We start from the raw sequence: 103,255 nt of genomic DNA, 5'->3' as shown, positions 1-103,255 counted from the left end.
GAGGGGAGCGAGGATGAAGAGTGGGCGACTTATTTTTCATTCTGTCGTTGGTGGGCACATCTCTCCCAGGTAGAAGCCTGAGGACTAAGGAAGAAGGACTAAGCCTGAGGACTGTTCCGGCGCCCCTCCCCCAACCACAGCTCAAAGTGGGGCGACCCCCACACCGAGGCAGCACATGCTCTCATACTGCAACGCTGCTGTGCGCAAGCGCAGTGCTGACGCTAACTACGGTTGCCAGGTGAAGATGCGCAGGCAGCTGTCAGCACCCCACTCCCCAAATAAAGGGAAGGCTCACTCTGCAGATGGAGGTGTTTTCCCTCCGTTCCACAACTGTGTTCGTGGACCTGTATAAGGAATGACACTAGGTCACCCTCTCATCTGGCCCCAGACCGGAGTATCAGATGGCCTGCCATCTGCTCGAGCCCTTATTATATGGAAGTGTGGCCGTTTCCTGATAACCAGGGCGACAAGGCATTCTTTAGCCCCACTCTCAGGAATGCTTTTGTTTCAGTTGTGTGCATGTTGGGACAAAAACTAGGAAAGTTTCCTCTCACCTCCAGCTCTCCTGGGCCACCCGCCCCATCACACCTCTGGAATCAGAGCTTTCTCCTCAACTAGGAAGGAGGCAGTCAGGTGGGCAACACACCCACACGTTCCCCTACCTGTCCATATTCTCCCCTTGGAAAGGAAGGAGGTAAGCAGCTAAGGAGGACAGGGCCTGCTTTTGCCAGGGGGGTTTCCCTCAAGGTGTCCGGACACTACCTGTTATATATTGGTGGAAGGAGAAAACCTGCTGCATTTTCACGTGTCCGCTATCTACTGGTCAGTCACAGATATACTGAATGGGAGACCAAAAAATCAGAAAGTTTTGGAAAGAGGTTTTGCACCCACAGACCTCCCCGGAAGAGAGAAAGTTCCTCCTCACTGGAGACTGGGCCACCCCTTGCTCCAGGGGCAGGAAGAACATAAGAGGAGACAGGAAAGCAGATAAGGAGGGAATCTGCGTGTGACCAGGGTGAGGGTCTTGATATCAGGGTACCTGTTGCAAGGACATCCATTTTCTATCCATACGCAGTCTCCATACTTTCAGGAATGTCCAGATTTCCTTCTGGAAAATTCTCCTCTTCTCTCCCCCTAGTTCTCTGCCCTATGATTTGTGTGGGATTGACCAACCTTCAGTTCAAGCATAGACCCAGTGGCTTCAACCCCCAGGTGGTTCGCTCCAGCCTGGCCACTGTGGTTGTTCAGGAACTGGAGAGGCGCAGCTGTGCTTGCTGGGCTGCTGAGAGTGATCAGGGCTGGGAGGAAGACAGAGGGTCAGGCAGTGACCAGCGGGATGTGGGCTGTGGACTTCCCACTGTGGGCTGTGGAAAGGGTCCTCAGATGCCATCTGTATCCTGGGGTCACAGTCATCTCAACGGGTTGGGAAATTCCGCATGGAGACATCCAACTCCAGTCCTTACACCATCCTTCTGGTGCCCACTCCAAAGAGCCAGGGTGGAGCTGGGCAGGTACGTAGCACCTGTACCAGGACTCTTGGTTGTAAGTGACGGGAAGGCAACTCCGACGGGCCTAGGCTGGGAGAACACCTGCCTTTGGTGATGGAAGGTGTGTGTGTGCTGGGTGGAGCCTTCCAGGTCAAAGACCTGTGTTCCTACCTCAGGTCCCGGTCTCTTGCTCTTCCCGTGACTCTCGTACCCGTGCTGGCTTCTGCTCAGGTGGGCTATTCCTACACAACGCTCCCAGCATCTCCACGCTCAATCTTGTCTCCTGGCAGCCAGTCACTGTGCCAGGTGTGCCTAACATGGAGGACACTGGTCTGGGCCATGTGGGAGGAAATGGGCGTGTTGGCCCTGGTGGAGTCACACAGGAGGACAGGGCATAGAGGCTTCCCCAGGCCATTTTGATGCCTTCTGAACAGAAGCGTGGGCTGGCAAAAACAAGAGGAGCTCGCCCCAGGAGCATCAGGTCCAGACCCAACCCCAGCAGGAACCTCTGCCAAGACTTGACCCACAGGTGGGCCAGGCTGGGCTGGAAGACATCCAGTGGGGAGCCACTTCCTGTCTCAACAGGAAAATCATTGCATTATGAGATAGACTTGTTCCTCAGTATCCATGGGGGATTTGTTCCCAGACCTTCTTCAATACCAAACTCTACCCCTTAAGTAAAATGGTGTCGTATTTGCATAGAGTCTACTTGCATCCTCCCATATACTAAAATCATCTTACAATACCTGCAACAATGTCAAAAGTAGTTAAACTATTTTGTTTAGGGAATAATGACTGAAAAAAACATCTCTACATATTCAATATAGATGCATTTAAAAAATATTTTTGATCCATGCTTGCTTGAATTCACAAATGCAGAACCCATGGATACGAGGGCTGACTTTAGTAAGCGGTCCCTGGATCATCAGACTCCCTGCCAACCCGTCTGCTCCGCGTCCCACAGCAACGCGGCATGGTTATAGGAGTGTTCTCTCCAGGTCTTTGCTCCCCTGTTCAAACATCCTGTCCTCCAGCATGACTTCGTAGGAGCTGCCCTTTCATCCCACTCCCTCTTCCCCAAATGAGGACCAGTTTCTCAGCATCCTTTGTGAAATTCAGAGTCTTCCACAGACACCTCTTCAGTGTATGTCTGATCAAGACAGAGCACACTAGGAAAACCCACTCCTTGACTCTGGTTCTGTTAACACAGCCCAAGTTGATATTGACGTGGGCAGTAGTAGACCCAGGCAACTTCAAGTGAAGAGCCACCCAGATCCTTTGACTCAGCTGACTAGTGCCTTCAGGTCCTTGTCATCACACTTCATAGTTCAAATCCTATTGCAACAATGCAATAGGCTCTGGGGCAGTTTCTCTCTGCCACTATCAGCCACTCGGCTGAGAATGAGGAGAGGAGGAGATGCCCAAGGCTTGGTTTTGGGGTGAGGATCCTACAGTTGGTGCCTGGTGAGGGTGGGGACAGGCCAGTCACATGGCCAGGTGAGCCACCAAACCAGCCCCAAGGAAGCTGGCTTGGCATGTTGGGTTACCCCTGCCCTGGAGGGGACCCAGGTCCCAGCATCCTGCCCCAGGAGCCTTTGGGGACATGTGTGGCTTCCCGGCCTCCTCACCTGCTAAGAAGAATTCTGAGGAATGTGCCCTCATGACTATAGACTTGCTCACAGTCTGCTGGGGTCTGGAGTCTGCCTGCTGGAGGGCCAAGGCTCTGGGGCAGCCTGAGTGGACTGTGCTGGGCAGGTCCCCCTCCCCAACTCCCCTGCAGATCAGCACCTGAGCTCCTTCCAAAACCTGAGCCTCCAGCCTGCAGCTGGGTCAAAGCTGGTCTGCAGGTGCCAGGAGCTGTCCTGCATGCTGGGCGCTCACACGGGGTGGACTCAGAGAGTCTCTGCCCCAAGTGTGGCAGTCAGTCGGGTGAGGATTGAAAGCTCCTGCCCAGACTGGCAGGTTTGATGTTGCTCCAGGGCCTCACACAGGCTGGACATCAGTCTTGGCTTTGGCTGGGGGACTCTTGTGAGGATGGAGCAGCCAGAGGCAGACTGGGGACGTGGGGTTCTTGTCTTCAGCACTCCGGGCCTTTTGGGGTCCCCCTTTGTGTTCCCACCTGAGAACTGGATCTCTACAGCTGTGACTCCAGCTACCTGGTTACCATGCTGTGTCTCCTGTGGCCTGTGGGGTGCAGGTTCTGTTGATGTGGGACTGCTGGTACCCCCACTGGACATCAGCTCCAGGCAGGCAGGGGTGTTTATCCACAGCGAGGTTCCCGTCCCAGGGACAGCTTGGGAAGGATTTACCTGGACATCTCAGCTATTAAGTCTGTTCCACTCCAGGTCCTCCGGTTCCCATCTTGGTAACTACTGATGGTCTTAGCCTGCCAGAGTGCACACTGGTTGCCAGTGTGGACGCCACCTGCCAGTGTGTATCCGTACTGGCAGTGTGGCCCTTTGTCTATGCTGCCCCGTGTGTGCTTCATGGAGTAACCGGTGGACATCTTCTCTTGACACTTCTCCACTTCAGGAAGGAAATAAAACTGAAGAAGCTCAGCTCCCCGCTCCCATGTCAAGATCGCTGCCCACAGCATATGAGAGTCGGCAGTTTAAGGGATTTCTTTCCCCAGGGCCTCAAAGCTGGATGGAGTGGTGGATGCCCACTTGTTTCTACAACCCAGTCAGTTCAGAGCGGAATCTGAAGTGCCTCTACCATTCCATCCAGAGAGGAGTCCCTCCATCCCACCTCAGGGACAGGCTGCCAGGAGGTCAGGGAAGGAGTTGCTGAGACAGGGGAAACCAAAGAGTTGGTGCAGAGAGGGAGGCGGAGGGGAAGTGCCCGGAAGGCAGAGATGGAAATCACAAGGGACATTTCCAGGAAAGGAAAACACAAGTAAACATTTCACAGACTGTTAGGCAGAGGCCAGCTGAGTACTGCAAACAGGTCGACTCTGTTTTCTCCCACTAGCATGGGACCAAGAATGGCAGGGAAGGTCTGGGATACAGTTTCTTCAAATAAAGGAAGAGGAAGTGCCCTCTGCTGTGGGACCTGAGGAGTCGAACACTGGGACAAGTGTTTTGGAGATAGACACCAGAAAATTCCTGGGGCTCCTTCCCATCACCCCATAAAAGGTCTCAATTGGAGGTAACTGCCAGCTCATGGGCCACCAAGTCCCCCCTTAACTCCAGTGCGTCTAGGCAGAGCCACTGGGCACCCCATCCTGCCCCCCACTGCCATGTTCTGCTGGAGGCTCACAAACCCAAGGGGCTCCTAGAGCTCTGGGGACTTATCTGGACCCTCAAGGGAAGATTTCTCTCCTTGTGTCAACTATGGGTTGACAACTCATTTCTTGCCCAAATGAGTGTTGAGCTGACAAGGAACTGACAGTAGCTTTCTCTTCTCTGGCATTCTCTATATGCTGCAGTTTTTGCTAACATACGTACTGGTGATAAAGTCTAATTCATAAGTTAGGCACAAGTGAAAGACTAATGACAATGACTAATGATAAAATGGAACAAGTATAGCCGTGTGCCGTAATGAAGCTTGCATGCATGGATCTGTCCCTGCTGAGAGTCTGGACCAATGCCAATGTTTTCAGACTCCTGCTGACCTTGGGTGGCTGAAACCATGCAATTCAGAGGCACAGATAAGGGTGACACCATATTCAGGAGAAAGAAGACCGGGCTTGCCACCTCCCCGAGTTCAAGGGTGCCCTTGGCCCTTCCTCAGAAGCCGCGAGTCCAGTGGTAAGAGCTTAGCTCTAGAGTGGGCACGGTCTCCTTCGGCCAGCACTCTCTCTGGGCTGTGAAGTGGGCTGGTGGTGGCCTCCTCCTCACGCATCGGTGTGTGAAGACTGAGTGGTGCACCGAGTGCATCTTAGAGATGTTAGCCACCACTGTTCCCGTCCTTCCCTGCTGTGGATCCAGAAGCTTGCACCAGAAGCTAGGTTCAGCCACTTGCAGCCTGAAGACTGGAAGCGTATGGGCAGACATTCTGACAGAAGAGTTTAAAATTGGGGCCCAAAGCCTGTTTATGAGAAAACCCTTGCAATTCATCTCCAGGTCAGCCCCAGCCCTTCACGGCCTTACACTATGCCTCACCCAGCCTCTCATTCCCCCAGAGAGACTAGGAAACCAGTTTCTCTCTAGAATTCCTTTGCCTTGACATCTTTCCCAACATGGCACTTAGCGATGGTAGGCACTTGATACAAAGGTGACTTACATGTGAAGGACCTCTAACGCTTTTGCAGGTGCTCTGACATTCATTAATGCATTTTACTTCCAGTGCAAGGAAAAGAGGAAATGAAGGCTCCTGGAATTTTTAAGCCACTGAGGGCCACATCTCCCAGGAGAGCTCCCAGGTCACCTGACTACTGGATGAGCACCTTCCTGACTTTTACAGCTGTCACATATTTGTTGAGTGTATAGGCCAAATCTATTTCAGTCGAGGGGCAAGGTCTACAAGAAACCCAATCTACTTAGAGTCATAGACAGCCTTGTGGGCAGATGAGATGTACTGCTGCTCCCTGCTCCTCTGAGCACAACTAAGAACCTGAGGCTTTACACGAAGCAAGCACAGGCAGATGGGAAGATGGAAAGAGAGGGCAAACAGTGTTCTGGGACCCAAAGAGCGATATGCTGGTGGTGATGTCTCTGGGTTTCTTTTTACATCATAAAAAACAATGCAAGATGTCTGCTTTGGTCATTTTTATTTACCATAGTGCTGGAAATTCTATCCAGTGTAGTAAAGCAAGAAAAAGAAATAAAATGACATAGATTGAAAAAAGAAAAAATTAAAACATAACTAATTTCAAAACACATGATTGCCTGCATAAGAAATCTATAAAAAGATTCCTGAAACAATATGCAAGTTCAGCAGGATTATAGGATATAAGATAAATATACAAAAACAAATTTCATTTCTATATTCTAGTAAAGAACATATGAGCCCTGAAATTTAAAAGAGTATAATGTTTATGGTTTAAACAAAATAATGTTTAAGGGTAAACCTAAAAAATAGGTATAGGACTTGTGTAATAAAACATTCAAAGCTCTGAATTAAAAAAAAAAAAAAGAACTAGAAGAGGAAAGAAAGAAAAATGGAGAGACATACCATGTTCATGGATTGGAAAACAACATACTAAAAAAGGCAATGATCCCCAAATTGATATGCAGGTTTAATATATTTCCTATTAAAATCCTAGCAAGATTTTTTAAAGACATAAACAAAATTAATCTACATTTTAAGGAAAGGCAAAAGAATTAGAATAGTTAAAATAGATTTGAAAAAGAAAACAAAAAAGGGGGAAATCAGTCTACCTGATTTAAGGATTTATAATCAGGACTACAATAATCAGGACTATTTGTATTGCCCGCCCCCCCAAAAAAAATGCACATGAAGATCGATGGGATAGAATAGAAACTCCAGAATCAATCATATTTATACAAATATGCCTCATCAATTTTTGACAAAGTTACAAAAGCAGATCGCTGGAGAAGAATACGTTTTTCAACAAATGTTGCTGAAACAATTAGACTACCACAAGCAAAAGAAGAAAAAAGAAACAAACTTAAATCTCATGTCTTAGCAAATATGAACTCAAAACAGATCATGCGCTTAAAACAATAAAACTCTTAGGAAAAAATAAGACAAAAATCTGCAGACTCTAGTATCAGACAAAGAGTTCTTAACACCAAAAACATGATCCATAACATGAAAAATTAGCAAATTGAACTATATCAGAATGAAAAATGTTAACTATGAGAAAGATCCTGTTAAGAAGATGAAAAGACCCAGATCAGGAGATAACTTTCACAAATCTCACCTCCAACAAAGAACTAGGATCTAGAGCATGAAGAACTCTTAACATTCAACAGCAACAACAAACAAGCAACAACAACAAAACCAACAAAGTCAATCCGACTAGAAAAAAGTCAGAAACCATGAAGAGACGCTTCACTGGAGAAGCCAGGCAGATAGCGAGTAGGCCCATGGCAAGCTCTGCATCATCGAGCACCAGAGGAGGCAAAAACACCACAGGGGGCAGCAGGCACGCCCACCAGGGCAGCCCGGACGTCATGGCAGCAGGCGCAAGGATGCGGGAGCTGGGCCGCTCACAACTGCCAACGCAAGGACAGAGTGGCCACTTCTTTAAAGACTGAAGGTGGAGTTAGTGTTCAACTTGGCAGCGCACTTCAGGGCTTTTATTCCAGAGCAACGAAAACTTAATATCCACAAGGAAACCTGAACACAAAAGTTTAAGTCGGTTTTGTTTATCTTAACCAAAAACTGGGAACAATCCAGATGCCCTTCAACAGTGGGTAAACTGTGGTCCAACCATTCCAGGAAATACGACTCAGCAGTAAAAAAGAGAGGACTATGGAAACACACAGCATGGGTGTCGCTCCAGAGACTCCCGCGAAGAGCCAGGCTCAACAGGTTCCATGCTGTCACTTTCTTGAAATGACAAAATAGCACAAATGTGGAACAGCGATTGGGGCTTGAGGAGGCAGTGGGGGCAGACAGGGAAGGGCAGCCTGAGGATCCTCAGGGGGCCAAAGGTCCCGCAGCTGGCCTGTTGCCAGGGTCAGCGCCTGGTTGTGACATTGTGCTACAGTGGTGCAAGATGCCACCACTGGGAAAACAGGGCAGAGGCCACAGGAGATGTCCTCTCTCCCAAACTGCTTACGAATCTATAGTTATCTCAGATTAAAAGTGTAATGTCTAAACAGTCACAGGACAGTCGTCAGTGAGGCTCAGACGGAACCTGGGCAGCGAGTAGACTTCACACAGGGATGGGGAGGGAGTGGAGGAGCTATGCGGAGGACAGGGGAGAGGACTGGAAGGTGCAGGCTGTGAGCACAGGGGCCTTGCAGGGGGCTTTGCACTGTCCCTTATCAATCGTCAGATGATCAAGGGAGGGCAGGACCCTGTGGCCAGACCACCACAGAGCCAGCAATCCGGGGAGGAGAGACAGTGGCCCTTTGCTCCTCACTAGAAGCGAGTGTGTGTGCGTGTTACAGGCGTGGTCAGACAGTGGTGGGGTCACCAGCCTCAGTTCCTGGCTGTCCATGTCATCCTAGGCTGGTCCCCAGGCCCCAAAGCCTCAGTCTTGAGCCTCAAAGCAGCATGGCAGGAGCACGGCTGTGACTGTTGACAAGAAGGGGTAACTCAGGGGCTGAGCCCAGGTGAGGGTGGGCGCTCACCAGCCTCCCTCAGCCTCCCCGCATCCCACCCTCCTCCCCCTGCCTGCTCAGCCCCCCAGGTGGCTTGCCTCCTCTTTGCTTCCTGAGCTGAACTTTGGGGCAGGAAGTTCATCAAGGGGAAAAAATGGTGGAACAGAGGAACTCCTGGTTGTCCAACTCAGATTTGCCGTCACTCGATATGAGAAATGCAGCGTCTGACTCTTCACTGACTCCCTGTCCATCTGAATTTACTCATTGTCCGTTTCCCTCACACATCCCTGGAAACAGCCTAGGTAGGGGGACAGGGGGACCTGGGTGGACCTCTGGTCCACAGAATCAATACCTGAGACACCCAGACAAAATCCTTCCCCAGGTGCTGTCCGGGGGCTGGGATTCAGCTGCAGAAATGCCTGCTGTCCAAGGAGGGTGACAGCCAGTCCCACATCAACAGAACCTGCGCCCCACAGGCCACAGGAGACACAGCATGGTAACCAGGTGGCTGGAGTCACAGCTGTAGAGATCCAGTTCTCACGTGGGAACACAAAGGGGGACCCCAAAAGGCCCGGAGTGCTGAAGACAAGAACCCCACTTCCCCGGTCTGCCTCTGGCTACCCCATCCTCACAAGAGTCCCTCAGCCAAAGTCAAGACTGATGTCCAGCCTGTGTGAGGCCTGGAGCAACATCAAACCTGCCAGTCTGGGCAGGAGCTTTAGCCTTCAATCCTCACCCGACTGACTGCCACACTTGGGGCAGAGACTCTCTGAGTCCACCCCGTGTGAGCGCCCAGCATGCAGGACAGCTCCTGGCACCTGCAGACCAGCTTTGACCCAGCTGCAGGCTGGAGGCTCAGGTCTTGGAAGGAGCTCAGGTGCTGATCTGCAGGGGAGTTGGGGAGGGGGACCTGCCCAGCACAGTCCACTCAGGCTGCCCCAGAGCCTTGGTCCTCCAGCAGGCAGACTCCAGACCCCAGCAGACTGTGAGCAAGTCTGTAGTCATGAGGGCACATTCCTCAGAATTCTTCTTAGCAGGTGAGGAGGCCGGGAAGCCACACATGTCCCCAAAGGCTCCTGGGGCAGGATGCTGGGACCTGGGTCCCCTCCAGGGCAGGGGTAACCCAACGTGCCAAGCCAGCCTCAACTCTTGGAGCTTCAGAGTCCCCTGGACGTCTGACTTGCCTGCCCCACCCTCACTGGGCACAGAGCCCTGGGCCCCTCCTCAGCACCCTGCTTTTCTGGGTTGCACTTGTTCTCACTGGACCCCAACATCTGCAGGATCCTTCCTCCTAAGTGGCTCAGCGTTCCTGGGCTGATTTAGTCCCAGCTCCTGTCCATCACAGCTAACATTCCAAATGCTCACTGCCCACATGAGGCCCGCTGGCGCTTTCCTCGACTAGCATCTCGTTATTTGCACACCCCGTACGTTTACCATCCTTAACGATAAGTTAACTTATCATTATTGTTATTTTTTACTCAAAAGCATTTTGTCCATGATTCACTCCAGACTGAGGCGAAAACCTGCCCGGGAGCCCAGCTACGCAGCAGGCCCTCCGCCTGCACTAGTCCTGTCTGCACTCAGTGACGGACAGGGACCTGCTCAGGCAGACCCGGGTTCAGTTCTCACCACAGCAGACAACCCCAAACCCCAAACCACAGCGATGACTCAGCTTGTGCCTTTCGCTGCAAGGAGAATTGTTAAAGTAAGTGCATGCCATCACGTGGGGACAGTGTTGCCCAATGTCCCTGTCACTGCAGAAGCAGGAGCGGGGTTACTAGAGTGCAGCTCTGTCCCTGCCCGGGGTCGTGGGCATAAGATAGCACCGACTACCTCTCTCCCTGGCCACCCCAGTATGAAAATCTACCTATTTCCCACTTCTGCCCAGATGGACTTTGCATTTGTGATCATGGGGAATTTTTTTTTATAACATTCATTGTAAAACAAAAATCCCAATTACACCAAAAACTGAAATCCATCAGGGTCTGCACGTGATAGTTATGCCCATCCCATAGACAAATGGAAAATCAAACACCACTAAGAGGCTCCCTCTGCCCTCTTTCCCTCTTCTCTGTCCCTCTCTCCCACTCTCCCTCTCCCTCTCCCTCCCTTCTCCCACTCTCCCTCCCTTCCTCTCTTCCCTCCTCCCTCTTTCCCTCCTCCTCCCTCTTTCCTCCCTCCTCCCTCTTTTCCTCCTCTGTCCCTCTCCCCATCTTCCCTCTTTCTCTCTCTCCCACCCTCCCTCTATCCCTCCCCCCTCCTCCCTGTCCCTCTCTCCTACCCGCCTCTCTCCCACCTTCCTCTCTCTCCCTCCCTCCTCCTCCCTCCTCCCTGTCCTTCTCTCCTACCTTCCTCTCTCCCTCCATCCCTCTCCCACATCCCTCCCTCCCCCTCCCTCCCTCTCTCTCCCTCCCTCCCTCTCCCTCCCTCCCTCTCCCTCCTCCCTGTCCTTCTCTCCTACCCTCCTCTCTCCCTCCATCCCTCTCTCTCCCTCCTTCCCTCCCCCTCCCTCCTCCCTGTCCCTCTCTCCCACCTTCCTCTCTCCCTCCATCCCTCTCTCTCCCTCCCTCCCTCCCCCTCCCTCCCTCTCTCTCCCTCCCTCTCTCCCACCTCCTTTCTCCCTCCCTCCCTCCCCCTCCCTCCTCCCTGCCCCTCTCTCCCACCCTCCCTCTCTCCCTCCTTCCTACCCCCTCTCCCCCTCCCCCTCCCCCTCTGCCCTCCTCTGGGACTAGTCACACCTAGTTGATGCTACTGTCCCACACACTTCACACTTCACACTTCCTTGTTGCCACTGTTCTTTTCGCTCCCTGATTCATGTTGGGTATTTTCTGCTGCTCTGTCTGACTTAGGAGCCTTGCGACGGCCATGCGTGCCCTCCACGGTGCTTCCAGAGTGTGCGCTTGATGGCCCTCGGTGCTCCACCCACGTGCTCCGCCCACGTGCTCCCTTTGCCCATTTTGTCCCTCTCGTCCTCTGTTATCGTATGGTCTTAGTTGTTTTGAAGCCTCTGGCTGCTGACTCTTCTGGAACACTCTCTGACTGAAGTCTGACGTCTGCACGCGCCGCCGTGTGCCCTGCACCCATGGAGTGAGCCCTGTGCCCACAGCCCTGTCACCTCTCCCCACCAGCTGCCATCTGGGTGTCCCTCCTCTTGGGGTGCAGTGGCCTTGCTCCAGCCAGCCTGGGCCTGGCCCTGCAGCCCATCTTCAACCTCAGCACCAAGACAATTGCCCTCTGGCCCTGAGGCCACCAGACCGGGGCTGCCAGCCAGAGTGTCTCCTTCCTCACACAGGATTCGGGAACCATCTTGGGCAACTCCAGGTCTAGCCATAAAAATCATTGTCACCGTTCTCCATGAATCGACCCAAACGTGGTGTTGATTCCGGTCCCCTGAATGACAACCCACACTTGGATTAAAATGTTTATTTTTTTAAATGGCCTGAAATTGGCCTTAATGGCCAGTAAAAGTGGCCGTGCTGTGGGTGTGGCAGTCTTCCGTCACGGGGAGCATGCGTGACACCAGGGTTCAGGAAGAAGCGTTAGCAGCCGTGTCAGCAGAGGCCCTGAGGCCCGGGCACAGCCCTGTGTCACCGAGTTTCACCCACTGCCGCTGAGCAGGGTCTCCAGGCTCTCCTTAAAGATCTGTGGTTGTTGGGACAGGTCCTGTGTGTACAGCTGAGACACGTGTGACGGGCGAGCCCGGGAGCTGTCAGCCTCCTCGCTCTTGGTGAGCTCCGCTCTCAGCTTGAGGCCACTGCAGTCCACCAAGTCGTCGTCACAGAAGGGCCAGGGGAGCTGGGGGCTGCCCCAGCGGAGGAATCAATAGGAGCACTCAGAGCCACCCGAGGCCCTGGCCCTGCAGAAGCCAGGATGCCCTGGGTGTCTGGTGACGCTCACTATCCCTTGAGCCAACCCTGGACCCATGTGGCCCAGCCAACCCTGTCCCCTGTGCTGTGGTTCAAGTGCATCTCCCAAAGGTCACATGTTGGAAACTCGGGCTGCCGTGACAGGTGGGACCTTGAAGAGGTCGGAGGTCATGAGGGCTCTGCCTCCTGAGTGGGTTCCCGGTAAAGAAGTCCTGGCCTCTTGCCTCTCTCCCACCTGGCGATGCCCTCTGCCAGGTCACAACGCAGCACGATGACTTGGACTCCAGCCTCTGGGACTGTGAGACATGTTTCTGTTCTTCACAAAGCGCCCAGGCTGAGGTATTCCGTGAAAGCAGCCCACGGCGGCCTGGAACACCCACCCCGGCCCCGCTTGCCGGGCTTGGCACCCTCGCGTCTGCACACGGCCCAGTGTGCTTCTCTGACCTGAGTGTGCTCCGACTCCCTCGTCCACCTGCGCAGAGCACTCTGATGCGCCTGGATTCACTCTGGCCTCCTAGCTCCAGATGCACTTGGGCTCCTGTAAGAAACTGCCAGCCCAGCTCCCTGAAGGGCCGGAGCCACCCAGAAGCCAGCAGGCCCACTCTCCCTGTAGCCAAGGACGGAGGGGCTCCCTTGGCTTAGGCTGTGGGCATCCCTGTCAAGCTCACGCCCCTGCAGATCTTGACCTTGCCTGCTCACGGCCCTTCTCCCTGGGCCGGGGAGCCGCAGCACCCAGTGCTGTAAGGGGCTCCTCGCTGGGAGAGGACCAGCGTGGACCTGCCCGGGCTGGGGTGGCAGCGACCAGCTGCACGGACTCATCACGTGCTCACCATCCACTACTGAAGGAGGCCAAGGGCCAGGGAGCCCAGGACCACTCTCCATCCCCCACTCCCCCGGGGACGGTGGGCGCTCCAGGCGCCTGAGAGTCCAGCCAGAGTCTCAGACACAGGGAAGCACGGAGGCCGTGCCTTCCTGCCCCCGTGCATCATTGTCTCGGGGACCGTGAGGATGGCCGTGTGCCACGTCCTTTCCGATCCTGCTTCCCGTCTCCACTGCGGCGACCCCACCCAGGACGTCTCCAGCTCCCAGAACCCTCCGGCCTGTCCTTTACTGGTGACCTAGCTCCCCTCAGCCCTGGGATTCCTCAGAGCTTCTGCCCGGTGAGGTCTGAGCACCCCAGATTGGGGGCTCCCCAGCAATGCAACACCCCCAAATCGCAACAATCCCTGTGCCCACCCTCAGGGTGGGGCAGGGTGCCTGCCCAGGAGCCCAGTTCCCCTCGGGCTCAGCGGGCCTGCCAGTTCAGAGCCGAGCGTCTGCATCATTCCACGCTCCTCTTGAATACAGTGCAGTCACGGCTGCCCCAGAGTCACCGGGATGCCCACACAGCACCCCGGCCATACATCAGTCGCTGAGCGGGGGTCCCAGGGCAGGGACTGGAGTGGGCACCGAGGTGGCCTGGGTGGAGGATCGCCTGCCTGCTGCTGTCTGATCCGCAGCCCTTTGCCAGTGGGGGCACCCGAGCCCTCTGCACTCTGCTGGAAGCAGCCGTCCTTCCTAACTTGGCCCTTTGTCCGCATCTGTGGGCTGCCCGGGTCTCAGTGCCGGTCTCAAGTTCCTGAGCATCAGGCCCACAAGGACAGGGGGATGAGGTTGTGGCTTTGGTTTTTTCTGGGGAAACAGGATAAGAAATGAGAAATATAGCGTGAGCCCACATCAACTTCCTTATTCTTTCAAAAAGTTCCAGAATATTTTCTTGATCTCCAACAGGTACATGGGCTTGAGGAGAACTTTACGGCCCAAACAAGCTAGGCAGGCAAAGCTGGCAGTGGGCTCTAGTGAGCCTTCCACTCCTGAGAGCTCTCTGCCACGCTGGGAAAGTGGGGACCATGTCCTGGGGCCTCCCCTCCTGCTTCTGGGCCCGCCTGGCTACCCTCCCTCTCACTGCCTTGGGCTAGCTGGCCCTTCCCTCCCTACCTTCCGGTACGGCTCTGGACGCCTGGTGAGCTGCGGTCCCTCACACCTCGCAGGGACATTGTGGAGGAGCCCCGGCCTGCCCTTACAGACTCTGCCCCAGCAGAAGCGGCGAGCGAGGCCGACTCAGGGGATTGGCTGTGCTAACCTGGAGCAAACCCGATCTTCCTGTGTCCAGAGCTCAGTGAATAAAGAAAAACGGTGTTAATGTGCCTTTAGCACAAAACGCGGGTGTCCTCCAAAGCAACCTGCTGGCCTCTGGGCTGTGTCTTTCCAGTTTTCCTGGAGTCTCTCCCGCAGAGCATTCTGGGCGGGGCAGGGAGGGAGCCCCAGAGAGAGCAGGATGGTTGCAAAGGCCTCTGGGGCACAGGATGGGGTTAAAACTGGCAGAGGGAGGGCTTGAGATTTGGGGGCTCTTTCATCATAAATAAGGAGAGGCAGGAAGGAGGCCCTGCTGGGAGCTCAGGAACCTGCCTGGTGTGACCCACCTGTGTGTACCTTCTAATTCAGAGAGAAAGAGCCACAGACTGGCCCCCAGAGAGCGAGACTAGGGAGGTGGTGCGGAAAGGGGATCATGGTGAGCTTGGGGGGAAAGGGAGAGCAGGGGATCAGCCTTGTGGGGCCGAGGCAACCAGGGTGGGGGGCACCCGAAGGCAGGGCGCAGCCTGCGGTCTCCTGACAGCAGGCACAGGGAGCAGGCAGAGTGAGCAAAGGAGAGACCAGGCAGAGCCCAGCGGCTTCGGCTTCCATGCTTGACCTGCCGTCTGCTCTGTCCTTCTGCTTCCCATCCTTCCAGAACCTGTCCTGTCGAGTGTCATGTAGTGACCTTGGCAAGGTGCCGACCTCTGGACCCTCTTCCAGTACGGATGGGCCTCCACTCCCTGGCACCCTTGGGTAGACTCCAGCAGGAGGCCCTGGGCTTAGAACAGGCCTCCCAGCTGCTCATCCACAGCCCTCCAGGAATCTCGGGGAGGCGTGTGGACCAGCAAAAATCTTTCCCCTGTTAGCCAACTCGGGCTCAGGAGCCCCTACAGCCCGGGGCCTGCGCCACAGGGACAGGGGCTGTCCTTGCTATCTTCCACCTTCTAGCTCACAGCTGCTGCGAGGGAGAAGCCTCCAGAGCAGACGAGTAAGCATGGCCAGCACGGAAAGTAAAGTGGCGGCCGTCAAGACCAAAACGTTGGCAGAGGGCTTTGCTCCCAACTCAGAGCAGGGGTCTGAAAATGTTCCCGACGCCGGGGAAGAGCTGTGTAACCAGGCTGCATGTGGATCGACCTCAGGGCGTGGCAACGGAAGACCGCAGAGAGCATCGCCCACAGTGGGGGAGACACGGACGGAGCCGCCCTCTGATACCAATCACCGGGCGTTGGTTAAGTCTCAGTCCGCCCCCGAGGACAGTCCCAGTCCTGTTCTCATGGTTGGGACAAGGCCACCTGTGCAATGAAGGAGCCCAGAGGAAAGACAATGGCAACCTAACGAGCACCTCCCAGGGCCAGTGCGGTGGGCCAGTGGGCACAGCTGGATGGGGACGATGGCTCTCAGCTGATGTGCCTGGAGCCTCCTAGGGGCCCTGCTGCGTGTGGATGGGTGCTTGTCGCCCCAGGGCTGGGGATGGGGAAGCAGAGCCCAGTGAGAGGGTGGGACAGGACAGGGGTGCGGAGCATGGAGCAGCTTGGACATGGCCACAAAGAGCTCCCTCGACCTCTAGAACCAGCCAGAACCTTGAGCTGAGCGCTGCTGGCCTCTGCACCTGGGCCACACCCTTGGGTTCCGCATCTTGGACTCAACCAATCTCAGATCAAAGCTATTGGGGTAAAAAGTGCATCTGCACAGAACACTCGGAGAGGAGGGCTCCGGACTCTCACAGTGGTCGGCCCAGAGGAGAGCAAACTCCAAATCCGGAAACTGGTCCACAGGTGCTCTCAACATTCACAGGTTATTTGGTGTCATCTTAGACCCTTCCTATCGCTGGGGCTTTTTCCTCTCTTACAAAAAAATAAAATCCCTCCTCTACTCAGTGGAAGGCCTCGTGCAGGGTCTCCAACGTGAAGCAAGCTCCAGAGACAGAGAGGAAGAGAGGCTCTCTCCACAGGCACAGTGACATTCCAGAGGGGGTGTCAGACTCCTAGGAAGCTCCTTACCACCCGAAAGGCAGAGGGGAGGGGAGCTAGCTTCCTGGAGAGGCAGAGGTGAGTGAGTGACCCCTTCCCCAGGCTGGTCTCACCACAACACTCTGTAGTTGCATCTCACGGCCAGGTCTGGTCTGCCGTCACGAACATACAGACTTTCCCCTTCTTGTCCCCTAAACACTGCAGCATGGCCACTGTTTACAGAGCATTTCTTGTCTAGGACTCATGAGTAACCCAGACACCATCTGAAGTGCGAAGGAGGGTGTGGGCAGTTTATATGCAAACACGACGCCACTACACCTAAGGCACTGGAGTCATGTTCTGGGGGATCCTGGAACCCATTCCCCAAGGACGCTGAGGGGCAGCTGTCTAGGAGGACGGTCTGCTGGGGAAAGCAGCTCAGTTCCGACACGGCAGGGCTGGAGGCGGTGGGGACTCACCGGCGCGATTCCACGGCAGCCTCCTGGCTCCCCGCCACGCTCCTCACAAATCGGACGGAACGAAAATCACCATCATCAAGACGCCAGCTTGGAATCAGGGGGCCTCTGACTTAAAAGCTGACTAGCGGGAACCTTACAACATGCCGAGGGGCTGCTCAGCTCCCGACGGCCCTGCCTCCGCAGTGGGGCCCCGTCGGCTCCCAGCCCTGGCAGCTCCTCCTCCAGGGCAACCCTTGCGTAGTGTCCTGTGGGCTGGCAGTGCCCATGCGGGCCATGCCAGTGCTTTCGTGGGCCTTTTGCTTAGAACGTATCCACGCAGGGGGTGGGCTCTCGGGCCCGTCCTTCAGAGTCCGCTCTGGTCTCATTGGCACAAGGACAGTGTCACGGTCACTGCACGCTCTCGGGTGGACCTCAGCACAGACAGCCATTCGTGCTGCACTGCCTCCAGGAGGGGAGGCACGGGCTTTGTCTCCAGCCTTACGATGGCTCTCCAGCACAATCTTCAGACAGGCACTGGGGACTCATCTGACCTGGACCACCAGAAGGGGGTCCAGAGCTGGGGGACAGCTCCAGGGGCTGAGGAGGTGAGGCAGGGCAGGAGGGTGGGAAGAGCCTAGTCGCAGGCCAGGCAGCTTTGCAGGTGAAGGATTTTGGTGATTACGGCTACTTCCGAAGGAGAAGCCCTGGGCGGGGTGCGGGTTCCAGAACTCCGCCACAGCAAGGGCTGGAGAAGTCACCCAGCGGAGCTCCTGGTCAGCACAAAGGATCCATGCAGGGGAGAAGGAGGCTTATCTCACGCCCCAGGCAGATCATCAGCAGGGCCACCATCCGGGCCAAGTCCAGGCTCAGCAAATCTCCATGCCCTGACCCATCAGTGAAGTCTGCCACGGGAAGGGGCGGGGGCGGCGGGCTGGGGTTTGCTGACAGTTCTGTTACTTTCATTGACAGATGCTTTTCATCGGCAAACGTACCTCGGGAGCATCAGGCACCGGTGAGCCTGGGAGCTTCCTCGTGGGTAATTTTTGAGGGATACACAGGTGCTTCAAGTTCCCAAAAGTGGTGTACCGTGGGTCCTGGTGATTTCAACACGTGGAATGCCCCTGGCGAGACTGCTGTGCGGCATGCTCTGCCACCAGCTGGCCTGCAGAGAGGCACGTGCTGGGCCTGGAGCTGCGGTGGGCAGGGCTGGCTCCAGACCTGGAGACGTCAGCTCTCTGCTGAGTTCCACTCCAATGCTGTGTGCCTTTTATAAAAAGCAGACATCTTTTTAGTCACTTAAGGTGGCTCAACTTGTATGAAGCAGACACATTCAGGACATCTTTTTGAATGAAGGAGAGAGGGAGCGACGTGTGGATGTGGAGAGAGTCCAACTTTAAGAGGAGGAAATGCCGGCCCGGGCCCTTCTTGCTGGACCTTATCTGTCCTCCCCTTTGGAGCTGCAGTTCCAGCCTCGGCCAAGGCTGCTGCTGCTGGAGAGCCAACTTCTGACCACCGCCTGGGTCAGGGTGCAGGCTGTGCAATCTCTTCAGGGAGATTCTGGTCTCACTTTGTGGTCTTGTTGCTAGAACTCTCTGCAGCCTTCCTGTAACCTGCGGAGGAGAGAGAGAGCACTGAGCCCCTAGAACCGCGGTAGTGGTGGGGCACCTTCCTGGGGCACTACCATGCCTCATGGAGTCTGGTGGCACAGAGGCTCGGAGGTGCCTACGAGCCAGGAGGAGCCCATCCTGTGGGCTACTCACTGGCTTATGTTTGGTAAGCTAGATGTTAAAATTTCACACTTTCTCCCAAGCAGAGGGTGTCTGCAAACTGTCTCTGTCATTCTGGGATCCCATAACAACGGACACTGCCTCTCACCAGGTGCTTACCTTGTGCTTGGAACTTTGCTCCCAGGTCAGCCCGAGCTGTGGGCTTGATTTAGGGTGACCAACCGTCCCAGTTCTGCCAGGTCTAGGGGAAGGGGAGAGGAGCTCCTGGGTTGTGGAAAATGACAAGGTGGATAGGGTGGCCACCCTGCTCTTCCCCCTTTACAGAGAAGGTCACAGCTTGTCCAGGGCAAGGGACAAGGGGGCCACCTGATCCAGACCCTGCTTGAGCTGAGTCCAGAGCCTGGGCTCCTGACGGCTCCACACAGGCTCTCTTCTGCGCATCTTTCTTAGTGGTCTGCGCTCGAGCTTCCTCGAGTTCATCCTGAAGACTCGAGGGACAGGCTCGAGCTGCCCCGGCAACCCTCCCGCAGGGCACCCCTCTGCTCGCAGGGGCACCCACGCCCCTGTCAGCTACACCCTTCTCACCCTCCCTATGACTCTGCATGTCCCCTCCAGGAGCAGATCCTCACCTGCTCAGGCCTCAGCCCCTGCCTGTGAACCCGGCAGGTCCCACCTGCCCAGGGCAGGCACCCGCCCAGCCCAGTGGCTCAGTGGGGGCATGCGTGGCTAGCATGCACAAGGCCCCTGGTCCCCTTCCAAGCAGCAAAATAGAAAAGGAAAGTAAAGAAAAGAGACCAAATCAGGGAAATTAGTGTAATGACAACATCCAAAAACCAGCCCTCACGGGGTGTGGTGGCTTACTTATAACCCCAGTGACTCAGGAAGCTGAGGCAGGAGGATCACCACTTTGAGGCCACCTGAGCAACTTGTGAGATCCTTTCTCAAAAGAAAAAGTAAAAAGGACTGGGGATGTAGCTCAGTGGTACAGCACCCCTGGGTTCTGTCCCCAGTACCACCACACAAACACACACACACAAACACAAACAACTGTCCCCTAGCTGTTCTGCAATGTGTACTGCACTGTGGTCGGCTCTAGTCACCCTGCTACATGACGGACACCAGAACTGCTTCCCCACCTCTACCCGTGACTTCACTCCCAGCACATAGGAGAAGCCACTGCTAAAAGTCGGGTGCATGTCTGCGACCCCAGAGCCCCAGGTGGCGACGCTAGTCCCAGCATGGCCACAGTTGGAGGGTCTTTTGGGAGGACACTGGGCAGGGCCCTTTGTGGTGGGTTTGGTGCCCTCAGGAGATGAGGGAGTGACAGCAGCTCATTCTGCCTCCTCCTTGTGAGACTGTGCAAGGAGCCCGTGAGGGTGGACAAGACAGGAAGAGGCCTCACCATGCAGCCCTGCCGGGCCTGACCTGGGCCTTCAGCCTCCAGAAGAGCGAGTGACGTTACAGGCCTATTGTCGACAGTCCACCCAGTCAGTGGTGCTTTGCTCCCACAGCCCGAGCTGACTGAGTAGACACTGGCACTGGGGACAGGGCGCTGCTGCCCCAGCAGATCCCTGGCAAGATGGGAGCAGCTCTGAACTGGGCCCTGAGTGGAGGTTTGTGGAGTGCTGAGGTTCATGCTAGCAAGAGCTGAGACGGCCACGAGGGGCTGCTGAAGGCCTGCTGCAGGGGGCGAGCCAGACCAGGGGGAGCTGGCAGACCGCTGCCCTCCTTGGAGAGTGCGTGCCACGTTCACCAGCCAAACTTGGGCTGAAAGGTGGACGGTGGAGGCCGCCGAGGTGAGAGCCGGGGACGTGCAGTGCATGCAGTGTGTGTGACTGGACGTGGAGAGGAGCCCGGAAGGGGCAGAGCTCCTGTTCCCTGCTGCGAGGAGGGCGGGCTTGCACGCAGTGGCTGTTGAGCTGAGAGTCCCCCAGGTCAGTGCTGAATGCTGGCTTGACCCCTCCTGACCACTGGTAGTGGTGTGAGAAGAGAGGGATGAGATGAAGAAGACATCGCTAAGCAAAAGGGAGCTGTAACCCAAAGATCTGGAATGTTCTCATCTTGTCCATGTTGCAGAGACACAGGAAAGCATGCACAGAAGGGAACCCGAGGACGTGGCCCCAGAACAGGAGAGCTGAGCTGTCACTATGTCACCCAACTGCGAGTCGGTCATAGCAGCCTGGGCAGAATAGACGACAGTGTCCTCCCTGAACTTGCTCTTCGGTCACCAACTGTAAGTTGTGTGTGCCTGGCGTGCCCTTTGCGTGAGGCGGTTTGTCTTTAAACCCGTGTGGAATCGACACAGCCGCGCTGCAGTGCCGAGGCCCTCCCAGATACGCTTCCACCCACTTTACCAGCCACCAAGCTGCCATCACTCAGAGGTGCCACCATTTACTCCTTGATGCATGAATACGATGTCTGCTGCCGATTTAGTTTCTGGTCCAGGCAGCCCTCACTTTCTGTTTGGTCTTTGACTCAGGAAATGGTCAATAGCATCACATTTGTCTCGGCTGGCCTTGGTTTTCCCTTAACTTGGGGTTGGTTTCTAAGAAATTGACCATTTTTCTTCTCCACCATTTTTTCCCTCTTACATCACAAACGGTTCGAGTCTGTTCTTGAATGACAGGTTGACTGTCCATTCAACCCTGCTGTAGGACCCTGCGGGGCTCACCAAGGGGTGAGCTCCCCGCGTGGCCAGGCAACGGCCAGCACAGCCACGGAGGAGCAAACCTCCCGCCCTAGATGCCACAAGCCGGACGGTGGGCAGAGGGGCCACTGGCTCAGCCTGCAGGACTGCCCGTTTCCACGGCGTCTGCCCTGGCCACACAATTGCACGATTTTAGCTGGCAGCATAGCACCACTGGCACAGCGTTGGCAGCATCAGGCACCAACCCTACCCAAGCGTGTCCCACGCAGGTAGGGCTGGCAGCAGCAGCCCCAGAACTCAACGCTGGTCAGACGGGAAAAAATGACCAGTGGATGGTCACACGTTGGTCGCTTTGGTCTCAGCTCAGAGCGAGGAGTGGGCCTAACGCAGCGGGTGATAGAAGCCGCCCTGCTGGCTGAACCCAGGCCTAGCAGCTTCGTCCCAGGCCTGGGCTCCTGCTCCTCCACGCCACCAGCTGTCCAGGCCTCGTCACAAGAGCCACGTTGGCCTGGCTGTGGCCAAGGGTCGGATTCCCTTTCCCTTCAAGGGCACATCCCTAAACACCTAAGACCTCCGGCTTGGCCCCACCTCCCCATCGGGCCAACTGGGGACCAAGCCTGTACTGAGCGCATGGGCCTTCAAGGGACAATCCAGATCCAAGGCTGGATACCCGCTCGTGCATTCCAAGTCTCCAATAACAAGTGTCCACAAGCCCACAGGCAAACAAGACTTCTGCCACATCTGTGGGACCATGAGATGTGGCAGCACCTGGCCAATCTGAGGAGGTGACTCCTCTGTAACCCGATTCTCTTAAAGGTAAAGGAAAAGAGGCACCCAGTTCGCCTCACCTGGTCAGCACTCAGTGATCAGGGTTACTAAGGTAGCACGTGGCAGTACCCACCTGCACCTTGGGCCTGCTCTGACCACTAGACAACCCTACCTCTCAAGATAAGGGATTAATCATGGGATATGACCACTGTCTGTTGGCATTTGGAATTTTTATCGTCCAAACTTTTTTTCACCCTAATGATGTTCTTGTAACAACAACAAAAAAACTTCCAAAGTGTTATATCCAAATAGAAAATGTGACCATCAAGCGCCATCTCCTTAAGTGTTTCAACATAAGGGACATTAGGACTGAGAGCAGAGAACAAGCCGGCGGGTGTATTTTTAGCTTTCATGTTAGCATGAAGCTTTCAGTACGGTCATGTGAGAATGCTTCCAGTCACTTAGAAATGGCCTATTTTCTAAAAGAATCCAGGCACATCTGCTGGAGAAAACCCATGTTTCTTAGAAGTTGAACTGGATTTTCCCATCGCATGAGGGATGGCTTTTGCAATTTCTTGCCAGTTCTGCACACAGGTACTGTGCTCCTAAGAGTTGATGTGGGCTGGAAGGAGTGTGGGATCATGGCGCCCAGCCTCTTTGTTCTGCAGATGAAGAAAACCTCCAGTTATGTGTCTGATTTCACTGTGAGATCTTAGCGAGACCCTGAGGACAGTCTCTCCCCAGCACCCTTGAGATCCTTCTCTACTGCAGGGAAGCACATCTTCATCCTTGGGAGGGAAGGCTCCATAACTGAGCCCTTCCAGGAGATGGGTAGGTGCCTCGGCATCGGGTTTTGTGCATTAAGATCTTGAATCCTCAAAGAGCTTCAGGGCATAAGAATGGGCTGACGTTGCAGGACTGTGGGCTTATGATCTGTGAGGGTGCTGTGAAGAACTGAAGGTCGAAAATTGGAAAACACGTTCGTAAACGCCGAAACAGGTCCTGAGTCCATTTAAGAGCATTTATTGAGCAGCTGCTATGAAGCAAGCCCTCATGCCAGGCAGGCACTGCGAGAAGTCCACCCTTGGTCTCCAACCTTGAGTTTTACGGGCTATTGATGGAGCTGTCTGCACTAGCCCGTTCACATTGGTATGTGCAAACACTCAGGCACATTCATGCATCCAGAACAACAAATATTGAAGCAGAGTTGGTCGAGTTGATGTTTTGTAGAAGCCCAAAGGAGAAGGAGCTTTCTGGGAGATGAAGCAGAGAGCAGTTTCCAGAAGAAACCAGGCAGAGTGTCAGGTGCACATTGGAGTTAAATTCACATCACTGCCCCTCGAGTGCAGGGAAGCAGCCACTGGTAGTACAGCCGATTGCCAAGGACAGCATCCCTAAATCAAAAGACCTACAACAGTTTGGCACTGCTTCAAAAAGCCAACCTCAAAACTATGAGTTGTGTCATTTATATTAAGAATCATCAGATCAAACTGTCCAAGTTGCAGTGGACATCCTGTCTGGTTCCTTCATGGGGACCCAAGAAACTGGGGAGCGGTGACCTGGGGACTGGGGAGTCTTCTGCAGCAGGCAGAGGTCTTGCACACCTGTCTGAGTGCCACGGGGACACAGATGGACATTTTTAAGACGACTGCCAGGAAAAGCCAGAATATCCACAGAGCTCACCCTGCAGAAGGCATTCCTGGCAGGTTGAAGGTCAGTCTGCTCACGAATTAAAACAGCCAAGGGCAGTAGGTGGAAAAGTACAAATCGCAGAGACATTCCAGCATTGTAAGCGCACCCCAGTGGCATAGAGGGATGACTTTGCCAAATCGCTCAGAATTCTTGAAATAAAATTTTAAGTGTATTCTAGAACAAACGGGCTCTATATGAAGAAATGAAGCCAGGCTGAACACCAGACAGCCGGCAGCAAGGTTTTAAAATAGAACATAATGTATGGCTATACGGTTGTGTGCTGAGGCCCGGCCTGCTCCAGACAGGATCGGGGTGGCGTAATATGCGCTGTTCAAGGGCCTGTCAGCAGCGGGGTAATTCAAGAGATGAACCCAGGGCCAAGGACAACAGGATCTGGCCCCCGTGGGGTCTGCGTCGGGCACCCTGGCGGCCTTCCCGCAGTAGCCGGCCAGCGCCTTTCCTGGAGGCAGGCCTCCCACACAGCTGCCTCCCGCCAGGCGCAGGGTCCAGCCTTGACCAATCAGCGCGCCCCACCACCTTCGCTATTGACCGGGGCATGCCATGTGACCCGAGCTGGGCCAATCAGAGCTCGGGCTGGGCTTCTGGCACTGGAGCCAATAGGAGCAGCTGTCTCCCTGCTTTGATGTGGGTAACCCCGAGGCCAGTGTCCCAGCACGGGGTCCACCAGCCTCCTCTCCAGCCTGTGCCTTTGCCAGACAGGATGGGAAGAGGGGAGAGGAAAGTCTGGCGACACGCAGGAGCCTGCAGGGTCCCGGGAGTCCCGGTCCCATGAGTGTGAGTCACAGGACCCCTGTTCTTGGTGCTGGGGGAGGAGGTTCAGTGCACAGGGTGCCTAGCAGAGACCCCCACCTTGAGGGGCTTAGGTGGGCCTTGAGGAGATTGCAGATAGTGTGCCCAGGGAGAGGTGGCGCCGGCTGTTCAGGCAGGCCTCAAAACAGGAGCGTCTACATTCAGGGGGACCCATAAACCTTGGCAGTTACATGGGCTTCTCCCAAGTGTCAGTCTGTCTGTCTCTCCCCGCTCCCAATTCCCACCAGACAAATCTTAGAGGGGTTATCAGATGAAATCAGTTTTCTCAGGCACTGAGATGTCATTAAATACACCAGAGTAGCAATTTGCTAAAGGGTACCTGATCATTTTGGAAGAGTTAATCAAGCCCAGAAACAATAGCTTGCTGGCTTTGGGGGAGCCGGTTTTGAAATGGTTAAGTCAAGCTGAACATTTCTGGAAAACTCTAAACTCCAGGAGACGGGTCTTGCAAGCCTCACTGACCCTTGAGATGGAGTCCTTGGGGGGTCTTACTAGTGATTAGGAATGTTCTGGAAAAACTGTGCTGCCTTTCCTTCTCAAGGAGGCCCAGGGGGTGTTTCCTGGGGAGAAAACCCTGCTGTTCCACTTGAGGTTCTCCTGGAATCCCTGGCAGCCTTGGGCAACCTCCAGATTACAGACTGCCTTGTTGTCCCTGCCACTACACCAGGACCCTGGGATTGTTAGTTAGGTGCTCAGGGAAGATGTCAGAGTCCGGGTGTAAGAAGGATGACACTGGAGGACACGACAGGAAGCCGAGTCATGTCCCTGTTTAGGAGAAGTCCCCTGCACCATGATATCTCCTGCCCCAGGTTTGGTATTTTAAAGTGACCAGTGGGGGTCAAGTGGGCAGTATTCTATTAGGTTTTCTAAAGTCACCAACGTGGAAACATTGGACCATACTCCACTTTAGCTTCATAAGGTAACCAATGGGGTGAGGCCTTCAGTCAGGTCCCGATAGGGAAGAGAAGGCCCCACAGCTCAGCATAGAAGACCCTGATTTCCAGACCTCGGGCCTTGAGCCTCTCTCTGTCCCTCTTGCTCAGCCCAGGTGCTCTACCTTACGGAGGGCTGCTTGCCCTTCACCTGCAGTAAACCTGAACTTTACCTGTAACTTCTCAATTCTTGCTCAGTTCTTTGTTTCAGACAGCAAGGACCTGGACCCTCAACTGGATACTCCAGCAATATCAGAATGTCCTACAGACCCAGAACAGGCTCTTCTGTCAGTTTCTGGTCTTCACCCTCAGGTTCAGAGAGGTTCCTCAGTTCTTTGGTCCCCTTGATGCAGGGATCCTGGCCACTGACTGAGCTGACCACCACAGACCCCCTTGCCAGGCTCCCAGCAGGGCCTTAAACATGGGGGAAAGTGTGTCCAGAGAGGTCTGTCCATAAGGGGTCTTCTGACTGAGGCCTGCCTTTTCTCCTGTACTTGTGAGTTCTCAGAGCAACATGCCTACATTTAAATGGAGTTAGAGGAGCTTAGTGGTTTTCAAATGCCAGGGAGGCCCAGGAGGGGCACTGGGACTGGTAGTGAGTGGCAAAGCAGCAGAGTCCCCCGCCCCCCCACCACCAGCGTCCTAGGACACATGCTCCTTACTGCAAAAGAAAGGTTAAAAGCACCACAGCACAAGACCCAAAGGCCTTTCCTATTCCGTGATACAGTGGATGGCTGGTCCCCACGTGCATGGGAAAGACAAAAGGAAATCCGGTGACCCAGCAATCCCGTGGGGAGCTGTCCTCACCCTCTTTGGCTGTGGAACCACTTCAGCCTTCTCCCATAGCACAGGTAACATGGCCCACCTGGCCCCTTCACAAAGGCTTGGTAAGTGCCTGCAGTAATAAAATTTGAAGCAGGAAGTTAGTTGAACTTAATTTTATTTTTCCATGTGAAAAAAAAATCCTTTAGCTTTTTAGAGGGCTTTATGTATTCTTCAGAGATTCCTCTTTGAAACAAGTTCTCTTCTATTCTAGGTTAAAACTAACTGGAAGGCGGACATTATTTTGGGTTCTTTATTGACTTATGCACTTTCACTAAAGCACATTGTGAGTGTTTTCCTACCATCCCAACATTTTGAGGCTTAGAAAGTGAGAGAAAGGTCAGCAAAGCATGTACAAGCCATAATGCTGTAATTGTTCTGAATTCAAAATGCTAGAAGAGAAATATTTCCACATCCTCAATTTCAGAAGAATGGGGACACTGTTGCCCATTGTGAGTGTTTTCACCAGCCCTGGACCGCCCTGCCACTTAAAAGGCAGTGGGCACAGAACTTCAGCTCTAGGCAGGACACTTCCTCGTCCAGATAACTAATGCCACGCACATCACTGAGCATGCTCAACCCTAGCTCTGATGCAGGGAATTCTTTGCTTTGGATAAAGTTGTTAAAATGCCTGTTTCCCCAGTGAGGTTGGGAGCAAGCTCAGGGGTCTGGGTCATTTTCCAGGGACGCTAGAACACAGACCCAGGTGTGACCAGTCTCCATGGTCACACCCCAGCCACATCCAAGGCCTCCAGACTCAAAACAACACATGAGGTACCTCCTGGTTGTTGGCCAAAGCCAGTGTCCACCCAAGTCATCTGGAGTTTTGGAAGTCAGGCCCCTTTGAAGCAGACTGTGGTGGCCTGTGCTTGTCACTTCCTTCTTGCGTGAGAGGTTGATGGTGAGAGGCGGCAGAGGGGACAAGGTGCGTCTGAGAGTCCTTACCTGGTTCTGTCTGTCGGGACAACCCCAGACCTGTGTTTAGGATCTGTGGTTCTGTGGTGCCTTCACCCTTATCAGCCTGTCATCCGGGAAGTCAGGGAATGAGTGACGGTCCAACATTTGTGAACCCGCCCAGCACAAGGCATTGTGCTAAGGTTCCTGGATGAATAGATATTGTTCCCTCTCTCAAGGACCTTATTGTCTAATGCAAGAGAAGGACAAATAAATAACAACAGTATTAAAAAATGCTGCCCTCAAAGCACAAACAGTGCATTCTGGAAGCAAGAGGAAGAGGCCGAGCGTTGGTTGGGTATGTCGCTGTGCCATCCGATGTTAATGAGAGGTGTAGTCAGAAGCAACTCCATTGCATTGTGATGTCAAGAGACCCTGCTGTGGATTCCTGACCCATAGAACTGACACATGGGCAGAGGGTGGTGCTAAAGAAGGGCCGGGGTTGCGGGAGACACAGGTACAGCGCAGGATGTCGCCGCCAGGTGGAGAGGTGGGCGTGGTGGACAGGCCGGCTGGGACCAGCTCAGGAGGCCAGAGACATAATACCAGAAACCTCGGAGCAACCATGCCGCTCGACCAAGAAGCACAGCCCTCGGCCCGGCTCGAGCTGGACTGGAACGCCACCAAACTGCCCAGGCTGGATTTCATGGTCAGGCATGTTTTACCTCAGTGAAAAAACCATACTCACTGATCCAAGTGAGGAGGGAAAGGGGAACAAATAAATGGTGGAACAAAGGAAACAGGGGTAAGATGGGAGATCTAAACTGCTTCCCGCCCCAAACCATCTCAGCTGCAAGGGCTGAGCTCTCCAGTTAAAAGGCAGGGAGTGTCGAACGTGCAAAAAAAAGAGGAGCAAGAAATCTACAAGAAATCCAGTTCAAACGCCACCACATAGAGGACTGTCTCAGATAAGATAAAGGAATAAATTTATCATGAGGGTACAACCATCCCAAATGTGTATGCACCCAGCTTCAAAGGTGGCTGAAGGAAAAGTCGGAGAAACAGACAGGAGCCGTCGGAGCTGGAGATCTGAATGTTAGGACCGACACGTCTGACCTGCTTTAATCCTTACATAATGTGTTTATGTATTGAAACGTCCTCCTCAGCAAAGGGGAAAGATCTAACTTAAGTTGGAGATTTAAATGTTCCTCAGTAATTGCTAGAACAAATAGACAAAAATACTAGTAAGACTATCTCCTTGCCCAGGGACAAAGTGCCAGCCTCAGCCTCCGCCGCGGGCTCTGGCTCTGCACCCTGCTCCTCACTCTCATCAGCCCCTGCTGCTGTGAGGAGCCACCGGGCGAACCTGAGCTGTGCCCTAGCCGTGCTCCAGACATCCTCCTTTATGGACCCCGAAACGTGAATTCCATGTAATCGTCCCGTGTCCCAGAGTACCTTCCTTCTTTTGGTTATTTCCAACCGTTTAAAAGCGTTGGCATCCTTCTCGGCTTGCAGTCCGTTCAGAAACGGGCAGTGGCGAGGTTGGGCCTGCAGGCTGCCCTTTGCCAGCCCTGATCTAGGAGCAGGCTGGGGGCTCGTTGTCCAGTTCTTTCAACTTTTCCAGGTCCTTAAAAACCTTTCCACTGTGAAGGATGGAGGGAAATGCAAAGAGAAGTTAACGAGGAAGCCAGGTAGTCATGTCCGGAAGCCCACGTCGGCCTCGTGGTCCCGCTCAGGCCTCCCTCCACCTCCCCCGCCTGCCCGCACGCGCCGAGCGTGCGTGGGGAGGTACCTGTCCGCAGCCCGGGCACCCCACTCGGAGCCCAGCCCGCGCCCCCTCACAGTCGGCCGCTCAGTCCTGCGGTTTCCAGGCACCGCGGCGTTTTCGACCTTGTCCACAGCAGGTGACCTGCGTGCTCAGCCTTGGCTCCTGGCTGGAGTTTTCCCTGTTGTCTTCCTGTGACACAGAGCTCCTCAGCACAGGCTCCTGGCCTGGGGGTGGCCGGGTAGCTCAGGCAGCTCCCCCCACTTCCCGAGGAGTGGACGCTCCTATAATCCGGGTCTCAAGGGTCCCCCACAGGCCCTATGTTAAAGGCTTGGTCCCCTGGCTGTCCCTATAGGAGGCGGAGCCTTAAGGAGGTGGGGCTTCGTTGGTGGTCCCTAGGTCGTCGGGTCCTTAAAGGACACTCTGTACCCCTTCCTGCCTGTCCCTTGCTTCCTGGCCGTGAGGTGGACAGCTTGCTCAGTGCTTTTCTCCACTGCCCCCCACCCCCACCAGAGACCTCAAAGCACTGGGTCCCCTGACCACAGCCTGGACTCTGGAATCGTGAGCTGGAATCAGCCTCTTCGCCTTCCTGGCTGCTATCTCGGCATGTGTGGTGGCAGTGATGGACGCTGGCCAGCATGGGGGCACCCCTCTGCCTGCACGTGGACTCTGTCTTCCCTGGAGCCAGAGACCCCGCCTTATGGCTATGTCCCACTCCTCAGGGGGTCTCCTGGGCTCTATTTCTTCATCTAAGGAATGAAGCAGGGACTTCGGGCCTTCCCCAGGAGACGGCTGGAGTGAGAATATTGTAACTCAAGCATTTTGAAACCCAGGGAGCTGATAAAGTGTGCATGTGGAGCAGACCGCGGAGGGAGGGCGGCCCTCTGCCGCACGTGTGTCCGCGTGTCCGCGTGTCTCTGCGTGTGCGTGTGTGTCTGCGTGTGCCGTAAACGCGTAACGGCTGAGGAAGAGTGGCTGCAGCGGGCTCCCTTGTCCTCTGCCCATCGCTCCTCTCCTGGAAGTTCTTCTCATGGAGCCGCAAACTCCGGGCCAGTCTGGGGCGCTCCCAGCGCAGCTGCGCCAGGACAGCTCCTGCCTGGAGCCTATGGTCCTGGACGTCTCCAGACCGGAGCAGACGGGAGTCCTGGGGGCCACGGTGAAGGAGATGAGGAGGGTCCTGGTGAACCTACAGCCTCAGAGAGCGGTGACACTGAGGCTGGGCAGGCTGCCGGGGCCCTCCGTCCCCGTCTCTCCTCCCTACCTGCCCTAGGCCACGAAGTTCTCCGAGCACATTCAACGACTTGAACTCACTTAGCAAGTCAAGACCTGGGTGTCATTTAAAGTCACCCTGCGCTCAGTTCTGTCCCAGTCCGGCACTGGAACCAGGGGTGAGGCAGGTGTAGCACAGCGGGCAGCCTGTTCACGGAGGGGTGCCCAGCAGTGAGTGTGCACAGGTGCCCAGCGGCTCCCTCGCAGGCCTGTTTCCACAGCTTTGAAACTGCAAGAGGCTGGAGGGCGGGGAGGCTGGGAGCCAGCAGCTGGCACAGCAGGGACACAGGAGGGGCCTCCATGGCTGTGGAGGGGCAGGCAGAGCTCAGAGGGACCGGCAGGCGGCCTGTGCCAGGGGCACTGCAGCCGCAGTCGGACAGGGAACCTCGGTTGGCCCCTGAAGTTTAGATGGTGGTCAGGAAGGTTCCGTGGGAGTTCCAAGGCCTGGGGTCTGAGGGCTGTCCTGACACTGACCTTGGTCAGGTGTGCAGGCCTCAGACCTCAGTCAGACCCTGGCCTGTGTCACCCTAAGAGAGCCTTCAAGTGACCGTGGGGGCCTGTGCACAAGGGAGGCCAGCCCAGTCCTGCTGTGGGCAGGTGCCACCAGCCCTGTCCTTGCACTGGCACCTGACGGGCACCTCTGGTTCCAGGGGGCCTTCTGCCCTCCCTCCCATCATCCCATGCTGAGCAGGCCTGCCATGCTTGTGCCCAAGTCCTGGCTGTGGGGAGGGCAGCCCACTCGGCCACCATGCTGGGGCTGCCTTTCCCAGGCCTCCACAGGGGGCTGCCTCCCAGGCCACTGCCTCTTCTGCTGGTCCCCGGCGACCTGGCAGCAGGATCCCAGCTCCCAGGGTCTCCTTGGGGGAAATCTGACCTCCCAGGCCTGGCGCCACACCCTGGGGACCTGCAGAAAGAAACTCTCGTCCCGGTACCAGGCAGCTGCTGCCCTGAAGCAACACAGGGAGCCCACAGTGGCATCAGCTGCCCCTGCCGTGTGCTCAGAGGTCAGCGTTCTCTCGCCCCTCTTTCATTTTTGTGTCTGGGAGATTCAAAGGCTTTACCCTGCTCTGTACAGGAGTAGGCTGCCCCCCGTGGGGCGAGTGTTTACTGTGCACCTACTGCACAGCTCGTGCTAGATTCTGAGGCCCCAAAGGACCAGGGCTCAGCCTGGAGGCGGCTCAGCCTGGAGGCAGCTCCAGCCCAGAGATAAGGACGGGGGCGAACGTGATCCCTGCGGCATGTGACAGACTTGGAATACAGACGGGCACCGACCCATCTGGTGCCAGGACAGCCCCCGGGAAGGCCCAATCAGGCCCGAAGGACAAGGGGCATCAGCCAAGTGGGGTGCAGGAGCAGGTGCCCGTGCAGAGGGGATGCTGGAGCGTGACAGTGGTTGAGCAAGGCCAGGGCACGGAGGCTGAGGGGTGCGGTTTGGTCGGAGTTCGACAGCCAGCTCTGCAGAGGAGACGTGTGGGCAGACGGTCAGCAGGCTGCTCTGATTTTTATTGATATAAAGGAAGCATACAACTTACAAATGATAAAACATATGACAGCTTTTCTTACACATTCGCAGAGCCAATCGATCCACACAGAACACTTCCATTGATTTTACCAAGCTCTGCGTTTGTGGCCCACCTCCAGATACAATTCCACTGTGGCCTGCGAGCGTGCCGTGCTGCTCAGGACAGAACCCGGGCAGGCGAGGCCTTCGGTGTCTTCACTCTCACTTCCTAAGACCACCAGTCAAGCCTCACAGCTCCTGCCGATTCCTGTGGTGTCAATATTCCCACAATGGATGATCCCAAGCTGTCAATACCACATAGCTAAAGGCAGAGCAGGGAGATGCCCGTGACATACCTTTAGGACTTCATTGGCACGGAGGTGAATAACTGAGCCCGTAGATAGTAGTAAGGTGATTGGAAAGCAATGCATTTTGAGACTTTGTTTCCTTTTATAATATAATTTGTGAATTTATGTCTCCAATTTTTAGTAACAGCTGTTACTAAACAAGCCTGTGTGAGCTGGTTCCAGCACACCCTGCCGTGGCCACGGAGGGCACTGACCTGTGCGAGCCCCCAGGTGAGGCCTTTCCACATCCTAATCCAGGAGTCTGGGGGGTGGTCATCCTACATGGCCCAGGAGGTTCAGGAAGCAGATGGAATATAAACTGCCCATCTCCTGACCCTGGCACAGGAAACCGTCCTGAATCATCCTGGTGACCCAATGTAGTCACCAGGACCCCTACATGTGGACAGGGAGCCAGAGGGGGGCACAGAGGGACAAGGCGAGAAAGAGGGTCCTCCTGCTTCTGCTGCCTTTGAGGATGAGGAGGGGCCAGGAATCAAGCAGCGAGGGGGCCTGGGGAAGCCGGGGAAGCCGGGAAAGCCGGGGCCGAGCTCCTCTGTGGCCCCTGGAGGAGCTCGGCCCTGGACACCTTGACAGTGGCCAGGGAGGCCAAGCGGCACTGCTGGCCCCAGAGGGTGAAGACCACGTGTGAGTGCTGCTTCTGGTTCCCAGGGTGCTGTCCTTGGTGGCAGCCAGGGGAAGCTGGTCCCCAGCCCTCCACCGCCCAGGTCCTTCCTGGCTTGTGGGCTCTGAAGGTCCCTCTGGGGGCTGGGCTGCCCCACCCCACACCCTCTGTCCTCGCTGCTTGGAAACCACTCAGAAGAGTCACTCCATCAGGTCACCGCGAGGATTACGTGGACAGCGAGCTGCAGAGGCAGAGCCCCGGGCAAGCGGACCCCTGGGAGGACCGGGGCTCTTCTCCCAGAAACAGCAGGGCCGGAGGCAGCGCCTGCCAGCGTGAGCCGCCATGCATGGTCTCTGACAGATGCAGCCTGCACAGCGCTCACTCCTGCCCACTCTGGCCCCGCCGGCAGGGCCCTGCTGCTGTGTGTCGGCCCCTGTCCTCCGGCAACTTGGAGAACGAGGGCCATGTTGGGGCGTGGTCGCTGCCAACAGCAGCAGGGCAGAAAAGGCTCTTTCCCCGGCCACCGCAGGACTGCAGGCAACAGGTGTGACATCTGGGCTGCCGGGTTCGAGGAGGCTCCAGAGCCTGCCCGCAGCCTCACCCGTGTCCTCGCCTGGGCCCAGGTGGGAGTGGCAGGTAGGTACCACTCTTGCAGGGCCCAAGCCTGGGACAAGGACCAGGAGCCTGGTCACCAAAGATGGATAAAGAGCAGAAACTGAGACTCCCCACATGGCTTCACCCCCCAATCCCTCCAGGGACTGGGCCTGGGAGTCCAGAAAAATCCACAGAGCAGACTTGCTGCCAGCTGGGCAGACTTAGGGCAAAGCTGGCCAGGGGAGGCCACCTGGGCATCTCAGCACTTTCTTCCCGCGCCCTCTGGGCCCTTTGCCCACCCTGAACTGACTTCCCTGATCTGCTGCCCACCGGCCTAAGGGGCATCCTGGCAGATTCAGGCGGGTGGGAGGTGAGCCCAGGGCCCCTGAGAGTGAGGAGCAGGGGGCCGCCTCTGCCGGCCAGCAGGTGGGTCCTGCTGCAGTGTGGAGAGTTCTGGGCTGGCAGTGAGAGCCGGGTGGCACGGCTGGATCACCTGGAGCCTGGGCCAGGGTTTGTGTGGGTTCATGGAAGTCACCCAGAATGGCAGGGCCAGGACCTGTCACAGAGGCTCACTGCAAAAAGAGGAGCAAAGCCTCCCTCGACCACAGCCCCAGTGTCTGGCGAGGTCCGAAGAGCAAGCTGCCAGGAGAAAGTTGCCCACCTGCTCCTGAGAGGCTGGCAGGCGTCCTGTGCGAGGCTGCGGTGGCCTCCACGCAGGCTGGTGGCTCTGGAGTCTCCTGGAGGTCACTGACGGGAGGTCACAGGTGAGAACGCATCAGGCTTTGAGTGCTTTTCTGTTGGGGTGGACAACAGCAGCCTCACTGTGGTGCTGACAGCCTGGCCCCCCAGGGCCCTGCGGCAGCTCTGGGCCGAGGCCTCGGCGCCCTCTAGAGGCAGGTCACTCGGGCCGGGCTGCCTGACCCTCAGGCCTTGCAGCGGGATCAGGCACGAGGATCCACCCGCAGAGGACTGCAGCCTTGCCCCCTACCTCCCACGCACCTGTGGGGGCTGTGGGTCCACACAGGGCCGTCTGTGGATTCAGAACCCCGCAGCTGGCCCCAGCGTCCGCCTGACAATCCCTCCCACCCCACCCACTCCCTTCCATGATGCCGATGCTTGTGAAGGCTGGCCACCGAGTGGACGGCACCCCCAGAATCCTCCGTGGTCACCTGTGTCATGACGGTGCTGTCCTCACTCCCAGACCAGGACGCCTGCGTGGGCCATGGGACAGGTGGCGTGGCATCCTGCCAAGCCCTGCAGAGCCAGGAAGGTGCCTCCCTCCGCCCGCAGTAGGGAAGGCAGGGCTCCCTGTGCGTAGTCTCCATGGCGACCGTGAGAAGGCCTCTCGGACAGTGGAGACCCTCCCTGGACTTCGCCGGTGGTATTTTCCGGGCCTCCCTCCTGCCCGCCCTCCTTCCCAGGGCCCAACAGTCAACGTGGGGCTGTGATAGGATGCTGGGCAGTCCACACTGGGCCCCGGCAGGCTGTCCCATCTCCGCTCAGCCTCCAGGGGTACTGGTCTCCCAATGCCCAGCTTCTTGCCTCTTCCTCCATCTGTTCACTGGGGCCATAGAACTTTCTGGATTCCATTTGGTGAGGATCAAAAGAGGCCATGAGAGCTTGCTGCTTGGTTTTTCCAAGAATTCTAAAATAATCCCCACAAAACATTGCTTTTGGTGCTACAGGGGAATACCCCTTATCTGAAGTGCTTGGGATCAGGAGTGCTCTTGGATCTGGGATTTTCTCATATTTTGGAATATTTGCACACATATTATGAGCGCTCTAGGGGATGGGACTGTGGAATGCCAGGTCCTGTGGCTTCTCTCCCCATAGATCCTCCCTTGGTCTCCTGACACTGGGCCAAGAAGGCCTCAGACAGCCTCTCACCTTGATGGGGACGTGGCACCCAACCCAAGACAGCAATTCAGAGTGTCCTCTCTTGCTCTCTGACCTGGACTCGCTCGGACAGGACTGGGGAGAACCAACCAGTGACTGTACAGGGTGCAGCAAATGCAGGTCCCAAACGTGTGGGGATGTGTACTGTCGGTGATCTGGTGATTTTCCATTGAACATTCTGCATTATAATTGTATTCTCTCTCCCTTTGAGGGTTCTGGAGTTGTGGCCGTTGTGTTGTCTAGTTTCTCTCTCTCTCTCTCTCTCTGCCCCTCCCTCCCTCCCTGCCTCCCTCTCTCTCATTGCAACTCCATGGAGAGCAGCCTGGAGTTGCCTGGTCCGTTACAGTCCTGGGGCTCTGCAGCACCAACTTGTGATGCAGAGCACAAGGAGGGCATGGGCCCAGCTTTGGGAGTGAAGCCCCGGCTCACCTGCCCCTGGAAGGCCTTGCCTGGGGAGACCAGCCGGGCACCAGTAGCTGCAATTTACTGTTATTTTGGAGGGTCCAGGGGCTTTGGAAGTGGGGTAGATGCATCCCCAGGCGTCCAGGAACTCCAACCTCCAGAGACAGGTTTTCTCTGATGGATTCCACCATTGCTCAAGCCCTGGAGAGCGCATGGATCCCCTGTCCACCTGAGGTCAGCTCAGCCCAGAGCTAAGTCGCCATGGTTACCAGCATGTTTGTTTTCGCTGAGCTGATGGCAATTTGTGGTACTCCAAAAACAATATTTACAAGTCAGAGATGCATTAGTTGTGGCCAGCTGGTGGACATCTGCTCCAGCTGGAGCTCCGGGCCCCTCTGGTGGGAGTTCAGGCTTCTGGACAGCCCCAGGCCAAGGGAATCCTGAGCCCAGGCCACCCTTGACCCTTAGCCCAGCTCTTCCTGGGTTAGGTGATTTTCCTGCCCTAAAAGAGAATCAGAAATGGAGACAGGGACAGACTGGCCTCCCGCAGCCAGGACGTGTCCTTGAAGGAATTGAGCACTCAGAGGATGTTCCTGGGAGTGCCAGCTCCCTTACCTTCCTGGCCACGTGTCTTCTGTGCAGTAAGGGGTTAACTCAGAGGGGTCAGGTGATCAGACCCTGCACACTCCAAAGGACTGGCTTCGCAGGGTCCTGGACTTGACTTCCAAACCCTAAGAACCTCCCCGCCTGATAAGAACACGTTTGGGCCCCTGGGTCTGGGCACTGCAGTGGGTGAACCTGGCAATGGATTGATGTGGGCAACTGGTTGTGAATGCCTGAGGCTTTAGGCCTTTTGGTGTCTGCAGTCTGAGAAACTGACCTCGATAATAACCCTGGACTCAGAGGCTTGGGTGGGCTTCCCTGGTGGCACTGCTCAATCTGGTTTGTCATACGTCACTGCTGGGACAATCAAGTGCTTTCTGAGGACCTCCCCTGGAGGCTGAGTCTCTCCTGGCCTCTCCTGGTCTCTCCTGGTCTCCTCCCTGTGTGCCTTTCAATGGTTGATTGTAATCTGTCCTTTGGATACAGAAGACTGTGCCTCTGTCCTGCCAGTCTTTGTTTTCTCCCGAGGGGTTTCTGTCTTTATTTGTCATGTATACGTGACAGTAGAGTGCCTGACATATACAAACATGGAGTATGACCTATTCTAATAGGATCCCATTCTTGTGCTGTACATGACGTGGGGTTTCACTGGTCATGTGTTCACATATGAACATAGAAAAGGGAAGTTGGATTCATTCTACTGTCTTTCCTATTCCTATCCCCCACCCTTCCCTTCATTCCTCTTTGTCTAATCCAATGAACTTCTATTCCCCCCGCCACCTTATTGTGAGTCAGTATCCGCATAATCAGAGAGAATATTTGGCCTTTGTTTTTTTTTTTGGAATTTGTTTACTTAACTTAGCATGATAGTCTACAGTTCCATCCTTTTACCGGCAAATGCCATGATTTCATTCTTCTTTAAGGCTGAGTACTATTCCATTGTGTATAGGTACCACATTCTCTTTATCCATGCATCTGTTGAAAGACACCTAAGTTGGTCCCATAGCTTTGCTGTTGTGAGGAGCTGCTATAAGCATTGATATGGCTGCATCACTGTAGTATGGCCACTTTAAGGCCTTTGGGTATAGGCCAAGGAATGGGCTAACTGGGTCAAATGGTGGTTCTGGTCCAAGTTTTCTGAGTGATCGCCATACTGCTTTCTAGAGTGGTTTGTTCTGAGTCTTTCTGGAGAGTCCTCTATCCTCAGGGTTCTTGGGGGACCTTGGCACACCGTCTCCCTTGAAGAGGTCCTGACTGAGCTTCCAGTGGAACAGGAGGCGGTTCCTTTCTGCCCTTTACGGGAGGAATTTACCTTCCAAGCTTCGCCACGTCATCTCAGAGCAGGGAGCAGGCTGGTCGCTGTGCCCTGGGGAGGAGTGACCAGCCAGGTCCTGGGCTCCACTGCCTTCCTTCCCTCAGCTGAGACTCTAGGCCCAGGCAGACTCAGCCCCGGCCCCGGCCCTGGAGCCAGTGCCCAGAGAAGGACAGCAATCCTCCTGCCCGGTCACTGTCCTTCTCGGGCCCGGTCCTGGGCAGCCTGGTGCCCGGCTCCAGCAGGGAGCCAGGCCTCCCTCCAGGCTGATTTCCACCCTCGGGCTGGCTGTGGCCGCCTGTCCTCCACCTATGTGCTGAGTTGGAAGCCTGGCCTGCCGGCCCCGGGAGTGACCTGGCAGCTCCTCTCTGCTGTCTCTCTGGCTGGGGGTGGGGGCAGGGGAGGTCGCACCCCACCTGCAGGGCGTGCCCATTGCCCGGCACACGATGGAAGGTCCCCAGATGTTACACTAGCAATCTTGCCTGTGGCCCCCTCAGGGCCGGTCTCCCTCCCGGATCCCAGCAGCAGAGCCGCCAGCTGACAGTGCTGCCTCTGCACGGGTCCCTGCCATTTGCCTGCCCCGGAAGCTCTGCTGTTGGCTCCCCACCTGGTGGGGCGGCCTGGACACCTTGTGTGGGACACCCCCCCTGCAGGGCCCCCATGTGCCCTCCAACTTGGGGGTGCTGTTCTGCCCAGGACTGTGCTCTGCCTGCAACCAGGATGTCCTGGGGCTTTCTGACAGGGCTGTTCCACTTGGCCCCCTGGGGCCGGGCCCGGTTCTGCAACCTAACCCAGCACAGGGGAAGAGGCCAGGCTGAGGTCTGAGGAAGCTCAGGGCTGTGGACAGCAAGCTCAGCTCTGCACCCGGAGGCCGGGCTGGCATCACAATGTCACCACGGCTTCATCCCAACAAACTCCGGATGGCCCATCACTCTGACGAGGATGACAGCTCCTGAGCCCACTTCTGTGACCCTTTCCACAGACCAGACCCCCGAACCCAGGGAGACGAGATAGTTCCTCCCAACCATCAAATCTGTAAGAAAGTGTGGTTAAGAATCCACTTAGAACCGGCCAACATGAGCCAAGGTGACCTAAAGTTGCCATGGCAGTGGGGACTTGAAAGTCTGATGTCATCCTGCTGTCAGTCAAAAGTCAAGAAATGGAGCTGGGCGGGACTCTCTGGAAACTTCTTTGGGATCCCGGAAGCAGACACTGCCCCTCTCCTCTCTGAGAGGACCCACTCTCTCGGTTGAGAGTGTCCCCTTTCCCTTTTCCTTCTATAAACCCATGCTCGTTACTCTGAGTGACGTATCTGAAATCTTTCTGACTCGATCACAAGAACTCGGGTTTGCTGGGGGCGGGGGTCTTGGTGCTGCCTCAGTTTCCCAGAAGAACCCAGCCCTGTAACAGCTCCCCCTAGCAGGGAGGCTCCTGGAACGAAGGCAGGTTCTGGGCTGATGTGCACCAAGCCCACTCGGGGCCAGGCGCTGTGTTCGTGCTCGTATCATCTTTAATAACGCCACCTCTGCCTGCAGGAGCAGACTTCTCTTCTCAGAGAGGGAGAACGAAGTCAGGAGACGCCCGGACAGCGTCGTGGAGGCCTCCGTCTGTCGCGCAGTGACGGGACAGGAAATCTCCGCACTTTGCCCAGCTCCCCTGCCCTAGAGATGGGAAGGGGCGCTGTGTCTCCCCTTGGAAATCCAGGTGGGAGAGCAGAGTCCACGCTGCACTGCCAGGCAGGTCTTCCTCCTGCTCTCCGGGCACTCGCGGTGGTCAGTTCCACCCTGAAAGTCCAGCATCACCTTCTGAACTGTTGATAGGTCCTCCCAGGAGCCACCCAGCAGAGACACGGCCCAGCACCCAGCAGGCCTGAGGAACAATTTCAGATTCACCTTTGCTTGCAGACAAGAGACTCAAACCAGGCAAAAAAGAACAAGAGAAACCAGGGCTGTGGTTGCTATAGAAACAAAGGGATGCTGCAACCCAAACTCAGACCCTGGCTTAGGGCGCCATCTAGTGGACATCATGAGAGTTGCAGCCATGGCCGAGGACCAGAAGAAAGTTCCAGTGATCCTCCACCTCTATGGGCCTTCACCTCCAACAGACCCTCTTCCATCAGATTCCACCTCCATCAGACCCTTTTCCACTAGCCCCTCTGCTGTAGAGTGAGTCACAGCCTGGGATCCTGGGCTCCAGGTGGTGTCCGAAGATCAGGACTTTCAGGGACACAACCCAGCAGGCAAAGACCCACCAGCCTCAGGGAACCACAAGACCACCTCCACGCCTCAGAGGTGCTCTGCATTCTAAGGTACAAAAGGGGCCTCCTTCCCATTCCCACGGGGGTAGAGTGACAGCATGGGCTTCGTAACCAGGTGGGTTTGACTTACATTCACCCCCGACAGAGGAGTCGAGCATCTTTGGAAAAGCTACTGTTTTAGTCATTTTTTTTTTTAACCTCTGTGATCAAAACACCTGACAAGAGCAATTTTAGAGGAGGAAAGGTCTATTTGGGGCTCACGGTTTCCGAGTCCTCCGTCTGTAGATGGCCAACTCCATTTTTCTGGGCCCAAGATGAGGCAGAACCCAGGGTGTGGAGGAGGAAATCAGCTCAGGACACGGCACCAGGAAGCAGAGAGAGAGTTCCTCACTAGGGGCAAAATACACACCCCAAAGGCACACCCCCAGTGACCCGCTCCCTCCAGCCACCCTGCCTGCCTACAGCTACCACCGGGTTAATCCCTAACTGATTAGGTTAAGGCTCTCATAACCCAATCCTTTCACCTCTAAACTGTCTTGCATTGTCTCACACGCGAGCTTTTGGGGGACACCTCATCTCTGAACCATAACAGCTGCGTGAGGTCTCCAAGTCCTCAGCCAAAGAGGGAGCTTGCTCATGCCGGGAGGACTCAGCACAAGGGTCGAATATGACCATGCCTGCAGGGTCCCGCCCACTGTCCACTCTGCAGTGGGGGCATCGTCTGCAGAGTCTGCAAGGCCCTGAAGTTTGGCCTCGCAGGTGTTTCGTTGCACCACCCAGGGTGACATCTGCATCAGGGACACCTGAGGCCTTCCCTCTGTTTTGACCCTCTCTGGACGGATCCCATGAGCAGTGCCATCAGTGAGCCTGACTCAGAGGCTCTGAGCTGGAAGCAATGCTCAGACCAAGGATATGCCTGCGCAGCAGCTGAGACTAGTTGGCATCCCAGACTCTCTAGTGCTGAAGCCCGGGAGCACACGAGTCTCTGTTCCTCTCCCCTCCGCCTGCCTGAGGTCTCCCGGCTTTATGGTGTGTGTCGTGCCCACAGCGGGTTTTCTTCAGCTGGGTTGTGAACACTTGGGAGCAAGGACTCCCTCTCATCCTTCTTGTCTTCCTGATGTCAGCGTAAGGACTGGGACGCGGTCCACCTTCCCTGGTTGGATGTAGATGGATGCGTGGGTGGGTGGGTGGGTGGAGAGAAGCACGGAGAGATAGGATAGAAGGTGGGTGGACTGAGCGCGTGGGTGGCCACAGGAGTAGAGACACCTGTTGAAGCTTGAGGATGGTTGCGTGTGGCAGAAGAACAAGAAGATGGCTGGCTGGGTGGATGGGTGGACAGACGAGCAGATGGATGGAAAGATAAGTAGGTGGGTGAGGGGTGGGTGGCTGGTCACAGGAGTAGACACCTGTTAAAGCTGGATGACGGGCACAGATGTGGACGGTTGAACAAGATGGGTGGATGGACAAACGGATGATGAGTGAGTGGACCAGCTCAGGGACACCCACGGCATCAGGCCCTGGCCTCCGTCAGCCCCTGCCGTGGCTCCGCAGCTGCTGGGGAGCGTCTCCCTCCCGTGCTCTCTGAGGGCAGGGCTCTGTCTTAGTCACCATTTTGTCCAGGCACTGAGCTCAGGGCCCGGGGAACTGTGACTGCTCAGGAAGACCTTGTCAGAGCCTTGGGCGTGGGAAGTTAGAAGAGGGAAGATGGGGTTCCCATTACTACAGAAAACGCAATAACAGATGGAAGTAGCCTGTTTATTGAGATCACATAGGAACTGCAGATGAAGTTTGAAAGATGGGGCTTTAAAATACATGCCAATGACTTCGCCTGAAACCCAGAGCCACCCGCGACGGAGCTCAACACCTGGGCTTCCTGATGTCTCATGCTGCTTTTCAAGAAGGCAAATGGCAGGGAGTGCCCTGATGCCAGAGCCAGCGGGCACGACTCAGGAAGGACCAGAGATGTGTCCCGGGCTCCCCGGGAGACCAGCCCTCAGAGGTCGCTCCGCGAACCTTGGTGTGAACTCAACCAGACGGAGAAGCCAGCACACCATCACGTCTCAGTGCCGAGGCAATTTATTCTGCTTGTTCAAAATGGGTCATCCACACACGTTACTCACGGTTACTCTTGACCTGAGAATATCCCATAAATCAAATTGCTCCTTTTCCCAAATGTCCTGTAGGAGTGATTAATCATTTTCTTTAACAAACTCTTTTTCAATTTTTTTAGGTGTGGATGGACACAGCACCTTTATTTTATTTATTTATTTTGACGTGATGCTGAGGAGCGAACCCAGTGCCTCACACGCGAGAGGGAAGCGCTCTACCTCCGAGCCCCAGACTGACCGCTAATTATATTCAGTGAAATTACTGTCAAGATTGAAACCTAAGACCCTGTTGTCCTTCTAAGACCATCGCGGGGAAACCCTGTATTTCTAGATGTTAGCTCTCGGGACAATTCTGAGTTATTTCAAATGAGGGGAAAGCAGTGTCTCTTAGCATAGCGTCAACGAAGAAACCCAGGGGAACACATGCCATTCGAGACCATTTCTTTGTTGGTTCATCCTACGACCCCAGGAGCATCCCTGTCTACCCCTTCCCTGCGTTCTCACCGTGTGGTGGGGACATCGCCCCCTCCCGAGGGGTGGGATCCCGTGAAAACATGGCTGTGGGCACGTTTGGAAACGTGAAAGAGCAGTGTGTGTGTGTGTGTGTGTGTGTGTAACATCACTTTTACTCACTAGAAATATATTCCTATTAACAGAGTACCTTCTGAGTCGCCTTATTTTGTAAATAAAAACAACCCGCTGGTAAGTGGAAGACAAGTTAAAGTGCACCCACATCTACTAAAAATAGCATTCGAGCTGCCTTTACAAGACGGATCTATTTCTAAAAGAGCGTGGCAGAAACGGTCAAATATCTCCGGAGCGTGAAGGGCCGTGGGATTGACAGCATGCTGGGCGCCGGCTTCCGCGAGTCAGGGTGGCAGGACCCAACGGGGAGGCGGGGCCTGCGGGCGGGGTGTGCGGGGCTGGGTGCTGCAGGGGTGGCGTGGGCGGGTTGGAGGCCCGGGACTCTCCAGCACTCTGCCCACGTCTCCGACAGGACGGGCCCTGGGCACAGAGGGGCTGCGGTCGTCATCGGGGCTCATCCTAACACTGGCACAGAGCGCCACGCTCCTGCTAATGCTTGACCGGCGGTGACCTGCGTGGGGAAGGAGGCGCCTGGGTCGGGGGGCAGGCGGGAGCGAGTTCACAGAGCAGGCGGGCTCCACCTTTTAAAAGTATTCCTTTAAAACAAACAACCCAGCGCGGTGGCCCCGGGCCCAGCCTGTCGGCGCCGAAGGCACTGTGAGTCACCTCTGGTGGCCTCCAGCACACGCAGGTGTAGAGGGAAGGCTGTTCTCACCCTCCCCAGAAAGTCTGCGTGACGGGGCGGAAGGGCACCCTCGTACATGACGCTTGGCCGTCTGTCCTTGGCATCAGCCGCAGTAGGGGGCCACCCAGAGACCCATCCTCGCATGCAGCCTGGTCCCTGGTGAGAGCCAGTCTTCGGGGACATGCCTGAGAACAGCCCCTGGCATGTTCAGCATTTGGGTTGGGCCATACCTGGGAGAGTCCCTTCGGCCATTTCTTCAGTTCTCAGGCCCCTCATGTGGTTGGACTTACCACACTCCTTTACAAATGAGGAAACCGAGGCACAGAGAGGCTCGGGAGCTTGCCCGAGATGGCCCAGCAAGGGAGTGGCAGCAGGGGATTTGGGGCCGGTGCCTGGGGCTGCTCTCACCACCCTACATCCTATTGCCTCTGGTTTCTTGGGGACAGTGATGTGCCACCAATCAAGCCCTCATTGATGTGCCATCATCCCTGTCCCCTTTCTGGCCACTGAAGGGTGCTTTCCAGGAGGAGAGGAGGCGTCTCCAGTTAGGGAGCCCAAAACCCCACCGGCACAGACTGCCCATCGCCACGCTGCGATGGCTGACATCCGCGCCTCGCCTACACCCACCTCCAGGTCGCCGGGCCTCCTCTTCAGAGAACACCTGGTAGCTGAAGTCGTCCAGCTGGATTTTGAAGTTCTTTGTCCGGTCAGTCTGTGGTAGCGCGTGATCAGGAAGGCGGCCACCCCTGCCACCACGGCAAAGCCGGCCACTGCGATGAGAATGAGGTAGCTGGTCCCCAGGCCCGGCTTTGCACATGCAGCTGCACCTGTGGCGTGAGACAGGCCCCGGGTGAGAGACCTGCGGGGCCAGGAGGAGGGCAAGGGCATGCACAGCAGGACCCGGAACGGCGAGCGCTGCCCACGGCCACCGCTCCTCAAAGCATGACCCGTTTGGTGGGGGCAGCCGGCGGAGGGGAGGCCTGTGTGTGCCGCGGACGCCGGTGGGTGTGCGGCAGTGAGTGCGGCTCAGGCGACCCAGCGACCTGGCTAGCTGTGGCTACGAGGGCACCAGAGAGACAGGAGCGAGAAGCCCACTCCCCAGCAGTGCCGCGTGGGCACCCGCACACCCGCCTCCTCCCCAGGAGGGAGGACGAGCGCCCCAGAGTTGCTGACACACCCAAGTTCACAGGCACTCGCCACGGTAGCTGCAAAGCCAAGCAGCCCGCGTGTCTCCACACGACTGGGTGGGCCAGTGCCGTCCAGCCACATGAGGGCACGTGGCAGGGAGAGGAGGAAGCCCCCGACTCACTGCAGCAGAGGAGTGGAGAGCGTCCCGTGAGCGACAGGCCCGCCCCACACGTGGCACAGCCCTGTCTACACAGAGTAAATGCACCAGCAAAACCAGAGGCGGAAAGCAGCTTCCGGGTCCAGGGCCAGAGAGCGGGGAGACGGGGAGCAGGCAGGGAGCTGGCCTCCGGTGAAGACGCGTTGGATCGAGAGAGGAGGTGGCTGTACCGCAGGTGGAGGCACCGTGAGCCGCTGAGCCGGGGTGTCAGCACCACTGCCCGGTGCTCCGTGAACCTGGCCACACCGCCTGAGAAAGATGCGGGCCTCTGCCAGCCCTCAGCCACTCCAGCACCCCAGGGGACGGACCTGACCACCCGCCACGAGGTGGCCCAGCCCGTGAACAGGCATGAGTCCCAGGTGCCTCAGCAGGGTCAGCCGGGCCCGGCCACGTTCCCCCAGCCCCTCCCTTCCACTGCAGGGGGGCATCTGCAGCACAGGAGAAGGCCTGGCTGGGATGAGCCTTCCTGGGTGACCAGAGGCCCTCACAACTCCACTTCCCACCTGTGGCGATCTCTGGGCAGTTGCCCAAAGTGGTTGCTGCTCTGGGCCTCCCAGCACACAGCAGAGGGTGTTGCTGTCGGCAGTCATCCCAGCCTGCTGCTGGGGCTCCCTCGGGATGCCTGCACAGTGAGCTGGCCACAAATGGACAACCATATCTCCCAGGAACAGGAAAACTCTGGAACCTCCTGCCCCACTGCATGGGCCCTCATCTCCCAAGGAAGCCAAGACCCCCAGGCCCTGGCCAGCCATTTCCCTGGACAACTGCATGGGTGGCCTAAATCCAGACTCCAGGGGCAGTAGAGTGGGCCCTCCCCTTGGGCTGGGATTAAGTGCTTCTCCTGCCAGTACAAGGGGGTGTCTGCACTGAGGATACTGGAGACAAGGACAGAAGGAGACGGGCACCTGCAGCTGTGGAGCCAGAGCCAGCCCAGACTGTCCACCCAACAGTAGCCCCTGTCCCACTCCTCCCCAGCTGGGTTCTGCTGCCTGCACTGGAATGCTCCTGACTGACCCGCTAAGTCAGGTGGCTCAGAGTGGGGTCCTCAGGCCAGAAGCTGCCCCGACTGGTCACACAGCCCAGGAAGGGCTCCAAATCCATGCCAGACACATTAGAAGTGGGGAATGGTCATCACAATTTGACACTGGCTTCGGCAGGTGTGTCCCGTTGTGCAGGGTGCCCACCTCTTCAGGTGCACGTGGGTCATACAGGCAGGGTGTGTGTCTGTCCAGGGTGCGTGAGGAACTTAAATAACTGCAAAGACACCAAGCTAGTAGGGCTTTTGTAAAGGGGACAGAGAGGGAAAGTGTCAAAGACCCTCCTATCACCTTCCTGTGCAGGCCCAGGAGGAGCTGGCCTGCCCCGGAGTTCAGAGTCCTAGGTCAGTCACTGGGGAGGCCCCGCCTCTTCACTTCTGAGCAGCCTCCGCAATCATTCCAGACCCTCCCACTGGGGGTGTGTGCGCACCGTGGACATCAGCCTAACACTCTGCACGCCTCTTTCAAAGTGGAGCTCTGGCGAGTGTGAATCAGTGGGCCATCTAGGGAGGCCACGGCCATCAGGATTCCCACAGACTCTGATGCTGACAGACTGTGTGGGTAGCACCTGGGAAGGACCAAACGGATTCTACCCCGTGCTGGGTGCTGGATCGTGCCACCACGAGACTCCAAGACCAGACGCCCAGTGCTGCGGGTGAGCTTGGTCTGCAGGACGTGACCAGCGAAGCTGAGGCACTGGGGTTGGTGGCCAGGCCAGTCCGATCCCATCCATGAGCATTCTGATGCGAGGTGGCCACGCGGAGGCAGAGACACGGAGAGAAGGACGCGTGAAGACAAAGGCAGAGACCCAAGTAACAGCCTCCAGCCAAAGGACGGGCAGCGACTGCACCTCCGCCGGACTCGGAGGCAGCCCTGCCCCCGTTGTGGCTCCAGACCTGGTTGTTCCAGTGACCAGGACACCCGAAGGGCTGGAGTGGAAGACCCCTCTAAGGAGCCAGCCCAGCTCCCTGGGAGCAGAGGGGCGTGGACCCAAGGGCTGGAGCAGAGGCCAGCTCCTCCAGACAGCAGGGCTGCAGACGCACACAGTTCCCAAGGTCTGGAGGCTGCTCTTGCTTCTTCCCTACAGTGAGGTGACGGTGAAGGCAGGAACGGAGGACGGATCTGGAGGGGATCTAGCCTCCAGCCTCTCCTCACCTCTGCGGACGCCCATGCTGCTGCTGCGGCTAACGTGCTCTGTTACCCTGTGGCGAAGTCCCCACCTGCTGCCGGATTCCACGTTTAAATTATTTTCTGCATGTTGTGTGATACTATTGACCAAACGAAAGCTAAGTCTACAATAAGTAAGAATGGCAAACAAAATGTATCATCCGAGTCCTCATTTTTGAGCCGACCAGTTGCACGCTATCTGTGCTGGATATACCAGTACGGTGCCTCCCAATTACGAATGGCTAACGCCATCCAGCGACTTACACAGGCCAGGCTCTGTGTGAAGTGGGGTTGTTATCATCCCCAGTTCACGGGTGAGGGAAATGAGGCACAAGGTACTATCCAGCCTGCCCAAAGTCACCACGTCATCATCAAATGCCAAAGTCAGGTTTTGAATCAGGAAGCCTCACAAATCAGCTTCACACAAAGATTTTGCTTCTCCTGCAGCCCCACCGGACACTCACAACTTTCTGATGTAGGTTATGTCTAACCACTACAACTTCCCTCTACAAAGAAAAAGCAGAGTGCCTGGCACATAGTAGATGGATGAAATAGTAAACATGTGGATGGATGGATGAAAGGATGGATGGGTGGATGGATGAAAGGATGGATTGGTGGATGGATGGATGGATGGATGGATGGGTGGGTGGATGGGTGGATGAATGGATGGATGGGTGGATGAGATGGGTAGGTGGATGGGTGGATGGATCGGTGAATGGACAGATGGGTGGATAGATGGATGGATGCATGAATGAATAAATGGATGAATGAAAGAGTGGATAGATAGATGAATGGACAGATGGGTGGATAGATGGATGAATGGATGGATGGATGAATAAATGGATGGATGGATGAGTGAATGGATGGATGGATGGATGGATAGACGGATGGGTGGATGGGTGGGTGGGTGAAAGAGTGGATGGATAGATGGATGAATGGATAGATGGATGGATGGATGATGGATGGATGGATGGCATTCAGGAGATTTAGTAATTTCCATTTGACTGCACAACTCACACATCACAGCCTAACAATCATACTCAGTTCTACTAACTCCAAGTCCAGAGCTCTCCATACTCGTTGTGATGTTCCATGCAATGCCTGTGAGTGCATGGAAAGGGAACATGATACAGAAAGTGCCTTTTCTTGCTGGGGTCCCAGACTGACAGTTCTCTCCAGCCACTTAAGAAAATGAAGAGTGCAGAAAAAGCATGCTGTCCCAGAACCTAGACTAAACCGGCTGTCATCGGAGAACCCCTCCATGAGCTTTGACCTAAATGCAAAGATTCTGAGTCCATGGGCCTGGGGTGTGGTCTGGTAGCTATGTTCTTATTTATTTATTTATTTATTTATTTTAATTTCCCAAATGCTCTGGATGAGAATTGGCAGCCGGGAAACACTGGGAAGGATCTCTTCTCAGCTCCCTCCTGCTCCCTTGCTTCCAAGTCTTGGACAGGACTTGGACCCCAGCTCTCACTCTGCATCTGAAATGCACAAGTTCTAGTCCAGGGAAACATCAAGCAGATCATCAAGGTGAGGGAGATGATCCAAAGAACAGGAAAGTCAGCCAAGATTGGTTTCCGCAGCAAGAAAGGGGAAAACAAGCGTGGGGGAGATGGCGGGGTGTGGGGGAGAAGTGGCTTAAAGTTTGCTTTTCGGCATAAAAAATTGGAGGTCAGAGGCCACACCTGGCTGGGCAGTTGCTCCATGGTATCCTCGGGACCTGTCTCATTTGCATGCCAGGCAGCAGGACGGGGACAAGGAAGAAGGGACAAAGGATGGCTTTGGATAGTTTTTAGGGAGGGTGCCTCTGAGGTGGCCACCACCGTCCCCAGGCCTGTCACTGGCCAGAGCCCACTCCTATGGCCACACCTAGCTGGCAGGGAGGCTGGGAACAAGTCCCCTTCCGGGAGCCATTGTGCCACCAACTACCCCCGGGCTCTCTCATGCAGAAGGGAAGAGAAGGAAGTTGGGGACCTCAGGCAGTGTCTTAGTACTCAAACCACAAAACCATTATTTTCTCAAAACAATCTGATCGATCACATTGTAAAGAACTCATGTTCTTTTCAAACTGATTTTGAGAATATGTGACATGTAACCGGCCGAGGAAACCTCACCCTGGGGGAGAACAGAAACACTGGCTTCTGTTATTGCAGCCTCAGAATAAAACAGCATTTTCACGCGCACCAAGAGTTCGCTGCCACCTGTTTGGGCCTAAGCCCTTCCCCTGCACACCACCGCGTCTACCAGCTTCCGAAGCCCGCCCTGGCTCCCCACGGCGCAGTGAGCAGCTCGGCTCATCCTGTGGCTGACTCTGAGCTTCACCTCCCCACGGGCTGTACACAGGGAGCCAGCGTCACGCTGGCTCACAGGGCCCCCGAGAGCTAGCTCGGCCGTCGCTGTTCCTATCATCACGGGTCTTTGGGAAGCCCTTTAAAGCTCCACGTTTGGAAGCAGTTGCTCTCCGAGCTGCCTGCTGGCGAGTGGGGTCTTTTCTTGTTTATCCAAACCCAGCCGTGGACTCACCTTGCGACCGAACGAGGGGCCCCCAGGACATCTGGTGCACGACGGAGCCTTCGCTGCTTCTCCGCAGCCGGGAGTCGTGGCAGGTCTGTTGTTTTGTTTGAAACGAGAAAAGTTTAAACTTAGTTTTGCACAACACTTTTGGGGCATTAGCCAGCTCTCAGGGTGATCATCTGATAATTCTGTCCTCTGGGTCATCAGGTCACTGGGTGGATGAGTCTAGGTGGGACCTGGGAGCCGTGGGAGACCAGACAGGGGCTCTTCCCAGTGGGGGTGCCTGGGGCGGGGGAGCAGAGCACACCCACCTGGGCGGTGGAGGACCTGTCCCTGGGATCCCTCCCTCCAAACCCACCCCGCTGGGTGGAGGCTGAGTCCCCTGTGCATTCTCCAAAGGCTACTGGCACCCTCGATCCTCCTAGTGCCTTTGCCTTGTGCCACCAGCTCAATTGCCTGCCATGGGTGGCACTGTGTCCTACAAAAGCACCGACTCCGAGGCCCAGTGCCGGTCACTGGGACCTTGTCGGGTTCAGGAGCTCGTAGGGCAGGCTCTAGTCCAGTGCGGCTGGTGTCCTTATAGAAAGGGAACACCTAGACACGGAGACAGACGTGCACAGATGAGACCGACCTCCACAGGCTTGAGAGCTTGAGCAGGGAGGGGCCTGGCAGAGGCGCCCTCGCTGCCCAGGAGGACGCAGCGCTGCCGACACCTTGAAGGTGGACGGTGAGCTTCTGGCTTGTTCTCGGTCCAGTTTGTGGTACCTTGCTACAGCCCCCCTGGACATGAACATGATGCCATTCTGGAGGATCTAGAAGGGTCTATGTCAAGGTCAGACCACACAGAGCACAGGACTGGCCTTCCTGCAGAGGGAAGCTTGTGGCTGGTGACCTTCTGTTCACTTCTGAGGACCAAACGGACCAGGGGGCACACGAGTGTACCCTTCGGGACCTGTCATGTGGAGTCGTCTGTTCCCTGTAGGACGGTCTACTGTTTGAGGAAAGGTGACATTAACTAAACCGGCCACACACGTTTCTTTCTTATGCACAGCCTGCCGACAGGTGTGGGTAGATGAGCTCAGAAACAAGCACACCCTCCAGAGGAGAGCACGCGTAGTCTGAACCAAAGGCCTCCAGAGCCATCTCCTGCTGGGACAGGACATGACCACACACTGGTCACTTTGCCTGTGTCCAGTCTAGAGAACAGCTCTGAAGCCCCAGGACTGCAGGGCACCTTGCAAATCCAAAGGTCTGAGGAGGTGAGATCTAAAGCTGTCCGTGCTCCCTGCGTGAATGCTGGGCACGGGGAAGGAAAACCCTACCACCATCTCTGATGCCTGGTAGCGCTCGTCGACGTCGCGAGACCACACTCAGTGAGGCTAGCACTTTACGCCTGAGCGTGCGGCTAGCCACCTTGGGAGGAGGCTCGGCGCTGCCGGGACAGCCAGCTGAACAGCACAGCCTGGAGGTTTGTTGGCCAGTGACACACCCATGTGCCCCAGCTCGCCTGGGGCCTCCTCCGGTGCTGCCTCCTTCCAGGGCCAACTTGCAGGGCCCAGCGTCCCCACTCAGATGTCCCTGAGCCCCCACTCTTATTAGCAGAGCTGCTTCCTCATAACATACAGATTTTGCCGGCCACAAGTCAAGGAGCACAGACACTTACGATCCTGCACGTGGCTCTGGGGGACTCCACGCAGACACGCAGCCGACAGTGCAGGTAGACCACCGAGTTGTTGATGAAGGAGAAGACCCTCAGCTTGAACTGGGCCTTGCTGGAGTTGCCGTTCTCAATCACACTGGTGTAGGTGTTGGGGACGGGGCAGCTGAGGGAGGAGATGGGCTTCTCAGCATAAGCAGCCCCCACTATCCATCTGCATCCCCCAGGCTTCGTGGGGGTCACCAGGTCCCCCGAACCCAGGTCCACATCAGCGTTGGCCTGGAGATTCCGGGAGTCCCTGGCAGGCGACAGAGCCAGGCAGGCAGGGGTGCAGCCTCCCCCCAAGCCCTACCTGTTGTTAATGAAGCCAAAAGTGAGGGGGTCGCCCGCGTTGCTGGAGGGGGTCGCCCAGCACTCTGTGAGGACCACCTTGAGCTGGCTATTCTGCCTGAAGAGCCCCACTTGGATCTTGACGTCGTCACTGGCAGACACACTGTGGTTTTGAGGTATGGGAGAATCTCCGACGAACAGCTGCATTTTGGTGACAAAATTCCCAGCGCCGTGGAGGTCCTCAAGGACAGTGTGGACCCTGCGGGAGGGAGCGGCCTCAGGGGGTGCCTCTGCTACACCCTTGACCCACACCCTCCAAAAGCAGCTCTGAGGAAGGGTGGAAATGGAGGAGGACCCCCCGTGAGAGCAGACGGGGGCTGTGTGTGCAGAGCTGGCCTCCTGGGTCAGACCCCAGCTGCGTCGGCAGAGACTCCTGGGCAGGTGGGGAAGGAGCCCCAGGAGTGCTATGTGGAGGCTGTGGGCCCTGCAAGCTGGAGGTCCGGCCTCCTTGCTGCTTGGCAAGGGGTGCAAACTTAGTCCTCTGGCTAAGCCTAAATAGGACTGAGGCAGGAATTTGGGAAGCTACTAGCATTAATCAAATCCCAGCCATTGTGTATTTGCATAGTCAGCCTCAAAGAAGGGTCTCAAAAGGTTGACACCGTGAAGACCCCTAAGATCAAGGTGCTAGGGAGAAGCCGGAGCCATAGCAGCCAGTGGCTTGCCACTCACCCCCACTCTGGGCCATAGCCCAAGGAGGTCAGGAGGTCGTTCCGGAAGGTACAGTGGATGGGACTGAGGATCTTCAGGTGGTGGATGATACCCTCCGGGGAGAGGTCACTCCTCAGCACGGTCCTCACCACGGTGTTTGTCAGATTCTGGGCACAAACAGGGAGGCAAGTGATCTCCCAGGGCCCAGCAGGCCCCTGCGTGAGCCATGGGCCTCAGCTCTGGGTGCTGGGAAGCTTACCCCCAAAAGTGTAAGCCCCTGACAACTGTTCCCTGATGTGAACTGCCGAAGAGAGCGGGGAGTCTTGGCTTCTGCTTCTAGCCGTGACCCCCAGAGGGAGGCAGAGCCGGCCAACTGTGCACAATCCCTTCCCTTGGTGCAGGTAAGTCCCTGGAGAAGGCTTAGCTTCTGACAAACCTCAAAACCCCTGGAGAGCTCCTGTGCACTGGAGCTTGGGCCGCACAGAGGGCACGGAGTTCTCTTTCTCAAAGTGCCCTGAATCTGCTGAATGCAGCTGTCACACCAGGTCTTGTCGGGCTGAGAACTTGGGCCTCCATCTCCAGACCCTGCCACCGGCCCGTAGGAGACAGTGACTCGGGGGAGCAGCTGGTGTGTGCAGCGCCCCGTGGGTCATGGTGGACGCAGGCCTCTGTGGCTCGCGCCTTAACGTCTGCCCTCCCCTCCCGTGGCCAGTGCTCTCTTGGGCCCGAGGAGCCAGCTGCCATCTGCCATGGCCACCTCTCACCCAGCAGGCAGACCTGTGGCTCTGCCACGGCCGCCTCTCACCCAGCAGGCAGACCTGTGGCTCTGCCACGACCGCCTCTCACCCAGCAGGCAGACCTGTGGCTCACCATGAGGCTGTGGAGAGCTGCCTGGCTCCCCTCTGCGGCCCACACCCCACAGGAGCCCTGAGGCTGGGGCTGCCGCTCGCCTCCCCAATGAGACTCCCCAGAATCTTGAGGAAAATGAAAAAAAAATCCAAAAAACTCTTCTTCAGTGTGCAAGTTGAGGGCTGGCAGGGAGCGGGGGACTCTGCAGCCACTGGGATCCTGCAGGTGGCTCCTCAACCCAGGGCCTTCAAGGAAACGGAGTCGTGCTGGACACTGCTGTGCCTGCATACAAACACTCACTCTGCATGGCCTCCGCTCCAGGCCGACCCCACCTTCCCGGCCCCCCGCAGCCCCAGCTACTGGTCTCCGGCACGCTCCGCATCCACCACCACGTTGCCGTTTGGGATCTACCTCTCCCGTCTTTGCTCCTGCCTGGCCTCCGGACTCTCCCTGCCTCCCCTCCCCTGGGTTGAGTCATTGATCAGTCCCAGGGTCGGAGTCTGAGGCCCTCCTCAGGATGTCACCTGTCAGCCTCCAGCTGTCACCCCCTGTGCCTGTGGCTCTTGGTTTCATCTGAATCCCTCCTGTCCCTCTGAGCAAGCATCCAGGCTCTAACCAGGAGTGCCTGAGGTGAAGGTCCCGCCAACCTCCTGGCCCTCCAGGCACTGGGCAGAGCACAGGGCACCGCGCCTCAACCTGGACCCACAGACCCTGCTGAGCCACCAGCCTCACCCTAAATGTGGCTAATGTGCCTGGGCCCAGGGTCAGGGGACTAAATGTCACTGTGCACACACGACACCCAGTCTGCTCAGGTGTTGGGAGGTTCAGGGCCTGTGACCCTGCCCCATCCCTTTTTCTAGAAAATAAGACCTCAAAGTGCTACAAGGCCTCCAAGGACAAAGACCAGGCCCCCTGGTTCCTGCCCTGATGCCAGGACCTGCCATCCCTCGCCTGACTTCCCTGGTGAGGATGTCCTTCTGGCCCTCAGCTCCTCGGTCAGCTGCCGTGCCCCTGCCTAGCCATCCCCTTAGTCCCACCTCTAACACAGCTGTCCCTGCCCTGTGGGAAGTCCACCCTTCCAAGCAGGCTGCCAGCTCCGGGCCCAGCAGCCGCCCGGTCTGAACAACAGCTGAACTTCTCCATGAGCTTTCTGTCTCCTTAATGCCACCACAGCCACCTCCCCTCACCCCACAGGACCACGTGGGCCTTCCCTTTCCCAAAGGGCTCCCCTCGCCTGCACTGGTGGCTCAGTGCAGAATCCTCCCCCGCCAGAGTCTCCCTTCCCGCCCAAAGCTGACACAGCCACCCGTGGAGGCCACAGCCCCTCCACAGAGCTTCAGGCAAGGGCCCGTCCCCACAGCCAGCCTAAGAGGGTCCCCTGTGCTGCTGTGTCATCTCTGAACGGCCGAGATCCGGTCACAGATCGGGGGACAACGCTGCATGCCCAGGGCTTGGCCCTCAGCTAGACTCAGGGAGGACCCAGGTTTCCCCCAAACAAGCTTTGTGTTTGAAGGGAAAGAAGAGGTAGAGAGAGGACCTGGAGACCACCTTCCAGGAAGCAGGGCCTGGGCATCCCAGGACCTCTGGGTCCGGTCACCCGTGGGGCAATGTGCACCCAGCTGCAAAGGTTCCAGCCCAGGAAAAGCCACTTTTCCAGACCAGGTCCCTCATCCAGAGCCTCGAGGCCCCTGGAAGACCTGGAACCATGTCCTCTGACAGAGCTGTTCTGACAAATGCCACCAACATCCCCACCCACACAATGGACATGCACACTCACCCAACACACTCACCAGCAAGCACACTCACCATACTCACTCACACACATGTACGTGTGTACAGACACTTCCACACACACATGAAACCACACACACTCACACATTAACAACACACCGCCTCCACTCACACACACACAGTTGTACCCAGGCCCAGTTATACCTATTTTCCTGTTCATGCTCAGATTCATGCACACAATCATACACACCTAAACACACATAGCCATGCATGACAAGCACACTTGTGGTGTTTACATGTATGTGCACGCACACACCCCTGTGTAAAACACACTATATTCACACAAACACATTTGCATACACACATGCACAGGTATGCATATTAACATGCGTTCATACAGATACGTGCTCACACACGGATCTATTCAGAACACATTCAGCCACTTGCTTGGGCACAGTGTGCACACTCACAGATGTACCGAACACAGTCACACACGTGAACACGATTTCACACACACAGCGGCCCGCACACGCCTGCACACATTGCTCCATTTCGGTGGGAAGGTCCTTGTGCTGAAGGCCCAGTGCCAGCCCACAGTGCCACTGGAAGGGGGAACCTCGAGGAGGTGGCCCCCGGGGGCGACGTGGGGCTTGCCCTTGAAGAGACGCTAGCCCCCAGGCCTTCCTCTCGCCCCTTGCTTCCCAGCTGCCACGAGGCGGCTTTGCCCACCACAGGCCCCTGCCAGCACATTCTGCCTCTCCACAGGCCCAAGAGCAACAGCCAGCCATGGTCTGAGACCTCCTAAACGGTAAGCCAAAATAACCCTTTCCTCCTTAGCTGATTTACCCCATGTACTGCCATGGTGATGGAAGTCTAATACTCACACACTCATTCATACCTGTGCACAGGCACGTTCATACATACACATGTACATGATTATTCACACTACACTCACACAGGCATATTCACACACGTGCATACCTGCACACATGGAGGTGCATACATATGCATAGGCATATTCACATGTATGCACACATGTGTGCTCACACGTACTCACGCACATGCACAGGAATATCCTCACACATGCGCATGCATGCACACATGTGTAAGCATATGCATAGGAGTGTTCACCATGTGCAAACACATGTACACTCATGTGTACTCACACACACACATAGGTATTCAGACACATGCCCACGTGTCTACACTCACATTCCCACATGACACCTGGCTTTCCTGCCTTTTCACCCCTGCCTCTCGATCCCGCCCACACTGGGAGCACTTGCTAAACCCTGACACGGATGGACCTCAGACCCTTGCACCAGAAGGAATCTCCTTCCTCTTGGTCTGGTGCAGGCTGGTCCCCATAAGAATCAGGCTGATCCTGACCTCCTTCACTGGGTTCCTGTGCTTGGAGTCAGACAGCTCAGCATCCAGGGTCTTGCCTGGTCCCCCAGGCCAGATGACAAGCCTCCCCTTATGAGGCCCAGATGACTCACAGCCCCCTGCACCTCCCTGTGCATTCCACGCCGGGCCTTACACTTTGCACAAGGGTCCCGCATTCTCCCCAGCTGGCCACCAGGAGCACGTGGGTGCTGTTGCTGCTGCTCACGTTGCAGGAAGGTTGTCCCAGGTACAGGGAGGACTCGGGGATGGCCTCCTGCTGCAGGAAGCGTCTCCGGATGGCAATGGCCACCTTCTCAATCTCACAGAGCACCCTGACCGCGCCAGTCAGGTTCAGCCGCGGGTGCAGGTCTTGGGGGGCTGGCCTGGCGCTACCTGGCATAAGGGCAGCCTTGGTCCCAACTGGCGTGGGGGGCCGCTCTGGGCTGGGGGCCTGGGTCAAGTTGCCAGGAGAGCCACCTGCAGACACAAGGAGACCAAGGGAAAAGGTGGGTCTCTGTGGGGCTGACCTGGGCTGGGGAGAAACAGCTGGGGAGTCACTGCTCTCTGCAGCAGCCACACCTGGGGACTGCTTGCTGAGCCACAGTGACACACAGCATGCTGCACAGTCAGCTGCTGGGCTTGCCCTGGGTGCCTGGGGTTGGGGACCGGAGGGGATAATACTGGGGATGTGCCAAGCCCATGGGCAGGGAAAGTCACCTGTCCCCGGAGGCTGGAGGCCAACTGCTAATGGGCCACGTGGCCTCCCTCCAGGACCCACGCCCTCCCACCCCTGCTCTGGACCCTCCTGCCCCGACACCCCGCCAGGAGTCCGTCAGGGCCTCCCACACATGCGTCCGGTCTCAGGGTGCCCATACTCACAGAGCAGACCCCAGGCTTTGCTCAGCAGGCCTTGTGCCCTCCTTCCTGGCCCTGCTGGCCCCTGCTAGCCTGGAGACCGCCTTCCTTCATCTCAGGTGGGGTTCACCCAGTGCCCTGCAGCTTCTCCCACCTCCAGGATGCAGAGCGAACGGCTTCTCCTACAGCCGCCCCACCCACCACCCCAGCACGGTGTCCTGTAGCCACCCAGACTAGGTGCTTGGGCCTCGCCCACCTTTAGCAGCCCTGTCCTGCTCAGTGACCACCACCACACCCCATCCCCCTGTCTCCACCTTACCCCCTGTCAAGTGCCACCTTGGCTATTCCTAAAGACCAGCCCAAGACACCTCTTCCAGCAAGCCCTCCCTGACCACACTCAGGTGGGAAACAGGTTGGTCTCTGTGCCTCCCACTTCTACCTTAAGCAGAGCATGTTGCACATGTCCTGTTATGTAAATGACCGTCTCCCATCTCTGAAAATAAGAGTAGGAAGGAATGTGCACACATGCCCCCCACACACAGGAAACCCGCTCTAGCACATCACAACCGTGTTGACCTCACGGGGACAAAAGCCCATTGTGAATGAGTGTCCTTGAAGAACAGATCGTGGGGTGGTATTCTGGAAAGGGGGTCATGACACTATCACCTTCGCAGCGTCTTCCAGAATATTCCACACGGGAGTCCAGGGCACCTCCCTGGCAGCGGCAGGTGAAAGACCCCAGCGTGTTCTGGCAGGACGTCCCGGGCACACAGTCGTGCTCCTGCCTCTCACACTCGTCGTAATCTGCAAGGCGTTTAGAGAACAGAACAGGAGACATCCCCAGGGCTGCGGTGGCCATGGGAGAGGCTTTGCCAGGCTGGCGGCTCATACACAGCCCCTGGGGAGAGCAGGTCTCAGAGGCAGAACTGAAACGCCCCAACAGGAGCAGACCTGGTGCGTGTGGCCAGCTCTGGACAGCACGGGCTGCTGGGAGCTGCTGTCAGGGTGTCTGCAGAGGCTGCTGTGCAAGGAGGCAGCCCGGGGGGAGGGGAGCTGGCAAGGCAGGGCCGGCCCTCACCCTGGGGAGGCCAGCAGCCGGCCCCCAACCTCGGCACCGCAGGCCTGCGTCTCACCAACCCTCCTCCTGCCTGGCTACTCAGCCACAGGCCTGCCTCCGAAAATGGAGGGAAACAGGGAAGCAGAGCACAGAACACGGAACCCCATGCGGTGTGCTGGCCTACTTCCACCTGAAGACAGAGGCCAGGCCGGCCCAGCTCTGGGGAGAGCGCTCTCCTGGGCTGGGTAAGGCCCTGGGTCGCAGCCTCCACTGACACCAAGTACGTGCTGCCGCTTCCCCTCCCGTCTTTCTAGCACCTTCCACCCCAACAGGCCTCGTTTTCATAATCGACAACAGCAGACTACAGGGACGTGATTTAGTACATTTCCTACCCCGGGACTGTGGGTTAGTTCCAGTTCTTTTGCTTTTAAAGTAACCCTGAAGATGCATATGTTGCATGAATAGTGGCCCAAACTGAGTTGTTTTCTCAGGACAAAGTCTAGCAGTGACTCTCCAAAGCCAAGGTGGAGGCCCCTCTGTGCAGCGCTTGCCGTCTACCGCTGGTTGATTCCTGAGAAGGGGGAACAAATTCCACCCTGGCAAACGCCTGCAGCCCTGCTTCATGGCACCTGCATTAGAATCCACCCATCGCATCATCAAGAGTCTCCACTTGGGATTCGAAGGGCAAAGAGAGCATATCAGGTCACCCGCCGTTGCCAGCACTTTGTGTCTTCTTGTATGGGTCTCTTTGGGTCCCTCCTGCACCTACCCATAGGGTTCTTGCTATTTACTGCCTGTTGGTATGATCTCTCTATATTTAGGATGCTACTCCTCATCAAATTATTGAACATATTTTGGGCTTGCTGCTCACTTTACGATGGTGCCTTTATTTTACTTGAGGTAGGAGATCTGGGTCTTCGGGCCTGGGGTGTAACTCAGTGGTAGAGCGTGGGCCCAGCACGCACAAGGTCCTGCGTTCAACACCCAGCACCTCAGGAAAAAAAACTGTGTATTTATGTAGTCAAGGATTTCAGCCTCTTTTCTGGAAAGCCGATTTTCTTTGGTAAATTCTTCTCATTCCCAAAATCAGAAAATATTAATCCTCAATTAAGAGGTCTTAAATTTTTCATACACATAACTAATAGCCATTTAATATTTATTTATTTTCTTTCTCTCTTGCTCTCTTTTTTTTTTTATTCAGTGTCAGGGATTAAACCCAGGGGTGCTTAACCACTGAGTCACATCCCCAGAACTTTTATATTTTATTTACCGGCTCTCTAAGTTGCTTTAGGGCCTCACTAAGACTGGTTGAACTCACAATCCTCCTGCCTCAGCCTCCCAAGCCACTGGATTATAGGCATGTGCCCCTGTGCCCAGCTCATCCTTTCTTTTCAAGCATGATCAAGAGAAGAAGCTGTTGCGTCTTCTCCCTGCTTTTCTTACCCACTGCCCCACTCCTGGGAGCCCGCCTGGGAGGAATCTGGCTGCTCCGAGGGATGCGCCTCCCTCAGCCCACAGAAGTGGGCAGCAGCAGTGGGACCGGGCAGCAGCACATCCCTGGGTCTCTGCAGGTTCACCTGAAGATGTTTCCAACCCTAAGCCTAGGCAGTCGCAGAGGCCGTAAGAGACGAGGAGGGACCAGCTATGGCACACTCAGCTAGTTCTGGAGCAAGGCCACAGGAGGAGGCTCGTGGGCACATCCCCGAAGCCAGCAGCCGGCTCTTGCTGCCCCAGTTCTGAACTTGGGGGAGGTCCCCATTGTGCCCAGCCTCCACGTACCCCATATGGAGGCCCCGCCTCGGCTCCCTTCCAGCAGAGACGCATTCTGAAGGGCGGAGAGGAATGTGGCAGACACCTCCCTGACATCCAGGTCCACCATCACCAGCAGGTCGAACTCCACCACGCCGCCGCCCTTGGCGATGCTGGTGACGTCCACTCGGATCCCGCCGGAGTCCATGTGCTGGCGCAGTGTGGCTGGCAAGGAGTCCCCCACCTTGAGATTTGAAAACCGTGTGAGAAAAGTGGGGTTCAGGACAGGGCCACAGGTCCTAAGGGCAGGTCCTCCTGGGATCCTGCCCAGCTGCACAGCTGGCGCACAGCAAAACCGCCAAAGCTACAGGCCTGCTCTGGACTCCTGCCCCGTCTGCAAGTCCCCACCCCAGCACCAACCCCTGTGAGTATCTGTGATAGTGAGAGGGGTCCTGCTACTCCCCCAGACCCGTAGGCAGGTCAAGCGGGGAGCAGGTGCACAGGTGGGGGTCCACCTGCAACCTGGCGGTTAAGGCATCACAGAAAGCCTGCGACTCGGCTCAGAGATACAGAGGCAGGGCCCTGAGCGGAGGGCATGGGGAGCCACCGACCCCTTGCTCCCGACCCTGCAGGATACCTCCCCTTCCGCCTTCTCCCCGAGTGCCCAAGTTGCTTCCCCAAGCGCATCTCCAACAGCCTCAGTAGGACAGGAGGTTTCCACCTCTGGAAGGTTTGCCGTGACCTTCAGTTATTCAGGGTAAAATTACACATCACACCGTCATTCCATTCCAGCCCATCATGGTCAAAATGCCCAGAAAGACACAACCTCACAATAGCATTCACCGTTCACAGAGTGCCAATCTCTGGGAAAGTGCACCCCCAAGACTCCCCTCACAGAGGACCACCAGCTGCAGAAGCGAGAGACGCCCACTCATGGATTTACTTCCCCACCTCCGAGCCACCCAAGGGGAGCAAATCCACTGTCACCTATCAGAGGCCAACCCCCCAGAAAGACCCTCCCACATCTGCCTGTGGTTGGCTCAGGTAGCTACCGTCACTACCCATATCCATGTAACGATGGCCCCCGGCTTCCTAGGAGACATCTGCTTAATCCTGAGTCACTGTTACCACGTCAGAAGGCCCTGCCAGGAGAGGATGATGAGTCAGGTGCCTCATTAACCCATCGCCTCTCCAAATTCACCTTCGAGTTCTGCATAGTCTTGTCACACAATTATTTGCTATCCTGAGAGTCCAGAATTTAGAAAAACAATTATCCTCAAACACAGGAAAAGAAGGAAATGGTTTAAAGGGGAAAGATTAATCAAGAAGCCTGGCGTGGAGACGTGCTTGCCCGTCCAACCTCCAGGCCACCAGGCCACCAGGAAGGGTCAGAGTGCGTAACTACCCCTGCGTCCAGAGGAGTGGTGAGGCTCCCCACTGAGCCACCACAGGAGCCGAGAGTCCCAGGATAGGGGAGGCGGGACCCCAGGTCCCCACAGTTCCACAGGACCGGCTCCCAGAGTCAGCATCCACGTACCAGCTGGGCTGCCGAGGGGTTGAACGGAATCACCTGTCACACCCACCACTGGGTGGCGCTGCCGACCCCTCTGCTCTGGCAGAGCTAAAAGGTGAGATTGTCAATGCTGGGACAAGAGGACTAGAGAGGGGAGCCCTGCACCCTACCTTCAAAACCAGTCTAACCCTAACCAAGATCTCTCTCGCTACGTGGTGACAGCATTCCCTTCCAAAGAATGCCTGCTGACGGCGGGAAGAAGCTCACGAGTAGGAAAATGATCTCTGCAAAGGCAGGTGACCAGCACCACAGCGCCACAGCAGCACTAGTCATAATGGACGAGAGGAAGCAGACCCACGTCCATCGGTGATGTCTGCACAAACAGGGTGTGGTCCTCCCGGGACTGGCGGCACCCAGCCCCAGAAAGGAGGGCTCCGTGGATGACCCTCGGAAGCATGAGCCAAGGGAAGGAGCACACAGTGCCACCTGTGTGAGCTTCCAGTCCACGGGCGTCCAGACAGGCCACCAGAGACGGAAAGCCCATCAGTGGTGTCCAGAGGCCGGGCAGTGGCACACAGCAGGGATGGCATTTCTCTTCAGGGTAATGAAATGTTCTGGAATTAGATAGTGGTGATGGTCGTATGATCTTGCAAATATAGTGAAAGTATGTGCTTTAAAAAATATGAATGTCATAGTATGTGAAGTAGATCTCCGTTTCTAAAGGTTTTTGTTTGTTTGTTTGTTTGTTTGTTTCTAAGCAGGGGAGGGCCTTTCTGCTCCACAGCGTGCCTGCGGGAACAGCAGTGTGAAGCCAGGGTGTGCAGGGACAAGGTGTGTCTCCTTCTCCAGATGCACCTGCGCTGGGCGGGTGGAGGCCAGGGCCGGAGACCCGAGCACGCTTGACCTCCCAGAAGGAAATGAGGGCCTGCCCACTACTCACCACCCTGAGGAAGTGCTGAGTGCCGCCTGCGTGGCACGAGGATTCGGAAAGCCCGGCGTTCGCCAGTCGCACTCTGCCACGGAGCTTCTGTGCGGCTGCAGGATGGAGAACAGGCGTGTTTCCAACAGCAGTGCTGCAGGTAGGTCGCGTTGTCATTGCCACATTTCCATGTTGGCCAGAGCACCAAGCCAAGGCCGAGTCGCGCACCACAGAGAAGGAGCCCAGTCCCGGCCCGCCAGGCTCCAGAGTGCGTGGGACAAGCCTGAGCACGGGGGAGAACCTTCCAGGGGCTGCAGGACCAGCTCGGCCCTGCCACTCTTCCCACTCAGCTGTCTCCCTCTGGGCTGTCACCTGCACACGTGTTCAGGCAACTTGCCTGCAAGCCAGGACAGCTTTGAGGGCAAAGGGAGACTCCAGCAAGTAATTAGGCCAGGGCCACTGTGTAGCCCAGCCATCCCGGGGAAACCAGGACACAGGGTCTGCCAGGCCTCTGCTTGTCGGCATGACAGGGAGCCGAGTCCGGAGCGGTCACGTTCCCCTCCCTTCACAGCCCCTCGGCTCTGATGTGTGGTGCCATCTGAACCTTCGCCCTCCATGGAGCTTCTAGGAGTACACAGGACATGGCCTTGCCCAGGGACACCATCGAGAGGCGTCCTGGCTCTCAGCACACAGACACATCCATCCTTGTTCAGTCTGTCACCAAATATTTGTGAAGCACCCCTAGCACGACGGGGCATCTAGCAGTAAGGGAGAAGGACAAGCTTCTCCTCTTGGGGGGCTTGAAGTGTGTCCCCTGAGAGCTGCTCGGTATTAATACGAACCACAAAGCTGTGCAGCTGCACCTTCCTGGATGAACCTCAAGCCCCATGTGCTTGGGGCCACCGCTGTCACTGCCTCTGAGGGCCATGGACCCAGAGCTGTGACAGGTGGCATGTGCAATCTGATCTAAAAGCCACCAGAGCAGGACAGGTGCACAGGTGAGAGCGATGTAGACCCAGCCTCAGGCACAAGGGTCACACGCCCACGTACATTTTGTCCCTCCAGAGTGAGGGAGAGTGGTAGGGACCCAGCTTCAGTTCTCAGACTTGGAGGCCACCCTGCCTGAGCGTCCAACTGATGCTGACTTCCTCTTCCCGGCGGCCGTGAGCTCACACAAGCAGCACCTTCACAAACCATGCTGCACTGTCGTCCCCAGCACAAGGCTGACCAGGACAAGCAGAGCACAAAGCTGTGCTCCCTGCACCCCAGCAGGTCGGCTGCAGCCCACCCTAAGACGGGGCCGCTGCCGTGGAGACCCTGCACCCACGCTTGGGAAGCTCCCTGGGATGTGAGGACTCGCTGCAGAGTCACACAGGTGAGTCACGAGCTTCAGAACATATCCAGGTGACAGGCTAATGAGGAACAGAGAAGAAGGCCCTCTGACTACTGTGCTCAGGGACAAGGGCCTGCTCCCACGTGCCAGAGCCCGCGCTTGGTGTGGCCTGACTCCATCTATCCCTGTCCCTCCACCCGTGGCACCGGGCTCTGGAGGGACATTGGCAGGTGACTGGCAGCCTTCCTGAAGGCCAGTCCACAGAGCGGAGGGTGGGAGGGGACAGGCCAGCGCCATGAGCACTTCCCTGCAGTGCTGTGAGGGCTCCTTTCTGCCAGTCAGGAGCTCCTCCCGAGGGCAGCCGCCCTGTGCTGCTCGGGGAGCGTGGAGTAGAACAGAAACCCAGAGCCACGCCAGCCGGCTCTCGCCAGCCTGAGCCTCCCGCACTCTTCATCCTCTCCTTGCCAGCCTCATCCTCCCTTAAGAACAGGGGCTGGGGTGAACACACTCCCACGAGTGACCATGAGGCTCGAGCGAAAAACGATCGCAAGGCGGCCGGCGATTCCGAAGCCTCACCTGTCCTCACTTTCAGGTGTGCTCCGGCGCCTCCTTTCCCACACGCTTCGGCCACAATCTCCACCAGGTGCAAGGTGCCAGGCCCCAGCCCCGACAGAGTCACGCCTGTGTCCTGGGTCTCCAGGTCCTGGGCAGGGCTCCATGGGGAGACCAGCGTGAGCCGGAAGGTGGGGTGCAAGGTGAGATTCGCCACCCACGCCAGGTGGAAGCTGGAGCTAGTCACATTGGAGACCGTGACCCTCTCAATAGGGACAGGGACTGGGAAGTGGAACAAAAGGTCAAACATGAAGGGGAGGAGAGGGGGGAGCAGGGCAGGGGAGGGGAGGAGGGGGAGGGGAGGAGAGGGGAGGAGGGGGAGGGAGGGGAAGAGGGGGAGAGGAGGAGGGGGGGGCAGGGGAGGGGAGGAGGGGGAGGGGACTGGAGAGGGGGAGGGAGGGGAAGAGAGACGAGGGGAGGAGAAGGGGAAGCAGGGCAGGGGAGGGGAGGAGAGGGCTGGAGATGGGGAGGGGAGGGGAGGGGAGGAGGGCTGGAGACGGGGAGGCATCTCTCTTCCTAACTAGACCACACACTACCACTGAGGCCCCACTGCTCTGGGCCTGGTCTCCTCCTGCACAAGATGAGAGGCTGCCCTACATTTCCAGCAGGCCTGGGACACCAGGCTCTACGAGCTCGGTCACCTCAATGCACATGGGCTGCAAAGCTCCCACTGAGGTCCCCCTCCTCAGGTAACTCACCACAGGCAGGGCCCTTCAGGGAGGCAGGGATAGGGGTCGATGGCAGGTCTGGAGAGGGGGAAGGTGCAGGGTTCTCGCTCTGCAATCTCGTGGCACTCAGAGATGTCCCCTGCGGGGGAAGGCTGGTGTGCCACACAACGTGGCCAGGGGGGCGCTCCGCAGGGCCAGGCCAGGAGAGCGGCTCCACGGTGGGGCTCCCCAGAAGCTGTCCGGGGGTGTCCAGTGGGCTGTCTGCATCCCTCTGAGGGGAGCCATGGGTTGGCCCAGGACTCCTGAGGGAAGAGGCTCTGGTGCTCCCTTGGCCAGTCCCCAGGCCCGGGGTCATGCTGGGCGCCGCCTCCTCCTCCATGCCTCGCCCTGTGCTGTTCCTGTGGATCCTGACGGTGATACTGCCCCCTCTCCTGGGTGGGGGTCCTGGGGTCTGGGCCTGGCTTGCTGCCAGGCTGTCCCATGGGTGCCTGGGACTGAGGGACAGTGTGGGAGTCTCTGTGCCGAGAGCTGGGGCTGTCACCTCTGCTGCTGCAGACGGCTCACCTCCGGTGGGGCTGGCCACGTCACCTGTGAGACACATCCACCATGAGACACCAGAAACATCTGAGCAGAGCCCACCATTCCTCCCACAGCCCAGATTCCTCCTGGAGAGTGGCACAGTCACCCAACAGGACTGCTCTGCCTCCCCAGAGACCCCGAGGGGGACACAGGCTGGCCCTACGGGCATTCAAGGAGCCCATCAGCAAGCTCCCTGAGCCCTCAGAAGGCAAGGTGGGCCCTGAAAAGGAAGCTGAGACCCCACAAGCAAGCAGACAGCCACCTGGGGCTGCAGACCCGGGCCTGAAGGCAGGCGTAGTGCTCGCAAGCCGCAGCTGGCTCCCCAGGGCTCTGGGCAACGGGACAGTCCCCCAGTTTGCACTCAGCGTGGGACTTAGTGCTAGCTGCTGTCAACTGCTTGCTGGACATTAGATAAATAAGGGAAGTGGGAGACGAGCTACGTGGACCTCGGCGGGCAGGACAGACACTAAGTGCTCTCCCAGGGGCCTTTCCTGCTCCTCCTCTTGCTACACAGGCCTCAGCGTGGTATCAAGCGTGGCTGGGCCTCTCCACTGCCCACACCCTGGTCCAGGGCAGACCTGGCAAGTCAATCACAGCGTCTGAAGTCTGCAGATGGCTCCCCCTGCCTCCCTGCTCAGGACTCTGGTGGCCCCTGCACTAAGACCTGGGGCCGAGCTGTGGAGGAGCAGGGCTCGGAGGACCCACAGACCTCTCTCCAGCTCCCCTGGGCTTCCACACCCTCTGAGGCTTCCAAGAAGCTCCTGGCGACTTTGGTGGGTTTCTGTACCCCTTCATAAAAACCTATTTAAATCATATTTTACATCTGCATTGGTACAGAGATGGACAGAACCCAGCTGGACTCGTTGTTTTATATATGAACCATCATCTTATTTTCTTTCTTCTGATCTTAAAAGAAACTTAAACTGTTTCGTGGACACTTGCATTAGCTTGCCCCCCTCCTGCAGCCAGAGCGGGGCTGGGGACACGCACCCTCACAGGCCCGGCCTGCCCGGGAGGGGTTGGCGTCCCTGGCGGTGTGGCACTGGCAGGCGTACGAGCCCTCCAGGTTGATGCAGCGGGCGCTGGGGGAGCAGTCGTGCTGGGAGCCGTCTGCACACTCGTCCCAGTCTGCAGGGAGAAAAGACGGAGCCGTGAGGAGACGGCCGGACGGCGGCCAGAGGCTCCCTGACTCTTCTCCTGGGGGAGCGGCAGAGTCCGCCAAACCCTGGGTGCCAGTGCCCAGGAGCAAGCACCGCATGAGAGCCCCTCGGAAGCCTGACCTCCAACCTGATGAGTGGATACGAGGATGGGCGACAGCTCGCTGGCCTTCACCGGGGCTGGCCTACTGGGGCGGGCAGGGAACGGTGGCTGGTTGGCGTAGGCGTGAATGAGTTCCCCTCGGATATCCCTTGTTCTCACCCCAAGTGGCGGGAGGCTTCCTCCTCCAGTGGTGTCCCAAGGCCCCCTAATGCTTCATGCTTCAACCGAGACACGGCAAACAACGGAGCCTAGAGGACTCCCGTCACGCATGATGTGGATTCTGTACCATCTTGGAGCACCCAGGGTCTCAGCAGGCTCGGGAGCCCCTCCTGCCCGTGCCCCAGAGACCCCGCGCGGGATGCCACGTCACTGGGAAGCCCTGCCCTTCTGATTCCGGCAAGGAAGAGCATCAGTCCTGGGTCCTGGTCCATCCCGTCATCCCCTGTCCGCTCCTGAGAACCACATCTCCCCATCAGTGGTCAACCAGGACTGTCACCGGGCCAAAAGTCAAAACGGAAAACACTCCAGGATCGCATTCCCTCCTCTGTCTCGCACCTCCTTGTTTCCACCCCTCCTGGTCTCCCTGGGGACCTCCAGCCCACCTTTAACCTGCCCTAGTAAAGAACGTGGTCCTGTGTGCTTTGACACCAGACTTCACCGGCGTCAAGGAAACCTGAAGGCGCAAAGCCCTCATGCTGGATTCTGGCCAGGAGAAGCTGGGGTCAGTTTCCCCACAACCTTACAAGTCTGTCCTTCAGCCCAGAACCCTCTCTGCAGGTTGCTGCCCTCAGGGAAGCCTCTGGGCTGAGAGGTCAGCTGGGGATGGGGCCTGCTGGCCAGGAGGGCTCTGACAGGAGCTGCCTCTGCTAGAAAAGCAGCCCAGACCAGGAAGCAAGCGGGTCCCCCCGGGTGGGAGTGGCGGAACAGAGCAGGAGGGCCTCAGGCCCTGTGTCCATGAAGCTCAGCGAGCTGCAGGTGGAGGTTCCCGGAAGGCAATGGCCCAGCCTAGCCTGCCAGAGAGCTCCGCCATGCTGAGACTGAGGTCAAGGAAAGGGACTGCGTGGTTCCTGGCAGCCGTGCGGCTGGGGGAGCTCAGAGGCTCTTGCTGTGGTTTCTCAGTTCTGCTTTGTGCTGTCTTCCCAGATAGGTCGTCCCCAGGGGTCAACCAGACGTTCGCCTGCTGCGACAGCTACAGGCCACTTACACGTGGCCCTCAGGGTGACTTTGCCATCATGCCACATGCCTTCCCGAAGCACTACCCAACCTCCAGCCTGCAGGCCACTGTCCTGAGCCACTGAGGCTGGGGTCGGAGCCCAGGCTAGACGGGAGAGGCCATGAAGCAGAGGTGCCCATACAGTCCCTTGGAGCACCAAGCACCTGGCATCTACTTTAAGTGCACAGCGACTGACCTGGCCTCGCTGCCCCCAGCTGGCGGCTCACGGACAAGCTCAGAGCAAGGCGTGGGCAGTTTAACTCAGTCTTACACTGAAGCCCAGGCCAACTGGCTCCCCAGCACAGGGAGAGGCAGCTTGCTGCAGTAAGAACTGCCAGGGGGCTTTGCACCCGCGGGCTGCTCCTGTCCAACGCCCTGCCCAGGAAGCCGCAGACTCAGGGCAGATGTGCTGAGGGCAAAGATGGGGGCACAACGACCCCATGCAGCTCCTGTCCGCCTCCAGCGTCAGGACTCGGACACGCTGACCCAAGGGCAGCGAGCACTCCACAGTGACCTGGGACGGTCCAGCCCTGCTGCCAGGATCGCTTCCCGATGCACCTGAGCAGAGGTGGCTCCCTCCTCCCAGGAGCACGCGGTGTTGTCCCAGAAGGTGGGGCTCTCAGGGAGGGACCCGATCCCCACAGCTGGCTCTGGATTCCCGGGGACAGGACTGTACCCATAGTGGTTCTGCCGCTCCAGTGTCCAGGGAAGCCACTGGTTCCTGCGTCAAAGTCTGTGCAGGCAGGGCTGCCCACCCCCCCACCGCCAAGGCAGCCTGAGGCCCGTCATCACTAGACCCACGAGCCGGCCGGGGTGGGCGTCTCACAGTGGCGCCCAGGCTGGAAGTGCTGGCCGGCAGCACTGTTGTGGGCACTGACCAGCATCTGAGGGCTTTTGGAACTTCAGGGGAACAGGTGGCAGGGATACTTTCAACTGCCTTGTGAAATATCAGAAATGCAAGGCGTGTCTTCTTTCCTACCTGTTTCCTGCGGCCGCCATAACAAGAATCACAAACTGGGAGGTTCCCAGCAACAGAGATTCATTCTCCCCGTTCTGGAGGCCAGAAGCCTGCAATCAAGGTGTCGGCAGGGCTAAGCTCATTCTGGGCAGCTTCTCCTGACTCCAGAGGTCCCTGGGCTGTGGTGTGTCCCTCCAACCACTGTCTTCCCATGGCCTCCTCCCTGCCTGTGCGCTTTTCTGCTTTCTGCCTCTTATGAGGACACTTGTCCTAGAATTTAGGGCCCACCCTAAATCTAACCACAGGTGGATCTTATTTTGAGCTCCCTGCCTTAATGCCATCTACAAGAACTTATTCCAAGGAGGTCATATTCTGAAGTTCCAAACAGATGACTCCTGGGGCACCGTCCACACCACTGCATCCCTCACACCCAAGGCCTTTCTGACCAAGATCTGGAGTAGCCTGGCCATTGTCCTTAAGTCAGGGAGGCAGGGCTGAATCACCTGGACTGTGGGTCCTCAGCCCCGCAGTCCAGCCAGGCAGGGCCCTATCAGGTACAAGGGCCACTGCAGCACGTCCATCTGAGGGCACCACCTGAACAGAGAGACCCCCAGGCTAAGGACAGGGCACCAGGAGTGACTCCAAGTACAGATGCCATACCCCCTGCACTCCTGGTCAGGGGAAGGTTGGGGCAGCCAGCCCGCCACTGAGCTCAAGGGGGATGGTGCTGCCTGCTAGGCCCAGCAACCACTGGGGGACTCCGGGGAGACTCCATTCCATGGGTGGAGCCCAGCTGAGGTGTGGGGAGTCAAGATTGTGTCCCACTGCAGGGTCGGGGCCAGGCCCTGCTGGGGAATAGCAAAGCCAGACTCAAAGTTGGCACCCTCACCCTCTCTCTCTCTCTCTCTCTCTCTCTCTCTCTCTCTCTGACTATATCTCTGTATCTGCCTCCATTTCTCTGTCTCTATTTCACTGTCTCCATGTCTATGTCTTCATCTTTCCCTGTCTCTGTCTCTATCTACTACTGTCTTTGTCTCTCTATCTCTATGAGGCTCCATACCTCTGTCTCTATCTCTGTCTCCATCTCTCTTTATGATGCTCTGTCTGTGTGTCTTCATCACCTCTGCTTCAAGGTGACAGTAAGTAAAATGAAATGACATGTAGACTAATCAAATAGGCCCACAGGTGAGCTTCCACAGACATCCTGCAATGCCAGTCCCTGACCAGACACAGGGAATGCCCATCCCCTGTGCCCATGTGGACCCCCAGTCCCATTTTCCTCAATATTCTGGACCTGTAGTTAACAAGAGGAACCATCCAGAGGGAATAAGCCTTGTCTCTGTGCCTTCCCTGGGTTCCTTCTCCTGTCTGGAGCAATGAGAAGTGGGGTACAGAGGGGGGGACCTGGTCCTGGTCCTTGGCTCTTGTGGAGGAACACAGATAAGGGTTTGCTCTCCTTTACTTTATTTACCTTTTGGATGAGGGAAAGGTTGACTCTAAATAAGGTTGCCGAGTCTACATCCGTGCTGGAGACACATCATGGCAGCACAGTCCTAGTGCGAGCACACATACCTTGTACTACTGTCCCCTGCTGGTCGATCTGGAACACTGTGCTTGAAGACAGAAGCTGGAGCATGGGAGCCAGAGTGGAGACAGCCACTGGAAACTCAGGGTCTTGCACTGTGAGTCTCAGCTTCACTACCAAGCTTCCCGCCTGGAGAGATGTGATCTGCACCCTGAGCTTCCCACGTCGGTATAGGTCAGAAACTGCTGGTGGAAAGGAGTTCTCAACCTAGTCAAGAAAAGGAGAGAGTGCTCAGACATGGCAGCAGAAACTCCTCTCAGCTCGTAGAACCCCTACCAGGCTTTCCCTGAGACAGCTGAGCCTGACCTGGTCTTGGAGAACCCATTGTGACCACTACCATCAAGCTCCTAGCCACTCTGGATGTTCTGAAGTTTGGTGTGAAGGTAATTTTCATATGTGGGTGAGAGACAGACTGTTAGATTGATTGATAGACTAGTTGACAGAGGAGGATCACCAAGGAAACATCCCCATGGCTATTTGGAGCTGTGCCCCTTATTACTGGGCTGTATCTCCAGAAAATACAAAGACGGCGCCAGGAGCTCAGGGTTGCCTGTGTTCTAGCAAGGAAGACATCAACCGTACCCCTACCTTCTGCCACTCAGTTCTTGTGAGTACAAGGAAATTAACATTGAAAAAGAGAGTTTTCTGAGAGCCTTCGAAAGCTAATTTCTCCTGCAGGTGGATGCTGGGAAGTAATAGTCTGTGGGTCTCTTGAATTTCCACATTCTGCAAATGGAGGCACTAACTTCCCTTTTGTTCCAGACTGTCTTTCCACGGATGTTAATTTCATGAGCAGCCTTGGGATATAGGTATAGTGGCTTCCTCTAGAGAAAAGGACACCCTGTTTACTGTCCAGTATAACAAAGAAAACGTCTCCTTTTGAAGCAAGTCTTAGGCATGTTTGCCTGAAGCGACTTGGGTTCCCTAAGTGTGGGGTTCCTCAACTGTGACCTGGATCCCCTCTATGTGCATCATCCACCTGCACACCCAACAGAGGCTGCTTGCCATTCTGGGAGTAACAAGTCTCTGTCTTTGACCCAGGGATCTCTTGTCTGCTGCCAGCACTCATGACCCTGTGGGCAGGCCAGCCTTTCATTTACAAGAAAGGTAAAAGTTCAGCCCTTTCATAATTCTTGGTAGTTTATTAAGCCTGTTATTCTCCAGTTCAACATCTGTAGATAGATAGTATTTAACACTGGCTTAGTTCCCCAGACCATGTCCTGATGTTTCCTTTAGCCACAAGGAGGAAGGGAAGTGGAGACGGTTGGTAAGTGCTTGGCTGGTAAATCCACACCATTGCAAGAAGACAAATTCCCAAGCAGACACTTCAACAGCAGATCCCGCTGTGTGATCAGGTGGTGTAGACCTTTTGATCAACGCACAGATTCTGAAGACAGATTGGTCAGATATCTAAGTTAACTACCCCATGGGGGCAGGGTGGGATGGGGTGAGTCCTTACTCTGTGAGGTGGGCGTGGCCCGCCTGAGGCAGCAATGACTTGTGAGGTTGCCGTGACCACAGGGGAAGAGCTGGGCATATCGCCCACCGGGAGTAGTCCTTGCCCAGAGGACCTCAGGTGAGGTGTCTGGGGCCGTCTTTACCTCACGCAGCAGCTGCCGGGAGAAGTTCCTGTGTTCCGTGCTGCTGCAGTTGAGCAGCTGCTCCGTCAAGTTGCGGTTGATGATCTTTATTGTAACTCCATAAACTTGGGCATCTGAGACAGACAGTGAAGCAGAGTAGCTGAAACCCGGTGGTTCGAAGGCACCTGCTTCTCTGTCAGTTTTCTACAAAGTCTACTTTTTAAAGAAATATTTTTTAGTTGTCAGTGGATCTTTTATTTTATTTATTTATTTATATGCCGTGCTGAGGATGGAACCCAGTGCCTCACACATGCCAGGCAAGTGCTCTACCACTGAGCCACAGCCCAGGCCCTAAAGACTACTTTTTGAAGAGGAAAGTTTTTTGAAAATAGATTGAGGCATGAACCTTAGATTGAGATAGTCAAACTGGGAAATTTGATGTACCGTGTTTACATCTGCACTGAAGTAAAAGAATTTACTGATGTAAGCCACACTTATGGCCAGGACAGGGAATTGAAGAGTCAGGTACAAACCCCACAGTCCACAGCAACAGGAACTGGATTCAACCAGCTCCTGGAGGGTAGGAAGGCCCCTCCAACTATCCTTCCCCCGGGGGGCTGCTGCTTCCCTCTGCCCTCTTCACAACCACAAGGCCCAGCCAGTCCTCTGCGGTATCCCCACCCAGATCCCAACACTAGGGTGATAAACTGGCCCCGTTGCTGGAACCTTCCAGGTTTCAGAGCTGAGAGTCCTGCCTCCATCTTGCACAAACCATCATCAACAAGGGAGGTTGCGGTTGCTCTGATGCTGGGAAAAATAGTCCAGATGGGACAGTGTGACATACGTCACTTTTATCATGAGAGTAAGACCTCCACGTGCACAGTCAGAAGGTCAGGAGCATTGGAAATGGGCCCTGCTGCCGCTCTGGGTCCTGCTGAGTGTTGACAGCTGCCAGCTGACCCCACCCTGGCTCAGCTTGGTTAGCAAGCTTTGGGACAAACAGGGTTGTCACACAGTCCATCACCTGGCACATCAGTATTAAGGGCACAGAAAGTTCCCCGAGGTTTTGAGAGCAGACTCCTGACCCAAGGCAAGGCCTCCTGAGAGGCCCAGTGGACACCAGAAGCTGCGGATGGCATCCCACGCTGGAGACAGCATGTTTTCTCTACACACACACACACACCCCTGTGATAAAGTTTACTCTACAAATCAGGCAGAGCAAGAGATGAAACAATGACTAATAATAAAACAGAAGAATTGTGACAACATGCTATAACAAAAGTTATTTAACACTTACAAAATGTAGAATTTTTCCTTTTGATGTTTTGAGACCGCAGTTGACTGCAGGTAACTGAAACCCAGAACATCTTCATGTTCCAGGCTGGGCCCCTGGAAATCCCCCATCTGAGCAAGACCCCAGTGTGCTTGTGGCCCTGGTTCTCGGGCTTGACATGGCCCCTCCTGCCTGTGCCTGGTCAGCATCACAAGAGGCAGTTACAGAGCCCTGAGGACATTCAGCCTCCCTGAGGGCTTGGAAGCTGGATGCACCCAGAGGCTCTGGGTGACGCTGCTGCAGTAACACCCACCCAATGTGCAGGTGGCCTGGAGGCCATGTTGCAAATGCACCGTAAAGTGAACAGAGCACCCTAGCGGGGCTCTACTGACAAAAGGCATTTTGCAACACCAAGAAAGAAAGAAAATGTTGGAGAGTGGAAGAGGTTGGCTATTCAGGAGTCTTCTAGAATCTTCCAAATCACCTATCCTTAGCATGGGAACCTAGGTATGTTTTCATGAGAGTGGAGCTGCAAACTCTTACCATCTGCCCCAGTGGAGAGAGCTCTGGCACCCCAGAGGATGGCCACGGGTGGCACATCCCAGGTGAGTTGGAAGAAGTGTGAAATGCTGGTGGGGATGGGAGGTGACACACAGGGGGACTGGAAGACTCCAGTAAGTGACCACTTCTCAGGCCTCGGTTTCCTCCAGGGGAATAGAGAGCCTCCCTGATCCCTGGAGAGATGGGGCAGGCCCTGGGAAACTGAGACCCTGTGCAAAGTCAAGGGCTTGTGTTCTGCATGCCGGGCGACTTAGCTCGGGGGTTGCCCGAATCTGTTTAATCAGGGTGTAGGCTGAGTCATGGAGGGCTGCTCATCCGTCCATGGTCATAGTTGCTGTCATTGCCTGGATCTCTGTGCACTAAACAGACCCCGGCAGAGTCTTTATGCAGCTCTATGCTCTGAGCCTGGCCGCAGCCTGGGCCCCTGTTGCTCTACGTTGAGGGCACACGTGGGACAAAGGAACAGGATGCCTCGGAGCCCCCAGCACCCCTCACCTCACAGCCCAGAGCCACAAAGGCCAGTCTAGGGGGAGCTCCTGCCGCTCACACCTAGCCAGACCAAGGTCTGTACACTACTGTGAGCCCCAGGGTGAGGACAAGCGGCAGAGTGGGCAGGACACCTGGTAGACTGGACGACCACACCAGCTGCCTCCTGACACTGGAGTTCTAGCTGTGAATGCATCGCCTGGAATTGGGGGAAACATTTCCTCCCGGCACGGGGGTGGGGGCACTGTTAGCATGCTCGTGTGTCACATGGGAAACGGGGCACACTTGGCTGTGGAGACCTGAGCGAACTGCTGTTCCGATGGTGGGAGTGAGTGTGGGGAAGCAGATTAGCGTGCCCCAGCTGCCGTCCCTGCCTGTCTACCTGATGGCCTCGCATGGGCCACTGAATGGTCCTCAGAGAACCCCCAGGTGTCCTCTCAGATGTCAGAGTGAGCCCTGGACGAGAGCCGCAGGGGAGCAGGGGAGCCCAAGCAGGGCTGCCAAGCTCTGCGAAGCTTGGGGGGCAGAGGAAGCTGCAGTTAGGTGGTGACTTCTGGCACGAGGAGGAGCAATATGATATGCTGGGACATCAGGGCTGGGATAGCAAGACAAGTCCACGAGGTCGCGTGGGGTTCTGGCCCAAGCCTTACCTGTCTTGATGGTCAGCCAGGCGGAGACGTTGGTCCCGCACCCCTGGTAGCTGGTCTTCACGCTGTACAGCACTCCGGCCTCCAGCCCAGCCACCTCCAGGACCAGGTCGCTGGTCCAGGTATCTCTGAGCACCAGCTCACCCTGCTGGACCTGGACGTGAAAGGTGTGGTTCTGGGTGGAATTCAAACTCCAGGACACCCGGAAACTGCTGCTGGTGACGTTGAGGGCCACGTAGTCACAGATAGGAGGACAATCTAGGGTAGCACGGGATCAGGGGTGGTGCACAAGCCTCAGAGAGGGTGGTCATCTTGCAGGCAGGCAAGAAGCCCCACCTCCCATCAGCCCACACCAAGTCCAGTGGCCCAATGCAGGGCCACCTGGCATTTTTCCCAACCATGAATTAAACCTGTTGGTTCAAAAAAGAGACAGCAACGCTCTCCTTCCAGAAACTTCCCATGAAGGGTCCAGGCCCTTCAGGAACTTTAGAAGGCAGTTCCAGATTGCTTCAAGGTGCTGGGTATTGAGATGAAGGAAGGAAAAAGCAAAGGGAAACCTGAGGTTCAAGTCACAGATCCCCATTGCTGAACCATGCTAGAAGGCCCCAGCCCCAACACGCTGTGATCTGTCTACACCACCAATGGCTCTGCGTCACGTGACTTTTGGTGATTCAGAATCAGTGGTTACCAGATGTCAAAGCACCGTAGGGACCGTCCACAGTGAGGCAGCGCCGAGCGAGGCTGTAGGGCTGCGGCTGTGAGCCTGCCTCCATCCCCCAGGGTCACAGCAAGCCTGTGGGCCCCATGGCCCCGTCAGGGTCAGGACCTGGCCCACGGGGTCTGATGGAGTCCACCTCATCCCCCTTTACTCTCTCCTATGGAAAGCCCAACTCCAGGGAGCAAACACCAACACACTGACATCTCTTCTGAAACTCAGCTAGAATTAAAGCTCTGTGTTGGGGAGGAAATTCTGGCTATCCACAGACTCTGAGAATAGGACTTACATCCAAAGTAGGTGACCTGCAGGCAAGGCACCAACATTTTCAGGTCAACATTTAGTTCCATTAAAAAAAAAAAAAAAAAAAAAAAAGGAAACTTAGAAAAAAAAATTTGTAAAACCATAGTAAAGAAAAAATAATTTCAAACTACGTGGCCCCTCAAAGTCCTTTGTGTGAGAACTCAATGCACATATTCTAGTACTGTGAAGAAGTTCTGTTCTTCCAAACCCAAGTCGATGCTTCTTCCCAGTAAAAACAACAGACCAGTACAACCATTTCCCTTTTGGCCTTGGCTCCAAGAAGCCCAGAATCAAACTTAGTGCCCAGACAGAGTCCCGTGACGTGGTCCCGTGACGTGGTCCTGTGACGTGGTCCCGTGACGTGGTCCTGCTGCCTCCGTCTTCCAGCCGAGCACCGGGCTGCCTTTCACAATCCTGTGTGTGGCCCTCCCCTGGGGGAGCCTCGCAGGCCCACCTCCAAGTGGGGGGTACAGAGGGCTGGAAGGCCTCCCTGGCCCCCACCTGGGATCGGGATCAGTGACATTCATGCAGATTCTTACTGCTTCCTCACGACCGTCCTAGAATCAGGAAGCATATTTTTAAAAGGACCTGACTCTTCCTTTACTGGGCACCCTGTGGTTTGCGGTGTTTTGGTCGCAGAAGCCGAGGTGGAGCTGGTTCACTCCTGATGACGTCTTCCTTTGCGGCAGGAGGAGCAGAGCGTGCTCCCCCGAGCGGCCTGACAGTGGGGCCCCGCCCCGCCCCGCCCCATGGCCGCTGGAACCTGGCCGGCCTCTAACCACTGTGCTCGCCCGTCTGTGCCTGGGGAGCACATGTCTCTCCCCAGGACCCAGGAAGGGCTGCGATGCCTTCTCTGAGAATCTGCGGCCCTTTCTGACGGTAGTCAAGACGCACACCGAGCGCTTCTGCCTCCAGGTGGGTGGGGGAAAGGGTGCCAGCCCAGCACCCGACAAACAGGAAAGCGGGGCCCAGGCCAGGCTGGAACTCCAGCAGCCACAGTTCCCGTCTCCTTTTTGCCACTTGGAAATCACACTTGGCACGTGACAGGGTGCCTCTCTCTACTGTGGGCCACTCTGAGGTGTCCTCTAAGAGTGTCCTCGAGCAGGGTGAATGACGATGACGTGAACGTTTGCCAAGAACCCAGAGGCTGGTGTCGGGAAGAGGTCTGAGTCGGGGCAGGTCTGACAGGGCACGTGGTTCCTCTCCTAAAAGGCGTTATTAAAAAGCCAGGGCGTTCTTGGATTGTTGGGTTGAGTATGCACACCTGGCACTTTGAAGGTTGTCTGCAGACGGCAGCTCCTACATTTCTGTACTCAGATGAGCACTTGGAGAAAAAGAATCCCTTCCCATCCAAAGAAAGGCAGCCCCGAGGCCAGCACTACCTGGACATTTATGCAGCTCCTTCCCCCACGCATTGCCCTGCGGAACTTGCAATTGCCCACGTGCAACCTCTGTCCACCGACGACAGTGTCATAGGCTCCAGGTTTGTTGGGCATCTACTCCACACCCACATTGACACAGACACAGGAAAGGACCAGGGGAGGCCACAGCAATGCCAGACAGGCCTGAGGAAGTGTCCACCCTAGGCAGCCTCCAAAGGCAGTAGCCACGGGGCCGCAGGGACACTGCCAGGGAGGTATGAGTTCACTCCCAGTCCCAAGCCCATGAAGTAGCCCCGATGACACGCATGCCACACTCTGTCCAAGTTGTCAGCATGCCAGACGTGGTGTCCACATACCCCTGGCCACCATCCCAGCTGAGGCTCCTCTGTGATGCCATCTCATAGAGAAGGGTCAAGCAGTAAGTGGCAAAGCTGTTGACATGACAGTTCACTCGCTTATACCAGCTACTGACTTGAGAAGTTGTCAGGTTCTCTGGAACGCTAATTCGGAAAAAGGGTCTTTGCAGATGTATGTAAGCTGAGGGTCTTGAGATGGGGAGAGTGTCCTGGATTGCCCAGGGTGTCCCTACAAGCAAGTGTCCTTACAAGAGGCACAGGGAGATTGACAGTCAGAAGAGGAGCCACATGAAGCCACAGCAGAGGAAGAACGAAGGCCGTGAAGGCTGGAGATGTGGCCACAGGTCAAGGAATGCTGGCGGCAGCAGAGGCGGAGGGCAGGAAGGGACTCTCCCCAGGCCCCCAGGGAACACAGCCCTGCCCAAACTTGCTTGGGCTCAGTGATTCCTGTTTGGCACCTCAGACCTCCAGAAGCCTGAGAGACGCACGCCTGCTGTTTAAGCCACCTAGTTTGTGTCACTTTGTCACAGCAGCCACAGGACACTCAGGCATATCCTAACTCTGCTTCAGGTAGTTTTTGAGGCAACCGTCCCGCAACTGGGCAGAACACCCTGGGGAGAGTTTTGCTGTCTAATTGACCAGCTCCTAACTTCCTGAGGCTAGCCCTGCTTCTGCAGGTCCCCCTCGAGGTATTTTAAAACTACAGCTACTCCTTCTGCATACGGTCTTCTCTCTTCCAGGATAAACCCCTGGAACCTGGGTTTGGGGTCCTTCATTAGCCAACACCCTTCTTTGGTTATTCTAGTTTTTCAGGGTCCCTCCTAAAATGTGGCCCTAAAACATACCACTCAGTTCTTGACTCCATGCACGATCTGAGGACAGCAGCAACGCGGGTCCTGCAACCTTCCAGCTCACCAAGGGTCCCGGCTCCTTGGCTCCCCGCCCTGCAGCTGGGAGCACATCTGGGACCTGACCCTCCTCTCAGACTCCTGTCTGTGAGTCTGAACTTTTGTTCCTCTAGGCAGCCCTGACCCTCCAGCCATTCAGGAACATGTGCTGGGGACACAGCCTTTCCGCGATGTGTGTCAGTCACATCTTCATCCTGAGCCTGCCCACTTGACACCCGACCCTGGTGAATGCAGAAGCAGGGAGAAGAGATCAGGGCTGAAATCCTGAGCGCTCGCACAGAAAGCTGCCTAGAACTGGAGCGCGGGCTGGGGCGAGCCTGGGCTGCCGCTCCTCGCTCGCTCTGCGGCTGCTGCCCCTGGCCCCGCTGCCTGCCAAGCCTGGGTTCAGGAAACCTCTCCTCATGGAAAGCTGGTAGGCTCCAGCTGAGAATGGAGGCCTGGGAGAGGGACCTGTGCCTTCCTCAAGGTGGACCACACTCCTGGAACATTAGGTGTGGACCGAGGCTATTCCTTAAGGGTTTTGGTAAGTGCAAGAATCCAGCTGCCTCGTGTGTCATTAATTGGGTGACGAATTTCACAAGAAAATATCTGAGATTTGTGCTGTATTTTCCAAGGACTGAACCTCTTAGCCATTCCAGGAGATTGCTCATTCATATTAGCATCTAAATTTAAAACACATGCCGTTTCCTTAGCAATATGCAATTGGAACTCGCTCTGACTCTGATCTGGACACGCTGGAGCTGTCTGTCCTGCCCTGTTGGGAGGGAAGCGAGGCTGGGCGGCCTCTGGCACGGCTTCATGCTGGCCAGCTTGGTGGACTTCAGCTCACAACGTTGCTAACTGTGAACAGAGCCTAATACTTTTCCAGATAACTGCCCGGAGTAAAAATAACTGTATCCCAATCCGTGTTCTCGCTAAAGCAGGGATTCTCAACCTGGGGTCCACGACCAGGAAACCGCAGCTTCCACCCGAGTCTTGGGTACCTCTGTGTGGAGAGCGGTGTGCAGCTCTAACCTGACCCTCTGTGTGGAGAGCGGTGTGCAGCTCTAACCCGACCCTCGGAGTGGTGAGCTGTGGTGGTGGAGGAGGGTTTTGTTGCCTTGGCTGGCTTGGTGGGCTCCCTTTTTGTTTCGTTTTGAGGCCCAGAGATCCTAGGAATGGCTACCTTTCCAGCTTTCCTTTAATTGAACCAACCAACGCAGCTGTGCCTTTCATTTGGTCAACAGCAGATCACACATACTTCAGAAGCTGTACCACAAAACCCAGGGCATGTAGCAGCCCAGCTGAGCTTGTGTAAGGGCCACACCACGAAGCCGTCGCCGACGACACTCTTGAAAGGCGAGCGGCACAGGACTACTCTAATGCCTTCCCCGGAGCCAGGACGCGTCTGGCAGCGAGGAGGAGACGGGCCCTTCCCCAGACGCCCTAGCCTGGCTGTGGGTAGAACATTCCAGCACAGGAGGACTGACCCTGGGTCCCACCATGGCAAGCATCAGCCCCTACAGGAAAGTAGAGTGGCCGCTCAGACAGGACAGACAGATCAATCTCAGGGACACCCTCTGGCCAGTGCAATCCTGTGAGGATCAGGAGGGGGGCACTTAGGTGCACAGGGTCTTCCCTCACGTGGGCAACGTCTATGGCAAGCAGCCCTGGGTCCTGCCTCTGGCCTCAGACACAGGCTGCACCTCTGCTCCTCCTCCCCTGCCTCCGCTGCCACCATGAGGGCTTCAGCCGTGCCTGGCACGTTCTTACAGGGTCCAGTACCCTTAAGCAGCCCTCCTGAACCCCAGGGGATGCTCGGTGTCCCTCTGTGCCTGGAACTGAGTGACATGACTCCCCAGGCTGCAGGGGAGAGAGGGAAATGCCACCTCTCAGTCAGGCACACAGGCTCACAGCACTCAGGGGCATCTGTCACTGAGGAAGGTGAGGACGCCGCTGGGCTTTCTGCTCCATCCCCGTGTAATGACCACGGTATGCTCCAGTGGCCAGACTGCAGCTGACATGAGCTTCCCAATGCAGGCAGTGGATTTGGGAGAGATTGGCAGGAAGGAGGTGATTCTGGGAGGAAGGGGGCAGTGAGGGGCTGCTAGGAAGACCAGCCACAGTGGACCCTGGAGGCGACCCCTCAGGGAAGCTGGGGTTGCCCACAAGCTCCACTCTGCAGGGTGAGGAACTGGGGGTGCCCAGAACCCATCTCCTGGAGTCCTCGGGCAGGGCAGTCCAGGGAGGGACACCAAGCCCAGTCCAGCAAGAGGCAGCTGGCAGAGCCCCCTGCAAGGGGCAGGGGACAGCGTGGCTGGGGACTACTGTCTCCCCCTGGGGTGTGAGATCCTGGTTGCGTTTTGCTCTGTGGCCCACATATCTATACACCGAGACACATTCTCTAAAGGGCTCCATTGGTTAGTCAGGTACCGAAGGAGTCCAAGCACAATGGAAATGGGGTTTCCTGCTCCAGAGCCAAGATGGTAAGAGATAAATAATAAAACAGAACAACTTAACAATACGCTATAGTAAAAGTCATGCGAATGTGCTCTCTCTCCATCGAAATACCTGGCTGTCTCGTATTCGTCCCTCTTGGAATGAGGTGAGAAGGCACAATGCCACATTGGATGAACTGGGGGTGACGGGGTGTGTGACGTCACTCTACACTGTCACACCAGGGGAGTGACGTGGTGTTGCGACGTCACTCTAACTGTTACACCAGGGCAGTGAGGTGGTGCTGTGACGTCACTCTACACTGTTACACCAGGATCCCTTGAGCACAAACACTGCAGTGCTGTGACAGGTGACCTGAGAACTGAGATGGCCACCAGGTGACTAACGGGTGGGTAGCACATACAGTGTGGATACACAGGACGGAGAGGTGCCTCGCGTCCTGGGTGGGATGGAGCCGGAAGGTGCCAGAGTTCATCACGCTACTCAGAAAAGCTCTTAATTTCAAATCTATGAATTGCTTACTATTTTCAGACCGTGGCTGATCACAGGTCACTGAAAACCCTGGAAAGCGAAACCAAGGATAAGGGGAGACCACCGTGTACAGTCATTTCTTCCTATGAGCCCCGGGCTGGCAGAAGCCAGTCACAGCCCAGCACCTGGGACACTAGAACTGAGCCAGGCTCTCCCTCCTCATCTCTGCCAGCACCCACCCCACTTTCTGCCTCTAGGTGCCCATACAAAGCCAGGGACAGTGCCAGCTCCTGCCTTGGTCACAGAGTAAGCCTCAGTCACGCCCTCGTTCCCCAGCAACTCAAGACCAGCCCACACACACCAGCCCACCCCTGCCGGCCTCCTGGAGGTTTCCAGCGCGGCCGCTGCCTGCGGGCCCACGGCACGGTGGGTGGAACTGGACGCACATCTGCCAGATCAGAGGGTCAATGCAAGAGTGGCTGCTGGAGACCAGGGTGACCAACAGCACAGCGAGGATTCTGTGCCTGGAGTCAGCGGAGACCCTCCCGCCGAGACCCCAGCCTCGCGCAGGCCGCCGGGGGAGCCCAGGCTTACCTTCGCCGGCAGGGTTGGGCGTCCGGGGAGCCGAGGCTGACGACACATGTGGGCGGACGCACTGGTAGGAGCCCTCCGCGTTGACGCACAGCTGCTCTCCAGGGCAGGCGTGGAGCTCGTGGTGGGCACACTCGTTTACATCTGTGGAAGGGGGCGTCCCGAGAGCCCGTCACTCTCCCCCCCGGGCACGTCCTCTCTGCTGCCCTCACCAGGCAGCTGGCACCCTGGGCAGCCTCTGCGGCCAGAGCACATGTTTCAGCGTTGGGCTGAGTCTGAGTGGTCATGGAATGATGGACTCCCGATAAATCACGTGAGTAGGCAGTTTTCTGAATGAGAAAGAGAATTGGAGCAGCCCTGGCTGTCCTCGTGGGCCTGGAACCCAAGTGGCCCTGTCATCCTCCTCCTGGGCAGACACCAACACCCGGAACACTGGCCTCGGTCAAGGCCACTCTGTGCCCAGGACACAGCGAGGCAAAGCCGGGCTGCTTTACTGGAGTCTCTAAGCGGTTAGCTCACGCGTCGCCCACAATGCACAGACCCCCTTCTCCTGGTGCATCCTGTGATCATCAGCTCTTTACCGTTTAAAGCCACTCTGTGCCGTTTCTCCACGGCCCATAGAGGAGATTTATCGAGAAACCCAGTCGTAGAACGGTCCCCACCTCAGGATTCAATCCAGAACAAAACCTTCTTCCTCAAACCCTCCCACCCACCCAGTCAAATCCACGTCCTGCAGTAGGTCCACAGCCTGGTGAGTGAGCCCTCTTGCTGGCCAGGTGTGTTCCTGTGACTGCCAGTGGAGGGCACAGTCAGGACACAGCAGCACTTGGATTGTGGTCACGGAGACGGCCTGGCTTTGTTCTCAAGAATATCCACGCCTTGCCAGAAAGGTAGCGCAATCCCTGGGGTTTTCACGGGCTCCCAACCCTGGTGCCTCCGTGCTGACCTTCAGCATCACAGACCAACCCCGTGGCCGAGAGCAGGCAGGTCCCCATGGCCCAGGGACCATGGGCTGTGCCCTCCTGCCTGCTCCTGCCTCAGAAAGGTTTGACTGGCCCCCGCCACTTGTTCCCATGCCATGGCGGCTGCTCCATGCTGTAGGGCCAGAGCTGGGCGGCTGAGACAGAGACCACGTGGCCCACGTTGACTCTGTGGCCCTTTCAGAACAAGGTTGCCAACCTCTGTCATAACAGAACACACCCTGCACTTCCCCCCGGAACCAAGGCCACATCTGTGTGCTTCAGCAAGTGAGAACTCAGCTGTGCACAAATTCTGCTGAAAGAGACTTCTGGGGCAAGGATGTCCCTGTCATAGGAGGCCAGAGGGAGCCTTAGGAGCCCCGAGAGCTGGAGAAGCACTCTGCTGGAGAGAGCTCTGGGGTTTGCACTGCGGGGCCCTGGATGGAAGGAGAAGCCTGCTAGGAGGAGGGAAGGCTTGGCGGAGAGGGAGGGAGGGAAGGTCTCAAAACCTGCGCTTGGGAACCTGAGTTTAAGCTTGGCTTGCAAAGGAGCTGCAGATGGGCCCCACCACCCAGCACTGCCCCTGGACACCGGGATCCCTCCCCTCGAGTGTGCGGGACTGGTCCTGGCCTTAGAGTCTACCTGCATTTGGGCCACTGGGTCAAGGAGAGGACCGACCTTGCACCTGGATGTTGACCACTTCATAGACACGCTTCACGATGTCATCCAGCAGGGCGGAGACGTTGGCCACCGGCAGCAGCCGAGGCAGACCGAGCAGCAGCCATGACAGTGTGGTGGAGGGGTCCTGGCTGGCTGAGCTCAGGTAGTGCACAGCAGGGTCCAGTGGCTGCAAGGCACTGGTGACCTGGAACCAGAATCAGAGCACCCAGTGGAGAGGACAGGCAAGGAGCCCGAGGTGAGGAGGAGTACGCACACACCCATTCTGCTCTACAGAAAAGAGCTGCAGCAAGACAGTTATTGCTGGGATCCTCCCCGTGAACGCCCTGCAAACTAGACTTGCACAGGCCTTCCACCAACAGTGGAGGTGGGCTGAATTGTCCCCTCAAATGTACCCCAGCACCCCTGCCCTTGTTAGGAGACGGGATTGGTTAAGGCGCGCTCGTTAGGTGGGCCCCAGTCCCACGTGCCTGGTGTCCTCACCAGCAGGGGAAGCTGAAGCCCGGAGGCAGACACACAGAGGGAAGGTGGGGTGAAGGGACACTGGAGAAGACGGCCACACAAGCCCAGGAGGGCGGGAGCCCCTGCAGTCCCCCGAGGAACCAGCCCCAGCGCCACCCTGATTTTGGATTTCCATCCCCTAAAATGGTGGGGCCTTTTGCTTCATCCACAGGCCTTCCCGAGTGGAGGCATTCTGTGCCCTACACCTCAAGGCGCAGCTGGCAGGCGTGAGTGCCAGAACCCGCCAGTGACGCGCTCTGAGTGCGTGGTTTGATGGCAGGTGGGTTGCGTCTCTCTGAAGCTGGCATCTTGTTTTTGTTTTTGGTACCAGGGATGGAACCCAGGGGCGCCTAGCCACTGAGCCACAACGCAGCCCTTTTTATTTTTTATTAAGAGACAGGGTCTTGCTAAATTGCTTAGGGCCTCACTGAGTTGCTGAGGCTGGCTTTGAACTCAAGATCCTCCTGCCTCAGCCTCCCCAGTCACTGGGATTACAGGCGTGGGCCACTGTGCCCAGCTTGAAGCTGGTATTTTTAATCTGCGAATTCCAGTTTGGTTCAGGGTCGGTCTTTTGGGGACCACTCACAGGGTGTCCCCCGCCAGCCCACCCTCAGCACCCTCCACCTCCCACCCACCAAGGAGTACAGAAGGCGAGTGTGGTTCCGCAGCCTGGGGTCCACACGCTGCAGGTCCTCGAAGTCCATCTTCACCAGAACGGTCACGTTGTACCAGCTCACCTGGCTCCTCCCTGCAGTGGCACCTACATCTGGAAGGCAAATACTGGTACGGAAGGACCCAGGGCAGGGCGGCCATCAGAGCTCCTGTGGTGGGGTGGGACAGAGGGCCGGCAGGCGGGAGGCCCACCTTCACACAGTCTTCCCTCCATGAATCGCCTGCCCACTGCTTCTCTCTCTCACAATAGCCGTAAGGACCACCGGCCCAGCCTGCGAGGGGCTAACCAGGTCAGAAGGCCTGGGAGCCAGAGCAGAGGGACCTGAGGAGGGACACACAGGCTGCAGTGCAGCTGCGAGCCTCCTCGGTACCACGCTGGCGTATCAGATCATCGGCACTGCGCCATTATTCCATCTAGACCTTTATAGCATTAATATCAACTAGCATGATACATGCCTGTATCACCTAAAGCACTACATAGCACTGTGTGTGAAATACATGACAGAAGCCATGATGTATGGTTCAATGGTGTAGTGAACACGTAGTATACCCTTTATACTCTTGCTTTAGGGCTATACGCCATACCCATAGGACAGTATATATTTTATGTGATTCTACATATTTGTATACAACCTCTGGTCAGGAGAGAACTTTCCAGATCTGCAGACATGGCCACTTAGCACTGCCCTTGTGCTGGGAGAAGGACTCGGGGTGCTGAAACCCCTGCCGAGCAGCCAGCCTAGCCTCCCATGGGGCAGCCCACCTGCAGCTGCCAGGAGATCTGGTCCCTGCCTGCTGGAGGGTCTCCCCACTCCAGGGCACTGAGGGTCCAGCCCTCCCTGCACTCCAGCCAGCAGACCCCGGGCGGAGCCCGCCTGCCTGCCATCAGGCTGCTGCTGCTGGCGACCACACTCCCACCCCTTCCTCGTGGGACCCTCCTCCCACAGTCCTACCGTGGGGTGCAGAGGCCACACAGTGGTGGCCCCCTGACCAGGGACAGCACTTCTGCAGCCCAGGGCAGTCAGTGTCCCAGCTGCACTGCGAGGCGCCTGGCTGTGGCGCTGCAGTCGGACAGACACCAGGCCTTGATGCAAACTCCCCAGACCGATTCAGGGCTGTGGGAAAGGAGAAAGGAGACAATTAACCATATGGGATTTTTAAAAAGGCCCTCGGCCAGCTGCGGGCACTGTGTGCAGAGTTGGACCCCGCCCGTTGTTCCCAGCGGTGCCAGGCTGGGGCTCAGGACCACTCCAGCCCTGTTGGAGGAATCTGCTGGGCTGCCAGGGCAGTTTTGGCAGAGGTCCTGGGGCCTCCTTTTCTTCAGGAGTCCAGGGGCGGAGGCTCTCTGGCCCTCTTCCAGGACCCCGTGTGGCTTCCGGTCCTGATAGTTCACCCACTTGCTCAATCCAATCAGTGAACATCTACTGAGCACCTACTGTGGTCAGGCGCGGTGCTCAGCGTCTGGCCCAGCTGTGGCCCAAGACAGAGTCCTGCCCTTAGGACTGGATTCCAGTGGGAACCAAATCTGCAGGTGAACCTACAGAAGGTCACGTAGGAGCAGAGTCTCAGGATAAGGGAGGGCCAGGGGTTGTCAGGGAAGGTGCAGGTGGGAGGTACCCTGCCCGGGCCGGGGCAGCGGGAGCAGCCCTGCAGACTCCAGCCCTGAGGCCAGGAGGCAGTGAGTGTTGGCCCGCAAAGGAGAGGCCAGTCCCGTGGCCTGGCTTGAGGTGCGGTGGGGGCGGAGACCCTTCCTCTGTGTGAGTGGGGGCCCTGGAGGCTTGGGTCATCCAGTGATAATGGGGACACTATCGGTGCCCCCAGGCCCTCCCATTACTTTGGCCAGCTCTGCACCTGACCTCACCTGACCTTCCAGCTGCCTGGCTCTGTGGGAACCCCGAGGGGCCTGGAAACTCTCCAGCCCACTTCTCAGCTTTGGACAAATGCCGAGAAGTCGCCTCCACGTCTGTGCCTTCCCCTTTGCCCTCTTGCCCCCTGGGGGCACAGGACAAGAGCTGGTCTGGTCCAGGTGGTGGTGGCCCGTCTGCCTGCTAGGGCAGCCTCAGTGGGGAGGGAGGCTGTCATGATGATTCAGAAGGGACGCAGAGAAGGTGAAGAGTCAGACAGGGCAGCAGCTACAGGCCTCTCCAGCATGTGCCAACAGACAGGCGGGAGGGGTGGTGTAAGGGAGAGAAGCCTCGGGGACCCTCCCTTGCTGCAGACCTGGCACCCACCTGTCTCAGGTCCTCAGCTGGAGAGGCTGCAGGGAGAGTGGCCAGGACCTCAGGGTCCAGCCTTGTACACGTGAAGCCTGACAAGTTACTGGACACTGGTGTGGAGACACACTGAGCAGTGCACACACACCACCCTGTCACTCCAGGGTCAGCTGAGGCTGGTGGCTGCTGAGCCCAAGGCCCACTGGCATGGTGTGTGTTCCCTATGAACACAGCCTGGGTATATTTCCAGGCAGATGTGGGATCCGCCAGGATGGAGGGAGCTGCTGGGGGGACAGGGATGATGGGGTGTGAGGCCGGGGACAGATGGAGTCACCTGCAAGGTGGGAGGTCCTGGGGACCAGGAGCTCAGTAGTGGGGCAGGGGCAGCCCTGGTGGGCTTCTAGAGGTCTTAGCAAGGGCTGCAGCTATCTGAGTACATCCAGGTCCCACAGGGGACCAGCCAGGAGCCCGGGGAGTTGGCATTCCAGCCTCAGGAAATCATGAGAGGGAGAAGAGGAGACCCTGGAGCTGGGGTGAGCTCCAGGAGACGGCGGACCCACATCGATGCCCAGGGAGAGCCGTGTGCAGCGGCGCGGAACTCTCCAGCCAGCCCCAAAGATGGAGCCAGGCCGGGGACAAGGGCCTCGTTACCAGGAGGAAGACGTCTGAGCTGGGAGCCCAAGGAGGATGAGCGTGGGGTGGAGGGCAGCAGAGGCCCAGCGTCGGTGCCAGGAAAGGCTGGGAGCTCGGCGCTCTCCATGCTCGGCACCCCAGGGGCAGGTACGGGTCACCTGCAGGTGCTGCTCCATCCGACGTGGTTCAACCCAGATGCACTGGAAGCTCTGTGCGCTCACAGTGTCCCACGGGACTCTCCTGAGCACAGTTCCGTCCCCTCGAGTGCCAGGAAGCTCCATGAGTCCCGCTGGTAACCAGGCTCTGGAGACGTCCCCATGAAGGTGGGGAGGCCGGTGACCGACCGAGGCCTCCAGGGGCTGTGCTCCACGGTCCCTCCTCGTGGGGCTCTGCAGAGGTTTTGCAGCGGAACAGAAGACGATGTCCCTCCCTGCTGCTGGGAGCACCTCTCTGGCGGCCAGCCTTGGTACGCCAAGGCGGAGCAGGGGCAGCGGGAGCTCTTAATGCGCGAGGTCCCCGGCTCTCTGCACCAAGAAACTGGCACGCCACTTCTCGCTGTGGAACTCGCACTGCTGAAGTAACGCCCTGCTCTCCGAGTGCCCCAGCTGGCCCTTCATTTAGTTGGCATCCAGGGGGCGACACTAATGTCCCTAATGGCTCTGGAGTATGAGAATGGACGTCTGCAGAGACCACGGAGGGAAGGCGGCCCTGCCTCATCTGTGTTGTCAACAGCCAGGGCCTCAAGGCCCAGCAGAGGCCAGGACCAAGTGTGAGGGGGCTCCTGGGACGCAGAACGGCCACGCCAGGCGGGCAGCAGAATCCAGCTAAAGCACAGGGTCCCAGGCTCGGCGCCTTGACTGGGACAAACCACCCCAGTGACCCAAGATGTGGCGGTAGAGGAAGCTCAGTGGGGTGCAGGGAGCTCTGTGCCCCTTCACCCCTCTCCCGTAAGCCTAAAGCTCTCCTGAGCTGACAAGTTCACGTAAATCAGAAAACACAGCCTCCGCCCCAATCTGGCCCCCGCCGCGGCTGCCTGATCCACAGCGTGATTTCAGTCCAGGCTCTGCGCCTGGCTTTGGGGACTGCTGGGAATCCCCTCCCTGCCATCAGGGAAAAGCCGACGCCTCCAACTTGGTCAGAAGTCAGGAATCTCCTTCTCCTTGCCTAACTCAAGGCCAACCCTGAACCAGGCACCTGGCTGCCCAGGTGATCCTGACTCCCGGGTTTCTGTTCAGGCAGCAACATCCAAGGCCCTGGGGGCTGTGGAGCCCATTGCCCGGTGGTGTCACCCCTGCTGCCTCCTTCCTCCAGCGCCCCGGTCGTCAGCACAGAGGGACGGGAAGTCCGTGGGGTCTCCTGGTCCCATCGCGTCCTGCACTTGCCCAAGGAACAAGCGTTTGCCAAGACGCTGAGCCCATGGAGCGGACCGTGCAGAACCAGGGTGTCCTGGACATGGTGAGCCTTGGCAAGATGCCTGGCTCCACTTCCCAGAAGTTACCCTGACTACGTAATCCTACTTGTGGGTAGCAGTGTTTGTCCCTTGTGATTTTCAGCATTACTTATGATAAAAAATTGGAAACAACTAAATGTTAAGCAACAAGAGACTGCGTAATAAGCACTGCTACGTCATGGAAGGTAGCCATCTGAGGCTACCAAACAGGCAGTGGGTAATACCTGTTGACACGAGAGACATCTGGGTGGATCTGCCAGGTGGTGAGGGGGAAGGACAGAAAGTCCTGCTTGGCCACCGTCCTCTTTATACAAAGCCCGCCCTGGGTGTAGACCAGAAGACAACTAGCTGGGGTTGCTCCTGGCTTTGGGGTACTTTCCATCTTCTCCGTGCTTCCAAATGGTCTGTGTGGCTGTGCATTCATTTTTGTAATTACATTTTTAAAGTTGAAATCAAATAATATGACTTATTATTGCATTGCAGTGCAGGCTCACGGGAGAAGAGGCGTCCAGACTGGAGGTCGCAGTCACGTGTGCTGACTACCTGGTCCCTTTTCCAATGCCCGTTTCCAGGGCAGAGGACAGAGCAGAGGACAGAGGGGACAGTCTGGCGTTTTGCAGCTGTCTGGGGACGAGGTGCTGAGGCAAAGGCACCAGGGGTGAGAGGCATGTCATCCTCGCTTGGGTGACGGAGGCCCTGCCGAGGAAAAGTGTCCGTGGACATCTCTATCCCTCCCAACGTCTGCCTGTGGGGGCCGGCTCTGGATGACCTTTGTCCTCTGCAAATCGGCTGCAGGTCCTGGCTGCGCAGGCTGAGGCCACGTCCGCTGCTCCAGCTCTACGCAACCAACCCTTCAGGAAACGGTCATGCAGGATCCAGAATGCAGGGCAAGGCTGGGCTGCCCACCCACATCTGTGGTGGGCAATCACGTGGTGCCTACTGGCAGCGTCAGGCCAGTGTGCAAAGACAGGCGCTGGGAAGAGGCAGGTGTTCTTGACGGGCCCCAAGGAGCAAGGGTGCCCGGGCAGAACCTTGGACCGTGCCACATGACGAGCCCTGGCACCAGCAGGGACCTTCCCGGGGGAGAACCCAGTGACCTCGGTGCTTCCACCGTTGCCATGGCCACTGGCCTCAAACGCTTCCCTAGAGCAAGGTGAAGCTTGGGGACTGAGAAAGTCTGTGTGAGACCAGAGACTTAGGTGCTCCTGAGCGATGGAGGGAGGAAGATCTCCTGCCTGGCCTGTCCCGAGAACGCCACCCACCACGCCGTTTCCTCGCCTTCCTCTCCTTCCTCCTTCCTCTTCCTTCCAGGCTCCTGTCTGGTCCCCGGGACTCCCACTACTAGAGGCGCTGCCAGGCTCTGAGAGGACCTTGTCCTGTCCTGCCCCGTGGGGCCCCTCCCCTCTCCCAGCCGTCCCTTACCTGACCCACCCTGCCTGCACCTGCCACAGGGTCACCTGGAGCTCCCCAGAGCACGACTGTGCCCTCCTGAGACTCGCTAACGGGAATACTCTTGCCCTCCCCTTGCCCTGATGAGTCCTTAATTAAAGGTCCTAAGGCTCTAAAATTGGGCCAAGGCCCCATGAGAGGCCCTTCCCAGTGCTGGTTTGCTGAGGGAAGGTGGGGACAGGTGGTGGGGAGGTCACCAGCCACCAGTCTACCTTCCATGGGGATTAGCGTGTGGAGCAAGGCAGGGACACAGGTGCCCTGGGCAGGGCTGGAGGCGGAAAGCGGCTGAGGATCGGCCTCCCCCGGGGCTGCTCCCCACTCTTCAGCTGGGAAACTTCCCGAGTCCTGGCAGCAGTAACAGCTTGGAAGGAGTGTGGCTGCCATGGTGAGATGGACGGGGCAGGCCTCTGCTGGCCTTCAACTGCCAGGTCACACTGCCTGCCACGGGGCCTTCTCAGCAGCAGGCTGGGACCCCAGGGTGAGCCCCGCCCCAGGAGGCCATGCAGGAACAACGGCAGCGGGACTGGCTGGCCCCTGTTGCCCGTGAGCTTGGAGATAGGAACATGGACGTGGGGCTGGGGGCTGGACGCCTGACGGGTGGCCAGGGACACCCTGTCCCTGCCCGCCATTGGCTCTGAGGCCAGCCCGCCGTGTGTCTTGTGCAGAGGTGGCTGGTGATGGTGGAGCCCATCAGCCTCCTGTTTAAACAGGTGTCAGCCCAGAACCTTCAGCCCTCTCCACACCTGGCCCTCAGAATGGGCAGTGGCAAAGGGTCCACCACCCTCCCTTGATGACATTGCACTGGGAGGCCTGGGGTGCCCTCGGGACAGCTCAGCAAGCTCTGAGCTGACCGGAGCTCTCCCACCAGGGCCCTGGGGTGGAGAGGAGGCGGCTCCCAGTCTGCTGGTGTACTTGCCTGGGCCACAGGGATGTGCCCGGGACCCCTCGCAGGGAACCCACAGCTGGTGCTTTCTGCCCTGGGGCTGCCGCCCTCAAGTCCTGGCCAGCTCTGCCCACGCCCACCTGGACCTAGCCGGAACCCCTTCCCACGTGCCTCCACAGAGGCAGGAGAGGACCTTCTGACTGTGCAGAGGCTCACTCTGACCTGGTACTGACTCAGAGTGAGCAGCACCACCCACGCCCGCTGCCTCACCCTCCCTCCCGGAAGGGGTCATCTGAGCCCTGCCTGGCCCCACTGTGGCCCCACCGGTCGCCTTGGCAACAGCCACCTCTGCTAACAGCAGCAGCTTTGCACTGCAGGGTGGAGGCAGGAGGATGTGGCCTCTGGGTGGTGAGGGCGGGAGGCCTGGCCTTTCCAGCTCCCTCCCACAGTGGGTTCAGCCTAGGATGTGAGCTGAAACCCGCACCTCACAGCAGCCTTCAAAGGGAAAAGGCTGCACAGCTGTGGAGGAGGCTGCACAACCCGAGGCCAGGGAGGCTTAAGCTCCTGCCCTGATGTGCAGTCCTGGGTGAGGACCTGAGCTTCTCAAGTGGGCCCTGACCAGCCACTTCCGTGTCACCTGGGAACCTGCTGGGAAGGCTCATGCATTTCACCATGACCCACAGATTCAGGACCCTGGGAGCGGGGCTGGTGACACCCTTCTGATGACCCTGACGCTCAATCAAGGTTGAGGAGCATGTTTTAGAAAGACCCAATCAGGACAGGGCTAGCGGCAGGCACCGTGACTGTCCCAGGAACCCCCTCCCCGTGGGGCCACCTGCCCCGTGCCCTGGACTCACGCAGGACGCAGTAGAGGCCGAGCTGCTCGTAGCCCTGGCAGCAGTCGGTCACGTTCCTGGACTCGGGGACCTCCACGGCCAGGTACTGTGTCCTGTACACAGTCTTGGGGCACCGCCTCCACGGGATCCAGCCGCCGCAGGACGCGTGGGTCACGTGGGAGGTCTGGACGGCCTCCATCCTCTGGACGCTTCGGGTCTGCAGGTAGCTGCACAGCTGGTAGCTCAGCAAGGACAGGCCTTTTTCTAAGAGGGCGTGGGCAAGGCGGGGACCAAAGGAAGAAGAGCACCAGCATCCAGTCAGTGCCGGTTACGTGGACGGCCACCTGGGCTGGAGCCAACCGACAGGATCGCCACGCTCGAGGCCACTCAGACCCCGCCGCCTGCCAGCCATGGCCTTGGCCTCCTGTGCTGAGTCGTGGGGTTTGCACAAAACGGAAAGGAATGTGCGTGAACGCCTGCCTCAGCCCTAAGAAGCCCTCCTTTCCAGGGCTCTGACGGTGAGCGTGCTGAGGAATCAACACCAGACGTCAGCCACCATCCTCTGCTCCACATTTCTGGTCCTGCAGGCTGTAGAATCTCAAGCACAGCCGTCTCACGAGCCTCAGGCTGGGTGTGTGGGACTCGGTCAGGCAGTGACTCTCCCCTGCCTCCAGAGGCCTGCTTGTGCCAGGCAGAGGACCGTGGCAGCTTTTGTGTGATAAAGAGGAAGGTAAATAGCAAATCTCAGCGCCACATGAGAGAGGTGCCTAGGTAAGGAGCACACTGCGACTGTCACGGAGGAAGGAGGACACGTCACCCTGCCCTAGGTGGAGGCTCCAGCTCACCCGTAAGGCCCTGAGCCTCTCTACCTTGGAGCCTGGCTCCTACACAATGCCCCTTGACCTTTGTCAACATGACCGCTCTGTTCTTGAGACTTGGGCACTGGTGACATTTGCCAGCCCTCCGCCTCTTGGTCATTGTTTCCCCCCAGGTGGCTCCTGGGGCTTCCCGTCCTCCCAGGGAGCCTCTGTCACCTCATGTCACTGAAGCTTCTTGGGGTAGAATTGTGTCCCTCTAAAATATGTTCCGGTGCTAGCCCCCAAAAGCTCAAGAGGCGACCCTAACTGGAGACGGGCTCCCCTCAGCTCCCTTAGCACCGGAGGGCCCCTGCCTACTGGACGTGGGCGTGGGATGAACGAGCGGCTGGCCGGGGCCTGTCTTCAGACCCTCAGCCTCCACGCCCTCCGACTCACTAGGCTACAGCCCGTGGGTAGGGCCAATGCCAAGACTTATTTCCCTCCATGAGCAGCGAGGAGGCTGGCTGGGAGGAACTCAGAGACGGGGCGGAAGTCATCCTAAGAGAGCACTGCCTTTGTCCCCACGCCAGAACAGCACCTCCGCAGAAGCTCGCCCGGACTTTAGGGTGACCCACAAGCATGCAGATGGTGGCCTGGTGAGAAATGGGGCAGAGCCAGCCCTCGGCCAGCTGGTGGAAGGGGTGCAGACTTATTCTGGGTGAGCGCCAGAGGGAGAGCGAGCCCTCACAGCACAGAGGCCGAGCCGCTGTCTTCCTGGGGGCTACTGTGTCCCAGTCACCCCCTCAGGGGCTCTGGGGGTGGGGGCCACCTGTTGCTCCTCGGCCAGTGGTAGGTGCTGTCCACTCTGGAGGGCACAGAGCCCTCCTGACGTGGGATGGGGCAGGAGCTGGGGTCTGGGGTGGGGCAGCTGAAAAGCTCAGATATGACCTGGGGAGGCTGAGAGAGTGGCAGAACGGACCTGGGCTCAAACTTAGTGACCATCTGAGCAGGACAGAGCCCGACGTACCCAGCATCAGGCAGCCCTAGAGGCTTTCAAGGTCACCTGAGGTAAGATGTCCACCAAGGCCATGGTCTCTGGTGTCCAGAGAGCCACCTGGCCCCACCTGTTCATTACAGGTTCCAGCTAATGGCCAGCAGGGCCCTCCTGCTGGCACATGTGTGTGTGCACCCACTAACACACGCTCACACACGTTCCCACACGCCCATGTGTGCACACGCTCACACACGTTCCCACACGCCCATGTGTGCACACACTTGCACGCGTGCACACGTTCACATGCTCTCACTCGGGCTCACACGCACTCACACCACTATAGCCTCCAGGAAAGCTGCAGCCAGTTTGGAGATAGCACAGGTCTCTTCAGACTCCCAGTTGAGGAAGAGGTTTAACAGAAAATAATTTTGAAGCTTGGAATCTCCATTTCTTGAAATCCGTGGTTTCAGAAATCCAGGGATTTCTGTTTGTTAGTGATGCTGGGACGGAACCCGGTTTGCTAGCGTGAGCTCTGCCCCTGCGCCACACCCGCCCCGCAGTGAGCTTTCACAGCCGCGTTACAGACCCTGCGTCTCCTGAGGCCCTGACACCCTTCCCTCCATGGGAGGAATTCTGCACTTAGGTTGGCGTGGCCAAGGGCAAGTCCTAACCTCTCGGGCCTCCCTGTCCTGACCTATCATCAAAGACTTCAATACCTCCAGGTCCAGGAGATAATCTCTAAGAACTCGCTGTCCCCAGGGGGGTCCAAGGACCTACTACACCTTCATCACCCACACAAATGCAGTTTCAGGCCCCTGACACCCACTGCCAGCTCTGATCTGCATTTTAAACCCATGGGCTCCCAGGGCACCCGAGGCATGTTGGCACTGAAGGAGTCCTCTTTCTGGAAGCTCGCAGGGTGCTCCCGGCTACCGCCGCAGCTTGGCCAGCCAGGAGCCAGACAGACACAGCCTTGCCCTCCCAGGTGTCACCCGCATAAGACCCACTCGCAGGGAGCCCCTTCCTTAAGAATCACCCAGACTGAGCCCAGATGCCTCACCTGTGAAGCCGCTGGCCTGGCTCAGACCCACAGCACTGGCCAAAGCCAGCAGGACCAGCCCCAGCATCCCGGGCATCCCCTGGCTGTGTCAGTGGCCACGCAGGACCTAGGGCTTCCAGTGCAGCAGTAGGAGTCCTAGGCAGGACACAAAGGGCCTGTGTCGCCTGGGCCCCAAGGAAAGGCCCTTCTGTCCCCTGTGCCGCTGGTGGTGGCAATGGCTTCAGAGGGAGCGCTTGCTGGGAGCAGTCCCTTATGCCTGCTCGTCAATGCCCACCACTGCTACGTTGTCTCCCTGGGGGCACCTGCGTGTCACAGCCTATTCTTGCTCCAAGCAGATGGCATCTTTTGGGAAAGGTGAGCGGCCACAGCTCCAGTAGCGTCGCTGGGTCCCATCTCGTTGTTATGCAGAATATGCATTGCAGACCCAAATCTGAGTCCCCCCATGGAGTGCAAAGTATTGTCTTACCCTATCATTGCAAACTGGCAGGAGAAAACAGGGCCAAATCAAAGTGGTACATCAGAGTCAGAAAGGTGTCCTTCACACAGCTCCACAATGCAGTTCAAAAGTCATGAGCATGTTCGCCACCCCACCAGACCCTGTTCCTGGGGACAGCCGGGCTGTGTTCACAGAGATGCTCACTGCCTATGACTCAAATGGAAAATCACCTGTGGCAGAGTCGCAGGTGCGGGAAAGTGAATTACTGCAGAGCACGTGACATTAAAGAGTTGGGAAAGGCCCCATAGAGATGTTTTAGCAGCATGAGGAAAAATGAGCACTGTGAACTCAAAACAAATTCCATACAACTCTGCCTGCAGAAGGCTACCAACCCTAGCTTGCAGGAAAGTGCACAAAACCCAGGGAAGAGCCGGGGAAGAAAAGAAAACATTTTGAGGGGTGGTAGAACCACAGGAGACATTTTATTTCAGTAATGGCATGTGACATGAGAAGTGGATTTTAAATCTCATACCAAACCCTCTCCAGCCCAGTCTCTGCGCCTCTCACTGCTTGGTGTTGAAAGCCGTCGGCTTCTTGGAGAAGACCATGGGGTAGGTACAAGGGCCACTCGCTGGCAGCTCAGTCATTCCCTTGAGTCCTAAATGCAGAGCTGTTCTCTCCCAGGGACCGTCCACCCAAGACCCTTGCCCGGGTTGCCATGTCTCTGGTCTCTGTAGGTTGGTCTCCTAGATGACTCACTGCTGAGCTGGCGTGGCCACAGCTACACGCCAGAGGCCATGGCAAGAACTCGAGAGAAGCTGGGAACCACCGCAGCCAAGGGCGCTGCGCACGGGTCTCCTGGAGGCCCGCGACGGCCCTTTACAGAAGTCCAAGCTTCGCGAGGCCCGGCCCGTAGACCTGTGTAGTACAGGTTAAGGAGAGAGAGTTTTTAAAGGAAAGAATCGACTCTAAAACTACCATGTTCCAGGAAATTAATTTGATTAGCCTTAGAAGAATAAATGGAACAGAATTACTTACAATTTAATTCAGACACTTAAAATACAAGCAGAATCTGCTTTCTTAGGAACATTCTTCTTTATTCATACTTTTCATACTTTAAAGGCATGAAAGCTACTTTTTGGTGTAGTGGTTATGATATTTTCAATGTCCCTATCATATCTCATTAAAGCTTTTGTTGTTTTTGTTCTTTTTTAATTCTTAAATTATTTTTATTTGTTCTAATTAGTTGTACATGACCGTAGATTGCATTTATACATTTTGATACATGCATAAATAGTGCATAATCATTTTTCTGATTATACATATTGTAGGATCACATCAGTCATGCAGAATCTGCTTTATAATATCGTATTTACCTTCTCTCAGGACTTTTGCTACTATATTACTGGAAAGTTTCCATAACGTGGGAAGGTAAATCAGGACGACATTATAGTTTAAAAATCCTTTTCCTTGTGATTCATGACCACCCTACAGTGTGGGTCCTTCACCAGGCTGGTTCCTGGGAAAGGGACCAAGGTTCAGGAAGACACATGAGAGGGCTGGGACCCCAGCCTTAACCCCTCCTCCCGTTCCACTCCATAGCCCGCCCGGTCCCTCTGGAGAGAGCCCGGCGCTGGCCACCCCAGGACAGAGAGAAGGCAACCATGCTGCCCAGCCCAGGACGGGAGATGGTCAAGACATCCCAGCTGAGGCCTTGGCAGTAGCTTGGGATTGTCCTCCTGCTCTGTCATTAAACTCCACTAAACTCCTGTCATTAAAAACAAACCAAGCAACAGTCTCTAGTAGGTCTCCCTGTCAATCACTCCTCCACAGAGCACAGCAAAAGGTGAGTGTGTGTGTGTGTGTGTGTGTGTGTGGTTTGTGAGAGTGTAATTGTGAGTGTGAGTGTGTGTGTGACTGTGTGGGTGTGTGTACGAGTGTGTGTGAGTATACACGTGTCAGCCTGTTTGAGTGTGAGCGTGTGTGGGTGGGCGTGTGCAAGTGTGAGATGTGGGCATGTGGGTGTGGGTGTGGGGAGTGGGGTGAGTGTGTGCTCGGTGAGTCCACGCTCAGGCCTGCTTCTCTGGTCATTAAGTTGGCTTGCTGTCCAGGGCACTTTCCACCTTGGCCTCATCGGGCGACGCAGCCACGCCCTGTGAGCCGCAGGGAAAAACGGCTCCTGAGCTGGAGTCGGCGCAGCCAGGGTGCGTCCCTCAGAGGGTCCCAAGTCACTGCCAGGATGCACCTCAGCGCAGACAGACCCGCGTGCAGTCCCACAGGGTCCACACTCAGGAGGGCAGGGAGGCCACTGTGCGTGTGCCGGGTTGAAGGACCCACATGCACGTGTGCACACACAGCACGCTCGCCCAGCTCACTCACGCTGACGCGGTTCCACTTCACACCTTCACACTCACACCAGCGCTCACATATCACATCTCTCACACTCAGCTCTCACACTAGCTCATGCACATTCACACACGTGCCTGCACACTCACATCCACACACACACAAGCGCACAGACAAGAGGCGGGAAGGACCTGCGGCGTTGGACACGGTCTCGGGCACCAGGATTCACCTCCTCCACCCACAGGGAGGGTGTGGGCACCCCTCCGTGACAGCCCTTCCCCACCCCAAGTCTGAGTGCTGTGACCCGTGTGCTCACGGAGCTTCCGCAAACCAGTGCAATGACACATCTGTTGTCACCCTGTGGCTGAAGTGTGTCCACAGTCGTGGCCAGGATGGGGGTTTGTGTCTCCGGGACAGAGGAACATGGCCACTGTGAGGCCCTCCCACTGGTCCAGGGCTGGAAGGGTGAGAAGCCACCACTAATGTCCTGCAGCCTCCTTCCAGGAGCCTGTCCCCAGGCAACCACCCGGAACCTTCCCCTGGGAGGAGAGGGAGGGCTCCCTGAGGTGGGGACGCCGGCCTGGAGGGAGGGAAGAATGGACAGGGCTGGGAAGGGCGGGCAGCAGCTCCGTCCAGGGGAGCTGTCCTGGCGGAAGCGGGGACTCTTAGAGACACCTGCCCTGTCCTGGCTGCAGAGCAGATGCCCTGCCCTACTGGAACCTGTGTCTGTGCCCTGCTCGTGGTCAGGAGCAGGGAGGTGCGGGTGGAGGTGGAGAGACGCCTCCTCTCCAGGAGCTCTGCGGGTTGGGACTCATTTCCAGGGAGAGCTAGCAGGCAAGGACAGTGGCGGGGATGAGCCAGAGAGGAGATTCATGAATCTGGAGGTCTGGACCAAGCTGACCCGCTTCCTGCCCACTTCAGCAGCTCCCTGGTGACCACAGGCACTGAGACAGGGCTTCTTGGGGTGAGTGGGACCATTCAGGAGGCAGCCTCCAGCTTCTCCGCAAGGCTGTCACAGATGTTCCTGGGGAACCTCCTTTCTACACAGGGCTCCCTCTGGGTCAGCTTGCCTCTTTCCTGAACCCCTGGCCCTGATGCTCTGTCCAAGGAGTTGGGGACAGAAGGCAGCCCTGGCCCTGATGTGACAGGTGTGGCGGCCGCCCTTGCCGTGCCCCCAGAGACTCCTGAGGGAGTCTGCTGCCTTCAGCCCACTCAGGGAGGAGCCCGGAAATCGAGGGAGAAGGGCAGGGCAAGGTGGTCTGGAGCAGGTGTCCCATGCCAAGGGAGGGTAAGACGCCTTTCGTGGTACGTCCTGCTGTGAGACCCTTCTGCCCTGGTCGAAGCTCTGAGATACAGGTGGGCACACACCCTCCACCCGGCAACGCCACCCTGGGGCAGCCGGGAGGGTGAGCCAGCGGCCAGGTGAGCCATCCATGGAGGCTGTGGCTTGCACCTGCTGTGGTTCAGATGAGCCGTGTCCCCAAAGGCTCGTGTGCTGGAGCTTGGTCCCCAGAGGGCTGGGGCTTTAGGAGGAGTGGCCTGGTGGGAGGTGGTTGGGTCATGGGGGCTCTGCCCTCCCAAAAGGCTTTCTCAGGAAGCAGGTCAGGTTCATGGCCTACAGAGCAGCCTGTTGTGGATGCGAGGCTGCCCCGCCCCCGCCTCTCGCCTCCTGTCTCTCCACGTGACTCCTCTGCACATGCTCCTGCCACGTGCTGCCACCACCACGCTGTGGAGCAGTCAGAGGACCCTCACCAGAGGCCCAAAACATGGGGCTGCTGGCCTTGGGTTTTCAGTCTCCAAACTGTGAGCTAAATAAACCTCCTTTTTTTTCCACCAAGAACTCCACCTCCAGTATTTTGCTATAGCAACAGAAAACAGACTAACCATGCCCCAACCTGGAGTCTGAGAGGTAGGAAACACCTCCGTGGGGTTCAAGGCCAAACGCTCCATCCACCTGCCCTGGGAACGTGGTGACTAACTGTCCCACTTTGCCTTGGACGCAAGTGTCTCTTAGGATGAGGGGCCTTCATCACCTCCCCCAGAGAGCCTTGTGGACACCAGGGTGGGTTGGTCACTCCTGAGAAGCTTTCTAGGAAAGACCAATGACCAGCCCCAGCCCGGGAAGTGCTGAGGATCTCAGGGAGGCACCTGGGGGACTCCAGGGGCCTGCAGGGTTGGAAGCCCTCGCCCTGTTAACCCAGGTTTCACAGCAGAAAGTGGAAGGGAGGCACCCTTGGTCAGGGTCGTCCAGGTGGTGAGATGAACCACGGTCCTTGCAAAACACGTCCATATCCCTAGCCCCTGGCACCTGTGAACGGGAGCTCATTTAGGAAGGGGGTCTCTGGAGGATCTGGGGACAAAGTCATCCCAGGTTTAAGCAGACCCTGAATCCAGTGATGGATGTCCTCCTAGGAAAAGGAGAGGGAGGCCGACGCCCGAGGGACAGGAGGCAGGGAAAGAGGTGCCTCCACAGTCCACGAAGGGCAGGAGCCAGGGGAAGCGTGGGGCAAATGCCCTCGGCGCCCCCAGGGCACCAGCGCTGCCCACACCTGGGTCTCAGGCCTGCGGGAGGACAAGGCTCTGCTGTTGAGGCCTCCTCTGTGGTGCTTTGTCCTGGGCCCAGACGCTTCCCTGTTGGTCAGAGGCAGCCCCTCCGGGTCCTGGGACCCTGGGATGGGGTCTTCCCACCCAGCCCTCTTGCCTCGGCCCCACCTCCCCTCCTCCACACCTGCCCACCCCCAGTTCCAGGAAAGTTCACTTGGGTGAACATGGGAGGCACTTAGCACCGTGGGACTCATGGGCTGACACTGTATTAGGCCCCACGTCGGTCTGAGATAACGCGGCGTGTCCCTCGTCCCCGGGCAGGGGTGTGAGCCTGGGTGCCATGCAGGCGGTCTCGGAAAGCTCTCCGCGGCTACGGGTGAGTCCGAGTCCTGGGGTTTCTTAGAGCCCGGCTCACCTCTCTCCGCCAGCTGCACTCTGAGGGCCCTCCCTTTGGTCCAGTGTGCCTGCCGCTTCCTGCCCTCCTCCAGCCCGCAAGGACTGCTGTGTGGTGGGGCTTGGGACCTGGTCTCAGCCACTCTGGCTCAGCGTCCCTGCGCTGCCCAGCACAGCCCTGCCCCTGCCTTGTCAGCCCTCCCCCTCTTCCATCCGGACATTCTCTCACGTTCTGCTTCTTGTGACATCAACAGTGAGTGGTTTAGGGAACATTAGTTGCATCCCAAAGCCTTTTCCCCATTGTATGGTCCCAGCATTGGGGCAGCAACCTTAGCAGGCCACAGCGCAAGTGCCAGAAGCCCAGCTCTGGGGTAACCCAGAACCAGACTGAGCCCTGTCTGCCCACTGCCTGCCACAGTCCTGTGTGAGCAGAGGCAGCTGGTCCTGAGAAGCAGCAGTTCAAGGAGCCCAAGGTGAGGTGGTCAGCAGCGACGTGAGTGCCACCAGTCCCGTGGATTCTCTGAGACAAGAGATGAGCCCAGAGCCTCGTGGGGCTGAGAACGCTCCAGAGCCTCCTCGCCAGGTGCAGCTGGGAAGGGTTGGTCCTGCCAGGGTGCAGGGTGGCCGGCAGGAGACGGCACTGCTTCCCCGCCCGCCCCACAGTGGTCAGGGGCTGGCCCTGTGCTGCTGCAGGTGCCGGGCTCCCTGCCTGGCTGTGGGGTAGAGCGTGGAGACTGCTCTGTCCCCGAGTCCACCTGGAGAGGAAAGCGCGCCTTCTCAGGTCTGCCCATGCAGCAGTTTCAACTTCTGGAACAGCTCAGAGGAGAGGCAGAAGACAGGAAGTGAGAGCTGGAGGGTTGGCGGGGTGGGGAGATGATGCAGAACACCCACGTGAGAAGCATCGAATCTACCAGAAAGGGGCGGGCAGCACAGAAGGGACTGCTCTTGGATGAGGAGTTTGTTTTCCATCTGGGGGGAGTCTGCGCTCCGCCCCGGGTCCACTTCTTCCACAGCATTCAGCACATCTTCCTTGGGCCACTGCTGGGCACTTGGCGATGATCAGACTCACCAAGTCCCAGGAAGTCTTTGGTGATTAAACTGAAGCTTCTGAAAGATAAGTCTGTGACCTGACCTCCATACCTGTGGACGAGGCCTTCCTTGAGGTCGGGTCTTCAGATGTGATCAAGTTACGGTGAGACCAACAGGAGTACAGTGGCCTCCGGCAATGTGGCCCAGATGCCTAGGAGGAGAGGGCAGTATGGACACGGGCACCCAGGAGGAGGCCAACAGGAAGAGCCAGGAGTGGGACCCTGAGAGCCAAGGGATGAGGAATGGCCAGCAACCACAGGAGCTGGAGCAGAAGATCCCCTTTCGCACCTTCCGAGGGAGCAGGACACCGTAAACACCTTGCTCTTGGGTCTCCAGCCTCCAGAACCGTGGGAGAATAACTCATCTGAGAGCTGCACCTCTTGAAGTGGGCATTGTGGCAGAGTGCCAGCAACAGCAGGCCCCAGTCACCTGCAGTCCCCTGCGCAAGGTACTGCATCCCCTGTCTGGGGTGGGGGCAGGATGACAAAGGGCCAGGGCCTCCGTGTCACTCAGGGTGAGTCAGAGAAGGTTGACTTAAATTTCAGCAGGAGGAATTCAGGTCAGATGGCGAGGGTTGTTAAGCCCTGGAATGCCTCACCCTGTTGTGACAGGGGACACTGCCCGGGGAAGCCCTCCAAGGTCCCAGCCTCTGCACCTGAGACACCAACTTCAGAGAAAGGGCGGCTCCTCCAGGAGCCGATGACGTCAACCACGGGTAGAACGCGATCACCCCGCTCTGAGGAGCGCGGTACAACCGGGGTGCAGAAGGAGCGCGCAGGACCAGCCGACCTCATGGATGCAGGTCTAACATTCTGAGTGGCCTTGGAAGTTCTGGCCTGGGTTCTCATCTGCAAACAAGGCCGCGTAAGGTTTACTGGCCAGCAGTGCAAGTGGGTGACAGTGTGGATCTCAGAGCACAGAGGCATGGAGGGAAGGCAGGGCTGTGCTAGGAGGCCGGCCTCAGGGAGGTCCTCCAGGGCTGCTGGGGCCAGGACCCCGAGTCTGGAAATCTGAGTGGCAAGGGCCATCCAGGGACAGGGTGGGTATGGGGCAGATTCCCAGAACCAGAGCAGAGGCAGAGCTGAGCCACAGGGACTGGCCCAGGTCCATGGCCAGCTGCAGTCAGAGGCCAAGCTGAGGCCTCAGACTAGGACCTGACCTGGGGGCTAACGCTCAGTAAGGACTTCAGGTTGTCGGGTCAGGGTCAGAGCAGTGGGGTCAAGCGCTGATCCCATCAGTCCCAATTCTAATCCTGACTCCTCTCTGCTGCCCT

General features: G+C 57.1%; 1 protein-coding gene across 1 annotated transcript; it reads right to left on the bottom strand.

Annotated features, from left to right (window-relative positions):
* Nucleotides 1–41,712: 41,712 nt before the first annotated feature.
* Umodl1 (uromodulin like 1) lies at nucleotides 41,713–95,241 on the bottom strand. Its single transcript, XM_047565542.1, has 24 exons — nucleotides 95,175–95,241; nucleotides 92,345–92,587; nucleotides 85,805–85,974; nucleotides 85,081–85,097; nucleotides 84,823–84,919; nucleotides 83,687–83,873; nucleotides 82,053–82,193; nucleotides 74,891–75,145; nucleotides 71,942–72,054; nucleotides 70,328–70,547; nucleotides 66,315–66,452; nucleotides 65,113–65,333; nucleotides 64,776–64,980; nucleotides 64,042–64,299; nucleotides 62,154–62,248; nucleotides 59,731–59,944; nucleotides 57,561–57,698; nucleotides 56,194–56,516; nucleotides 52,095–52,240; nucleotides 51,388–51,624; nucleotides 51,042–51,201; nucleotides 49,388–49,472; nucleotides 43,940–44,139; nucleotides 41,713–43,138 (listed from the first exon to the last, which is right to left on the bottom strand). The coding sequence occupies exons 1-24, from the start codon at nucleotides 95,239–95,241 to the stop codon at nucleotides 43,082–43,084; spliced, it is 3,987 nt and encodes a 1,328-aa protein (XP_047421498.1). The 3' UTR covers nucleotides 41,713–43,081.
* Between the last annotated feature and the right edge of the window lie 8,014 nt (nucleotides 95,242–103,255).

Source organism: Sciurus carolinensis, chromosome 9 (assembly GCF_902686445.1).
Source record: "Sciurus carolinensis chromosome 9, mSciCar1.2, whole genome shotgun sequence".
Lineage (NCBI taxonomy): Eukaryota > Metazoa > Chordata > Mammalia > Rodentia > Sciuridae > Sciurus > Sciurus carolinensis.
Note: the sequence above shows the minus strand (reverse complement) of the source record. Positions and strands in the feature narration are given on the sequence as shown.

What these genes read in the sequence shown, in the direction of transcription:
- Umodl1 (XM_047565542.1), bottom strand. Translation starts at nt 95,241, where the DNA reads ATGCTGGGGCTGGTCCTGCTGGCTTTGGCCAGTGCTGTGGGTCTGAGC. An exon ending in GGTCAACATCCAGGTGCAAG is followed by an intron (nt 82,194 to 83,686) that starts GTCGGTCCTCTC and finishes CCCCTTCCACAG; the next exon opens with ATGTAAACGAGTGTGCCCAC. An exon ending in GGCGAGGCATGGAGGAGGAG is followed by an intron (nt 64,981 to 65,112) that starts GCGGCGCCCAGC and finishes ACCCCCGGACAG; the next exon opens with CTTCTGGGGAGCCCCACCGT.